Source organism: Gavia stellata, chromosome 19 (genome assembly GCF_030936135.1).
Source record: "Gavia stellata isolate bGavSte3 chromosome 19, bGavSte3.hap2, whole genome shotgun sequence".
Classification (NCBI taxonomy): domain Eukaryota; kingdom Metazoa; phylum Chordata; class Aves; order Gaviiformes; family Gaviidae; genus Gavia; species Gavia stellata.
The window spans coordinates 4,143,720-4,287,898 of record NC_082612.1 but is presented as its reverse complement, the minus strand read 5'-3'; the positions used below and the strand labels follow the sequence as shown (position 1 = coordinate 4,287,898).

At 40.1% G+C, this 144,179-nt stretch overlaps 1 protein-coding gene across 1 annotated transcript; it reads left to right on the top strand.

Annotated features, from left to right (window-relative positions):
- Positions 1-87,667: 87,667 nt before the first annotated feature.
- Positions 87,668-133,864, top strand: ARSJ (arylsulfatase family member J). The gene is made up of 2 exons (XM_009816992.2): positions 87,668-88,090; positions 131,269-133,864. The coding sequence occupies exons 1-2, from the start codon at positions 87,714-87,716 to the stop codon at positions 132,668-132,670; spliced, it is 1,779 nt and encodes a 592-aa protein (XP_009815294.2). The 5' UTR covers positions 87,668-87,713; the 3' UTR covers positions 132,671-133,864.
- Positions 133,865-144,179: the final 10,315 nt, after the last annotated feature.

Below are 144,179 nucleotides of genomic sequence, written 5' to 3'. Positions count from 1 at the left end.
GGGAAGTGTTTTGAAGCAAAGCATTTTAGCCAGCTTTGCTCTCCAGTAGTATTACGCGTCTATAATAGTAAGAGCATTCAGAAGTCCATCAACATATAATGTTCTCTTTAAGGCCAAAAGCTTAAATATATGAAAAATGACAGTTCGAGCTTCACATCTTAGACCCCCTGAGATCCAGGGCAATTCTGTCATCACTTTCAGTACAGGTAGTAATTGTGTTCAGAAATGCATGTGATTCACGTTGACCACACAGACTAGTTGTACATGACATTTCAAAGGGTCAAATCTGCTGCTTGGGTGTGTGATACTCTGCTTTTGCTGTCATCCAGCGTATGCTAACCATTTCGTATCTGAAAAACATGACTGTCACAGAGACCTTGCAGCCTAACAGGGTAAATTACGGTTCACCAGGCATATGATTTGACAGTCAAAGGATTAGATGATTGTTCAGCCAAGACTTTGTTGGAATTTAGTGTGCTTTCCAGCTGTTGTTTGGCAAGGAATGTTGTACTGTTTGTGTTCCTGTAGATCCAAAGGTGGGAATCCACCCTACAACCCCCAAAATGGGAACCTTACCATAGTTTGAATGACTACAAAATTGTTTCATGTTTCTTTCAAGTCGTGGCAGCATTTTATTTAAAAAATTAATCAACAAGTTAAATTATTTTCACTATCCGGAAGAAGCTATTCTGGAAATTTGGGGTTGGATGTCCTTAAAACTGCTTTTTAGAAAAGCAGAATGATATAAGCTGTATTATGGGAGGGATTATGAAAAAAAGGATTTTTTTTTAATTAGATTAGCTTAAATCTAGACAATTCACATCCAAGAGTTCTGAAACAATTGGCTGCAGATCTCTCTGTGCTGTTAACATTTATTTGAATAGGTCTTGGAACACTTAGAATGTTTCAGAGCAACCTTTAGATAAGAAAATGAGCTAACACAGGTATTTTAAGGCTGCCAGTCCTATGTAAATGATAGAATTATTGATATTGACTTGCATAAAGAGAAAATAAATAATAACAAATGGAGGAACCTGGGGAAGTAGTTCTTACAAAACTAACTTGGTATCTTTATGCATAACTAAAAGATTGTTGATAAAAGATAGTAATGGTAAAGTAACATGCTTAGAAGCCAGATATAATTTTAAAATTAAAAATAGTGCAATATAAAATCAATGGGAATTCTATTTCAAATTATTTCAAATAGCTACTAAGTTTGAAATTTATTTGAGTGAAGAATGATCATCAAAGTATATGGTGCTAGTTTCTCTGGATTTAGTGATTGTCCCTGTAATTGTATTGGAAGTATTTGCGTGCTTATAGAATGCCAGAATAGAAAATATACTTTATCTTATAATGTGATTTTTCACGTGTATGTAACAAGTCTGAAATACAACATTTCTTTAATGGAGCAAGAAGAATTTAAAGACAAAACAAACAAAATCCTCAAATGAAACATGTTTTGGGAAAAATCAAGGTATTTGATTTAAAGAAGGAGAAAAGAACTTATTTCTTTCCAGATTTATCTATTTATGGAATTTATCTGTCATCTCTAGATGTAGTAAGGCTGTACGTACATGGCGGGGAGTGGGGAAGCTGTAGATGTGGTTGTCTTGTTCAGTTGCCTTCAGTTAGTACTTCTCCTGATTAAATCCTGCTCTTTGGGTCCTTCATTTCAGTCTGCGTAGGAGATGTAACTACTAAAATATTTTCTGTCTATTTCCAATTCTCCTGTATTTCCCTTGTGTGTCGTAATTAAAACTAACATTATTTTGAATGCATTAGTGTGTCTGTAGGGCACTTTATAACTGCCTGCTCATGTCTTAAAATACTTATATTGCTATGAAAACTAGCATGACCGTATTCTGCTTTATTTCTATAATTAGTCAAACTCCAGATTTTATTGACTAAATCCAATCTTGCCTCTAGTAACTGTGTTTTCCTCAGGTCTGAAACAGCAATCTTGAAATCTGTGCTGAATACTAAGCAAAGAATGTATTTTTTTGTTTGGTTTGATACAACAAGTTCCATAAAGCAGTAGATCTTTTCTGTCTAATTATTAGCAATATTTTCATATATGTGAAATGATGGTAAATGATAGGATTAATAAAATTGAGAATCTGGAAATTTTTTTGTTCATTTTAAATTGTCCAAGGCAACAAAAATATAAGCCTGTTTTTAAAACCATTTGGAAAAGTTAAAGGCAACTGAATTATTATAAAGACCTAATTGTTTTGCCTAAAAGCAGGTCAAGTTATGACTGGTAAATTAAAAAAACACCTGAAATAGTTAAAATTTTAAATGTTACAAATTAAACCTCATTTATGGACTAAATACCTTTTTTTTTTGATAATTTTATGGAGAAAACTATTTTATTGAAAAATGGAATGAGAAAGCTTTATCACCAGTGACAGTAATGGTAAATGTTACGGGGACTTTGGGAGAAGCAGAGTGTGCACTCTTCCTTCCTTTTGACCACAAGTCAGATTGACTTAATCGCTACTTATTTTAGTCTAACAAGAAGCTGAAGGGTTGGCATGTTTGGCAGGTGCCTTAGCTGCTTTCTCCCTACAAAAAGATGTTTAACTTCTTATTTTCACCATCTCCTCAGATACAAGGACTAGTGTTTTCAAAGTGATTTTTGATTTTTAGTTTGTCCTCCATGAATGTGTGCAGGACCACAGAAGTCCCTGTCTTAACTAGAAGCTTTGGGTGCTCAAGATTTCTGAAAACGATGTCTTGTCTCCTGTTCAGCAGGCCAGGGCTTATGATGCTGGAGAAGAAAAAAAACTAGAACTCCTTCCCATAAAAACCTATTTTGAATGTCTCTTTGCTAATAGGTATGATATGAATTTATAGGACGTTAAAAGATGTCAGAATTTAATATCAAGACTAAAGATTTCAAAATTTAATATCCAGACTAACAAAGCTGAAAAATGTTTCTGCTGCACGCGATCGTAATTAGCTTTTCAAAGTGTAACAGTTAGACAGAAATGGCTTTGCTGACTCTTATCAATAAATGCTAAAATGTATGTATTTTTATAATTCCAAGGGCCATTAGTTGAAGAATTAATTGAAGCCTGAAAAACACGACTAAAAATGAATCTTCGGGGAGTTTCAGAATGAAAATGAAGCTCAGGCTCCAGGGACATCCTAGTTGAGGTATGTGGACAGCATGTGATTGGAGACAGCCCTGTCAGGTGCCGTCTTGCCAATAAATAAAATTAGCAGTGTAGGAGGTAGCTGCCAAGCAGTTCATACCCCAGGCAGTAGACAACGCTGCCGTTTATCTCACCCTTTGAGACCAGAATCATCCTTTTATATTTTTTTATTAGTCTCACATTTCAAACTATGACAATTTTAAAAACTGAAACAAATATATTCAAAGCTTTTTGTGTAACAACTGAGGCCCACTAAATGGAATTAGCGTGGGGACCGTTGGCACTTAAGCCAAATAAAGCTATTTGATCCATGTTGATTCATGAGCTTGTCATCAACTAATACAGAAAACTGCAGCGATTGTAAATCATAGGGTGTTATGTGTAAATTGAATTTCACAACTGACTTAAGAATTGCCCCCATATCAAAACGTGAAAGAGAGAGAAAAGAAAGAGAAATGCGAAAAGGTAGTAATAATAATACATTCAGGATATGGTAGTGCTAACATAAAATACTGCTGCTTTTCAGAAGCCATTAATGAAACCGGAGAAATTTTCGATAGTACCCACGTCACTGACACAGCTGTTGTAGCTAATGGAATGTTTTCTACACGCTCATATAGACAACTGAGGAAAAAGTCCACTCGGTTCTTGAGCACGCTGCAGGTTTCCAAAAATCACTGTGCCAGCACTGTGTCACATTCCTGCCACACACGGGAGAAGGTTCTGTTTTAAGCGTCTCGCTCACTCTTCGTGACTGTCTACATTCCTAGCAATCTTTACTCTCATAATTTTGAAACGTGACCTTTCCTGGCTATCGTCCTTTAAATTATAGCCACAAAGGTATAAAAGCTATGCTTTTCAGTTGTAAAACCATAAAAGGGACTTCAATGTCCGTGTCCTATTACCAATTTCTTTACGCCAGGTTTGCCAACTACTTTCTCAAATGGTCTTCCTCATAAAATGCACAAACTTTGTTTCAGCCCCAAAATTAAGGTTCTTTTTCCCTGAAATTGGATACAGTGCAAAAAAACGGGGGGAGCAGGAAAGAAGGGAAGGATATCATAGGAAGAAAGTTCGAAACAAAAATGCCTGCTGATCCTCCCGGGATAGATGGTATTCTCAGAAGAATGCATTATTTGAAATTATTTGCAGAGTTTTATAGACTCTCTGAGAAGACTAAATTCACATAAAATATTCTTCTTTCTCTAAAAACTAATTTGAAAGGATTGACTTGTTCTCTTTTTTATTGTGGGAGTATGCTGCCAGCATGCTTGCTGTCTCTTTTCCAGTGAGTTGTTTTGCCAGTGTATGACTTTTTATACCATTGTTTTGCAAGTGAAATATTTTTCAGCATTGCCTCTTAAGCTCTTCAGATTTTTGTTAGCCATGGGATAAAGTGGGCCACATTCAACTGTGCTGGACTTATAAGCAAATATGCAGCTTTCAATTAATTGATGAGTCTTCAGTTCTTTGGGTCAGCTCTCTTGCCTATTCTCTTTCTGAGGCTTTTAATGCTACCATTCCCTGCAGAATGACAGGAATTCCTAGGGGATTTATTGGCATCGGCCAGCTGCTGCCATCTGATGCTAATGCTGTGATCTGTCAATCGTAGGTACAGTAATTTAACAAATTATGTCATGCTTTGGATGGATTATTTAGGAGCTGTCCATAAGTGTAAAATCAAATCTTATGATTCCTTAATTGTTTGATTATTTGATCTTTAAGTAAGAGTGTACGATGCCTTTTTGAGAAGAGGCATAGTTCTCTGAACAGACCTGTTTTCGTTTTCTTGAGCTAGAGAGGTATCAGTTCACAGGAAGCATAGCCAGATGTACCGGTCACTGCCAAGAGTGTTCTGACATTACATTCAGGAGTTTTCACAAATATCTTGCTAAAAATGTAAGCTATAATCTTGGATGTATTTTTTCATATTGAACAATATAAAACACCTGTGTGATAAATTCTATGCTATTATTGACAGAGCTACACTTGTGCTGCAGGAACTGAACAGAACATTCATACTTTAAAGTGTTTTCTGGTAATTTGTGAAATGCTGCAGGACTTTTTGTGCTTAAGATGTAATATTCCACATTAAGAAGTACAGTATATTTCAGCTAAACAATAAAAATTGTCACAAGAACTGTGTGTGTGTGTGTATATATACACACACAGTGTTAATAGTTTTTAACAAGGACATGGTAAAATGCTAAATTTGCTGTTTTAAAGTATAACTGTTCTGAGCACTAAGGTCTTTTCACAATTAAGTTTCATAGTGTTTCAACTTTTCTGAGCCACACAGGGAATAGTACTGATCAATGTTTAGTATCGTGGTCCCGTGTACAATTTATGTTGTCAGACAGTAGTTTTCAATTTTGAATCCCAGGAACTTTACAGAAGGATCTGACTGACTCAGCTTGGGGTCACTTGTTCTGAAAGGAAAAAACAAACAGTGTTTCTTAGAGTCTTCGGTCACTCCTACACTGGGTGTATAATCATGTCTACACAAAAACATCACAGAAGCTTTTTACGTTCAAATTATGGGTAGCACTTTCTAATAAAGGGAAAGGGTTTTACTAAAAATTAGCAGCTTTCTCAAGGCAAACAAAAATGGACAGGTATTTATTGAGTCATAGAAAATGATCCTTAATTGATTATTGTTGCCAAACTCACAATAAAGAGAAAGCTGGATGAATCCATTACATAGGAAGTTTTCTATTAAACCCTCAGTCCAAATCCATTCGGAATTGATAATATTTCAACCCAGGTCTGAGATCCCCATTCTGATCTCACCAACGGACATTTTGTTTTGCCTCCATCTGAAGAGTGGATGTGGAGTTGCAATAAAGAATAGCTTAGAACTTTCTGGGCGTCTCTAGCTCCTGAACAAAATCCTTTCCTTGGACCATCTTCTTGATTTCTTTTACTGAATCAAGATTAGAATTGTTTGAATCTCAAGTCAGTTCTTTTTGTTGTATTTAAAAGTATGTAGAAGTGTGTTGCACGTGGAGTCTTATCCTAACAGGAGACCCATCTCACACAGATTATGCATATGGACGGAAAGGTAGAGTTTTTGAATTGCATTTCTAAAAGGAAAAGTATGCAAAATGTGTCTTTTCTGCACAGAGTGCTGACATGTACTGTCAGAGGAAGGGCCTTCGATTTAGATTGCACGCAGCACCACCAACCCCCCCGCTGTTGCGATTTGTTGGAGTCAAAGTTTGACCAGTTTAAGGATATGGAATAAGATAATATCTGCTCGGTTTGGCTTTTTCTAGGAAGCGGGGAGATTTATTGTCAATGAGAAGGACATTTAACTAGTTGGAAATTGCTGATAAGTAAGGATGAAAAGTAGGGAAGGATCTGTCTTAACAAACAGATTATTAATGCTGTTTGTTTTAATGGGTTTTATCCCTTTACCTGTGAGCTATGCCTAGAATAAAAAAGAAACACCTCAAAAATTCTGTATGACTCAGTTTTTATTCATATGTATATATGATTTGCATATGGTTGCAGAGAAGTGGGTGTTGGTCTCTTCTCCCAAGTGACTAGCAACAGGACAAGAGGAAATGGCCTCAAGTTGCGCCAGGGGAGGTTCAGGCTGGATATTAGGAAAAACGTCTTTACTGAGAGAGTGGTGAAGCACTGGAGGAGGCTGCCCAGGGAGGTGGTGGAGTCACCATCCCTGGAGGTGTTCAAGGAATGTGTGGACGTGGCACTGCGGGACATGGTTTAGTGGGCATGGTGGGGTTGGGGTGATGGTTGGACTTGATGATCTTATAGGTCTTTTCCAACCTTAGTGATTCTGTGATATTTAAGGTTGAAATAACAATACCTGGACTGAAATCTTTCCTCAAATACTGGGACTTTCTCCATCTCTAGGCCAATGCAAGCAGGAATAGAACAGCCGCGTAGAGTGTTTTTAGCTAACTTATGAATTTAGAAGCTGTAGTGTTGCCGAGGAGGTATGCAGATAAATGCATAGTCTTGACATACAAGTCAATGCAGTGCATGCGTATCCTTTTTCCTCTCTGTAAAGCATTGATTTTTATTGTCACAGTCCAGTGATAGGTTTCATTATCGATATAAGGATTTTTTTTGTAGAAACGGCTATGGAAAAAGTTTCAAAAGGAGGAGAATTATGTGCATCTAATGCATATCACTAAGATAGCCAAAGGGAGCCATGTAAACTAACAATGAATGTTGACATGTCTATCACAATTTGTAATTTTGCCTTTTTAGAACCTTTTTGGCAATGCTGTATAAAAAAAGGGATACTCCCTTTATTTTTACATGGCAGTGCAGTACAGTTTGCCCACTGAATTAATTTGCCAGTAGTATGAATTAAGTGGTGCCTGATATGGTACAGCTCTGGGACATTAAAAGTTTTGCTTGCGCAATAGGGGGAGAGAGCTAGAAAGAGATCAAGAAAAAAGACTGATGAAAGGGTAGATGCTCAAAGCTTGCCCAAGGAAACAGAAATCTGATTTGTTTCTTGTAGTATTACAAAAAAGACCATTTAGTAAAATGGTACATTAGGAGCTCCCTAGCTTATTCCGTAGTAGAGATCTCATTAAGCCAAACAAATTGTTCTTAAAAGCTCTGTGCACAAGATCAGATGTCTCAAGATACAACTGCGATAGCTTATATTTGTATTAAGTATATTAAAAATATGAAAGATGTGGTTTTTTGTGGATTGTTGTAGTGTTTAAAAGCCGTCAATTAAAAATAAATAATATTTAAAAGCAAAAGATATCAGGATCAAAGTGTTCCCTGCTGGATCACGCTTTTTAATAGCATGGGTTAATGCCAACTTCTTAAGTGGCACTAAGCAAAAGTTCCAAGTGCAGTAAGTACCACTCTGCCCAAAATCAAATGAGATGTAAATCTTTAAACTCTCTATAAAATTACTGGTAAGTAAAGTTCTAAGAATTATGCAATGAGTTTGGGATCTGGGAGGCCTGGATCAGTTCTTTGCTCTGCCTTCCTGTAAACCTAGGCTATATTTTTGTGGTCTTCTGCAGAGACCCAAGCTTACTCACTTCACGCTTAGCCCAAAAGTATGGGCTTTTGGCCATGCTATGATTACTATAAGTAATTGTATTAACCTGGCATTCTGCTCCGGATACTGTGTGCTCTCCAGTGATGTAATTCTGGGGAACTGTATAATTCCCAGTCTGGAAGTGGTTTATGTCTGGCTGGTTTGTAGCTCAGAAAGGCTGAACTCAGATTCATCTGCAGTAGAGTTTGTAAGCGGACGCTTAGCTTCTCTGTGTAGCTTGTTCTCTGTACGTTGCTATTAAGGATAATTATACTTTCCCACTGCTGTATTTTACAGATAAGCACATTAGTTGTGAGGTACAGGGGAAGGGAAACCATGAATGTTCATTTATTAATTTGCTAAAACACATCCGAGGAGATTATGCAAAATATATATGCATTTCTACAAGCCTAGGGGTTTTTAAATTAATTAATCTAATCTGTTAACAAAATAGAACTAATTTATTATTTATTAAATTGTTGGAACATCTCTGTTTAGTGATTTTTATAAACATAAATGATACAAAATACTTTGTCCATTCAAGGATACCAATTAGAAAATAAGAGGTTTTTAAAATGCTCCTGTGGTTTTTTTTAAGTGCAGTAATATTTAAACTGAGTACCTACAAGATGGCAGAAGAGCAGGTACATACGTTGTGGGGAAATTTTTAAGTTCTAGACCTAACGTCACTGACGTCAGTGGTAACATTGCTGCTGACTTCAGTGGGAACAGGTATTCATTCTCAAAGCACCTCGAGTGTGCCAACTTTATGCAAGTGAATAGTTCTGTTGAACTCAAAACCAGTTTTATATTTAGCCTATAAAAAACACTTGGAATCTGCTTACGAGAGCTGGCCTTTAGATTATACACTCCTTAGTATCAGGGCCCATGACTTTTGTGTTTTATTCAGCAGCAAGCACTGTGCTTGATGCTGAAGTTGCCACTAACAAGTGGAAACACTTCAAAATGTACTCAGGCTGGAAATAGCATTTGCATTTTCTGCTAAACTTGAACTTCAATCTTTTCTGTTGCTTGATTTGTATTGTTATAGACTACTTACGTGTGTCAATCCTCTTTTTGAAATAAGAACAGTAATACACTGCGAGAATATTTTAGTAGGCTATACAGTGATTTTTCTTTAAAGAAAATGCTGGTAATTCTTTCTTCTTACTTTGCTGTCAGTTACCTACAAGTTAGCAGCAGCTTTGGGTATCAAAATTCATTCTGAGGAATTTAATTGCTCTTTCTGAACAACTCTTTCTGCTGGAAGAGACAGGATAGAAGAAAGTCCCAACTCCTAACACGTAAAATTAAGGGATTTGTTAGAGGTCCTGCTTCCCCTATGTTTTATGAGGTTTAATCTGTTGCTTTTGACTTTCAGCTTTATCTTTGCTCTCACAAATGCAGTTCCATTAATCTCTCCTTAACAAGTGAACTAAGAGAAGGCTTTTTCAGCCACGGCCTGCCTATTTAAAACAGTATGATTAGGTCAGTAAGAACTCATCTATGATTTACACTAGGCAACTGGCTATTCTGAGAGCTGAAAGTACCATTTGGTGAGAAATACACTCAAAAGCATATAAAGGGATGTAATTTTCAGCAGTGTAGATCTCATCTTAATGTCGAGTATTGCAGAATATACTTGACCCATTCACCCATCAATTTTAACGAGCCATCAAAGTCAGTTTGGAGTGAGCCCTGTGTTCCTACTGTAATTTGTGACTAGTTATATACCGTAATTCATTTCAAGTTACCGAGATTTGAAAGGTCAGTCTGGTTCAATATTTGTTGCAGAGACTTAATGCCACTCAGAAAAAAACACAAGGATTATGCTAGCAAATACCACTCCCAAAGCTAGGATATAATCAGTGACGCTGTTGGATAAATAAGGCTTGCTTACCAATCTTTGAAAACATTTTCAAGAGAAACCTGTCCAGAATAGGTCAAGATACTTTTCAGATTCTTTGTGGACTTCTGTGTGTTCAGATGGATTTATGTTTATTTTTAAATGCAGGTATTATGTTTCAAATGAGATAGAATTTGTAAGATCATCTTGTTGTATGTGCAGGGTTGCTTTTTTTTAAAAAAAAAAAAAAAAAAAAGACAAGACCTGCAGTCCTCACTCAGCTGAGCATTTACTTTCATTGTTGCTTATATGTAGACATAGAAGCTTCACAGGTTTGGAAGCAAGAAGGAGCTACCTCTATAAAATCAAAATTCAGAATTTTCCTGCCCAGTCTGTTACGCATGAAAGCAGAAACTTGCCTGAAAATAGTTTAATCAAGGTGGATAAAATCTGCCTTTGAAAGCATCACCCTAAATAATTTTCCAGCTTAGCTGTATATATAATAGTTGCCATCTAAAAAAATAAAATATTATTTATCAACTGTAGTGTACAGCAGTATTTAGGGGAAGAACAATTTTCCGGCACATTCTTTGGAAAGAGAGGCACATGTCTCTGAAGCAATTGCTTTATTTCATCTTGTTAGTTTTAACATGCTCTTCTATTCTATTTTTTTCATTTGCCTCAAATCCATATCTCTAGCTCTTGTGGTGTTCTGAAGATCCTTTTCTCCATCCTCTGTATTTAAGCCCAGCTGCACTATTTGACACGTTTATGTCTAGATAAAGTAATCACATTGGAGGTATCTTTCAATAGTATCTTTCCGGGGAAAAAAAAATTGCATGTGAGTGAACTTGCCCTGTGTGAGACTGCGTTGCTGATGTCATCCCGCAACCATCGCCTGGTGATTTGTAGGTGAAAATATCGGCGAGCCTTAGCTTTAGCAAGAAACACGACTTCATTGTACATACAGTATGCCTTTTCTTTTTAACTGAAGCTGAAGCTTTTTAACTCAAGCTGAATCATACATAATTGACTGTCCTTAGCGTACAGAAAATGTTTTCATGTCTGTATAACATTTTTATACTGATTTGCATGCGCATTGTAATGTATTCTGATTGAATATATTCAGAATAAGTTTTAAAATGGAAAACATTAGAAAACTTCACAAATAATCAGGACGATAAAAGAAAAGCAGAACTGAAAAGAACAAAAAGTTCCTAAGACATTTTAAATGTTTCTCTAGAAAGTTAATATCTGTAAAATGCTGTCAGTCTAAATGCAGAAGGTTTTTATTGCAGTCTGTAAGAAAGGATAAGTGTAATACTGGTTCAGCTAATCCTTTGATACTGAAGTTAGGGCTTTGAGAAATACTCATTTTCAGCTGTAGTGCAAGATTTTACAGCTGTGATGTATATTTTTCAGTGAAGTCTGTCTTTAGCCTAGTCTTCTGTCTGAAAGAAATGCTACTGCATGCGGTTGCTGCTTGCATGATTTTGTATCCAAGAGACCAAGACACACTGTAAGGATCCAAACTGATACGATGACCAAAATGAATATTCCAACACTTACTTGTAAATATGAGCAGTTTTGAAACCTCTGAGGGCTTAATGCCAATGGCATAAATCATTTGTTGATATAAATTGATAAAACTCCATTCAAACTGAATGATTCATGTTCACTCACACCAAAAATAATTAGATCCAGTGTAAATTCTACTTGTGCTAAAATCTAAATTTTAACTTCCATATTATAATGACCTTTGAGAGAATTACACCCTTCTTATGCCCAGCTGGAGTTTATTGTTTTTCTGATAAATTACTTCTCTCAAACATATATGAGCGGTGATGTGTTTTGCTTAGGCTAATAGTTCACAGACTGTCAAAGTGACCGCAGACCCTGCGGGAGGTTATAAGAATAAGTAAACCTAGCTGTTACTTTTAATATTGTCCCAAACTTTATTATACTTTATTACACCTTATGGGCCTTGGCTCCTGAACGCTTGCTGTTGGTTTTCAGATGTAAATTCATGACTTGGTCATTAACTTAGTGTTTGCATGTGGCAGTTGTTATTATATGCAAAAGACACTGAAATAATATGAAGGATCTGTTAAATTGACAGAGCAAGGAGATCTACAGGAGGACTTTGTCCCCATGCAGTGAGAATTAATGGCGAGAACCAGTGTTACAGAATCTTTATTAAGTGTCACAGGAGCACAACCGTTTAATTTGGGGATGACTTTGCAACAATTCTTGCATGTACGTGCTTACTTTAATTAGAACTGCGACATCGGTGGCTTTTCAATATGCACTTTGAGCAAAATGGGTGCAGCGTTGGGTTCTTGCCAACACCTTTTAACTAGTAAACTGGCTCGGCTAACAGAACACTACAAGTAATGTAATAGTGTGGATGAGGCACTGAGGGACATGGTTTAGTGGTGGACTAAGCAGGGTTAGGTTTACAGTTGGACTTGATGATCTTGGAGGTGAGGTCTTTTTCCAACCTAAATGATTCTATGATAATGTATTTAACTAATTTGGTTGCTGTTGTCGGAGCTAGCATTTTGCCATTATTGCTCCACCTTGCTTGAGGTCGTGGAATATATTTTAATTGATTTGTTTAATTTCAAGCCTTCATCAAGAACTTTTTGGGTATGTTACCGCTGGCTCAATACTAATTAGAAAACACTACTAGTACTTTTTTTTGCTGATGATATTGAAAGAGAGGCTTATATCCTTTCCACTAGTAAGAAAACACTTGAAGACTCTTTGAAATAGAATACACTGTCTTGTCGGACTGCATGTTGCATGTAAGACAGAAGACTTGAAAGTAAGCAGAACTCACTAAGATACGTAGCACTAAGCCTGCCTTTATGTTAAGAAATCCACAGAAGCTGAACAAAGCAAAGGGTGTACCTCTGACCAGCCAATACTCACAAAGGGTTCTGATCTAGCAAATACTACTCTGTTTATGTGTGGTCTTTCAATATGGCTAAATGCCTGCTTTCAGATCTTCACCTTTGCTGCATGGAGAACTTCACGTAGACAATAACCTGTGTGGAAATAGCGCCACCATTGCCAGTGATGCCACAGGGCCTGCTTGCCTCCAGCACTTATAGTCTTAGTTTTGAACTGGCCAAGAATTTTCTAGGTATCTTTGGATCTCAAATGTAAAATTGTTGACACTAAAACTAAGGGAAAGGGAGTGGAAAGAAAAGGGAAAACAGTTTTTGTCATCAGAAGATTTTTGAATTTGTCAGAACAAAGTGTTTGCGATCTCCAGTATGAAAGACCATGTAGGCTGGGTTTTTTTCATTTGACTAAGTTCTTGTTTTGAAATGTTAGGTAATTTTAACAAAAACAGTGGTATGTTTACAATGGTTGAGTTCAAACTGAAAATTTTCAAATGACTCAAAGTGGATGAGAGTATAGGTTGCAACAGTTGTTGAGATTTTCAACTTTCTGTACACACTAAAAGTGGAAAAGAACAGTGTATCTCCAAAATGTTCAGAGACAATAAAATTATTTTTCTTCCTACTCTAATGCAATATCTAAATGCCAGGAATCATCTGCGTGGGGTCTGATCTCTCCATCAGATCTTGTTTATTACAATAAGATAAGCAATGGAGTTGAGCTCTCTCACCATTCCAAAAATGAAGCAACATATTTTTTAAAATCAGTTGGCTGCCTGTGTATGTACCCATTACTACTAGATAGCGAACAAATAAAAGTGCATATTGGAAATTAAAGGAGGCAAACAACAGAAGTGTAAGACATGAAAGCATTTGATATTCTGTCAATAAAAAGTGTAACATATAAGAAGTAACTGAAAGTTTGCTATACAAACAAATAACAAATAAGAAATAGCATTATGTTGATTTAGAATATAGGAAAATTAGTCTGGAGGCTTGAATTTTATTTGTAGCTGAACCGTTGAGTTATATGGAGTTGGATCACTTACTTGGATTTCAATTTCGTTTCTGTTTGTTCTCTCACTGTTAGCTGTGCATATTTAGATTGTCACTGAGGAAGAATTATTTCTTAATACGTGTTTACCTGCAGAGTGACTATACAAGGGAGTCTTGAGCTCAGTGTAGGATTTCTAGGGACCCTGTCATACAACAGTAAGTAATGCCCTGATTTTACACATCAGCTGCTGTACGTTGACCCAGCAGCCGTTCTGAACCGCGCAGCGATCTGCTCCCAAAGGCAGACAGAATAACAGTTCTAGTTCCATCTGCACATCCATTACCCGGGGTTGTCCCTGGCAAATGATTATTAGCGGATGCTTTCAAGAGTATTCATTCATTTTCAGTTGATCAAATGGCTGGTTTGACCCTAGCATGCAAAGGTGATTTACTCTCAGTATGTTTATGTGGGTTATTGTTTATTAAGAATTAGGGGATTATCAGGGTCAAATTGTGACATGTTAGGTGGCCATTTATTAACATGCTCAGTCCAGTAATTTTTACAATCCTGACCTCGATGTGACCGTTCTTTTTTGCTGTTGGTAAGTAAAATGGGAGTATTATTTAATTCCTAGAGAAGACTGAGGTGAAATTAATATCTGTGGGGTTATCTCCACAAGACGCTGTTGTAGCAAGCAGGTGACAAAGCCCCATATTTGCCAATAAAAAAACGTGGGCTGCAAACAACTGCGTAGCTAGAATTTTGTGGATTTGCTGTTATCACTTTTGGGGTATGGAGTAGGCCAGAGACTCAGTTCTGTGAGGATTCTCAGGAGCTGGCAGAAAGGGTTCATTTTTAACTTTGTTCCTAGCCCTATTCTCTGCCCATCAAAATGTCTCTCTAAATCTTAAGAGGAAGATGGGGTGGGAAGTACAGGTTTTGTTACAGACCTGCATATCTGTATTGCACTAACCCCCTGCAGCTCTGTCACTTCTTCCTCGCTTTCTGCCAATTTGCAGGGAGAGGTATGTGCAATAACACTGTCCTGTGCCTCTAAATGCTGAATGGTTTAGGAATGCGTGATTAATAAGCCATTCAGTGGTGAGCGTTACAGATTGCAAACTTTACACGTGCACTCAGCTTGCAAAAATGGAGTAAAGAAAGAGGCCCTGACAAGGGGTGTTTATACCTGGGAAAGGCAATGGCTTTGCGTGGACCACGTGTGTTCCTACTTTCCAGTCAAAGGACATTTACCTCTTGAAGCCTTCCTGAGAATTTTGCAAGTCTTTCTACATTTGTCATCTCTTTCTTATCACACTGTTCCTCTTTCCCTCCTACTCTCATACCTCTTATTGTTATATTCTTTCCATTACCCTTTTTCCTAGGTTTATTCAAGTCATTCTTCATCTGCTCAAGTTTCTTCACTTATACATTGCAGTTCCTTGGGCACCGCTGTTACTTCAGTTCATACATAAGCTTGCCAGGTGAGTTTGGACAAAAATCTAGATAGAAGTAGCCCAGCTTACAGCACATTTCAGGTGTCATGGTAAATCAGTCATCTGAATATTTCATGACTAGGTTGAGTTCCAGTCCAAGCACTTGATTTGCAGTCATGGTTGCCTTTCTCAAATAACTGGATGATCTATTCATGTACCAAGTCAAAGGTCTGGCTCCTTTCCCCCTACCCCCCCCAAGTAAAACATGCTCCTGTTTGATGAGCTAGTACAAAGCATATGTAGGAAGGACTTAGGAAAGATTTAAGTGCAAACACTACCATGACTTAGAAGAACACAACAAAATTTGAGCAAAATCTAAAATGTAAATCTAACTGTCATGCTGTAAAATAAAATGGAAGCATGGATCTATTTTTTTTTATATATATATATAGCATATATTCAAATAAGTATGGAAATTGTTCTGCTGAGAAAGGCAATCTTTTGGAGTACTCAAAAGTAAATATTTTCTGCTTCCTGTTTTAAGTGTGCACTATATGTATGAAATTACATTGGAAATAAAGCTGTTGTTTCATCATTACTGCTTGAATAAAAGGAAGACCACAGGAGACAAAACTGAAACAAAAGAGAGTTTCATTTGACTGCACAGAGTAAAACATCTATTTTCAATGTGGATTATATATGCCATATTGTATACTTGAGACTAGATGTACATTACAGATTAGCTAATATGCACACATATGTAGGCTGCATATGCATGTAGCATAGTGTAGATATGACATGCCATGGATCAGATATTTATGCAAGAGTATTTTTGGCCTGTATGAATTTGGATAAACTTCTAAACATCAACATGTTTACATAGTATCTGACCAAAACTGTTGGAAGGGGAGAGCTTTCTGTTACGCCACAGAAAAAGCAGGACAAACAACTATAATAAAGATTTCCATTTCTGTCTCTCAGGTTTAATTGTTTTCTGAAGTTTCACCTTTGATTTTCAAATATTCCACCCTGTCTCTGCCTGAAACGGATTGTATTTTTATTTTGTTTGGAAAGTCTTGAGTGGAGGCAATTCAGCTGTTCCCGAATCTGATGAAACTAAGGGGTAAAAAAACCTCTATACCAAAGTAAAATATATATGTATATAATTTATATGCATTTATATTTATAGAGAGAGTGACTTCTTTTTAAACACGTTTACAGCCAAAACCACTGGGAGTTGAAACTTGAAATACGGCTTGGAAATTGCTCTCCCCGAGAAGAAAGGCTTTTGAGTTCTCTAGAGAAAATTGGTTTTCATCGGACTGAGTTATGAGCATTTCAAATTGAATATAGAGAATGCACTGAGTTTTGCAGGAGCTTTTCAAATGGGCCCATAAATTGGGCAGATAAGGATGGCTTGTGCTAACAGTTAGTGCAAACAGCTCCTTAAAGGAGCTCTTTACTCAGTAAAAGTTTCATTGCTCCAACAAGCTCTGGCACTAAGGTACACATAGATAAATGGAGAGCATTTAATCCAGTTGTGGTCAAGCTTTAAGTTGACAGCAACCAGCTAACTCATTCTTAAACATTAATTTTCCCCTCCATTATAGTTATTTAGAGTATATTTAGTAGAAAATGTTAACTAACAGGTTTTTCAGCTCAATTTACTGCTTTAATCCAGCTAAATCCTTAAAACGACCATGAGATGTTGTCGGTACATGGGCAATGCTCTTGATCTCTCTGGTTTCTATCTCTATAGGAACATTTTAGGTTTTATGGCCTCTGGTCTTTTTTTGCTGAAGGTCAGAAGTCTGTTATAGGAGCTAAAAGAGGAGTTTTTGCCTGTTCTGTAGGCATGGTTGCCTCTGACTGCAGGAGACTGGCTTATGACTACACAACTGTCCCTAGAGAACAGGCAAAAACTTTTTCTCTGAGTCATGTTACAGACTTGAGGAGTCCTTTCTAGTGCTCTGTCCCCAAAAGCTTTCCTTCACAAACATAGGGGTTGTCTTTCAAAGAGAAAAACATCTAAGTCTTCAGAATTTGAATGAGGAAGGGAAAGGAGAGATTTGAAGGTAAGTACACACACAAGGACAGACCAGAAACTGCTACTCCCAAGGGCGTAGGGGGAAAAAAAAGAGCCTTCTCCTCTGCTTCCTCTCCCCAGATAAATATGAATTGGAGCTTTTTCTAGACTGAAACCTTTTTTTTTGCTCCCCACCACAGAAACCAATCTTTAATTATTTTATAAATGACAAGAAAAATTCACACTGACAGCTGTCATTTCTTTCTTGAACTACAGACGTCACAAATATATTTTTTCTCTGCTACATCGGCATAGCTATTTTCATACTATTTTGTCAATGCTTCAGCTTTAAATCCTATATAAAGATGCACCAGGTCACAGTGAACACAAGCCAGCTAGAATCAATTTTGCTCTGCACATTTTTCTTTTCCTTGTTTAGACTTTGATTTAAAAACACAAAGTGAAATCCTGATCCTAATACAGTCACGGGTAAAATTCTCTAATGACATCAAGGGAATTAGTTACAGCTACCATACTGGCCTTGTAAGACAAGATTATTCAGGAGCCAGTAATGAAACAAGATAAATAAAACTTTCTCCTTAAATTATAGCAATAGGTTACTATTTGGAATAAATAATTGAGAAGTGTTAATTATTACCCACTATGGTTTCTTGACTTAAAGAGGAAAAGCAATGATGTGTTAGAAGTATGAAAGGAAAAAATTCTAACCAGAAGAGTGATAAATGTTTAGATTATTTTTTCCTGTGAATTCAAAGGGCCCAAGTAGATGGAAAGAGATGATGTGTGTTTGTTTGACAACTTGGTGTTCTGTTACTCTAGAAGGTTCACAGGAACAACAAACTTTAACAAACACTACCTTGAATTTAACAAAACTTTCAGGAAAGTCAATTATTATCTGCCAATTTCTATAGCAGTCAAATACACCCACCTTCAAGCACTTTCTGTTCTACATCAACTTATTCTGTCTGATGAAGGCAGAATCAAATCTACTTCAATCAAAGTAGATTTGCAGATATTTTTTCAAAAGCAGAATGCAACTCAAAGAAAACAAAAATATAGTCTGATTTTTAACTCCTAAATAGTTTTCTGCTTAAAATAATAAACAGAGAAGTTAGGATAAACAATATAAAGCATCCGTTTAAGCTGTGCTGACAATAATAGCTTTGAGAGAACAAAGGAGCCAGTAGAGTGTCTGCCAGAGCGTATAGAGGATGGTTTGCTAAATAAAAAGTGACTAGAGTACTAGAGTGCTTTGAACTATAAAAAACATTATGAAATAGCAAAACTCATGACATATATCAACCAAAGTTCAATTCATCTAAAGCAATAAAACTCCATCAGAAAAAAGGAGGACATTATTTAAGTAGGAGACCTCAGCTTTGTCACAGTGTCGTAATGCTACTCCAATTAAGACATGTAAAACTGTCTTTTCCACATTAACTGTGTTTGTGGGGTTCTTTACCTTTTCATGTGTTTAAAACTTAGGCAGCTGTGATAAGCTGGTATGTCTAAACCATTGGGCAGGAGTACTCCAGTATTTGAACCCAAGGTTGTGTTTGCTTTATCCCTCACGCTGAAGATGTAGCTAAAGCGTGCCATGGCTGTCTCCAGCCCTGGAGGCTCAGGTTTCCTTTCCCAGGGAAACTAAATTGTGTGTAGACTGGCAAGAGAAGGAAACTGCACGCTGAGCCTTGCTTCAGCATGGCGTTGGGATGCAGAGCATGTGTGGATCTGGACCTAGGCGTTGGAGAGTACACCTAAGTCCCATTTTTTAGACCAAGTTGCTTCACTTTCATATTTCATTGAACAATCTTGTTCAGTTGTTCGTTAGTTTGAAAAATGGCCTTCAATTTAAATCCCTGGAAACAAAATATTGTAGATGGCTCTGTTGGTTAATAAAAAATGAACTTTTCAGTCTTTTGCTGAACCGAATAGTAAAGCCCTGTGTTCACTTGTATCGTTCCTTCCTGCAGCCAGATGCTGACCCTCGCTGGCCTCCTGGGATTTTAGTCCGATAGCACAATGCCTTCACATCCCCAAGTTCAAACACAGAACCCAGCTCCTTAAAATACAAATTTATTCACTTTCCAGTGGAGACTAGAATTGTGAAGCTCAGCTACTGTTCCATGCACTTCTTTGCATTCCTATTTTGTTTATGTAGTGTGATTTGGTCATTTGGTAGTAACTTGTGTAAATACAACTCCTGGTGTAGCTCCCTTCAACAGCAGCAGGGAATGGTGTGACAATGCCAAGCTTGCAGTCAGATTTGCTTTTGAAACTTGAACATCAACTGTATGACTCTCCTGTTGTTTCAAATGCTGCAAAAATAGACTTTAAAGACTGCTGAGGTATGTAGATGCTTTTTAGCAAGCAGAAGAGTTCAAGTGATCTTGCAAATTTCACTAAGCTCAAGCACTTTATTTCGGTTCTAACCTGAACTCCTTTCTGCTTTTCTGAACAGGATTGAAGCATAGTGAGTTGCACAGGATGTCTGCGCATTGAAAGATCATTCTTAAAGATACAGTGCCCCTAATCAGTCCCAAATTCATTTCTCCGGCCCCAGACTCTAAAATTCTCTATGAATTTTGGTTGGGGGGTGCTTTCCTTTTGTCCTTCTCACAGTTCTCTGTAGTATAGCATAGTGGTATAAATCAGAGGTGAAATCATTCTAGCTGCATTAAATACAGACCAAACATTGAGATATTGGCCTGAAACAGACGTAAAAAAGCAGTGCTCCATCCATTTTCAGGGTAAGTCTATCATGATGATCAAAATAGATAATCACAGCAGAACTGAGCAGGCTTTATGAAGGAACACTAGTTGGTAGCATGCCAAGAAATTACTTCACAATAGCAGCAGGAGTTGGCACACTGATAGCATTGTGTTTCTGCCGTTCTCCAGAGTTCGTAAAATGTGGAATTTGAAGTCCTATCAGATAAACAGCTTCAGAAAGGTCCTAGGGAATTCTGGACCAGATAAATCATTCCGTGCTAACATCTGTATAGTGGTTTGTGACTTCTACAGAAAGAGAGCATGCTCTAATAAGTGCTACAGGATTAAGGAACCTTCTAATTTCTATACAATTTGATTGATTTCATCCCTGCTGCCATTCAAAAAGAACAGTTCTGCATATATTACTGTTAGGAGAACTAGAAACTAGGGAATACTATCCGGGTACCATACTTCTCCTGAATTACATCCAAGCAGCTTCCCTGATTTGCACCTTCCATTCCTTATTTCCTCACGAATGGTTCAGTATCAGTCTCTTCCGAGTGTTGGGTTGTTTTCTTTTTTTTGCACTCCTCCATCATCACAAATATTCTTGTTCTTTAGCACAACGTGTTTATCAAAAATATGTAGCTGCTGCCTTAATACCAGAAACATTTGGCGAATAAACTGCAAACAGAAGAAATTGTACTGTTGAAAAAATTTTGCTGCCTGATTTGTGTCTGAAAATTACCAGGAAAGTGTTGTGTTTTGACTGCTGAGTTTTATTTGGAGTGAAATAGCCATAAAACCACAGGCCAAAAATCAGGGTTGCATTTTCCACAGGTCTCAGCTGAACAAAAAGATGATGCTGATGCTATAAGCAAGCCAGAGCGCAGGGGGGAAACTGTGGAGGAATTGCAATGTCCGCTTTTCCATGAATGTGCCTTCCTGGCCAGTCAGCGTCCCTGACAAAACAGTTTCATGGTTGTTCCTTACACAAGAGCTGGAGAACCATAAGGCTCTCAGTCTGTGGTGTTATCCTGTAGCTACATTTTTCTCTCGGTCTTCAGCAAATTGCTACAGTTCCTTGTGAGACTGATTCATTTTCCCCCACCAGTTCATAACTATATGTGCCAAAGGATTTGCAGGTGAACAAATGAGCTTTCCGAATAAGGCTGCCTTACGAGGAGTTTTCTGGTTTTCCACTTTGTCATCTGAAGAGTCTGTCATTACAGTATTTCACTTCTTTAGGAACCATTTATCAGCAAAGTGCTCATAATAAGGATGTTATTTGTGCTTTCTTTTGCACCAGCGTAGCAAAAAACACTCTGAAAAAAATAAAAAATATGTTTTAAAAACCTGGAAGAGAGGGACAATTTTGGCATGAGCAGAAGACAGGTTGTGACTTGTGAAATTTGGTTCCTCTTGCCTATTCCTCTGTTATGAGAACAAAGCTACTGAAACAGAAACTGGCATGCTGAGGCTAGAAAACTAGAGTGGAAAATCGTTCAGAACAGACCTGTGTTGCTGGAACACCAGGTCTGTTTGTGCGCTCTGCAGATGCTTTTAATCATGAGAGCTTCTGCCAAAGGCCTAAATCAAAAGAAAGGAGAAGTGTAGACCTCTATTGCATAACATTTTAGGTGCACTGTACTCAGCCACCCAGCTTATATGAATTAGCAGACACTTGCAAATTTGTTTATGAACTGCAGAGCTAACAAATTAGGCTTGTCCTTCGTCTCTGTTCTATAATCCAAAAACAAATCTGAGCGTAGTTTTCTGCCTTTCTTCACTAAGAAAGGTTTTTATTCAGTTGGCTTTCTTATTTTGTTACTGCTATGTCATTTTTAATGGTGTCAGGCTGTTTTCCTGGAGCTATCAAGGAAAGAAAATGACACAATCATCCTCATCCTTTTATATTGCCTTGGTTGTTTACTTGGCCTCCTGCAAATCCAAAATTTCTGTGTACTTTATGCCGCTTATGCTAAAGCCGTGTAGGATGTAAAATCTGCGATGGCTCTTATATATGAACTCAGTAACAATCTCGTTTCAGCTGCCCTGTTGCTTCTTGTTATGTTCATGGATATGTTCTAGCTATTCTTCCCTAGGTTGCTGTCATTGTGATAAAATGTAGCTTGAGGGTCAGTTTGTCTCTGCGTATTTTATAACTGCGTCTGCTGCTTTCAACTAAAAAGACTCACTCTCTTGCCCTCCTTTTTAAAGCCTAAAAAGCATTCTCGATACAAATGGCTCTGCGCATAGAACTACGTTTTTGGTCTGTAGCACAGAGTGTTCTGGGTGGCAAAAAGAGAAAGGTTGACTGGTAGAATTCTTTCCATCTAAATCTTTCTTTTATTCGTGGTTTGCTGTTCTTGTTGTTCTACAGTCATTGATTCTGTTACAGTCTAGACTAGCTGTAATGTATCTCAGTGGAAATAATGCTTTTTAAAGTCTAATAACAAACTTCACAGATTAGCTTTGAGAGTACTCCTCTATGCATTTCTGGGATCTGCACACACTCTATTACAAATAACATAAAAGAGCTTTCCTGCCATATTTTCTCTACTTTTTGTGTCCGTTGGGTATCTGCTCAGCTCTTCAGTGCGTACCTTGAGATAAAAATACCAAAACCCCCAAGACACTATACTGTAACAGCTTTGGCTCTCTGCACCAACCATTAGAGGCATAAAGAACTGTGAGGGATGAATGATGCTTCTGGCCAAATGTTTCTGTCAAAAAGGGAGTTTGTGGTGTTTCAGGATGCACTTGAAGTTTCATGGAGGGCCAACTGATAGTCTGCCCATATTGTATTGCCTTGGTTATGCCACCAGTTTGGCAACTCTTTGGCCCTTTAAGTTCTCCAGCATGTAGACAGTTCTGACTGAATTTGGCTCGTAGAAGGCCTCTGACAAACAAGCAAAAGGTTTTTTTGCAATAAGTTAGAAACTGGGATTTGAAACTAGCTGCTTGGTTATTTTGAGTAATTATCTGTTTATGATATCTTAATTTAAGGTACCAACAAGTCTGAGTTTCTGTCAATACGTTAAAACATTTTCCTTGGAGGCCCTTAGTAAACTGCAGATTTTCTTTCTGATCATTTGCGTTGATTTGCTGTTTTAGAGCACCAAAAGCTAATCTGTGCTTATTTGTCCCTCTGAACTGTTGTGTGAGAATAATTTTAACAACGTGGGAAGTTTTCTTTGTACAGTATGAATTTTCCTGAACCTGCTTTGTCTTGATATATTCTCTAGTGTAACATAGACACGTACACCTCAAACCTTCTACTCTTTCTAAGGTTTCTTCAGTATCGGTCTGATTCCCCCCCTTCCAAGTTGCCGTACTATTCTCTCATGCAATCTTTGTTTTACATAATTGCACAGAAATTATATTAGAATACCAGCCTTTAGGGCTCTCTTCCTGCTTCTGGTGCTGAGACAGGCATATACAAATGGGTTACAAGGTTTTGGGGATCATTTTGTGACCTGTGATGTTAAGCTGTTTGTGGAGTAGATGTTCACCAAGACCTTCTGGATTAACCATCTAATAATCTCATGATGATGGAAAAATCCTTCTTTTCCTATGTAGGGTATTCTAACTTCATTGAATGACCATAGAAGTTAACTCATGTGGTATCTGTTATTAACTTCTTTCTTCATTAGCTGGGTCAGTTTAATGCATACCTCTATCCTGCCACTTCATTTATGAAGTCCTCTATCATCTGAACACCACAGCCTGTTCCCCAGCAAACACCACGGCCATCATACTAGCAGTCCAGGCCCAGCAGTGCTCTTCTCTCAAATGGCATCATTAATATTTCTTCGCTGTGTATGCACTACTCAGAAAGATGCCACCTTAACCCATGGGAAAACACAAAAAGAGCTTCATCTCATAAAAATGCTTGTAAGCTAGTTGCTAGGCAGGCCTATACTGGTGTGTTTTTTCGTGTATACTATTGAAACGTCAAAACTATGACAGCTATACTCTTCTTCCTTTTAACCATCGGGTCTCACGTGACGTGCTACCTCAGCTAGCATTACTAAAAGTGTGGAGTGTGAGCAGAAAATGGAGGGTTTATATAGGGTTACAGATTTTAAGGGCAGAAGAGATCACTTTGATATTCTAACCTGATGTCGTGCTTAACTCAGCATAGAATTTTGCCCAGTGATTCCTGCCATAAGTAATGCTTTCTGCTGGGCGAGGAAGCTAGCAGTTGTCAACAGTTTGAGTTTAAATACTTATGGTATCATTTTGTATCTAGTACCTAACTTCCATTTTCTCTTATTTCTCTTTCTTTTTTGTGTGTGTAAGAGAAGGAAGTGCAGATAAATGTAGGAAGTAGATGTTATAAAAGAAGAAAAGCATTAGATACGGCTTCATGTACTTAACACGAATTGCATAACAACAGGGAATTATGCTGCAGGGCGATAGAGATCTGTGCAAACCAAGGATACTCACAGAGCTTACTTCACAGGAAAACTATGAGAATAATTTGTCTTCATGAAGGAAATGGAATCAAGTTTTAGTTTCGTTCTTTATCTTGCAAGGTGGTATTTCACTGATTTTTTTTTTTTTTGTTACTAACAGGGTAAAATGAATTCTGGTAAAGTAATCATATAGCTACTATCCAAGGCCTTGTATATTGATAGAATGAACTAAATTCAGGAATAACTTTTGAAGTTGTCGTAAATTGTTTTGTGCCTATATCTAAATGACTGGACTGACTGCTAGATAGGGATGCGTGTTCTGGCTGCATCCCAAGTTGAAGTATTTCTTCGTGTCTTTTCTAAAGAATGTGACATATATTGTAAAAATTAGGCATGTATTAACATCCTCAGATCAATGTGCCATCCCTGCGGGTGCATTGTGCTTTCAGTTCTGTTAAGTTTTTTTGGTGCTAAAACTAATCTACACACCCTTGAAGCAAATATGCAAAAATGGACTTTGAAATGTGTCGATACTTAGAAACAGTTTAGTTAGGTAAAAAATTTCTTGTGGGAGCAGTCAAGTAGGTTGTAAAATTCTTCCATTAATGGTAAAAAAACTTGAAGGAACAAAAAATTAGAAAGAGAACCGTGACTTTTTTCTAAACTGTGATGAATCTAGTAATTGCTCCTGCAAAATGTTGGTTAGAATTTGCCTGCAAATGAACAGAAATAATTCCATACAAAACGTTAAACTGGCAATGTAGGCACACAGTCAGTTACGATAAGAATTCATTGCATAGCATGAATTCACCTAGGCTGATTCCTGGGCGTGACTATTTCTGAGCATTCATGCAGTACATTAAGTGACTCATACCCAGCTATGTGGCTTCTGAAGCAAAATATTCAAAAGCCCTTATCTGACATATTCAAATCGATGAGAAGCTTTCTATATGAAGCCTATAAAATCACACCTGATTTCTATTAAATGCTTATTTGACATGTTTTCTCATTTTACTGGAAACCCCTTTCTAGGCAATGACAAGACAGGAAAGCAGGTTCTGTAGAACATTCGTTAAAGATGAAGGCATCATGCAGAGACTTAACATCAGGCAAATGCATTCAGACAGAATTCTGAATAAATCAGTATGGTGAGCAAAGGGGAAAAAGAAGTTTCATGTACAGAGCTGCTGGACTGAGCTATCAGCTGCTAGATGTTCTTAATCTCTACACAAACCCTTATTCGTGGTTAGGACAAAATAATTTTGAAGTTTAATATACCATTACTGCTAACACATGTCATTAAAACATACGCATAGTCTAGTTGAGTCAAATAAAGGGTTTGCCCTGTGCTGCTTCTGCTCATTGTCTCTGTGCATCCCCAATATTGCAAGGATTATGTATAAAAGAAGCTGAGGGATTGAATTGATATTGAATTCTGTCACATGGTAGCACTATTATTAGACATGAAAGCCAGTATATGCTGCAAGACTGGGCCAAGAAATAAGGCATGAAGCATTCTTACAGTCTATCTTGTTTCTCCTCCATTATAGTTGCAGGACATAGACCGTAAAACGCCTAAGGAACTGGCAACCTAAACTTTGGAACTGTGCAAAGACAGAGTTTCTTTTAGTGGAAGAGTTAGCCGTTTTGAAGTCTGGCTACATTAGAAAGTGGAACAAAATGCTAGCATTTCAGAATTCTTCGTGGAGAAAAAATGTTTAGTATTTTAAACAAAAATGTTTTGTTCTTACGGTGACATGCATTTCAACTTTTTTTTCTGCTTTCTCCTGACAAAAAAAGAAGATGAAATCCATGTGTTTTCACAAAGTTTTGACTTCAGTAGATCTGCATATTCAAATAAAACATGCTTCCAGTGCTGTTTTTCCAACAAGTTGTATGAATTGAACTTTCCTTTTCAGATGGTTTAACCCAGCCCCATGATGTTATTTATTTTTCCTTTAGGTATATCTAAATATGAATGAACTTTTATATATTGCAGCATTTTCCTATTATAGACTCAGGGTCCAGGTTTCCTATGAGGAGGTCAAAGTCAGTTTTCACATGTGGAGGCCTGGAAGCTTGCATAGCTGGGTTTTCCACAGAGGGGTCAAAATCCTTCTGATGAAGGGCCTCATCCCCAGAGGAAGGTTGGCCATCCATCAGCGTGTAAGACCTAAAAGCCACGAAGAAATTGCAGTGGTCTTGGACCACATGCATAGAAGCATAACATCTGCGTCTACATTTCTTTATAGAATTCCAGGCCAGTCCTGCTCAGTCTTTGTGCAAATTCCACCCCAAGGCACCTAGAAGCAGAGGGGATGATTTGGCTCTCAGACTTTCCTTTTTCTGATTCTTGCACAGAGCAATGTGTGTCTTTGGCTCTTGTCTCCATTCCCCTTAGACCAGTCATCAGCCAGCTGGAAGCACAAGTAGAAACTCTAATATAACTCAGCTAGCAGGATTTTTATGTTGTTATTAAACAGCTGTCCAAATACCATGTAAGAGTTACTTAGAAGAGTTCTTTCTCTCAGGTTTTATAATGCAGATTTTTAAGCAGGTTCATAATCTCACATCTTTAAGAGTAGATTTATTTTGAAATCATATTTAATTCTTTATTCTTCAGAAGGATTTGGATTGATTCTGCATGGCTGTAAATGGGAAGTGAGTTTGGGTCATTATGTGATGCTTTATTTGGTAGATGTTGGTACAAAAGTTCCAAGTCCTGTAAAAAGAATACTTCATATCACTGCAAAATGTCACTTGTCCTTTACAATGATGTAACGTTTTTTTTTCTCTATAAGCAAAGGTACTTAGCCAAGGAATATTCATTCAGGAAAACAGTGGAATACTTTCTGATAATTATGTATGTTTTCCCTGTTATTTAGTGCTATGGCTTTAATCTCCAGGATTTCTTCCTGTTGTTGTTAGCTAAGATGTTAGGTAGCACGCTAAGCAAATAAGTAAGGAAGGAATGCTGTTCAGGACTTCATCCAGTCAGGTCTTGAAAACCTTTGAGAACAGAAACTCTCTCTGGGCAACCTGTTCCAGTACTTGACTGTCCTCAGGGTGAAAATGTTTTTCCTTATATGCAGTGTGAACCTCTCTGATTTCCGTTTATGCCCATTGTCACTCACTGTTCCACAATGCATTCTGTGAAGCGTCTGCCTCTGTCTTCTTAATGGCCTCTTCATGCGCAGTGGCAGGCTGCTGTTAGGTCTCTCTAAAGCCATCTCTTCTCCAGGCTGAACAAGTCCCATTCCCTCAACCTTTCCTCCCAGGACAAGCGCTTCAGCCCCCAACCATTTTGATGGCCCTCTGCTGAATTCTCTGCAGCTATCAGGGTTCTCCTGATCTTTGTGACATTCCAAGGATTACAGAGAACAGCCTTGAAAGGACATTGGCCAGCTCTCTGAGCACTCCTGGAGACAGCTCATCTGATTCCATGGACTTGCATGGGTGACAACTGTTGTCATTATTGGTGAAGACTGAGGCAGAGGTGGCACTGAGTACTTCAGCCTTATCTGTGTCCACAGTCACTAAATCACTTGCCCTCTTCAGCACAGGTAATGTAGCAGTAGAATCACTGTTTGCTACCCTTCAACTCCCTTGCAAGCCTAAACTGCAGATGAGCTTTGGCTTTCCTAACAACAATCCTACATGCCCCAGGCAGCGTTTCTAGATTTCCAGTTCATCCTTGGTAGCAAAGAGCACATCCACCTGTGCATCACCCTTTGGTGGCCCATGCAGTACCTGTATCAAGAAGTTATTCCTGACACCTTCCAGAAGTCTTGACCGTTTGTGCTCTGCTATTCTGCCCTTCCAGGAGATCTCGGGGAAGTTCCCCCATAAGAACTGTGGCCTGCAATACAGAGACTTCCTCAAGGCCACTTCCTCACCCTGATTAGAACAAGCTCCCGCTGCAATGTCACCCTTACTGGCCTGTCCTCTGATTATGACCCACAAGCTCTTAACCAGACTGTTTCCCATCCCACAGAAGAGCTCCATACGTTCAAGCTGCTCCTCCATGTAGAGGACCTGTCCATCCCAAGGAGCTTGTAGACCTCCATCACAGTGCTCCAGTCGAGTTGCCCCACCACATCTCCATTACCTCCACAAGGTCAGTTTTGTGGCCACATGCAGAGCTCTGCTTGTTTCCCAAGCTGCACATATTTGTGTACATGCAGTCTTCAGTCCTTTCACTGCCTCATTGTTCCCGAGGTCTCTCTTGTACCTGTCTTATATCTTCCTTTCTTATATGTCATACGTAATTAATTTCAGTTCTAAAAGTCACTGCTAATTGACATCAAAATCGGTAGCTTCAGACCAAATCTTTAGAGTGAGGTGTGAAATATCACAGATCAGTTTGTTTGTATGATTCTGGTTTTGTATTGGTGTGTTATAAAAAAAAGTTCATGGTTTTGCATTTGATCAAAATACCACATTTTTATTAGAAAAATAAAAACCCTGCCTTATTACAGCAAACTTTTAATGAGTATGAATGCTGTAATAAAGAAGAAGAGCCTGCCTCCTTTCTATTTTTTTATGCCTGCACTGTAAGTTCATTCTGATGTTTCATTTATTCAAAAATTCCCTAGCTACTGCCCCTCTCGGAAGACACAAAAAAGAGCAAGAGGTCAGACTCTAGTCACAGCTTGCGTGTACGAAGCATAATGTGAGTGTAATGAAGCATAACAGAGAAACTGACGGCTCACGGCTTGGACGGGTGCACTCTTTGCTGGGTGAAAAACTAGCTGGACGGCCAAGCTCAGAAAGTTGTGGTGAAAGGAGCAAAATCCAGTTGGCGGCCGGTCACAAGCGGAGTCCCCCAGGGCTCAGTTTTGGGGCCGGTCTTGTTTAATATATTTATTGATCATCTGGATGAGAGGATCGAGTGCTCCCTCAGCAAGTTTGCAGATGACACCAAGTTGGGTAGGAGTGTTGGTCTGCTTGAGGGTAGGAAGGCTCTGCAGAGGGATCTGGACAGGCTGGATCGATGGGCTGAGGCCAGTTGTGTGAGGTTCAACAAGGCCAAGTGCCGGGTCCTGCACTTGGGTCACAACAACCCCAGGCAACGCTACAGGCGTGGGGACGAGTGGCTGGAAAGCTGCCCGGTGGAAAAGGCCCTGGGGGTGTTGGTCGACAGCCGGCTGAAGATGAGCCAGCAGTGTGCCCAGGTGGCCAAGGTGGCCAACAGCATCCTGGCCTGTATCAGAAATGGTGTGGCCAGCAGGAGCAGGGAGGGGATCGTGCCCCTGTACTCGGCGCTGGTGAGGCCGCACCTCGAATCCTGTGTTCAGTTTTGGGCCCCTCACTCCAAGAAGGTCATTGAGGTGCTGGAGCGTGTCCAGAGAAGGGCGACGGAGCTGGTGAGGGGTCTGGAGCACAAGTCTGATGAGGAGCGGCTGAGGGAGCTGGGGGTGTTCAGTCTGGAGAAGAGGGGGCTGAGGGGAGACCTCATCACTCTCTACAACTGCCTGAAAGGGGGTTGTGGGGAGGGGGGTGTTGGTCTCTTCTCCCGAGTGACTAGCGACAGGACAAGAGGAGATGGCCTCAAGTTGCACCAGGGGAGGTTCAGGCTGGATATTAGGAAAAATTTCTTTCCTGAGAGAACGGTGAAGCCTTGGAAGAGGCTGCCCAGGGAGGTGGTGGAGTCACCATCCCTGGAGGTGTTCAAGGAACGTGTGGACGTGGCACTGCAGGACATGGTTTAGTGGGCATGGTGGGGTTGGGTTGGTGGTTGGACTTGATGATCTTACAGGTCTTTTCCAACCTTAGTGATTCTGTGTCTAACTTACCTTTTAAAGTTCTTTCTAAAAAATACTGAGGAAAATGATGGAGTTATGCCAAAAATAGAAGAGAAGAAAATTCATACCAGAACAGATTGGTTAATTGTATTTAAAGCAAACTATCAGTTGGGGTTGTTGCTATATAAGTCAGAGAAAGTCCTAGACAAATGAATTGTATTTACAGTTTCACATATATAGTTATTTTTAAACAGGAAAGTTAAAAGTAGGAATGTAAATTTCCAAAAGATTAAGAATATGCCAAAACATTACCCACCAGTTACACCTCTCAGTGTTCTTTTTCCCAGAAGAAGAAAAAAAAGTGGTTGCTGGAAAACATTCAAAGTTGAATCCTTTTAACAAAATATGACACTGCCTCTTAATTCTAATTGAAGTTGTCGGGTATGTGCGCCACATACTGAGCCCACAGCAGATCACAGAACGATTAGCAGGAGGGAGCACGACGAGGTTTCTGAACGGCAAAGCTGGGGCTGGCTTCACCCTGCACGCCTTAGCAGTATCACAGCAGTATCGACTCTCGCAGCAATTGTTGCCTCAGATATTTCAGCTTTCTGTCTGAAACACCATGTCCTGTGATGCTAAGGAAATTGCTAACCTTTCTGCCGAGTACCAAAATATTAGCCTCCTTTGCTTTGTCCTCCTTGCAGTTGCTAAGAAAGTCATCCGTTCCAAGCTAAAGTTACGGCATCTGGTTTGTAAAATGTCTACAAACTTCTTGGCATGCCAAAGCATTTGAAAGAACATCTTACCCCTTCTACAGGACCTCAGCACAGCTCTGCATTAATGATGGCTTGTCAGTTTGAACTTCACCCCTTCCTCTGAATTATTTGACACGGCCACCGTTAGAGAAAACAAAAGAGATAATTGCTATCTGCATCTTTATTTTAATTTTTGCATTTACTGCAAGCTAGACATAGGTCTTTTTTCTCATTATGCTAATGTATAACAGCGCATTTCAAGAAGGGGGAGGTCACGAAACAGAGAAAAGGCCAAAACCACCACAGAAGGACATATGACCTGCCAATACAGGATAGACAAGCATAGCTGGGGTTACTGTGAGCGTGTGCCCACTCTGCCGTGGAAAACACACATTAAGTACTCACAGAGACATTCTTAATAGGAGCTGGCTAAGTTGGTTACTCTCCAAAAGTTGAACCCGGTATATATACGAGTATCAGAGCTGGTTTTCTTTTCTCAGTGCTGCTGAATATTGCCAGAAAGGTTTCACCTTGGTGACTGCTTTGAAAACAAACAAAAAAATACCCCCTATTAAGAATGGGCAGACTGGCACAAGCGTTTAGTGTTGTGACATGTGGGAGCCACTAAAATTAGCTGCAGAGTCTGGGGAAAGTAGACCTCTAGAGCAAAATCTTTTTAAACTAAAAAGAAAACATAATATGTATTTTTAGCAGTAAGAGAAGCACTTTTTGCAAGGTCTGCTCTTCCCCACTTTGCCGCTCCGTGTGTGTGTTTTTGTGAAGTTTTTATATTTCGGTGTTTGCCAGGAGTAGAAACATTAGCTAGATTCTTGCTAGTATAAATAATTTAGTTCTATGAACTGCTGTCTTTTACACCCACTGAGAATCTGGTCCATTTTTTGAAGATATATATGGGCATATTAAAGTGACTAACCTTTAAAAAATGTTCTGTTCAACCATTGCCCACCCTTCCGCTTCTCGGCTGCAGATTTGCACTTCTGAGCCTTGTTTTCAGTTTATTTTGGAATAATAAATAAACTGAATGTGCAAATCCATTCTGTCTTCCTGACCTATTCCAGCTGCAAAGATTTCCCTTATTGCTTACTGCCTCCCCTTTTTGAGCTATGATTTAATTGTTGGGGTTTTTTTTTAAACTCCTATCCCTTTTGCTATCCAGTTCCCAGCTGCAAATTCCCAATGTTATATTCAGCGTTTTCACCATATGTTCAAAATAAAGAGTCGTCCTTTGCAGAACAGATCACTCCAACTCAACCAATAAGAATGTGGGGAAGAACTTGCTAAATATCGAAAGGCACAGAGGGAAAAGGCAGCATTCACAAAGATTCTCCTGTTTCTTCTCTCAAGCGGTGCTTCCTCATTGCAGCTGAGCATGGTAGGAAGTTATTCCCATAGGGCTGTGCTTTCAACAGAGTCAAAATTTACATTATGCTAGCCCTTTTCCTTCCCACATGTGCACACATAAAGGAGATTATTTTATCTCTTGAATCTTGCAATATAGATGTTAGCAACTTGTCTGAACAAATACAAAGAGGACATTTCTTGGCATGCAGTGCTTTTCCATGTTAAAAAAAGTGAAAAATCACTGCATTTACTTACATCGTCCCTCCCTTTCAGCATATGGACACTACTCCTACAACTGGAAATCAAAAATCACATTTTTGGAGGTACTGAGAAACCTCAGGGGTGGCTGATGTCACTGGGAGATGTGGTTAATTGCTGTCTTTTAAATGAAGGCTCCCATATCTAGGATGGCTGAGCTACTCGCTCTGCCAACACCTTCATATATCAGAGCTCCATCATGTTTTGTGTTCCTGAGAGCCATCAGATGGAAGGAATCCAGGCGTCATGGATGACAGCAGCCCCTGGCAGCCAAACCTTTCTGTCACAGAATGGTACAGGCTTGTCCAGGATGGGCAGCGAGATCACAGGCTATCCGTGGGCCGTGTAACTTCAGCAGTCCCTTTGGTTTACTTACTGCCGTTGCTAGGAATTTAGATCATCCAGTCAGCTCAACGCCTCGCACAGGAACTGCATTTTAGACTACTCCCTTAGCGAAAAAGCCCCACACTGGCCACTGGCATATGCTGCGAACCTATGATGTGCTCCAGAGTGCTAGTTTTCCACGCCAAAATCAAGATCTTTTCAGCCCACAAGCGTTGCAACAGAGACTTCAGGCTTTTAGGCACTGTGTGGTAGAGCTCGTTATAAGGGAATTGAGAGAGAGAGAACATCAGCCTCTCTATCTTCAAGTGTGTGCTTTACCGTTGTCAGAATCACTGATCTATTGCTTTTGCTGCCATCCTTACATTCACATCTCTATTTCTGTATGAGTTCCAGTTCCAGTTATTCTGAAGGACATAGATCATATCTCAGAAATTATTCTGCAGCAGCTATGGTTGCAGAGTGATTTTTACCATGCATGGAAAATCTCAGCGGCAGCAGGTAGCAGCCCTCCTTCAGTATTCCACCTGGCCTTTTCAATGCATGAGTTCAGAGTTCGTAACATAGAATACACCAGTTAATGAACTCAAATAAGATTTAAGGCCCGGAGACAGCTGTCCTAGAAGACTGGACACCCCCTACATCAGCAGTGGTAGAAACAATAAGCTTAATGCTTTTGCAGGCCTTGATTAAATGTAATAAAATAGTTTCTTATTGCACCTTTAAAAAGATATAACCTGCTTCTTTTTCAGAATATATTTCTTGCCTACTGACAAATTCCAGATGTAGCAGACCTGGTCCTGTATCAAACAGAGATGTCTCTGTTGAATTGCTGTCAAGAGCCACCTGCGCTATTTGACATTTCTTGGACTCGTGGCAAACTTTGTCTCTTTCTCAATTGCACCTGGGGCGATGGAAGAGAACTCCCCAGGTCCATGCCGGAGTCCATAACTCTGGAGAAGAACCAACCATTAACCAGGGTTACAGAGTAGGGGTACAAAGCATGAACTGCTGTCACAGTTGTGATCCACAGAGACGTTTCATTTAAAATTCAGTTGTTGGAAAAGGCTCTCTTGGAAAGGGCCACGCACCTTTGAAACTCACTTTCCGTTGTTGGGCGACAGCTGGTGAGGTTTGTTAACCCTCCATCCAACTTGTATTCCTAGTCTAGAGGCTGTGAAGAGCAGAGATTATCTGAGATTCTGGGAATAGTTTTAAAAGTACAGACGTTTCCAATATAGTTAGGGCAATACTATAGGTGACTCACTGGCAGTGTCTGCGTGAAGCATATTTTCAAGAGCTTGTCAAATATATCTAGAGGGGGGAAAAGGCTTCATTTGTAGTTATAAAGAAATAATGGACTTGTCAGCAGGGCACCAGTATATTTACTTTGTAGCAAGTGATCTCTGGAAAAAGCTGATCTTTGCATGCTATAAAGTAGAAAAGAGCTATAGCTTACTTATAACACAGTCATATTCTTCTGCAGAGCTAAAAGATGTATTATTGAAATAGAAATAGTATTTCCTTGGTTTTGTGAAGGACTTAATAATTATTTCAAAGATTAAAAATACGTAAGTCAGCCCTTTTATAGCAGGGACAATTCTTCTAAGTCTTTGTAGTTATATCAATGTGTAATTTGGACCAAGAATAACACATTAGTATCTCATAAAATACTGATTAACAAGAAAAAGAGGGCAGACGATGTGGACTGTTGTGAGCAAAAATGCCTTGTATATCTCCCTAGCCTTTCTCTGCAGTCTCAAATTATGAAAGAGCAAATTCAGCCTTAGTATGTAAAATTAGTGATTTTCATGAGGCTGAACTAAGATCTGAAGTGAGGAGAATGGAAATGATCCGATAGACTTTCTCAGCTAAAAGAAACTGATAAATGATGTTTGTGTAAAAAGTATGGTAATAGTTTTCTGAGGTTTAAATGTTTATACTATGTATTTACTTAGCGACTGTAATTACTAAAACTCTTCTTCCAAAATACTGACATTAACTCCTTGTGAATCACGTACCTTGGCCCTCTCAGACAATTACTGGGCTAGTTGGGTAACAGAAAACAGACTGTCAAATAAGACTCAGGCAAATGTTACACATTATAAGTTCAAAGCCTCTGTTGAATTCTTAGGGTAACTCTTAGCTGTGGGTGGAATTTGACACTAAGCGTACATGGTGAAGCCCCATAAACCCCATCTGAGCTCGGCGGAGTCAGAGTAGTATAACCAGGAATAGAATCTGATCCTGTCTGATGTTTATCTAGGGAACAGTATGTTATTCTTCATCTCCTGTTAAACAGAAGACACCAATTTTGGTCTACAGCTTAGAAAAGCAGTGAAAAATCAGTATCAGCTGAGAATCTGGCCCAGAGTCTGCTGAAGAGATCTAATCCCAGGGAGCTGTGATACTACAGTTGTGATGTGTAGTTAGGTGGAAAGGTATAATTGCATCTTTACAGGCACATATGAAGTTCTCTAAGTCAGTCAATTCCTCTGGAAGAGTTAACCACCCAGATGTGGTTCTGGTAAGAATACAGATATTCTTAGCCTTATAATCCGTAAACTATTTGTGGGATTTTTTTTTTTTAAGTAATACAGCAACAAAATGTGATAAAATAACATAACATTACCTTCTGCTTTTCCGTAAGTCCTACAAAAAACGTACACAAGTAAATAATTACCAGCTGAAGGTTGTCTGAAATACGACACCTTGCCTTTGATTTTCATGTCTTTGTAAAAGAACTGCAGGAACCTCAGAGTTTGGTCACTGTCATACCAAAACCCTGGGCAGCAATTATGTCCCTCGTTATTAGGCATGCAATTGCGGACAGTAACATTAAGTAAAGAGCTGGTTGGCAGGAGCGAGATTTGCTTTCTCTTAGTACAGCTTTTTTTTTCTTCCTTGACGTTCTAGGGAGGGGAACCAGTTTCACTTTTATTGACATAAGCGACAGTTCCCCATTCATTTCGTCGTGCCTAAGATTATACTGTGTCTTGATAAGATCTGATAAAGCTCGATTCTTTTCATCTCTGTGCTATGGGTGTGTTGTCTCAGCAAGTATAGTCTTGTAAAGGGTAGGGCCTTGCTTCATAAATAACCTGGTGAAATAACTGAGGGTATCGCGCAGGAAAGCACAATTCAATGTGCAAAAGAATGTCAAGAGAGACTATTAATCCTCCTTAAGGTAATGGTTATGTGTTCTTAAAGGTCAGTGGGATGATGACCCCTGACTACCACAGAGGTCTTTTTGTACACTCTGAAGTATTCAGTCTTCTTTATAGACCTGTTCCCTTAACCTGTGGAATAAAAGTATTCTTTGCATTTCAGTGGAAGCAGAGTTTAATTTATATTGTGAAAAAGAGAGTACGCAGTAAATTCTGAGTCACCAGAGGGTAGTTTGATGAGTATGAGGGTACATGTTAACCTCATGCCATACTTAGTTTGCAAACTTAAAATTCTACTAAACGTACTCAAGCTTTCTGCCAGTGTCATTTACTTATTTTTTATTGAAACAATCGGAGAATAATTCACTTATTTGCTAAAAACCCAGCTAAAGCAATACATTCCAGCATGCACAGTTAGTAAGATGATTCGGGTTAGTTGAAAGCAGGACGAGAGTTTCAAAGCCAAGGAGGAGTTGCAGCCTTTTGCCAGGGACTTCGGGACTTCATCCATCGACACTGTCAAAATGGATAAAAATAGTGCATCTTTCCATTGAAGTTCTGTACGGGGGAGATAAACCAGGGGAACCGTAACTGTGTCACGGTTTAAAGCAGGTCTGGCCACTGGAGGGCTCCTGTATTTTTCTGGCTGGTTGGAGGCTGGACTGTGCTTTTTGCCCATGATACTGGTTCAGAGGATAGCTCTCAAATAGAGCTGTCAGTATGGTGAAGCTGTCTCCTCTTGTGTAGAACAAGCAGCAAAGAAAATAGAGTATTTCTCTTCAGCTCAATCATATTAATGCTTTCTCTACCTGCAATCAAAAATTAGCTTTTAAAAACATGAATATTCCTGTTCTTCTCCTCCTTTCTTCAACTCTAATGTCATTATACTGAACCTCTGCAGCCTGTGCTGGAAAGGTGTTTAAACCATGGAAATACCTGGTTACCCTGGGGAAGTGGATCAAAGATAACGTCAGTGAGCCATTCTAGCTCCAGTCCTTCTCTTTGCTGAGAACTTAAGCATCACCAGCACCTCTGCTCCCACATTGCTCTGAGGATTGCTCAGCCTGCCTGGCAGCCAGCAAGTGGAAAGGCATCTGGTTTATGCAACCTTTGTTGTCATATAAACAGAGTCAGCCCTGAATGCATTTTTCCATTCATTACCGACAGAGATCAGAATTGATTCCTTGGCTCTATGATGAATAACTATATATGAAGTGACATATAAATTAAATTCAACATTTTGGAAATGGGATATGGAGTAAAATGCTTGGAGCAGAGGATTTTCAAGAACTTTTGGCTGCGCTACCCTTTCCAAGTTAGGGCACTTAACACAGTGAGTCCTTTTATGTGATACTGGCAGGAGCAGATCTGCACAGACACAGCAGAAGAACAGAGCCGTGTGGCAGGAATTCTTGTTGCTGCTTCTCCAGTGCCTCACACAATGCCTGGGAAACTGTCATGGTACTAATATTTCTTTAAAAGTCCTTTCATGCCACATCTTTTAAGGAAAAGGGTCAAGAACTGAACTGCAGTCTCTGAGCAAAGACATGGCAGGTATGCGGCTAATGAGTTACTAGTTAGGCAACTGAATATCATTAAAAAGAAAAGCACCCGCAGGATTATTATGAGAGTCTCAGAACAGCTTTAGTGATGGAAACTATTGAATATTGAAATAATATGTATTTCCTAAATCTGATTGAGACAGTCTTCTATTACTACAAATTTGCATTACTAGCCCCTAGGAGCTCTGGCTATAGATCAGGATCGGTTACGTTGCACAGTGTAGAGACTTCAAAGAGAAAGACATTTACAAAGACTTTTACTGTCCAGTTAGGAGAGAATTAAATATGAAGTTGAGTATGAAGAACCAGTAAGACAATAGTGGCTGCTCTGAGAAACAATGTGACATAGATACATTAGAAACTCCATTACCACAGGCTATCTAAATAAACCTGCACTGGTTTTCCACTTACTGCCGTTTACTCACTTTTTCTCAGTCCTTAGTGAATGTGATAATTCTGCGATCTCAGCATTGACTAGATGTTTGGGCATAATTGGGATTTTCATTTGAACTCATTATTTTATTGTGGATTCTTTTGCTAACATTTTACTAAGGGCTTGTCATATGAATTTTATCAGCCATTTCCCAAAAGGCTAAGTGAAGTATGTGATATGTTCTGCAATTTATGTCCTTTCTTGAATGCAATCAGGAAGATTATTTTAACAGCATCTTCTGCTGAAGCGGTGGTGGTTAGAGGATGACTGTACATGCTCTCTGTATTCTCTCATCCCTCAGGATGTTGTTTTTTTAATGTTATAAATATCAGGATAGTGACTCAATGGTATATTAGTTTTTCTTAAACGTTCTAAAGCACAGTGTGGTCGGAAGCTTCTTTGAACTTACCACTTCACTGACTTTTAAAAATATACCAAAGCCGACATTTACTCTTAAATGCATCAGAGAAGCACCATGGATTTAGTTGATGAAAATCAGAAGATCTAAGCGTACACAGACATCTCAATCTTTCTCCCTGTGGACGGCAAAATGACAGGCTCACAGAGCCTCTCCTGATAGAGGAAACAGACAAACATCTTCATTGCTTCTCTGTCTGAGTTCATTTTCCAGAATAGGCACCGATTTCTCACTCCTCATATGTTTATTTCGTCTGTTTTTGAGATTACCCAGTTTCTGAATTGAGAGGACTTTTGTGTAGGAACACAAAAGGACTTGTTTCCTGCAAGGAGAGGATTTTAGGGCAGATGTATAGAAGGACCTGTGCACCTGAGATCTGTCCAGTTCCCACTTAGGGCATCAAGTCCTAATCTGCTTTTCTGCACCTGAATCTTTAACTGATATTTTGTACGTTAACATTGCATTTCAAAACAGGTCTGTAAATGGCTCCATCTTGACAGCAAGTTATCTGAGCTTCTATGTCATCTGCGCCTTTTGTCTGAATGGTTCAATCCAGCAGATGCAAGCTGTATAAGGCTGCCACCGTATTTTCTGTTAGGTTGCCTACTTAATATTAGGTATGCATTGGAAGGACTGACATCCAAGCCTCTCCCCTGCCGAGTGAAATCCCAAACTGTTATTCTATAGTCTCAAAATAGAACTTCAACAGGAACGTACTGATGAGTTCTTAGCCTAGTTGAGATACGTGATAAAGGGTTTCTTATAAAATTCAAGTGATCTTTCCAGCATCTGAGTAAAAGCTCTGATGACCGTGTTAAAAGATAAAACCAGTCACTTCTCCTCCTACCTTCAAAAGAAAGGGTCAGGTCCTTTACCATTTTTGAGAGAAAAAGCCAAAATTTACCTCAGCAAGTGCTTTCAAGGCTGTGAAACACAAATGGAAGGAGAAGTCAGCCCACCATAAGACACCTGAATTTTTTACAAGGTAAAAGCCCTTTAGTTACTACCTTTGGTGTCTTGTTAGCTGATATGGTGGCAGCCTTTGGCAGCCCTTACCTCTGCGCACCAAATAATACAAGGAAATACAAGTACTCGGTTAAGGACTCTGAACTCTGTTCTGAGCTTGCCTAAAAATCAGGGGTTGCAGCAATGGGACTGGAATTACCTAAACCCCTAACATTCCTCATGGCATTTCAAAACACTTCATCAAAACAGACCAAAAAGTAGATGATTACAGGTGGATCTCCTATCTGAGACTATGCTTTTAGTTTTCTGAAACCCCTGAGAAATCTTTTTTCCCTCTAAGCTCTCTTAAGACAGAAAAAAAAAATTACAAGTTTCTTCTGCAAATGTTGGCATCATTTTAATAAAAGTGGTATTTTATCTGTGTGCTTTTTAAAGAAGCAAGAAACCAAATTGGATTTGGAAGGAAAGAACTTGTTCAGAAAGGCAATGGAAAACCAGTACTTTTAGCTCCTTACGAAGAGATGTTCTGCAGGGGGGGACTGTTAAAGGTTTCTCCTTGAAAACTTACCCCGAGAGTTCCAAAGAAGGAACAGACTGAGATAAAGTGACTCAGACAAATAAGCATGTGTGGCATTTCAGTGAAAGGTAGTGATCCGTGCATTAAAAGTGGTAAATGTAAAAGGATTTACATGCTAAAGATATTTGGAGAATCCCAGGGATATATTTAGTGAGGGCTGCAGCAGCAATAGCAGAGTCTGGGCGAAGAGCGGTTAAAACTAAGTGTTCCCATAAGCTCATTCTGTAACTCTGAAAAATCACTTACCTCTTCTTGGTTTTTTTCTCTTGTCAGTGATCTGGACATAGGGAAAATGCAAAAGCGTTATGAGTTTTCATTCATAAATATTAGTAAAGCACTTTCCATTCCCTGAACTGAAGATGTTATAATTATAAAAGCTCAAGATTAGACAACTTTCTCTTTTTTAGTGTGCAGTGTTCCGCCGTTAAAAGAATAAAGATTCAACGTATTTAAGATGTGGCAAAAATTATGTTGCGTACAAATGTTTCAAACTTCAGTCCTTATGCGATGTAAGTTTTGACAGATCGTGCTCGTCGACAGGTTTTGGTTTGGGCCTGAGGCTTGCACGGTGAAAAGAGGGAACAGGAAGCACCTCGGAACTGGGGTGCAGGGCTAATTGCCGACGAACATTTGGAAGAGCTGGATGTTGTGTTATTAATCATAGACAGGCTAGAAAGAAATGGTAACAGCTATGGGTGAATCAGCAGTGGGTGGTGCCTGGGATTTAGAGAAGTGGTGTTGCCTGTTAGGCTTCCAGCCACTACGTTTCAGTAAGAATTTTTTTGGTTTCCATAAACACCCCGTGATGTTGAAACTCCACTTTTTGTTGCTGATGGATATAGTGAAATTTAATCTGAACTCTGTGACTTTACCCATTTGGCAGAGGAACCACTTTAACTATAGAGGAAGTGTCAGTAGGAAATTGTGAAGTATTTATTTGAGTCTGTGCTCTAAGAGTGTTTCCTGAACCACAGCTGTAGGGACAGGCCCAGGGTGCACTGGTGAGAGAGAAATGGAGTTCTCCTCTTGGAAATGACTTAATTGAATGTCGATGAAACAGGAGAATTCCTCCTGCTATATGATTCCCATCCCAGTTCTCCTCTTGCTGTGGGTCATTTATTATTGCTGCCATGCTTTATTGAAAAGGGTATTTTACAGGGGAAAAAGTTTAAATAAAAGCAAAAAACTCAAGTAGGAGAGTGCAGTATTACAATATTTATACCGAATATAAAGTGAATGGACTACAATAAGAGTAAATAATAAAAGAAAATTACATAATTCCTGAGAGAACTGCTCTAAACAGTAAAAAGTTAAACATGTAGCTCCATCGTATAAAGGAATGTACTATGAAATCAGAGAATCGCAAGGCTTGAAGCAACTTCAAGAGATCATTTAGTCCATTCCCTTTCCCCCCCAAGGATGTACCAAATGTATTTGTCATTCCTGACACAGCTGTCTAGCTCTTTCTTAGTTTTCTAGTGGAGATATTCCAACATGCCCTGAACCAATCTTGCCGTTGCAGGGCTTTTTATAATATGAAGATTTTCATAAATCATCCTCGATCCAATTCAATCCTATTTTTCCTTGTCTCATCCAACATATACGTGAAGAAAGAGAATCACTTTCTTCCATTTTACAGCACTTATTTGTATTAGGAGTACAGGAATGTGCTAATATTTGCATAATCCTAATAGAGCATTTATTCTTTCCTTGTGGGCCATGTCTTCCGGACCCGTTACAATTTCTGCTGATTCCCTTTGAACTTTTTCCAATTGTTCAAAGTTTTTACTGAAATGCAGAATCCACACTGATCGTAGTGCTCTAGCGGAGGTCTAATCAGTGTTTAAGTTCAAAGATTTTTTTTATATATCTCATGAATACTGTGATACTGTTTTTAAATTCAAGCATAACTTATGTTCTCTTCATGGTTCCAGATCTTTTTCATTTCTCCATCCTATATATTTAGGCTAAAAATTTCTAAATTTCTAAAAATTTCTAAAATTTCTAAATAAATAAAGTCTCTTGCACTGGTCCCTACTGAACCACGAAAAGGAGGGTAGGCCCTTTCACTTCTATTCTTATTCTGTCCTCTGAACGTACTTCAGTCACCCCAGTTTGATGTCATCTTCATAAACATATGCTCTGTCCCATCATACAAGTCATCATTGGAAGTACTGAATAGCTCCAGAGACAGCGTTAGTTCCTTTGGAGCTTACTTGATGCAAACTGCTCGTTTGATGATGAACCATTCCAATTTTCTATGGAAAATTTTCTAACAGCCTCTCCGTCCACCCAGTATTAGCTCTCTAGTTCAGGCTCTTTTTATTTGTTCCTAAGAATACCAGTTCAAAAAATGTTGAAAGCTTTTGCAAATTTTTCTCTTTCTACAGGACTTGTTACTTTGTTCTACAAGTAAATGGAATTGGCTTGGCATGATTTCTCCCTAACAAATTCATGCTGGCTTTTATTCCTCTCTTTCTCTTGGCCACAGTCCCCGGTTATCCATTCTGAGATTTGGGGTTCTTTTCTGAACAAAGTGTGCCATTCATTTTATTTTGAAAGTTCTGTTTGTTTCTCCTCTTATTTATGCCTGTCTTAAATAGCACTGCTTTTTATTTTCATCAGTGTGGAGGAAGAAGAAAATGTAGACCTCTGTATGTACCCTGACAAAAGTGTGGGGTGGCCTTCCACAGCTTTTAAATGTAAAAGAAAGAGTAATAGAATTAAGAATGGAGTCTGATATGATGTAGATTTCAGGGCTTTTAGAAGGAGAAAATACATCTTCTGTCCAGTGGGACACTGCACAATTAAAAATAAGAGAAGACTGGAGCTTCATGTACAGGTTAGAGCCTTGCGGCCCACATAACCGGCGTATCAATCCCGAATAGCATTTTTCCTCACCTTACCAATTTCTGAAGGGCAACCATCACATCCAGCACAAATCGGAGATGGTTCAGTTGAGATCTAACAACCCTTTAATAGAACCAGCTAAATACTCTTTTTTTTTTCCTCTCCTTGCTCTACATTGGCTTAACTTATTTTTATTGCTTTTTGTTCTGCAGTCCTTGTGGTTTTTTTTTCCTTGTGCCTGGCAAAACTGTTGTGGCATCATGACTCCCTTGAGCGTGACTTTGTCGTTGCAGACATGCTATTGTTGTCTGATCTGACTTTAGGCTTTAGAACAACGTGGTATTTTTCTTCATGGAAATGATACAAAGAAATGTGTGTCATCAAATCTCTAAAATCTGCGCAGTTTGGTGTGTTGTGCTCATAAAAAGAAGATCTGAAGGAGATATTCTTTGAATATACCAGTTGGTTTATAAGGGTAACAGGCGTAAGTGCATTGCTCCCTGAACTAGAAAGGAGAAACACAAAATCAAATGGCATTTCAGTGCGATGTTGTGCTGTGCCTGCGATATGAGTTTAGTTTTGGAAGTACAAAGATTTGGAGTTTGCTTATTGTATGGCCTCTGTAATCATATAAGAAACTGCTACTTGTTTATGCGCTGATTCCTATTGCCAGGTAGGCAGTTTCTTCTCAATTCTAAATGAAAGAACATCTTGTTCTTTTTGTTCCAGTGCCACAGTACCCACGTGCTCATTTGCATGCCTAGATATTCATTATAATTTACAAAACAAAAAAGATTTCTGTTTTCCATAGCTAGTTTTCATAAATATAAATAAAAAGAGCCAAAGCTGTCAAAATTCATCCTTTTGGCAACCTCCCACAGTTGTGCCAAAGGAAAAAGGGAGGATTGAAAACCCAATGAGGAGATAATAATAATGAGAAATCAGAACTTTTTCAAATCTTTAACATTCTTATGAGGAACCAGGTACAAGATACATGAGTTTATATAGTCTGAATAATTTCTCAGTGACTTTAATCAAAAAAGAGAATGCAAAGAGCGGAAATGTAATGATGAGATGGACAATGAATTTATATCAGTGAGCAACTTGAGAAAAATTTGGGGTATTGTTCCTACACATGCACAGTCTTCAGAAATCGTCATCTACTTTCCCTTTCCCCCGGATCGACGCTGCTGCCTTTGGCCAGTTATTCAAAGTCTCCGTAAGTAGATTGCTAGCCTAGCTCGAGCTTGTAGCACGGGAGTGAAACGTTTGCTGTTTTGTGGCCTGCTCAATCTGACCAGAGGTAAAGTCACCCTTAGGAAGCCGTATGCTCTTCGTAATGGAAATTACAGCCACTGCTACGGCTGAGTTTGTTTCTGCTCTCACCCGTTTGCAATGGCCCGTAATTTTACAGCCAGAGGCTTTCCTACTAGGGTTTGTTTATCCGAGAAAGCACATACACGGTAACCAAGGGTGCGGCTTTACTGCGTGTAATTACCGTGTATTCAAATCTTACGCTCATATTTTCATCACGCTGTGACGTGAAGTGAGCGGTGCTCCACAGCATCATTCTCAGTGCATGTTAATGCCGCATGCGCACGGTGAACGCGTGCCGCGGCTTGCTACCTGCTGCGCTAATTTCCCGTGGAGATTAGGAGACGGTCTTCCCCGGGAGCAACCTTTAGTTGGGAGTTTTTGCTCATGAAAGCCGATCAGCAATTCTCAGGGAGCAAGAACAAAGGTCACAACAGAGCTTCCGTTGTTTCACCGAGTCGGTTTGGAGATTGTTTTTGAACAGACGGTCAGTTCAAATGAGCAAAGGCAGAAGGTAAACAGTCAGTTATAGAAATAGTTTTATTCACAAAAGTTGTCTTTCCAAAACAGATTTTTGACTTAGAAGCCTTTTCCTTTCCTCTTAACATTTTTAATTAACTGTCTTGCTCAGGTAATTGAATTTGAGCCTCAGGAATTTGCACTGTAGCTGCACCCAGACTCCAAAAGCCAACAAACTATCCCCGTTAGGTGCCTGCTTTCAAAAATCACTTCATACAGACCTCCCAGGAGCCGGCAGTAAGAGACGTCCATGCCATTCGCTCCGCAGAGTTTCCTTCTTTGTTGGCCACTTCACTTTTTTTCATTTTGGGCGTTATAGAAAATAACCTTCTCCTTTCCCCACCTTCACATGCTGCACGCCAGGACGTACCGCGCGCACGCGCAGAGGCCCGGACTCCCTCCCTGCGCGACCGAGGCAGCGGGCTGCGGGGCGTCCTGAGGGGCCCGGCCGAAGGGGTGCTTGGGAGGGCTCGGCTGACAGCTCAGGAGCCGTCTGGCCTGCGTCCCGCTCCACAAGTACTCCCAAACGATCCCCTGGGACTGAGCGTCACCGGGCGCAAGCCAGGCTGCTTCCCCTGGGAGGCTGTCAGGCTGAGCTCTCCTTCCATAACGCTCAGGCCCTGCCCTGGAGTCAGGCCTCCCCTCTTGATTCTGTCTCTCTGCTTTGGGCGACTCGCTTCAGGTCGGTTCTTATGCTTTTTCCTACGTAAGCACGTGCAAACAGGCTTTAAAACTCAGGCCGTGCTGTAACCTGGCAGGCTGTGAACAAATGTATGGCTGCGTATTTGCGAGGTAATGCTCGAGCTAATGTTTTCTGCCTGTCACTCACGCAGGTCTGTTTGTATAGACGTGGCCTTAGTTCTCCCTCCAAAAAGTGGGGACAGTGATATGAACCATTTTTGGTTAGGGTTAACGAATATACTAACGAACAGCAAGAGCTAGACATTACAATTATCGTCATTATACATTGGCCTTTTAAGAATGGCAGAATATAGCAGACAGTGACAACTAACTCTCGCTTGATGGGGAGAGGGAATTGGGGAGAGGGAGATCCAACAGTCCTGAACTTAGGAGAGCAGGAATGCTCAAGAAGTTTCCCTTGTGCACTTGAGCTGTGTCTCAGAGAGTTTCAGTGCTGAGACAAGGCATATCTTTCAAAGCACTTTCTGTCTGAAAAAGAAGTAGAATCTGAGTAGAATACAGTAAGCCAGGTTGAAGCCTCAGTAGGTCTATCACACTGCAGTCCACATATTTCCTTCATCCCAGAGGCTTTGAATTATCCGAGAGGTCAAATAACTAGTGGCTAAAATTTTCAGAAATAACCAAGATTTGCACGTGAAATAATTCAACAGGGCCTGCTGTGGGACTTAATACAATTCAAGTTTCTTTGGAGTTCCTCATATAACAGGCTGCCCAGGGAGGTGGTGGAGTCACCATCACTGGAGGTGTTCAAGGAATGTCCTCCAAGCATTGCAGGACATGGTTTAGTTGGCATGGTGGTGCTGGGTTGATGGTTGGACTTGATGATCTTACAGGTCTTTTCCAACCTTAATGATTCTGTGATTCTGTGAACTACTAAACAAAAAGCCTTATACGGCCAATGCCTGCTTTCAGTAGTGCAGGATTGCTGCCAGTTCGTGTGTGTAAATGTATGCGCTCAGCATGAACCTAATGCAGTTTTCCACATGGATCAGTAAGATCTTTATAGGTACTTTCCTGATCTCTTAGTACTTACTCAAGCGGTGACATTTCCTTACACGTAGAGAGGAGTCGAAGATACGTGCCTCTTTATTCTCTAGCTACTTTCCATCTCTGACCTCTTGCTAAGCCAGTCATTTTGTAATATCTAACCTCGACACTGATACTGGGCAGCACATGTAAAATATGTATGTTGAACTGTATCAGTTATAACATGCATATTTTTCTGGAATCTACTCCTTTGTGATCTGCAGAGGTATACTGAAGTAATACAGAGCCTAAAATAAGTCTTGTACAGAAAAGCAGAGTAGCTAACCAGCGATTTTTCCCCCTAAGTGAATGTTTCTTTCCTTCCTAATTAACTGCATCGTATGAAGGGCTGCCTCTATTCAGTCCAGAGATTGCTGTATTTCAAGGATCAGTGAGATAATCTCTTTGTATAATCTGTAAATTATTTGGTCATGTTCTGCCAAACCCGATCTGGCAGAAGGTAGGACTTTTCCATCTTCATGTTTTATGAACCTCTGCCTAAGCTGCTGAGGATACTTTGGTGTAACATAAATATTTACAATACTATCAAGAATATTCCCTTTCTTTTCCCCTCCATTTGTCTCAACCCTGCAAACACACTGTATTGCATAGAGTGGCTGGCAACAGTTATGCATATTATTTACTCCATTCACTCAAGCTTTGCTTTCAGTGCTGGCTTTTAATGAGAAAGGTTCTCCTAGTAGTTATCTTGTCTCTTATAACTACTAAACTGGATAAAAACTCTAAGCTTGAAAGATAACTTTTCTTAATTATTTATTTAGTCTGTTGTTCTTCCTAGCACACATACTAACATTTGTCGCAGCTGGGTAACATGGGAAGTGGAAGCAATTTGACCTGACAGTTCCCAAATGAAACACTATTCTAAGATACCCAGTGGCCCCAAGCTTTCCCTCTCCTTGTAAAACAGTCCAGTTATCTTCCAGATAATGAGGTCTCACCCAATGGCACCAGTATTACACTGTAAGTGGCTTTATAGAGCAGAATTCTATAAAAGAAATCCAGCTGGGTAACAGAACCTGGTATCTTTACAGGCACCGAATCATTTTGTCCCTTAGGGGTTATTTTCTTCAGTGGATTTTATGGTTTTGGCAGCCTTTAAATCTGTTGATGCAGTCTTCTGTCTTACAGAAATGCTAATGAAACCTGGTTCCAATAAACAAATACAATGACAAGAAAGAGCTTCCAACTTAACTACTCAGGCAATGTAATTGCTTGTTTAAGTGCAAGATGTGAAGTGTGGGTTACGGAGAAGAGACAGTCACCAGGCAAAGTGACACTCAGCAGTGATTTGGAAGCAAACGTTGAGTCTTTGCTGATAAAATAGGCCCATGACATAAAGACTCGTGGAATGGAAAATAACGATAGGGACAGGACAGTCATACAGTGCAATCTGGAACTTTGGGAAGCTGGATCTGTGAATGTAAAATATGATTAAATGCAGGCAGATGCAAAGCTGCTCATCTAGCAACAAAAACCGTCAGTCATTGTAATTTCTACAGAAGGAGGAATTATCCTATTTTTTTTCTAAAAGCAGTAGGTAGAAGTTTGGAAGTTATTTTACCCCATAGCTATCACCACATTTTTAATTTACGTTTCATTTCGATTTGGTTGTACGTATACTCTGTGAGGAGGTATGTGTGTCCTGCTCTGTGTTTGTGAGTTCCCCATACACCTCAGACACAATATACTTAAAATGGTTATGTCCAATTTTTTTGCTGCAAGGCCTGCGTCTATAAGCTTAGGTCCTTACAGTAGACTGGTGTTTAAATAAAATCTACTTTTCACAGGTTTCATAGACAGGAGCACAATATGCAAATTGGTTATGCATATTGTTTATGCAGGGACCCAGAGAACACAACAAATAAATTGCAAGTTGTGTAATATCTGCTGTTGAATCACTTGGGACTTCAGTAAAAAAATTCTAATGACTTCTTGTTGTATGTCAGGCGGTAACTGGTGGGTGGTATAGGACTCAGTCCTAATGAATTAGCAGATAACAATACGCCATGAATATAGGCTTTGAGTTAACTCAGTAAAAAAGAAATATTCTTTGTCTGGTATTCGGTGGTTTAGAGTTTATTAATGAGATTGTAGGTTTGAAATCAATTCTCTTTAAGTTATTATCTTAATTAGATGAAGTCACTAAAGAACAAAAATGTTTCCAGTAGTTTTCAGAAATGAGCTAAATAGCCCATAATATAAAATGTCTGATTCCGTGTGGCATTGCTACTATCAAAAAGGCCGAATCCAACAGCTTTGTATAGCAGGTAGCACATTTTAATGATACTGCCATTAAAAAAAAAGGAGGAGCTTAAGGATTGGGCTTCTCTGAGAGTTTGTTGTGTCGCCTGGACCTAACTGCCTATATTTTTAAGACTCCCCGTAAAAGATAAGAAGTTTAGAAAATAAATACATACAATCTGAATGATGGCCAGATTTATATTTCTTCTTCCTCAACGTCAGGTAATCTTTCTATCCTAATGGTATCATGTGGTATGGTGATATTTGATGTGGTGTGATGTGTGATGTGATCCTGACAGCTTACATTGTCAAAGCCTCGTCTTCACTGCGTAGAGGATTTGAAAGTAGAGAGTTGAGAGTCCTAATCGGTACTGGTGAATTCACTTTACGCTGACTTTCTTTCTGACTTTCTTTGTATTAGGATTAATGCATTTCTATTGGGAGTACAGGAATGCGCTAACTCTCCTCAGTGGTCACAGACCGGGCACAGTTCAGCAAAGACATGAAAAGGCTAGGGAAGCGCACCCAAACGCCCCACAGCCTTTCAACCAAATGTGGGCAGCCACAACGATTAGCTTCCTGCCAGCGGTTTGCCAACTTCCTTAATTCTGATGTGGGGAGACCGACTTCCCCAGCAGTCTCAACCGAGGTCTCTCCTTCTGCTTGCCAGTCCGCTGTGTGCATAGTCCAGCATCATGATTGGGACCATTTTCATCTAGCTGAAAATTATATACGGAAGTCTTCCAATTCAGGAGACGAGGTGAAACACGTACATCTGTGCTAAACTCTCTAAATTGGTTCTGAGATAAACTGTTGAGTATTGCTGGTTGGAGCTAAAGTTTTCATTTATAATTCTTTTTCCCTGTACAATTTTGTTATAGAATACTTCCAATGACTTACTGTCTCCCAGTGTTTGGGGTTTTTTCCACAATAAACACGTATTTGAATCTGTGAGAAGCGAGCTCTGCTCTCCACAGGTCCCTTCCATCCTTAACTATTCTAATTCTGATTCAGCTTCCACAAGCTGCATATTTTCATTTAAAAAAAAAAATGCAAATATTCAGCTGGTTCTCAGACATGTAGACTTGTTAGATTTCTTCACAGTGTTCTTACCTGCATTTCTGATGTAGAAATTCCCAGAACTGGCTCGTTCCCAGGGTGTCTTCTCTGTACCATTTATCCTGCAAGACCACCTATTTGAGGCTATATTGGACTCAGATGGAAGAGTATTTGAGACCATTTTCTGACACTGAAAATTTCTCCTGATATCACATATTCTGTCATCTACAGTTAAGGAAGAATTATAATCTAAGGCCATTCTCTTTTAAAGTCACTGGCCTTACAAGGTCTCACAAAACTTTTTAATCTCCCTTATGATTTTTTTTCCTGCACCATGTTTTCCCTATACTTCCTCCTTTTTCTTTCCCTGCCACCATTCAACACACAAATGGTAGTTTTTCTTCTGCTTCCTCACAGTGTATTCCGATGTATATAAGATGCTGCTTCTTCTTGCCACTGGTAATAAAGAAAAGCTTGGTTATCAGCCCTATAACTGATGTTTTTAACGGAATGCTGTCTCAGAAAGGAAAGTAAAAATTTTCTAGTGAAATGTCCCTTCTACAGAAATACCCAAGCTGGATTATGTCTCAAATGTCTGTCTTTTAAAAACAATTCAGCTGCTTGACTCATAAACTGGAAAATAGCTAGGCTTGTAAGAAACATGATTTCATCAAAGTTCCATGACATGAACAACAAAAAGTTCTCGGCAAAAACCATCATATTTAAAAATATGAGCAAGGATATACTGTAAAGAACAGGGCAAATCCCTTGAGAAAGATTTCATAAATGTTCATTACAGTAAAAACAGAAATTTATCTTGCATTGTTCATTGCTTCTAACAATGCCTTTCCCAAAATTCTTAACTTTTAGTTAAAATAAGTGTCTGACTGTCAGACATTCGTGGGCAACAGGTAGGCAGAAACAGTTTATTTTTGTTTGATGAAATATTTGTTTAAGAATGAGTACATAACAGGGATGTTTTGAAAGAAAAAATGGTACTTTTTTTGAAAAATATATTTTCAATGTATTAATATGTTTGAGTTTCAAAATCTTTCAAAAAGTTGCAGAAGAGTCTCTCAGTCTGAGTAACAGAACCAGAAACAATATTATTTGGTATAGATGATTCAAGCAAATGCCATCTTTTGCTAATCTTCTGACGTATTTCTTCCTAGGACTATAATGTGCTCATGAACATATAGTTCATAAAATAAATCTGGATAGATGGATCTGACATTTTTGTGCTTGAACTCACTTGCTTGTCAGAGCAGGAGAAACATGAAGCTTGACATATTTTCTAATGCAAATGACGCCGTTACGAGATTGTAGCAAAATGCTTCTACCTCATGAATTCAGTATTTAAACCAAAATCACTTTCCTGTGCTCCCGCTGCTGATTTTGAATCAAACATATTACTTACTCTTTTGAAAATCTCCCAGTGCTTGGGCCCAGTTGCTCCAAAGCCCAGCCTATTCAATTTGCTATGACAAAGTAAAAAACTTCATAACTTGTGAAAAGTGGGGCTTGTTTTTTCTTGACTGTCTTGCCACAGTAAACATTCCAAAGATATTCCTGCCATTAAGTTCTGGCTCTCTCTTTCCCTGTTTCTAAAACCATTACTCAAAGCACATCCCATTCTTGCCACTGCAAGACTCTCAGTGCCTGTAGATTTACTGTGTGGTGAAAAGGCACTATGTTAATTTAATGCTAAGTGTTGCTTTTCAAATATAAAAATAAATGAACTTTTTGTATTCGACATAGCAGCAAGCCATTCTGTTAAAATGGAAATTAGGCACCAACTTCAATTTTACCCTTGACAGTCTTGCCACATACTTTGCCCTGCAGACCTGACACTATGTCTTGTGCTCAAATCATTCAATAACAACCTGGGGCAGTTTCTTTTTTGGTGCACCAGAACCAGATTATGATTGCAAAGTGAACAAATGGCTGTAAAAAGCTGTCTGTGAAAGCAGGATGCCTTGTGGTTTATTACTAAATATCTCAAAAGCTATCTTCTTCCAAACATGCCACATCAAGGCTTTCCTCACAATCCATCTAGGTACTTCATTGTGGCTAGGACCTCTATGTGCTGGGTAACAATCCTTGGGCCCCTAGGAAATGGGAGTCGCCTAGATTCTTGAGGGAAGGAGAATTTCAAAACAATTGTTCAAATATGAGCTCAACCAACATGTGATGTCTCTGCTGAAGAAGCAGCCTTTGCTTTTGGGTACTGGTATTGCAATATATTTACTGAATTCAATAGTTATTTTGACCAGTGAAGTATCTGGTCTGTATCTGGTCTATTAGACTTTCCAAAAATTTCAGAGTAAACTAATTACCATTGGAAGTATTAATGAATGTGCATTTGGTAAAAATGTAACCCCAGCCATAGCACACCATTTTGTGCAAATCAGGCAAAAGGCAAAAATAAAAACTGTAAATAAGAGAATGTAGAAGGAGGTAGATTAAACATCATTGTTTGTTCTTACCCCAAGTTCCTCCCACTGAATTGTTGTTTCCTGGCCAAGAGTGAATATCTAACATTCGTTTCCTATCCAGAATAACTGCATGTCCTGCTACTGAAATAAAACAGAATTCCTTTGCATAGGTACAGATGTTCTGAACCTCCTACCATAGAGAAGGGTACCAGCAAAGAGGTGTAGGACTAGGTAGTTATCTCTCACAAAACAGGCAGCTATTATAAATGAGCTGGACACTGGAGCCAGAGATGTTTTATTAAACTGGTATGTGAGTCGATTCACTTTTTTATGGGTGGTTTCCGTGGCTGTATGTGGATCAGAGTCTTCTGTGTTTCTGAGGCAGATTTTCTTCTCATTTCAGCTGTGCTTAATGCTTTCATAAAATGGCTCTTCAGGAAATAGGAGAGGTCCTAAGGTTCTTGGTCTGGTTTCTCAGAGGCATGTAGGCATTTCTCTGAATGATTTCAACTAAGGCAGAAATTCTGTAGGTGGATGGTGAGCTCATCTCACTGTTCGTTGCTGCTGAAAGGGGAATTTCCCCTCGGGCCCTCCCCTCACCACTGTACACCCTTGCTCTTTACCTTCCGTGGTCGCGTTCGTCCCAGGTGACCGGTGGAGAGCTAGCCTAGGAGAAGGTGGGACTGTGCCGCGGTGTGAAAGCCACCGTTTGTGGTGGCAGGAGTTCAGACTGCCTCAGCCATTTCAGAGACATTCCCTAAATCGCTTGAAGTAGAACACCTAAACACTTCAAGCAATTTGGCTTCACATCAGTGGTATAAACTCATCTCTTTGCTTTCCTCTTTTCTTCTTTTTTAAATGGAGGAACAGCTTGGCTGAGCTTTCTGGTCGCTTCACAACTGTCCAAGCTTTGCCCTCAGCTTTTTACCCGCCCAGACAAATCGCAGATCCCAAAGAAGTTACACCCATTTTGCTTTCTTCCTCTCTTTTTGTCTTTCAACAAAAACTCTGCTGGATGCACAGCGGCAAAGCTCAGGTCTGAACAGAAAAGCCTCCACCCAGTTGATGCCACGAGGCAAGGGTGCTTGTAGAGTTATTTGCAGGCTCACTGTAATTCTCAAAAGATTACACAGGGCTGACAATCTGCTTCGACTCACAGCCCATAAATACTGGCAGCATTTTACATAATGTTTCACTGGAGAATCGACTTCAGGGGAAGAGAGCTACCTAACTGACATTAATGTCAGTTGGATTTTGGTACCCAGGTTTGTTTTTTCAGGAACTTGCATCTCAGAACTCATTCTCTCAGGCTCTTTTACTGAGAAATTTGTTGTTGCCTTTAATAAGGATCGCATTGCCAACATTGGTCCCTGTTATTTTTATTAGTTCATTAACTCAGTCCTTTAATTACCAGGGTACTTCTGGAATCTTTCAGAACAATTAAAAGCTTCCCTCATAATTTGCAAAACACCGTTTTTCCCTTTTATTTGAAGGGCTGTCCTTCTGCCACCGAGGGGGTGCCTATTGCTGATGACCTGATGGAAATGGGTGACCCGTGCAGAGTGTGCAGACATGGACCGGAGGCCTGAGAGGAGAAGGCAGGGCTGGGAAAAGGGAGGCGCAAAGCAGAGCACGGGGAGGCTGGAATACAGAGAAAATGGTGCTTGATGAGAAGCATCTTGATGGACTTAGAAATAAAGCAGCAAAAGTATAGGCCAGCTATGAAAGTACTGCATGTGTGAATAAATGTAAATAGAGAACGCACCCCAAATGGGATCAAGGAGATGGATGTGGCTTGTGACACTTGCAGAAAAGGAAGCTGTGGTTCACAAATGCAAATGTAGTCCTTAACATAGATTTCTTACTACAGGTTTCCCATTAAGGTAAAAAAAAAAAATTCAGTTGTGATGAGTGTGCGAAGAACCATAAGGCTCTTGAACTCAGGTTGCATTCTCAGTCAGATTTTGTGACTGGAAAATTGAGCATAAAGGAGACAAAAATGTCAAGCTCTAGAACCCCAAGAGATTTTTGACTCTTGCAAAGCGTGGGCCACTTTCAGGACTGCTTTGAAAAGTTCACTCAGCTCTGTCTTTTAACTTTCTGTTCCTTTTTACACACTTACAGTGCATACAAGCTATTTCTTGCTCTAACCACTGCTGTGAAATGATTCTGTTTGCCCTGTGATATAATTCCATGTAAGTTATCCCAAGCAATCTGTATTTTTTAGACGCTTTAGTAGCTGCCATCCCTGGAGACTAAAAAGCTATCTTTATTCATAGAACAAAATTGTTGTAATAACCAGCATGGTCCTTCATATTTCCTTGCTTTACTATAGTCCTGATTCACGGGAAGTACCTAGTATTACTCCCAGTTTCATTCCTTATATAACCTCTATGCTTAGAACAAGTGTAACACTTACACTTTGTGATGCACACTCCAGGAATCACATTTACATCTGTCAAATGATTTTACATATACTAGAAGTAGTACTTGAAATAGTGTTACATTATAGTCAACAGCCATAACTGGGTGCCACCCAAAAAGGCCAGTAAAAACATTTCAGGTTCATTTAAATGCATTTTATTATAAGACTTGATTTAAGAAGTGGAAAAAATCTATTGTGCACAGAAATTATGCTTCACAATAAAACTCACATTTAGTATACACACTATCTAGGACAGGCTGTGAATTAAAAATGGCTGATATTAGGAAGTAATGTGAAAACCAGAAATATTCTGTTACATTTTTTATCAACATGCATTTTAAAAGATATGTCATTTTTGTACCTTAGTGGTGCAAGTGGAACAGCATTTTCTGCTACTGTAAACATGAACATGCTTATGAACATGCTTATGAAGTCTTAAACATACTAACCTGTTTCCTATAATGCTTTGTATGCACATCTTACGTGTGTGGATGGCCTTTATATAGTATATCTAGCTCTAGTTCTAATAATAAACAGATTGTGATATTCCTGGGGGTAAGTGAGGCCCTATGTAACAACAAAGTAGAACATATATAATCCTTTTGCACTTTACTCTTCCCTTAATAATATATTTGAGAACTTTCTTTTGAGTCAAGCACTCAGTGAAGCGTTAAACATAAACCCAGAAATTATATCTAAAATCCAGCTTCTTAGCAACTGAAAACAAGGACAACAACATTGAGTCATTTATTTTTCAGTATAAGATCATCTCAGCAAATTGATTACTTTTGCGAGTATTTTATAAGGTTACTAAAGCACGCTTTGAAGTAGGAGAGGGGTACTGAAACTTGGAAAAACATCTATCCCGTGTACTTTTTTTTCAGGAAGACAACCACCTGCTATAACTTTATAGGACATTTCTGAAGGATTTCTGTGCCACTGGAAATAAAATTAAAAAAAAAAAAACAAACCCAAACCCCAGAGTAAATAACGGCCTGGAGAATTCCCTTTAAAAGGCTGTTTTATAAATGATTTAAAGTGAAGCAAGACCTGTAGGCTTGGTGGTTTTCCCAAAAAACTATGTATTTTGTATGCCGCTTCATTTTTTTCGCTCAGCTTGGCATTTTTTCAAGAGTATTTCTGTACGCAGGTGCTAATCCAGCCTATAGCAATAACACAGAACAGAAAACTGAGTGCATTATGCTGTTCTTAAAAATTAAGGAAATAGTACATATATTACAAAGCAGTGTGAGGTGTTTAGTCTTTAGAAAAATAAGCATGACTATGATTAATGAATGTCAGTTCCTGGAGAGGATATATAAGACTGATTTTCTCAGAAACCTCAAACAAAAAGCAAGGTCAGACCATTTTGATTATTAGCATTATTAACATAGGTTCCTATATTTGACTGCATCCTCATGCTGTGATAAACTATAGGTACTTTTGTGATTGTTAAATCGCAGAAAGGGAACTAAGGAAATAGAAATGACAAGAAATAAACCTATGTTGAAAATCCTTTTGGATTCTACTTAACTTGAAGGTGGCCCTGACTCTTCCATAAAAGGAAGGAAATTGCTTTAGGCTGATATTCTAACTTGCACTGGAGGAGTCTCTAAAGGCTTACAGTTTTCACTTTAACTGGATAAACAGACAGATATTCACATGCAGTGAGCTGTCTTTTGCACCTGCCAAAATGTACTGGAAATCCTGTGACAACAGGTTTTTTGGCAAAAGTCAATATTTTGCTTCCAGACATGACCAGACCTAAAAAGCGCAGAGGTGTAGAAAAATAAAAAAAGGAGAGGAAAAAGGCAAAACAGGTTTTGAATCTGAGAAAAAATTGCTTGTTGCTTTTTGTGATTATTTAGATTGGTTTATATTTCACCTTGTACCAGTTTGAGTATATTTTTATTTGTAATAAAGTATGGCACTCTCCCACAACTTGTATGTTTGCTCATATTGTCATTCCCAAGCAGCCTACTCCTCCCCACTTAGCTCCAAACAAGCGGAAAAGGTATAATATGAAATGGAACTCTAATAACCTGATATCGAAAAAGAAAAGAGAGGCTTTCAACGATGATCATTTAAATCTAGTTCCTCATCAAAATTCAGGAGTACGAATGTGCAGGATGTCCAACGGTTGCCATACATTCAGGGTTTGGGGAGAAATGGGGGAAAGTTTCCCCACCACGAGGGTTTGTAAGAGCGTCCATCATATGAGGGCAAACCCAAGTGCACCTCCGTTGACTTCAGTGAAGTTACGTGGACTTATAGCAGCAAGATTTACCCCAGCTTTGATTTTCAAATTTGTCCAAACCATTTTATTTCAATTTAGGGTTATTTCACCTCTTGCCCCAGCCCTTCCCCTCAGCGACCTGTTCATTTCTAGGCAGCTATGCACAGAAGCCTTCTTTAAAGTATTGTATTTACAAAATAAAAAATTAGAATACATTTATACGAACTGTCCTATTTCATCTTGGAAATGCATGTTTGACACAGTTTAGTTTTCTTCTTAAATTATTTTGTAGTTACCAAAGAGATTAGGGAGTGGCACAAGAGGAGGTCTGGTCTTTGAAGCAAAGGTGTGCCTAGGTAGCTTTTTAGCGAATTTTAGTTTAGCTGTGTGACTGATGCACTTACAGAATGGGCTGTGCTTGCAGTGAATGTGCCATATAAACTAATCAGCATAACACAGCCATGGTTGATACTGTTACTACTGTAAAGAATTACCAGTAGATGAGAGATGAGATAAGTCATACAGTGCTTGCGGTAACTCTCTGTTGTTGTTGTTATTGTTTTAAGACTAAAAACATTTGTGAACGCTCTTATATATACAGTTCCAGAGCCTGAATTACTACAGTATTTGTCTGGGTTTATTTTGGCACCAGTTTAAATGTTCTGGTCTACAGCATTTGTTTATTTGCTTAATTTGTGTCCTAAATTTCCAAAAGAAACCCTCAATTTCCATTCAGTCACTCAGTTGCTTCTCTGAAAATCAACATCATTGTGGATTCGGGGAATATGGTAACAATGAAAATCTCTACGTTTCCATAGATTTCTTTTTATTCTTATTGTCAGCCCAAGTCACCGTGATAAGTAAATCTCACAGACTGAGACTCTGAGTATCCAAAGTCAACCAGAATTTTGCAGTGGAACATCCTAGACTCTCTGCTGTAGTGAATTCCCTAAAAGGAGACAAAGACGATTTTACAGTCCAAAACCAAAAAGATTTATTAAAAATAAAGATAGAAGTGATTTTAAATAGGTCTTGAATATAAACTCAACAGAAACAAGAATAGTTTATAAACACGTCTCTCCCTGCCCACTATGCCTTACTAGACAGGTCCAGCCATTTCCTCAAGGAACATAAAGCAATTGTGAACATGAAGCAGCAGTTTAAAAAAACAGTTGTGGGCTGGTATTGTTGGTTGGTTGGTTGGTTGGATTTTTTTAAAAGAACCACCCCAAAATGTTTGTCACACTGTGTTTCATAAGAAAATCCAAGTTTTGTAAGCACAGACTAAAAAATGAAAGCTCAGAAGTAATACCCAATTTTCCTACAGTACTGCAGAAATACAGCTGCTGGAGTGTTGCAGAGTTCCTGTTTTTGCAGGCGGTTGCAGGGAAGCCTAGAGATGTTTGCTGAGATCCTGGGAGTAATGATCATGTTACAGAATTTCCAGGGAATAGATTTCTGGTTGATATCATACACCATCTTGCTCAAAAGATGATTGAAAGAGGACATTTCCCCTTTCCCTGGCATGACCGTCACCTGTTACTACTTTTCTACTGGTTTCGAGTTAAATTTCCTTCACAGCACATGTCTGAAGAAGGTCTGCCTCAGGGAAAAGAAAAATTCTTTCCTGCTATTTCCCGTGATGCTGGCAAACATCTACTTTATGTGCTATTCTGTATCCTCTTTTATAATCTGATCTTATTTTCCACTCAAAAGTTTTTTCTTCAATATGCATCTAAAGAGCTACTGATCATTTTTATCTTTTCTTTACCACAATTTTACTTGAAACCATTCCTAATTTCTCCAGCAAGAGAGGAAAATATGATGGTATGGTTCTCATCGCTGAAGTCAAGGTTGTGTCAGGCTTTCCGTTATATAAACCCTTATTTTGAAGAGTTTCAAATTCAGCTATAAAAATTCAGTCAAGGCTGGAAACTGGCAAATTAAGTCTTTGCATGGGATGTGTTTCTTTTAATAAAAATATTAAAAAACTGCATTTGATTGCCCTTGTATTTAAGTCCTTGAAAGACCTGTTAAGCTACACTTAGAATGCTCTTTATATGCTTGCAAGATCAGTTTTCAGAGATGCTGAGTGTTTTTAGCTCTCAGTTTGCTGCAATTGCTCAAATATAGATTTTCAATACTTTTCTAAAAGATTTTGTTCTTCTGGTTTTTAGTTTTACTGTGTTGATCCTTCTACAATGATTTAAAAAATGCTTTCTATCCTTGTGATAGCATATTTACGTTCAGAATGTACGTTAATTTCTTATTCATTTCTGTTTCTATGCTATTTTTAAATAAAATAGTTCAAGATTCTTTGTGTTGGATCATAACTAGTGCAGTTCCAGCTTTGACAGTTAATTGCTGCAGAGAAGTGGGGCAGGAATGATTTAACTGACTCCTTTGTTTTTACGGTCAAGAGCTCTTACTGCAACCTAGTCTACTGCCAAATTCTACCCAGTAATTCCTTCACCAGAATCAGCAAGGTGTGAAGGACAGGAGGGATATGCCTCAAGGTGCTGACCAGTGGTTGTACTGCGAGATCAAAAATCAACTTAGCTCAGATGTTGAGGGAGGTCTTCTGTGTTCTCAGGCAGAAAAATAACTGGTGATTAATGTGGAAGGAAACAGAATAAACGGGAAGGTGTACTTCCCGGCAAAACGTGATCATTGATAATCCTTGTTTACAGAGTTACAGGGAAAAAATATATGTATATTCTTCTGTATTGGACTGCTGCCTTGGTTAGGCGATGTCAAGTTTGAAAAAGTTCTTAAAACATGAGCTTTATTATTTTAGTCTTTTTTTATACCTGATATTGGTATATCCGTGTTAAGTGGAGAGGTATTTTACCACAGATAAACTCTGAATCACTTGTAGACGAAGGAAACAAACTGTGAAATTAACCCTGCAGAATGGGCAAAATGCCAAAGGAGCGTAGGTTGCAATTCAATAAGCGTTTAAGCATATGCTTAAGTTTATCCCTTTCCACCGAAGGACTTACGTGGGCTTAACTTTAAGTAGGTGCTTACATCCCATTGAAATCACATGATTAAGTGCTTTGGTGAATGTAAATTACTCAAAACTATAGTGGGACAGCTAATAGAGATAGTATTTTGCAAGACCAGAAAATGTATATTAATGGTAGATTACAGGTATGTACTTACTGTCCCCGTAGAGTTCCCGTTTTGTATATACCCCTTTATAGTGTAACTGGTTTTTAATGACGAAATCTTACATTCTTCCTGCACCCATTCATTTCAGGTCTTTCCTCATCTGCTTTGCTCTTTCAAAGCTGGACGGTTTGTTGGGTTGGTTGGTTTTTAAGGAAAACTTCTCCTGAAATCACAGAATGACTAGGTCGTTTTGAGAAGGCACCCATTTTTGTTTGAGAACTCACTTGTGGTCTTTGGCTCAGAACTTTGGATACTGAATTCCAGAACTTTTGACCTGACAAAATACCCAAAATTATTTGACTTAGATTCTACCCGGGGAACAACCAGCATTAACCTCTCTCTGTGTCAGCAGAGCCATAGAGTTTTCATGTTGGTATAAATATCAGCTGTTAAGTGACAAAGCCTCACTTCTTAATTGAAAAATATTATTTTCTCTTCAGTACAATGCTTCTGCTATTTTTAGTCTTGAAGTTTTATATTTCTTTCTTTTGCTAATCCACATCTTCTCCCTGGCAATCTCTCTGTGTTCTACTGTACGTAAAAACAATTTGGCAACTACATGAGTGTTTGAAGCTGATTTAATTACATTAGCATGAGATGCCAATTAGATATTTGTAGAAGGATTTTGCTGAATGTTATTTCTTGAATAGCTGAACAAGGCACACTGGCCCACGGTTATTCAATTCTAGCCAGACTAATAATAATGTAAACTGAATCTCTTTCTGCATGTAGTCACTTCACACAAAGAATAAACAGTGGATGCACTTTAATTCAACTGGTCTCTTGTTTTAATCATCAAAAAAGATAAACTCCCAAGAAATGTCCTCATTTAGTGGGATTTTGACTTCGTTTTTGTATGAAGCCTTGGCAGATTGACCAGTTTTAGAGATGAAAATTGGATAACTTAGAGCAAAGGACTGGAAGCCAGCTTCCTTAAATTCTCTTCCAGCTAGGCTATTCACTCAGAAACGATATATCAAAACCTATGTTTATTCAAGTCAGACAGAGATAACGACCAAGCACAGCTCTCATGAAGGCCAAGATGATAGATTTCCTAGTTTATTTCTAGTTTTTATGCAAAGAGTTTCAAGAATGGGATTGAAAGTTAGTTCTGACATCCATTCAGGCTGTCTAATGATAATGCTCTCATTCCAATAATGGCTTTTCTCCTAGTAATTCCCACTAAATCCCACTTGACAACCCTAAGGGCTACAGAGTGTTCAGCAGTTCTAAAATATTCAGGTTTTATTTAGGAGGCTGGTTATGAATTTTGAAGCCTATCTGTGGGCGCATATTCATGAAATGTTTTACCCCAAGCAATCATAATGACACTGGTTTTGAGGTAAGTCAGGGCAGCCTCTTTATAGTTTCAATATATTGATATAGTCCAAGTTCAAATAATGAGAGAGCTTGAAAGGTGCTTGGAGTCGTATTCAAGTTAATGAATTAGAAAGCATTTTGGTAACTAGTGTGGAACCTATGGAAGTAGAAGACTTTTATGTACTGTATTCGGTACTGTTGCTGCTGTTATTCTTTGGTCATGGAAAGTTTGTCTTTGGAATTTTGCACTGAAAGAATAAAGAGATTTGCACAAAGGTACAAACCAAAGCAAGACGTGGTTCTATAAATAGCAGTGGCTTTTGTGGGTCCTTTGCTCTATTGCAGCTACGGCGGTTGAAGTAAGAGTTTCTCATCTATGATCTTTTGGCAATATCCTGCAAAGAGCCATACTATTGTATTGCACAGTCTGTTACTATGGAAACAAAAATATTTTTAGTAGTGCCTTTCAGCTGAAAATCTCCGTACTTCTAACGAACACTGACTGAGCCTCACAGCACCTGTGGGGCAGGTCAGTGCTCCACAAGTGGGAGTGATAAGATAGCGAGAGCTAAATGACTTCTCTAAATTCACAGACACCACTGCCCTTAGAGTGGACTCCCTGTCTCTTGGCTTCCTCCCTTGCTGTAACTGCCCTTGTGGAGCACCTTTTCCCCATGAATGTGAGCTAATGTGCAATTTGGTAGAAGATTTCATGAGCTAAAAAGATAAGCTGGATTTAAGTAATAATGCTTTCTATTGCTAATCCATTGATTTTTATTTTTTTATGAAGAGTAGTAATAACTAAGTTAAATGTTTGGGGGTTTTTGTCTGCATTGACTATTTATTTCTGTTTACAGAAATGTGAAAACAGAGGATGTCTTCTAATGAGAGAAAAGAAATCATTTAAGGTATGTTTTTAGTGGGTTGGTCTATTCTCCTTTTACCCTTTTCTTAATCAGAGTAACTTCATCTTTATTGAAAGTCTCTTTTTGCTTGCCAATTCTAGTCCTGATCCAATCTATGTAATTAGTGCTTGCACAAAAACCCGTTTCTTATGGTTCTTTGTTCCCTGTACGCAATGCCTGGTATTTTTGGTACAGCTCAGATGCATCACAAAACATATGCCGGTACAATCACTGTTAATATACAATTTTCATCACCAGTTGCTGTAGATCATATAGACCAACCCAACTGCTTATTTGAGAACAGCAAGGCTTACGTGATATATGGCTGCGAAACCTGTGTAGATGCTACTTTTTTTTATTGTTGGGGAGTACATTTAATTTTTAAATGAATTCCTGCCATACTACCTTAATTCCTCTTTCCAAAAAGAGCTGCCTGAATTTTCTCAAAACTAGGAATAACTGTACTATAGAAGTCATTTTATATTGTTATAAAAATGACTCCTGAAAACACCCCCAAAACTCTAACTACGTTGGCAGCTCAAGGGGTGAAATGAATCCAAAACATAGAAAAAAGGAGTTACAAAACAGCATTTTGGCTAGAATCCAAGAAATCTGTTAGCTGTTCTGCAGTGATATGGTTATCCTCCCAGCACTGACTTAAAAAAGAAAATTGAGAAGATACTAAGGCCGAGGAAAGTGATAATTTTATCTGGAATGTCATGGCCAAATTCTGAGGACAGCATGTAAATGTCTGTAGAGGGAGAAAAAAAGACCTCACTTCAAAATGACCTCATCCAGAAGAAATCCGACTGCCATATGTTCATTTGGCCTGCATTTGATACCATAAAGATCCTAAGCTACATGCAAGGAGGAGAGGAGGGTGGTTTCTCTTTTTTAGAGGAAGAAACATATAATGAAGTAGAAGTAATCTGCGCCTTGATTTGTTCACGGTAATTTTTAATCTGCTCCGGAGGCTTGCTGAGATGTAAAATACGGCAATTTTAACCGGAAAAATGGACATATACTATAGCAACAGTTTACTGTTCTCCCTCTGCCAACCAGAGACCATCTTATACGCATCAAGCAAAGACCAAGGCACGTCTGCCCTTCCATAAACCTGGAAAGCAGAGGCAAAACAAATTAATGATCCCACAATATTGGGAGATTTGGTAATAGTTTTTCCACTGATTTTGTGATCACCCTTAATGAGTTATAGGAGTGTAATTTGTGATGGATTTTTTTTTTTTACTTTGAGTTTAAATCCAACTACTATGAAAACAATGGGAAGTGGAATGCAAATTCCATTCCAAAATATTTCTCTAATATGGGAGAGGCCTTTGTTCCCATACCCTTTTAAAAATGAAATGGCTTATTCAGAAGCAGTGCTGCTGAGGGGCTTCTACCCAAAACACATCAACACTTAATTAAATTATGGTGCTGTGTGAGAAAAGAGGTGCAGCAATTTCAGTGGCTGACAGCTGAATTTACACACGTTGATTTCTATTAGCTGAGGCCCTGGTTTCATGATGCCCAGAGTTTGGCGGCACTAGGACTTCATGGCACTGTGCCCTCGGCATTGTAGCTCACTACTCCTAACTTGTGCCAACACAATCTAATTTGTCTGCAGGCTTTTTTTGTGATATAGATGGGCTGATGCGACTTAAAATCTGTATTTTCTTTCCTCAAAAACTTCTCTAAGACAATTCACAGTGCAACCTTTCAAACTATCACACGAAAGGTGCCCTGGAACCTGAAGACAAAAACAAGTGCCAGGAGGAAAGCTGGGAATTGTCGCCAAACCCTTTGTAACACGAAAATGCAGTCTGGGGCTACATACACTGGTTTGCTCTGTAAATGGGATTGTGCTCGAAACTGCCTGCCAGTTCATCCAGGGAGTTTTTATACCACCTTCCATCATTGAACTTAGCTGTCATTGTTCCTTTAAAAAAAAAACCAACCCACAATAAAAACACCATTCTTTATTTTATCTTAGGACGTGCCAAGGCTTGTCTTAGTGTAGTAACTAAATATTTCTTTGAATTTACTGCTTCATTTCCATTGCTCCGTGTTGGTAGATACTAGAATGATGATAAAACATTGGTTTTTCACAAACATTTTGGGTTGGGGCAGAGCAGTTGTAAGTGGAGATGAAATAACTTGAGGTTTTCAACTTTATGTGATCAAAGGTAATTCACAAACAAAATCCACAAATGTATCCAGTTTAGACTTCTGGGCAGGTGATGTTGGACCAGATCATCTAATACCATAACTCCTGCACTGATTCTAGTTTGGACCCTAGTGAAATTTAGAGCGGTATCAGATCCCAGCAGAATTCCTCTTGACTGAAACAGCCTTCACAGGATGCTCCAATAGCCAGGGCTTATGGGCTTAAAAAACTGCAATGAGCTACTGTTCTCCGAGATGAAAGGCAATAAGGAGACACAGTAGTTCTGTTGTACCAGGTTTATAGCATCCTAGTTTGGGGGAGCTTCAGAATCTGTTAGTAAATGGTATTTTCATATTTTACCTTTTTTGAAGCAGAACAGGGCAGTAAGAGGACAAATTATCTCTTCATGTCCACAGTGATCATCTTAAAAAGGTATTACACAAGTGTTTGGGAAGGCACTAAAAGGTTTTCCCATAAAGTGAAAGTAATGTCGGTATATTTGCTACATAGACTGCAAAGGACTGGTGGAAAAAACCCCATATGCACCTCCGTTGTGGTAGTCTTGGAATAGGTTGTCACGATAATGCTGTAAAGTAAATCCTGTAGGTTAGGCCTAATGGCCTTTCTTACAGCATGGCAGCTGAAATGCGTTCTTTTCAAATGCGCCTGGAAGAAGACATGCATTTATGCTAACACGATCCAGGAGCAATGGGGCTGGAACAAGCCATGGGCTACCCAGGTTGCATTCCCTCTGCGCGAGTAGTCAAGCCGCTGTGTGATTTAAAGGCAAGTGACAAAAGCAAAGTGAGCACAGGAGGAGGGAAGGGTCTCCTGCCCTCACCGCAAAGCCAGTCATCTTCTCCAGATCCTTTCTGCGTGCCTGAGTCTGTCTGCTTTGCAAAGGAATCACAGGCATCTCGGTGACCTGAACTTAAATAAGGTCTGGGAGCTGCAAAGCTGGGTAACAGTGCTTGAGCTTAAAGCTGCTTTATCTTGTTTTTATTGCTTATCCCTCCCCCCTCCATGTTAATGTCTGGGTATTCTCATTCGGGGAAGATGTTGCTCTTCATTTTTTTAACGCTTATGGTATTTCATTGAAAAAATGAATTCATAATACCTGGAGTTTTCTGTATCTTGTTTTGAATATAGTTTTGGAATAAGAAAGATGCAATGAAACCCTAATTCATTAATTTTAAGAATAATAGCATCTTTTTTTTTTTTAATAGGACTTCTACATTCATTCTTTTTCTCCTCAGAGAGTAAAAAATATTCAAAATTCTTGTCTTTTTTTGTATTTGTTGCCTAAAAGATTCCTCTAAAATGCTGTATTAATTTGGAGAAGTAACCAGATCTGCCCTTCGGGTTCTTTTCTTGCTGTCAACTCTCTTCTCAGTCCTAGTAAAAAATCCCACCGTGTTTCCTTAGCAATTGCAAAACATATTAATTGCAGATCATGTTAAAGCAGTGTAGCAATACAGCATCTGCATATGTGTTCTCACTCCTGCGCTGTCTCACCCACATTTACCAGGCAGTCTGGAATGAAAGAAATCCACGGAGGAACTCCTCAAATGCTGCTTTGCAAAGTGAGTAAGACCCTTCAAATATTTGGTTTAATAAGGTTTTTGCATAGCAGAATACATGTGGCATTCATCTCTGTACGCTGTGAGTGGCATGTATTTAATAGTTTCTCTTCCTCCCAAATTTTCATCTGTTCGTGTATTCACTTTCTTTTTAAATCAAGAGAACAGATAGAGGCCCAAGCTTCGTCATTGTTTATGGGGAAATTAAATGTCCTGATACTAAGTCACTGCTTTAAAGAGAAACATGATCAAAGACTCAGTTCTTGTGGTTTTCTGCTCACAAGGTTAATTGCCAGAAAAACAGAAGACCCTTTTTTACGCAGCCTTACTTTCAGGGAAACATGAAACTGAGACTAGGTACCCCAGTAAGCAAGGAGGTCTCGGGAGCAAGGGGAGATTGGTGATTTGTCTCCTACAGAGAAATATGGGTTGCTCATGCAGAGAGGTTTCTGACAGCTTGGTGATGGAGTTGTTATGTATGAGGGCCTGTGCACGGTGAAGTGAGCAAGAAGGAAATTTGAAGTCTATGGGAAGAAATTATGTCAGGAGGACTAACCCCACAAGCTACCTGGGAGTTATTGCAGTTGAAAGGAGAATTTGCTGTTTCTGGATGGTGCCCAATGAACCTTCCAGTTTCTCTCCCTGCTTGTTTCTGGAGAGCTCATCGTTCCTGGTCTAACTGAGACTCCCTCTGAGGCAGTTACCTTGCTCTCCTTAGGCGTGCTTTGAAACTTTAATTTGAGCCCAGTTGTAGTTTTAAATGTACAGAATGCAACTGGCAGAACCACCTAGTCTGTCGCCTTTCTTTTTTGTCGCCTTTCTTTTTTGTCGTCTTTCTTTTTTGTCGCCTTTCTTTTTTGTCGCCTTTCTTTTTTGTCGCCTTTCTTTTTTGTCGCCTTTCTTTTTTGTCGCCTTTCTTTTTTGTCGCCTTTCTTTTTTGTCGTCTTTCTTTTTTGTCGTCGTCTTTTTTTTTTTTTTCTCTCAAAAAAAAGATGTGATCACTAGTGAGTTTGTTAAAACAAAAAGGCAATTGGGTCCTAAGTGCCCGAGACCCCTTTTCCCAAATGGAAGAGCGAGTTCAGAAAACACTGCTCAGGAAATACCTTGCAGGTTCAGAATGATGCCGTGACTCTACGGTTGTTCCAGAGTACTACGGCAACTCTAATGAAAACAGGAATGATCCTTCTTCGAAAAACCTCCTCTAGGTCAGTGATCCCCATGCTGTAGCCCACCCATGACAAACTGCAGGTCTGTAAGGCTCATTGTAACCCACTGGGTCTCACACAGCGTATTAAAGACACATTAAAAGTGTGACACAGTGGAGGTAATGCTTCACATCTACGAATTCGGTCTATTCCACTTTCTTTTGCTTGCCCTTGAAAATGGAAAGCAATTACTTGTGTTTCTAGCAGAATCCCCAAACAGTTTTTAACAAATGGCAGTACCAGCCAGTACCACTAATTTTTCTCTAGAGGCCTGGAAAACTCTGCAATTCTATATTCATTTACTAATTCATTTGGCAAACTAAAAAGCTCTCATTGTTTCCAGAAATTGAACTGTATCAACTCAGAACTTCTTTTCCTTTATAATTATATTTATAATTATAATTTTCTCCTTATGTAGTCATTAAGCCTGTTTTTTTATCTTTGCAATAATACTTTCTTAGCATCTGAACATTCTCATGGCTCTTTTTCTCTCATTAGGTACATATTTTCCATAAATTTTGTCTGGTTCCCAAGTTATTCGTTTAGTCCATGAATACAGCTTCTTACTAGAGAAACACTGCCATTTTTTTCTCGCTTTAGGTTTGCACACCTGTTTGCCTTGTATCACGTTTGAGCCTCAAAATGTGTGCCAAATTTGCTCTTTCTTCTCACATGATGCTACTAATTACTTCCAATCATTATTTCATTCTTAAAATATTTTAAAACTAGGAAATACCTAAGATTTCTTCCACACCTTTGGGGTTTTGTTAACAGTATCTGTGTGAACAAAATGATTCACGTCATGACACTTACTGGCTTGTACTGTTGTAATATCTAATGGCTCACTGTCATACAAGAAATCTGAACCAGAGCTCAGAAGCAAAGCCCTAAACCCCAGTCCGATTTTTCAGCCACATCCTTTCTTTCGGTAGCGAGGGCTGGAGAAACTCTAAAAGGAGAAAAGCAAGGGGGGAGAAACAGGACTGCTCTATAAAGTAAACCACTCCCTTTGCACTTTTTTTGCATTCCTTTCTTTCTCACCTTTGCCAAATACGGTCTCCAAGCTCGTGATTGTGCTTGGAAAAGCAGAAAGAGATCATGCTGAAATGATGCGGGTCTGCCAGAGAAGAGAAGTAAGAATAAGGCCAATGATTATCCAGTATTTACTTCTGCCTGTGTTGTACAACTTCGCATCCATAAAGAAGCAGAGGGAAGTGTGACCTGATCTGTTTTAATGAGTCAGTACTAGTTGGATCTTTTCTCCTATTACTTGCCCACCTTTTTATCAAACCTTTTTCTGAGACATCTTTATTGCTTAGTGAGGGCGTTGTGGCTGGTATTAATTTTTGTGATTCAAATATAGATTCTGCAATTTGTTTTTACCTCATATTCTTCTGTACTGTAAAAAGTCAAAGGACCCGACCCATTTCTAGCCCATCAGCAATTAGCTGGTGAGCCTAAAGAGGCATGATTTCCACTTCTGCCAAAAATTGTGTGCGTGTTTTACTTGCCTGACGCGAGTAGCGGGACTGTTTATGATAGCAGTTTTGAGCATGGGTGTAAGCATTTGCAGGATCAGGGTCACAATCAGTGTATGGTAGAACGCAGATTCCATTTCATTACACTCCCAGGTCCTGTTAGAAGCCAGCAGGGAGAAGGTGTTTCCAAATGCCTTGAGGCAGCACTCATACCTTGTGAAAATCCTTATTATGCTGACAGACTTACCCTAGGGTTACATATGTACTGAATTACATGAACTTGCTACATTTCTGCAAATCAGAAATGCGTTTTCTGATTGCATCAGTGTTTCTGCTTCCCTCTTTGTACATGGTACACTGAAGAGGTGGCATTTGTGTATCATATTCCGTATAAGCTGTAATGGGTCTCTTCCGTGCCTGTAAGAATTTCTACGGAATTGCATGCACAGTATTTTCAACCTATGTTAATGGTGACTATAAAGTTGTTTGTCTTCACAGAATTAGACATAATCATAATACATTTGCCAGCTCAAATATGCTGAGGCAATAAAGCAAATTCTGCTCCCGTTACTCACCGCAGTAACTCCCAAATAATTAGTTTGTTATACTAGGTAATAGACCTGTGATGTGTCTCAATCAGAAACCACATAATGCATGGTAAGGACATAAAGCACTGCTGCTGCTTGAGAAATGCAAAACCAGAAATCAAATTGCTTAAGTTCAATAAGGAGCCAGCTTCAAACTTGCCTGTTTTCATAACCTCTTGCGGAGCTTTTCTTCCACTTCCAGGGTAAGGAGAATCTAGTTCTTTTCTTAAAACTTCTACTGGGTGCGTGAAAAGAATCTACTCTAGTGCATCCCTCCCGTTTGACGTTGCACAGTTCAGTCAAAATATATTAGCAAAATTGCGCCTTTTTTGTATATAATTGTGCTTACCATACAGTTTTTGTCACTCTAGAGAGAGCATCAAAAACAACATGACTGTTGTTAGCTGTGTTGTTCTGCAAGCAGATTTCTCTTAGACCTTGCTTAAGTGGATTTCCTAGTTTTTCACTTCAAATTGCTTATCCGTTACTAATAAGCAGTTATTTATATGCTTGTTTTATTTTCTCCCCTCTACAAAGAGGAATATCAATGCTTAAAAGCAGGAATGTGGGTGGGGGTTTTCCCCCAATTTTACCTTTTGGCTGACTTCTGTCCTGGCATAAGAAACTTCCCAGGGTGTAGTTCAGCCTGTAAGGTGTTGTACATAGCGCTCACCGTGTTTAGTGAATGTTACACATGTAGGAAATTTACTGTTGGAAAGTAAATCATCCTGAACTGATTCCAAAAGCATTCACCAAGTGTGTGTGTGTGTGCGTGCGTGCTTGGGTTTTGCCTACGTGAATTTAGTTTTCGCATCCAGAAACTGGTGCTCAATTACCATAGAAACAGCAATATTCATACATATACTGAAATCAGTTCAGTACATGATATTACAGCAATTTGCATCAGTGTTCAGTTACACTTTCTTCCTGAAGAATTTCTAAACCAAATAAATACGTCCTTAAGCAAATCTCTACGATCACTGCAATAACAAAAAGGGAGACAGATTGCTTGAAGCACAATGTGTCATGCATTAATTTCCAAAGGGCTAATCATATTAACAGAGAAAATACTGGTGCCAGTTTTACTTTAACTAATAAAGTTTTATGGAGTGCTACTGTCCCTACCTGTGGCCCTTAACTTTCTATGATTACAAAACCGTCTACAGTTTGAAACTGGTTTTATAGTTCATCCTTCTTATAGGTGAACAGCTGGCAAAAAAAATCATTAAATAACAACACTTAAAATGCAAACTGTGGAAAAAAGTTCATAAATATAAAACGTATTTGGTTTTCTTAAATCTGTGGTAATGACCTCACTGGGTTCTCCGAAATGCAAAATAATCTGGATCTGTGAGACTACCCTGAGTGTTATGAAAGTCAGTGGAATAACCTCAGTCTCGGTGAAATCCCACTGGGAAAGTCATCTTTCTGGTTGATACTGTTCTAGAGCCAATGATAAATTGGGTTGGGGGGGGTGTCCCCAAGAAATAGGGATTCTCACTGTTTTCCCTGTGCGTTGGGACAGAACTATTCATGAGGTGTAATTGGCTGTGACCCAGATGAACCACGTGTGAGAAAACGTTTTGGAATCTTGGGTTTATGCTATTGTCAGACAAAACCTTTAAAGGTTCCTTCCGACCCAAAACCTTTGTCAAAGCAAGCACTCCGTGTCCCTAGTGCACAGCTTTCTGTAGCATAGCTTTTTTGGATTTGCATTTCTTAATTGTGTTAGGCAAATTACAGGGTTCCAGGAGCCTAACTGGCAACCAGCGGCTCTGTACAGGGTATAGAAATGACTCAAAGAGAATTTGTGGCAGAAAATGTTTGGGGTCCCGTCACTTCTAATCACAAAAACTACCTATAATTGTTTGCTTGCTAAACTAGTCCAACTCGCCAAGTCAGCATAATCTATTTGAATGATGTTAACTGACTACATAGGAGAAAAAGCAGAGACAGGCTCTCTAGTGCAAACAATTACAGGTGAGTTACACTAGGGTATCTTGGCAGTTTTCAGATGTCGGTATACATCTAAACAGTCTTGGAGCAAACTAAATCAAATTAAGGTCTTTTTAACTTTGACTGTAAGTGACCTTATGGGGAGTTTAATCCATTTTAACATTCCCAGCTGCAGCTAACTCAGATTGAATTTTCTTGTGTATCCCCAAGCAGACAGCTCTCTGTGTGTGATATATTGGAATTCAGTGGCTCACCAGTCTGTGGAAACCATTGGCAACCAACAGGTGAAGAGAGAGTCCTGTAGTTTGGAAATCATAGGAGTTACACATGCAAACCTTCAGCAACTATATGCTAAGTGATAGAAGAGTCTCCACTGACAGTATGTTACTTGTTACTATGAGTTAGATCCAACCTTGCACACTTAAATCTTTTTACCCCCAAAATGTTACCCAAGGGACTCTTTTTCTGAGTATTATGCTGTACATTGGAAACAGTGGAGTTGGATCAAGGCTCCAGATCAAAGTCTGATCAGCCCAATACCTTCCACTTGCGAGTTAATACATCCGCAGTATTAGTCATAAAATATGGAAAGTAACCAAGTTTCCTGTTTCATGCCACCAAGCATATCCAAATTACTTGTATCCGTGGAATTAAGGCCTGCAACCATGGGATATTTGTTTGGTGTATTTGAAATGAGCCACCTAAGAACAGAACTGAGGATTTGCTGTTTATTGTTAATAATTGTGGGAGGTCTGCTGTAACCAAGAGACTAGTCTGGTTTACTGTAAACCAAGAAATTGAAATGAACGTCTTCATCGGGACGGTTAAAACTAGACAAGAGAGAAACAGGCGTTGGTTGCAAGCAAGGCTGTTCTGGAAGAGACCTGGGGTTTTGGCTCCAGGTTTCTGACATAGCAGGCAATTGCCTTTTCAAGTCCCATTTATATGGTTGCCAAGTCAATCTTTAATCAGTGGCAGTCTGTATATTAAGCAAACACAGGCCTCTTTGCTTTTCAGGAAGCAACTTGTGTGGTTTGCCTATATACAGACCGTGATTTTTACAGATGAGTTTGAGCATCCAAATAATAATTTTGAGAACTAGTTTTAATCTATGCATTCTGTTAGGGCAATCAGAATATGTTCCGGGGCAAGTATGCATTCAATTAATGTTTATGGTTTACCTTGTTTAGCTCAGCCCCAGGTCACCTAGCATTTCTTCTACTTCTTCCTTGATTGTTCTAAACCTAATATATTGCTTCTATGTAAAATGGGCATCTATTTTTACCCTTAATGCCAGCTATCGTATTTGGATTTTGCCTCTGACAAGATATGCCCACAAACATTGACCTACCAGCAGCTGCAAATTATTTAAGAACAGAGTTTACCAAATACATACAGTTAAAGTCTACTCCCAGGGAAGAAATGTAACTTGTAGATCAAATAACTCAAGACTTCTGTAGGTTGATACCGAAACCGCTGACATTCAATTGAGGAAATGACAGTTTCTCAGGGTTTTGTCCTCTTCTTTTTCCTCTGTTACAGGTGGTGATAGTTTCTATTTCACAGCATTTATAAGGCCTATTCCTGGGGAACGGAGAAAACAAAAGTAGTAAAATTCCCTCTAAGCCGTGGCAATTGTTTTAACAACTGCAGAATCATGAGGCTGCAGTGGCTTGTGTCATTCCAAGGGCTTCATCCATAGCTCACCAGAGAGAGGGCCGTTTCCACAGCCTTCAATGGATTTCACCCCAGGGTTTTTCTGGACTAGACTAATCAACCATTCCTTCGTCAAAATATGTTCCTCGGATCTGTAGGCACTGTGCAATAGCGTGTCTTTAGTTGCATACTGCAAAGTAAATGATTTTTTCCGAGTCTGCGCTTGGGAAGCTATCTGAAGTTGTCGGTATGCCTACATCTGCTCACACAAGGATATTTGCACAAAATTGCAACTCATCTGCAGCCTGCGGCACAAACTCAAATATTTCTGGTGAACTCTAAGGAAATTGCAAAGAAATAGGAGATGCCTGTTCTATCTTGTGAGCACTTCTAAAAGAAAAGGAAACGGTTGCTCGATAGAAACACGCGCAGACCTTTAACAATGTATGCTTTGAATGCGCTGCCCATTACTTTTTCTGCGCAGGATAGGTATTCGCTTCCCTACGTAACATGCAACACCGCAAAACTCATTAGGTAGCATAAAAGTATTACTGTTCAGCGTATAAAAAGATTTGTCCCTGGTGGAGCTAAGCTTAATGATACTGTCAGTAGTACAGAGCTGGCAATGAAGTATCTGCATGGGTAATTCATCCCAAATGGGAAAGCAAGGAGACATGAGGTTTTCATTTCAATTACTCCCTATCTGTGGTGGAGGAAATGCTAACCCACCTGGGAGAGCAACTTGATTTTATTGCAGGACTGTGTCTGTCTAAAGTCTTCTCACAGGAGCTGGCCAGTGTATAAATGAGTCTTGCACAATGCTGCTTGCTTGGAAAGAGGATGAAGAAATGAGCAATTAAGGAGAATAGATAAGAACTGATCTGTGCTGAGGTTAGAGGGCAAGATAACAGACCGTGTTGAAGAATCTCGAGTTTGTTTTTATAGTAAAGGAAAGCTTTCTTTCGGTGATCTTCCTGAAATAGGATTTAAGTTCCCTCTTTCCCCACAGTGTTTGGTTACTTGTGGAGATGTTTCAGACGGCTTGCGTGTAATTGAAAAGACAGCCTGATGCGAGTCATTAAACACGCTTGACAGGCGTTTGGAGAAGGGGGGTGGCGGTGTTTGGAAGAGAGAATCAGTGGGGCTTGATCCATGAGCCTGGGACGATGCTGGGGTTGTAGCTAATTAATCCAAGCAGCGATATGTGTGATATTACCAAAGCAGAACGCTATCAAGGGTTCTCAGAAACTTCTTAATTTATTATGCTTTCAGTTTGGGAAAGTAGGGGATGGTATGTTTTCATAAATGCTGGCAGTCATCCAGGCCCAGCTGAAATCCTGTTTAACGTACAGAGTTATTGCTAACTTTTCAGAATGCTCATGAATTCCCAGAGGAAGTGATAGAAACCCCCTACCTGCAAAATTTAAGCCCTTTGTTATTACTTACACTGTAATAGTGCCTTGCGGCTTTAATTTGCATGACATGCTCTTATACAGCATTTCGGCTGGAACTTATTGCCCTCTGTAGAATCTAAGAGGTCACATTTTATGCTTTTTAATTACTAATTGAACTTAATCAGCAATTTCTGATTGTCCCAGTGTTCAGAGCTCGCCGCTGCCTACAGATTTTGCATTTCTGTGTGATACAGTGTTACACTGAACTTCATTCTAGCCAACTTTTGCAGTATAATTTGATGAATGCCTTCTTTTTCTGCGTTACCTTTTGGTTCCTAAGCAACACTTATTTTCTGCCAAATCAGTTATCCCTTTACCTGATGCTCTATGACACAAAATGTACACTAGTGCTGCTGAATACTGTGATTTTAGTGTTGCAAGGGGTTTTTTTAAGAAGGTTTCCAGACATTGGATCTGAAGCAATGTAAAAATGGTTAAATGTCATTTATATGTGTAGCTGCTGTATTAATTTTGAGGAATTGGTGATTTCATCCTAGATCCTAGAAAAAAAGTGCCAGCATCAAAAAAGCCGCATGCAACCATTATGCATAACAAGCAATAGACTTAACAACACAAGGCGAGATAAGAGCTTAATAAAACAGGAACTCCTGTCCACCGAGGAGTCCCTTTCCGGTGGGGTATAAATTGGGTGCTCACAAGGCTATATCTGCACAGCAGCTTTAATGCAGGTTATATGTAGCTTATGTAGCTCCAGTTATATCATGTCTCTGTGCCCTACATGGTCAGTGTATGGTTAGAAGAAAGATAGGTAGCAGTGTTTCAGCCTCATGGAAGAATTGGCCAAAAAAGCCAAGCAAACACTGTATGAACACCGGTTCCAATGCTGCGGGCGGTAACCAGGCCAGGCAAGTGTGTCAGGAAGAAGTTACAAAGAGACAGTTGTAGGTTTGGTGCAGACTGGACCTTGAAGGCGTTCCCTCCAGCTCAGGTCTGAAACACGTCGCTTCAACGGTTTTACAGAAAAGGCTTCTGGTGGCCTTGCTGCTACCCCAGCTACAGCGTTTCTGTGCATAGAGGAAGAGGTCTTTTCTACTAAAGAGCTTTCTAAGGAATGATAGAGCCCAATTCATAAAAATGTGAATAATAAACCAAGGAAATTCACACCACAAAACAGCATACCTTTTCAAATTCATAATAAATAACATTTCTTTTGAAATATACTGTGTTCACACATGCTTAGATAATTTACCAAACTTTCATGAAGTGCTATTTTATTTAAATATCAAAAAGAGTTTTATAGCACACTTCTTAAAAGCGTTGCGGGGTTTTTTCCCCTCTTCTATCGTGTTCTGTCTCTTAATGTGTGTTTTGGTTATGTGTGTAAGCAGCGAGTTTATGAATGGGTGAGGAATACAAGTAGTTGCCTCATGGACTGGACAGTATCAAATTCAGACTAGAAATAAAATACAGAAGTTTGAGTGATGATGATTAACAACTGGAATAGTGCATCAGGCCTATGGTGGATACTCCGTAATTATAACTTTTAAATTAAGTCTGGGTTCATTTCTAAAACATATGCTGAGATGTTCATCAGAGCAGAAATTCAGGGAAGTTCTGTCATCTCTACTACGTGAGCTGCTACGTAGATGACCATGGTGGGCTCTTCCGGCTTTAAAATCTATAAATAAATCTAATTCTTCCTGTCTTCACTAAGTGCAGCTGTGACTGCTTTGAAAACCTGTTAAACTCGCTCACAGTAAACAAAGCAAATGAAAGTTCTTACAGTGTGTACTTGCACAAAGCAAAATAGTGTCGCTAGAATGTACTAGTTCTCTGGTGCTATCAAATAAACAGTAATTAATAATACATGTACGTGTTAGCAATGTAACAAGGGGATGTGTGTCCTGAAAAGAAACGTTTTTCATTTTTTTATTAATACACTTTTTAACAACTTAATCAGAATATGGAATGATTTCTGGATGAGGAGAGACTAAATAAACCTGAACTTTTCAGTAGTCTTCTCTTAAAGACTGGAAGAGTATCATGGTTATTCATAAAGTCCCGAATCTTGTGGGGAAGATGTATACTGAACTGTCATTCATTCTGTCATGCGATACAAGAAAAAGGGATGCAGAGCAATCCCGCAGGCAGTGGTTTTAAAAGAAACAGAAGGCGGTATTTCTCACAGTGCATTAGCCAGATTGTGACACTCACACCAAAGGTGGCTATAAGGTCAAAAATATGAACAGGTTTAATATAAAACTGTATAATTTCCATTTCAGTTATTGATCGTGACACAATGTCTAACTCAGGAAGTCCCCAGACTGCTGGTTGCTGGAGGAACCCGTTGCTTAGACAAGAGGCATTTGTTACCGGCTCTAGGTAGATAAGAGTACACCAGGTCAAGCTTCACTGCTTCTCCCAGTGCCTTCAGAAGGAATGCAGTTAGCGTTTTTCTGATTTGATGAGTGAGTTCTGCTTTTGAGTTTAGTCCTGTTGTTTGGTTTGTGAATAGCTCCAGTTACTGAAATACACCGATGACATCTATGATAGATTACCTAACACTTTTCTGCAGTAATGACATTCTAGCGGTTAATAATTCTGAACTAGAAACCAGCCTGAACTAAATGGCCTGGTCAAAGTTGGAGTGAGGTGTTGGCGTGGGGTTGGGGGGTTTTTTGGCAGGGGGGAAAGACTGGGTGTTCAGGGGTTTTTGTTGTTGGGTTTTTCTTTTGGTTTTTTTTTTAACTGAAAAAGGAAAAAGAGAAAGAAACAATATTAGCAACCCAAGAGCACTTTCCTGTAAAACCCATGATGTCTTTGTGTTTTCTTTATTGACTTTCCTCCCTAAATTTATAGTTAGTGATCTCAACAGTTTGGTGTTCAAATAAGCAAGCAAAATCTCAGAAAAAGAACAGCAATTGTCCTGTTCAATACATCTATCTTAATTTCATTCAGCGGCTTAATGTAGTCCCCCCAGCTCCACTGAGAGACACCTCTTTGGCAGGAGTGTGTACCCTTGAAGAAAAGGGGTAAGATAAGAAATGGCAAGAAAATTAAGCATTTCATGCAACTCCATTGCACCATTCGCTCTCAACTTAGGGAAAAATCAGAAAAACCCCAATGAGAAATTAACTATTGTTTTTAGCTTTCTACCTTTGTACACTTAACTGATGGCCAAAATGCAGAATAGATGTTTTTGTTGCACAAACCATCGTGGCCTATGATCAATCTTGTGTATTCAAAAAATAATACTCCGAGGATTTTAGTGAGTTTGAGTAATACTGTCCTGCTAATCCATATGAATCCTAACCTAAGACACTGCTGCCAAGAGCAGAAAAGGTGGGTTTTTTCCCCTCTACTTGCAACAACTCTAGTAAAAGAATTGAGAAGTGGATGAAAGGAAGCACTTGGTCCGGTATTGCTCGAGTGAGTAATACATCCTGGGAGCAGGAGCCCAGTAACTGTTCTGTCGCGCTTTTTTAGCATACTCTCTGAGAATTTTTTGCTTAATCTTCCAGGTAGATAAAATAAGAATTCATCTATGCCATTGTCCAGAAGACACTTGCCCATCTATGCTTACTCTATCGGCAGTATGGAAGCAGGTGCATTAATTTAAAAAAAAAAAAAATTATTTCTTATGTCAAATTGACTCAGAACTTTTTAGAGATTTGTATAGGAAGCAAAGAACCAGTCTGGCGTTCCGCAGAGTGACTTGCCAGACCAAAAAAAAAACCCATAAGCAAGAGAAACTCTGTGATGATTATTATGAAATGGGAAGGCAGGGGGTTTCAGACTGGTGTGGAGAACAATGGTTGTGAGAGTGCAAGTCTAAAGAAAAGAAGAGTTGTTATTGCTTTAAGGTTTTGCAAATGGCATACTTTAAATTCCATGCAGGTATTACTGGTTGGCGGTATATTCTCTTAGCACAAAGTGAATGTAAACATGGGCAACTGCTCATGCTTCAGTCTGCTGTTTAGTATTTTTTTGTCACTCAATATGCTTTGAAGTATTAGCCTAGAATCAATGCAAAACACCACAACTACTGTGTTTTAAACAGTCTATATAGTACAAAAGGAGGCCCAGCACAACTCTAATAGTTCCAACTGGATCTTTAAAATGTCATTTTCCACATTGTTTTTTCACAGCCAGAGAAACCGATAGAAAAAAAAAAACCAAACACTGATGAAATACGGAATTCCAGGTAGACCTATATTTAATAACAATCTTTTGAGTTCCTTGTGCCGTTATATAGACCTTCAGGATCTCCTAAGACATCTGCATACCTATTGTCAGACCTTGTCAGGCCGCTAGATACGGCTTTGCCGTATACGAGAGCTCAGCCATTTCTGTTAATGATTACTGTCTTTTTACATACCCGTGACCACTTAGTGCATGTTACCTTTCTTATGGCATTTTTCTTGGTATAAAACTGCATTTCGCAACCCCTGTCGAGTAAGCCGTGAATATCTCATGAAATATTTCTTTGCAAATCTTGAATCTCCCCAATCATACATAGCTTTTTTGTTTGGCGGTATGACTAAATTTTAAGCATCAACGCTTCCTCAGTGACACTGAAATAATTTCCTAACAGCATATATTTCAGTTCAGGCACAATTGTTTTTTAATTTTTCACCAAATAAAATGTCAACACTGGACAACTTGTCCTGCACTGGGGCTTTTGTGTGATACAGCACTATTATATTCAATCAAATCTTTATTAGAAATGCTCTTTGAGGGGCACTAGCACCTAAGAAGGATAATGCTGTAGGGACAGTGGGAATGGTAAAGGCATAAGAGACATAAAACTTAAACATGTTCATCTTTAGCTCTAAGTCTACTTGTCCAATAAGCGATCTGTAACAGAGGTCCAAGAGTTTTCTATTTATAAATTTGTTTATAAGCTTTACTTGACTATTAGAGTTCAGCTGAGCGATCCTGTCATACTGCATCACTTAGGAAACTTTAAAAGCTGCATCTGTGAAATACTGTTTCCACTGCCATTGCCCTGCTCCAGTTGCGCTGAAACATTGCAGCCGCTGATTTGTCACATTCTGGCCATTATTCGACTTCCCAGGCTGCAGCAACACAAACCAAATTGCGTTCCTTCGTTTAGCAAACCTACCAGCAACCATTATCATTCCGTTTGTGCATGCCCCTCCCGGAACTTCTTTGACTGGTCGGTCATTTTGAATTAAATGTGAAAGAGGGAAAGAATTTCGTCAGTTCTGTCGATTAATATTGGCAGCCAGGTAGAGGAAGGAAGGAAAGCAGGTAGAGGAAGGAAGGAAAGCGGGTAGAGCAATTCCCGTGGCGGCAGCAGGTGGGACAAGCAATGCTCGCACGCTGGGGTGTCGGTCAGCATGCACGTCATTCCGGGGTGTATCAAAGACTGTAGAGATGAAGCTGGAGAAGGAAGGAAGAGCGCTCTAAGAAACAAATGACATAAGGTTTTATTAGCACTCCGCAAATAAAATTATTCGGTTAGGACAACATGCAGCAGTCTGCCTAGTATAAAACAGGAACAGAAGAAAGCACATTGCGCTAGTGTGCACTTAGAACGTCAGAAATTGCAGCAAATATAGGCTCATCACAATTCGTGGCCATTCCCCACAGAAAAGGGAAATTTCCAGAAGCCCTGAAGCCAATATCGTCTTTAACAGGCGTTCCAACAGTTGCATAGCCTGAAATCATGTAGATTCCTAAGAGGCCAGCAACAGCTAAAACATTTTGGGGCAGGACAAAACTATAAATATCAAAGTAGCTGTGGCTTGTGCCAGAATATTTGTCACCATTTTTAAACACATCGGAAAGGATGAAACCATTATTGGCTATATTTCCAAAAGTACTAAGGAGAACCGCTGACCGAAGTGTAACATTAAACTATGAAAACAAAGAATGGAGACTGTGATAGACGTATCTGTGAAAAATCTTTCCCGTTGCCCTCCAGGTGAGTACAGGACAGTAACTATAGGAAGCACTTACAAGTGTATGCAAACATATTTGTATGTGCTTGTTATAATTGTGTTTAACTTCCCTTTTGGTCGGGTGCAGCTGGCTGAACTATGGGACCTTCTGCAAATTTATTTAGATTTGTTTTAATTGCCAATCATTATAAGGTATAATTAAAACTTATTACCAAAGGAATCTCTGACATTGCAAAGAGTTCTATATGCATGACCTGAAGCTTGTATTTTCTACAGCAGTGAGTCATCCAAGTGCCATTTCTAGTATTTAACAACTATTTAAAACATCCTGAGCCTTACAAGCACTTCATTAGCATTCTTCCTTCTGAAGACCGTGCACCAAGTTATAAGCATCCCTCCCCCTTAAAGCTCGCGTTAGAAAGGGACAGCTTTGTTGCAGCTGTGCACCCGTAACCTTGAAATCAAATACTTCACGAGGCCAAAAGCAATACTTCGAATTATATTTTGCTACAGTTGTACCCTTTTGACCAATCTGTATTTTCAGCTTTACTGTTGTCTGGAGAAAATAGTACTGTTTTGTGAATGACAGGTAATTGGTACAACACTTGCAGCAGGCTGTGGTATTATCCTTCATAAACTAGAGAATTTTTTGCCTTTACAAAGAGAAAGATTTCTCTTCCACTGGAGAACTTCAGTTATCCTGAAAAGATCCATCCCGTTTAAATTTTCTAGATCTATGTTGCATTACAAGCTCATGCCTTGCCCCAGTTCTCTCGCTGTGGCCTTTCTAACTGCACTAATATTAAGACGAGTTTTAAACGAGACAGGTGACCTGTGTGTAAAAACCCGTGATCTAGGAACAAATGAGACTGTGCCTTCTGTAGTATTTATGGCAAAGAAACCACGTTGGAGATTAGAGCTGCTCTCTGAGAAAGAGATTTTAACAATAGCGTGCCAAAGCTTCAAAGCAGTGACATGCTGATGGCTATGGCAGGCTCTAAACGTGCACTGTAACCTGTTCAGATTATTTGGCTCTTCAGAAACTCAGTAGAGCCAGAAAATTGTCCACGCCCCTTACTCACTAACATCCAGACTGTAGCATTAAAAAAAAATCAAAGGAGATTTTGTGTCTACATTTGTATCTGAGGTTAAGGGCGGTCTTAACTGAGAACTAGCGTTGTTGTAGCAGAAACCCCCCAACAGTGCTTGTGTTGGTGGTAAGCCAGAGTCTGTCCGACTGTGGACTTAGAGGTGTTGATGACAGTACCACAGATGTGGGTCCGTGGCCAAGCACAGGCGTGCCTGTGACAGACCACCAAACGGGATCTATAAAGTTTGCTCACTTTTCAGTCCTGAGAGGTGCGTGGGATGGTGTTCAGAAACACATGTTAAGGGAGCTGCTCCATTGCCCGTGCAAAATAAATGACACTGTCTTCATCCTTGGGGCAGCAAAATTCTATTTTGCCGTTACAACTGAGAAGCTCTAGCTGTGAATAGGTGGTGTAAATGCATAAGTGCAGCAAATGCAGCTCCTTTGCTTTATAATTGGTAAGGAGCTCTAACCGCCATGTAGTGGCATAGCCACTTCCATGTTGAGAGGGGTTGTATCATCTCTAAAGTTGTTGAGAACTGTGTGACCCTTTGCTCGGTAAGGACTTTCCCTGGCATCCGCTACTAAAATGTCCCTTTTCCTCAGGAAGCACGCTAGGCAGCGTATCACCCAGTTGCTGTTGCCAGAAGCGGTTGTTTCAGTAGGACTATACAAATTTAAAGGCTTGGTTCTGTTTCGTTTGGGATCGTGAACCTTACGTAACTGGGAAATGGGAGGGTCCGCCAGGAAGGCAACCACCAGCTCTAAAGTTGTGTTGTTTCAGTCATTACAGGGACTGACGTGAGAGGTGTACCTAAGGTCAAGTCCTGAATTTCCAGAGTAACTTTATCGGCATCAGTTGAATCACTGCACGTTTCCATCACTGCAGGCAGCTGAGATCAGAATCTGGACCTTTGCCTATGGAATACGGCAGGGAATTGAGGAAAATCTGTGTTAAATATAGAATAAGTTAACAGCAAAGTTCTGGTTATGTCATCATAAAGCAGGGACTAAGCCACGGGTGGAATCTGATAATTCACAAGTAGCACATCTGTAAATTAATTACCAGGGTCCACCAATGAAGGCGAAGGGAATGATGTAAGTCCCATGACTCACCGGGTTTTTATTCACGTTTCTAATACGCTGTTTCCAGTGATGAGTGCCTGGCAGAAGCGCAGCATCCGCCTGGGAAGCGAATGCAGTGAAGTCCTGCTTTTTCCCTTCCCCGCTAGGAAGGTACGCTGAGGACAGGGGTGTGCCAAAATTAACCGGGGTAAAAGCAAATGCCTAGTTACATTCCCTGCTCTTGGAAATGTGAAGGATACTGACTGTGCGTAGGCCAAAGCCTGCTTTGCTCTTACTATACTTGTAGCTATTAAGCTGAAAAATAGCAGTTCAAAAAGCTGTTCCTTAAGCAGACAAAGTTTTCTGGCCTCAGGCGTAACCAGGAAGAGCGCTGGAATGCACATCCTGAATTGCAACCTTTCTTGTTACTGAGGGCTTTGACTCCAAGGTAAAAAGAAACATGGAGTCTCCAGCTAGGAAGAATTACCTGTCTAAGATTGAACTAAGTGTTAGAAGAACAGTTATAAAGTTATCGCAGGAGTGTTAGCACTCGAATTTATTTTTTCCTGCAAACTCTCTTCCCAAGACCTCATTTACCATTATTATTCCTGCTTCTCTTGAACTCGGGGCGAGATTCCCTCCTGGGATGTGTCCTGGCACCAGGAATGAGAGATTGCATCTTCCAGCCTTGACATGCTGCTCACACTGGAGCCCTGTGCCAGCCTCCTCCCGCACCGCAGGAGTGTCTCATTCCTGAGCGGCTGGCAGGCAGGGCTAGGCAGGGCAGAGAAAGAAAATATAACATGTGTTATCTTCCTTTTTGGAAAACATTTTTATCTGCATCCTCCAAGGTGTGTCTCATTTTAAAACAGCTTTTTTTTTTTTTTCTTCTTCCCCCAAAAAAAACCCCCTTTAGATTCCCTGTTCCCTGAACCTGACCCAGTCCAGCAGCAAGCGGCTGGGTACTGTGGAGGGAGTAGGAGCGGAGCTGTGACACAGAGACATCCCTCCGAGTCTCAGCTCCGGTGGCCGTGCCTCGGAACCCAGGCTTGGGGCAGAAGATACTTCAACCAGGCTAATTCTTGGCTCCCCGTGCTAGCGCTGAGTCTTGGCTCTCCCGCATGACTGGCTGGGGAGGAACAGTCTCCTTGGATTTTTCAGCTGCACTTAACTTTAGAAAGCTACTGTCTTCTTGGCTTATATTTGCGTGTCAAACGTATGTCTCAGAAACGGAAAGGTTAGATGTCAGCCTGACCCGAACCAACGGGAAAAGGGCATGTTTAACAGCCCCTACCTTGACTGAGGAGAACTGCAGATGAACCTTCAGCTAAAGTCATCCCCTCCGCACGTGTTTGAGTTAATTTAAGGGTCTCAATACACGCGGAGACTGCATAACAAGTACTAAAAATATATCATTTCCTACGGTATAATAATTTCAATTTTAACTACTGTATATTTGAATTAATGTATTCACTGCGCTCAACTTGAAATACCTATGAAGGTTCGGTATGTTTTTTCCCTAAGGGGAAAACACTTCCTCCAGCTCTCACAACTCTTCTGTTCCCTTCCCTGAGTGTCCTGAACGGGCTGTGTAAACCACGCTTGCAACTCCCGAGTGTCCCCAAATATTTTCTGAAGTGGAATATTAATAGCACATTATCTTCCAAGGCCTCTCGACTTGAAGGTCAGCAGGGTATTTTGCTGACATAAGCCTACCTTTTGGTTTTACAAAAGTGGAGGGAAAAAAGGGGAAGTTTTGTCAGGCCGGTAAAGAAAGAAGGCCGAGTTTATAGATGTCGGACAGAGATTGCCCTCGGGTGTTCTCAGCTGCAGGCGGGTGGTGACTGGCAGGGTTGGCTATGGCTAATGGGCGCTGCCCCGGGGCAGCACTGGAAATCCAAGGCTCTGTTCTCCTGCTCTCTGCTAATAGCTGTGCTCTTTAGGGAGCTAAACTCTGTCGCATCTGCTCAATGATATATATTTTTTTCTACTCTTCAAACAATCTTAATTGCGAACTCTCTTTTAGATGACTCTGTAGTTCTGCCCGCTGACGTTGGTCACCTACTCGGGAATGATCCCCTTGAGCCAGCCTCCTGCCAATCTGAGTATTTGGGATGTGTTGGCAATATTTTGATTCTCTAAGCAAAATCATATATGGCTAATTACAGATAACTACATGTGGATATCATAATGCATGGATTGTATAAGAAGTGTACTGTCATAGCTGGTGTTCGATATTTTTAAACCAACCAAACAAAAGAATTAATGAAAAATATATTTAACTACTAGCAAATATGTAGACATTTGATCGGATATTTAGTGTGATGCTCTAATGTTTGCCTGGGTCCATGGTGCTATTACAGCTTATATTGAAAGGACTTCACGTTTTGTTTGCCGTTTTGCAGGAGTTGGGTTAAAGGCAAAATAGCGTTACTAATCCAATTTGCGTTTTACCATTTATAGTTTTAGGTTGCTATATACATTCTTTTGGTCTTGTAAATGTGGGGAAAAAGCAGGAGTAAAAAATTTGAATAGAGAATTCTTTTAAAGGGAATGTCATTTCAGTATATGAAAATTTAAGGGTTTCGTCAGCTTAAGGTTTTGGAATGTTATTTTGTTTGGAAAAATTTCTTTACTGAGAGTGTGGTGAAGCCTTGGAAGAGGCTGCCCAGGGAGGTGCTGGAGTCACCATCGCTGGAGGTGTTCAAGGAACGTGTGGACGTGGCACTGCGGGACATGGTTTAATGGGCATGGTGGGGTTGGGTTGGTGGTTGGACTTGATGATCTTACAGGTCTTTTCCAACCTTAGTGATTCTGTGATTCTGTGAGTTAATGTGCTGTAAAGTTCCTCTGATTTCAGAAGATGTTCTACCTCAGGAGTTAAACTTTGTAGGTTTTACAACGCAGGTGTAATTTTATCAATATCACTTTCTGGTGTGGACAAGCCCTGAGGTAGCACATTAAAATCACTAAATCCACTTTCGCTTCCATGTTCTCCCTGCTGCAGCATTGTAAGCTGCAGCACAACGCTTAGTTATTTCTGAAGAACTCTTTTTCAGTGGAAATTTTAGAGTGGGGACATATCTGTTCCCATTAGGTTGCACAAAATCAGGTAGGTTCGCCCCAAATTAAAGTTCCCTCAAAACAGCATTACTTTATTTTTTTCTCTCCAGAACAAGGACAGCAAGTGCCGTTATGAACTGAATCGCATCTGTGCAGGCATCTAGGCAGGCAAAATCCAGACACTTGCATTAGACAATGCTATCGAAGGTAATGAAAGTGCGTAAGCCAACATTCGGCCATCTGATAACGCACACTATGGGTGTTAGTTAAGAAGGCGCTTCTTGTGTCTGCTCTGTCTGTTTAGTGCATGGAAACGTCTTGGAAGTGTCTGTTGGAAGGCGTACCTGGGAGAAAAATATTAACTCTGGGAGCCATTATATTGACGGTCATGCCTGCCCTTCTGTTCTGATGTGATAGTGCTGAGGTTAGGAACTTCTCATTAGAGAAGCAGCTCCAGCGGATTTGATTTTTCATGCAGTGCCCAAGTGAAGACCACGCTGTGCTCCATGAGAAAAGCAGCCTCCCTTGCTCCCTCCCCATCCCAAAACATTCTTGTGTCCTACGGAAGGCTGTTCGAGGTGGTATTACTCAGAGCTGTGGGGAGCAGAGCGAACTTTTAAGACTATCCTGAACTTCCAGTACTAGAATCCAGCAGCTCCGAGGGAAGGGGAGAGGCAGAGCGTTCCTGCGGGAGGGATACCAGCCAGGCTGGCAGCGGGGCCCAGCCCGAGCTGCTGCGGGCTGCTGGCGCAGAGGTGCAGTACCGATAGGGTTTCGTCCGGGTGGCTGTTTAAGAGTTAATGCTGTATAAAATCTACTTTGAGTAAAAGTTGTTCCTGTCATGATGACTCATGTTAGACAGGTCAAACCTGCACATTTACTTCAGTTTAGCCTAATCATGCATGAATGTAAGTTTCTGCTTGCTTCAGGGTCTTTCAGGACTGGGGTGAAGTTGTATTTTGCAACTGCAGCACATTCATACTTTAACCCAAATTTTAAAAAATGATAGTGCTTTGCAAAGGCGCATTCCTCCCATTTGCCACAGCCTCACCAGAATCGGAGGGTTTGGGATTTGGGACTGGTTTGTGGCTGAGAACAAATCCGGTACAGTCATACCTTCCAGATGTTTGTGGCGATTTCAGAAACACTTAAAACCATCAATATTGGGGGGGGGGGGGGGGGGGGGCGGAACGACCCCCTAGCTTAGGGAGGGAGACGGGGGCCCCGCCGGCGCTAAGGGCTGCCCTTCGCAGCGGGGGGAGGTGCGGGCAGGCGCTGCCCCACCGAGCCCCCGGGGGGGCTTCGCCTCCCAAATGCGGGGGGCGGCGGGGGCAGCTGCCCGGGGGGGGCCGAGCCGCTGGCGGGGCCGGGAAGGGGAGGCGGTGCGGAGAGAGGGGAGGCAAGCAGGACAGGAGCTGCCGAGGGGGCTGGCCGGGGGAAGGCGCGGGCAGGGCCCGGGCAGGAGATGGGTGTGCAGGGGGGGAGCAGGGCCCCGGCTGCCTCCCGGGGCCGGGCTCCCCCTGCCCCGCGGCGGGGCCGCCTGCCCGTGCGCCGGGAGCTGCCGGGGGGCGGAGAGGAGGGGCGGGGAGGGAGGGAGCGGCCCGGCAGCGGCGGAGGGGGCGGGCGGAGGGCGCCGCGCGGGCCGGTGTGCGCGGAGGGGCGGGGGGCGGGCGGGGGAGGCGGCCCGGCACGTCCCATCCCGGCACGTCCCAGCCCGGCCCGGCCCGGCCCGGCCCGCTGGCCGCGGCGGCGCTGCGCCGGGGCGCCCTGACTCGCCCCGCCATGGGCAGCGGCCCCGGGACGGGCAGGCAGCGGCGCCCCGGCGCGGGGCCGGAGGCGGGCCGAGGATGCTGTGACCCCCGGCGGGGCCCTGCCCACCCGGCCGGCACCGGCACCAGCACCGGCTCCAGCGCCAGCAGCGGGCAGGGCGGCCTCACCGCCTCTCCCGCAGCAGCGGCCGAAGTTGTTGAAGTTGCGGTGGCCGCGATGAGCGGGGCTGCTCCCCGCTCCCCCGCCCGGCCGGGCCCCTGACGGTCCCTGCCCCCGCCGCCGCGGCCGTCCCCGTCTGCTGGGGTTGGGGTTTTTTCTTTTCTTTTCATTATTGTCTTCCTCTGCTGTCTCGCTCTTGCTCCAGCCGAGGTGGATGGCCGGCGGTGGGGGCAGCTGGCCTCACCGCCTCTGCAAGGGGAGAATGCTGGCCGTGGGGGTGCTGGCCGGCCTCTCGGTGCTCAGCCTCCTCACCTACGGCTACCTGGCCTGGGACAGCCTCGGACGCGGCCCCGGAGAGGCGGAGGCGACGAGGAGCGGGCTGGGAGAGGAGCTGGGGGCCGGCGCCCCCGGCTCGCAGCCTCACATCATCTTCATCCTGGCTGACGACCAGGGATTCAGAGACGTAGGGTACCACGGATCGGAGATCAGGACGCCCACTCTGGACAAGCTAGCTGCTGAAGGGGTTAAACTGGAGAACTATTATGTTCAGCCTATGTGCACACCATCCAGAAGCCAATTTATCACTGGAAAGTAAGTTTTCTGCTACTTCGTCATTCACCTCACCAGCTTAAACTCTGTCCCTGTTGAAAAGAGCACGGGTCGAACCCGGCTAGGAACGCCTCTCTCTTACCCTGTAGGCAGAGGGGTGCCTTTCTGATTCACTTAAAAACCTGCAGCAAAACAGACTTTCTAATATGTTTGAAATAGCAAAATAAAAACTCACGCTCCGTGAGCCCGTAAGGATTCAGCACTGTGAGCTACCCCCGCGGAGTGCTGTAGCACATTTACATTTACTGCATTACTAACATACGTGCTAGTTGTCAAGTAACGCGGCTATTACTGGGGAGGGATCGGCGTAGATTTTCTGTGCGATTTCAGAGCGACTTACAGGAGGAGTCCGTGTTAGGGAACAGAAAGCGTTACGTTTTCTCCAGTACATACATTGCAGCCGGCACGTTGGATCACGGGTCTCACTGAGCCTTGACTTAATGCGGGTTCTCCCTGAGGTTTATGTTGAATTTACGAGATAGTTCCCCAGTGTGTCACATGGGGATGAGTGCAGGGAATCCGGACTCTCTTTCAGGATCCTCTGAGCTGCAGTATCGCCCCCGTCGTGATGCGATTGCCGCTTTGCGAACGATTAGAAACTTTTCTCTTAAGCTACTAAAATAGGTGCCTCACCAAAACGGTAAAAGCGGCGGGTTGGTATTGTGTGCTTTGGCATCCCTGGTAAATTGTGGTTTATTGCAGCCTATTAAGTGAATAACCGATTACCCAACCTAAGGGCCTTCTTACATGTGAAGGTTAATAAGGATTAAGGGGGGGGGGCGGGGGCGTGTATGCATTTGAACTCTAGGAATGGTTCCCAAATAGCTCCAAGTGTGGACCCATTTACTCTGGAACAAAACCGCCTTGTTTCTGTTTAGTTTAACTCGCTTTGACAGGAACAGGGAACTCTTAAAAGAGCAAAACAAAATGAGAGGAAAAAAGTTACATAGTTTATTTTCTCCTTTCCTTAAGTATAAACAGGAACAAGGCAATGTTAATGTTGCTGGTAAAAGAAACATATGTTTAAATAAAACAAGCAACAGGCCTGGTGTCTTGCATATCCATATGGTAGAGCTGGAGATAATTCCTGGTCTCGGTCTAGTTCCCAGACTTGCTGGCCCAGGGAGATTTGCATGGAGAGCTGACGCGTTATCTAGAGCAAGACTTCCCCACACTTTTTTTGGTTTGTTTGGGGGTTTTTTTTTTCTTCTTTTTTCTTCATGTAGACTGTGTCTCAGAAGAGAAGTTATTTTGAGACACCTACTCTCTCATTCACAAGAGCATAGTTGCCCTGCGGCAACTAAAGGAACAGCTTACAAGGGAAATGTGTATCAGGATAGTGTTTAACGCGTCTTGGTTGTCTTTAAAGCCGTGCAGCAGTTGGAAGCAAGGACCTGCGCCAGCAGCGTGTAGCCAGCCAGCTTTCTGAGGACGGTGGTTTGGGAACCAGTGCTATACAAAGGGAATGTCACGCTGCACGACAATGACTCACGCAGCGGCTGGAGGAATGGGACGACTGGGTTCCAGGGAAACCAGGGTGCTGCTTTGGCTCTTGGAGACTGCAGAGGTTGTCTAAAGATGAAAAAGAGTAAATGTAAAGTAAGGAATAACAGTAACTCACTTAAACTATTTTAATCCTTCATTAAATATGGAGCCGTCTGTGTGTAAATATATACTAATAGCAAAAGGTAGGCGTCTTCTGAGGAACCCTGCTCTTTTCATCGGCTCGTCAGGCGGAAATGGTTCTGCAAATCTGCCTACTTTGGTTTTGGAACCTTTTATAGGAAAAAAGAAATTTGCTTATAGTTCGTTTTTATTTTCTTAGTCTGCCGGTCTAAAACCCTTAGAACATTTTTTTCATGTTGTTCTACTTTGGGAAAAAGGGGCAGCAAAGGGAAAGAACTGCCTCGTGTGACTAAGAAATAAGGGAGGGAGTGGTGAGGGGTTGATAGGTTTGGGCAGAGTATCAACAAGACAGATTCAGAGAATTCTATTATCTCTTCTGGCTGAAGATAAACGCTAGTGATAACTACTTTTAATGCTTTCTTAGTAGGGGTACCTGAATTAAAATGCCAGGAACTTCCAATCCGGGAGAAGTGCTGTTATTTCTTGAATTCCAAAATGTGTTAGTTCAAGGCTGAAAGCCCGCACGTCCACTGAAGGATCACCTGGATGCTCCATGCCTCCCAATACACATACCATGCTCAACATGTTCCACACATTGCCTGACGGATCGATGAGAAACAGAGGGACTTGTGTAAACCGGGCTCATTAGGGAGCACTGACTCACGTTGCCAAGTGGAAGTTAGACTTCAGGCAACGAGACTTCGAATGCTCCAAATTCTTCATCGGTCTCCAGGCAGTCCCTCGAAGGCTTGTGTTGGTAAAGGGACCCTTCTTTCGGTAGCTGGCCGATGGTAGTGAATGAGCACAGGGAAGGAGGTTGGAGGTGACATGTTAAAAGGAAGAGGTAGAATGAGCTCTTTTTTCCCCCTTCGTGCCATACCTCAGCGTAACAGCTGGTGAGCCTGTCTTTCTGCCCACTTCTACTTCCCTCTGTTTGCTTTCTCATGTCCTGTGCTTGAGGCTTTGGCCTACTTTCATTTCTTGCTTTCTGCCAGTATTACCTCTTTCCCCATTCACTCCATCAAAAGCTATTGCTTTTAGGCTAACCGTACGGCAGGCTTCCACAGCTTTTTATTTTGGGCTTTATTTATGGGTGTGGGGAGGGGGTTGTGGCTAAGCCGAATCTTGGGAACAGAGAAGAAAAGCGTGAGCCAGTGGGCTGAGTGCCACATGTGATGCGCTCTCCCGGCCGGCTGCGCTGGGGCCAAGGCGGGGAGGTGAGGGAAGCGGCTCTCGGGAAGCGGCTCAGCCCGTGCTCCGCAGCTGCACAACCGCGATCGCAGAAGTGACCTGGGCGAGAGAGAGTTTGCTCTGGCTTGTGCTGCTCCTGGGACCACAGCAGTTCCTGCCTGAGCTCCTACAGCTGGATTGGAAATGTCATCATCAGTGGGTTTTGGAGACTCATCCCTATTGTTGCTTTGTGCTGGTTTGAGCAGGGCAGTCGCCTGCACATACTCAAGGGGTTATTGACCTGCTGATAAACCGTAGAAAGACTGTGGGCATCTTTGGCTTTTTTCTTTTTTTGTTTCCCTCCCAAAGGATGTCGGTGAACATAAGTTGTCCTCCAGACCAATTGTATTGCACGATACAGTATTTTTTTGTTGTTTTCTCCTTGAAAGTACTAGGCACGCCTCAATAAACTGAATAATTTAAGCAGAATAGCTCAGGATACCTAGTTTTAAACTAGCGCTGAGGTGAAAACTCTCTTACACAGGCACTGAGTTAGGTGAGCAGAAATTTGCATGTGTGCATATATCAGCCGTGCTGGAGTATCCTTAAGATAGAGAGACGTGAATGTGGTACAGAACGCAGCTAAACTAAAACACTACTTTTTAACTCATTCATGAAAGAAGTGAAAAATAAACACATTTCTGTTGTTTATGCTATTGTAATTTACATAGAAGAGCATAAAAAATAGTGCCTCAGACCTCAAGTCTTCAGGTTGTCCCCCCTAGGAAAAGGGGTTTAGAATGCACAAGGATACTCAGCCTGCGCCCAGCAGCCGGCTGGCCAAGCACTTATCGAGTTAGCTGTTGTATCTGTGCACGTAATAGCCTTGATGATTTTTCATTGCGCCAATAGTCACGTAACGTACTAAGAAAAGGTAAGATTACGTGGTGCGAGGTTTTCTGCATGTGCGTGTGTGAGAGTGGATTGAGATGATGTAGAGAGCATAAGATTGATTTGTTGTGGTCACACATGGTATTGCTTATTTAGACAATTTGTTAAGTTACGTTATCATGAAGAGTCGTCTCCTTTTTAAATGAAGAATTATTGAAGCGTAGTCAGTGTGTGGACAGTTTCCCAGAGTTTTTTAAGAAATTTTGAAAGAATATGACCAAAAGGAGGAGTATTCCTTCGAGCTGGTGACACAAAAAGACTGTAAGCTTAGATGAATGTCTGTTGGGGTAGCTGACCCAATTCTATAGAGGGTATTATGCAGTGTAGTTGTATTTGCTGGAGCAGCACTTAATTTAGCGAAGGAATTTGCGAAATAAGACTGACTGATAAGAAAAGAAGGAATCTAGGCATAATATGCCATAAATGTTTTTGGCGTTATGTAGGCAGCGGACACCTACTTCCTCTTCTAGGCTCCCAGTTTTCTGCTGACCATCAGACTCGTAACCTGAGGACCATTATGTGCACCGGAATCCCTTGGAGCCACAGGAAGATTCCTGACCTACGCACAAGTAGGGATCTCTGTTTGTAGAAACGGATGCTCAGCTAGGGTTACAGATCACTAAGGGAACTGAACTCCCTTTACAGTGAGCGCTTATGAGTCATGGAAGCCCTACGCTAATCTCAAGAATGAGCTTTGCGTGATGGATGGAATGTGGAGATGGAAGATGTTGAGAAATATTGAAGGTCTGGGGAAAGAAATCCTTCTTTTCCCTGGAATAAAATGAAATACTGAGAATTTGTTCATCCAAAGCAGACAGAAATAGACTGTACAATCAGTAGGCATAATCAAAGTGTTATTTTAATATAGATCATTATATCTGTTATCTAATTATAGAAATATTATACATTTATAAATATATATAGCTAGTTAGTATGTATTCTCTTGTAGGCATCCCTGTGTAGCAATATATAGTTCCCCATTAAAAATGACAACGTCTCAGCAAACTAAGAGTTATTTTGACAAACAGAAATAGAAAAGAAGAAAGTTAAAATACTTTGACTTGAAAGCAGTGCAGCTGACTTGCAAGCAAGCAGAAATGTTGTATTCTGGGGGTTCAGACTTCTTGGTAAGCCTCTCTTTCCCTGCCTCCTGGGTGCGTAATGGCCCAAACTGCAGTTTCAGCGGTTTGGTTGCTCTGAGAAGGATCCAGTAGAATTGTGTGTGAGTGGGAAGTTATCTTCTATGCTCTGAGTTGAAATGAAGGGTCTCAAAGACTTGGTGGGAATACTGGGAAATGTATGTAACACTCCATTACATATATTCCCTATTTTGTAGTTAAGAAAATATGAAGGACTGCAGCATATCAGCCCTAAGTATCAAGAGGTGGTCCGATACTTCATCTGCTCTGCGACTTGGCAGTCGCCTGTCCTGAGTTTAATTCTGATCAGTGTTTCCATTAAGAACCTGGATGATGAAATAAAATGTTCTGATTAAATATGCTGCTACGATAGGAGGGACTGCCGGCATTAAGGGACCGTGGTGATCTTGAAAATCATCTTGACAAATTAGAGAAATAATCTGAAAAAAAAGCAGAATTAAAATCAGCAGTGATAAATAGAAGATACTGTGCTGGAGCAAGAATAACTTTACAAGCAGAGGATGGTGAACAACACTTAGACAGCATTTCTTTTGAAAAGTAGCGGGTATTGTAGTGAATCATGTGCTGAATATCAAGTCAGTAATGTCGTGCTGTTACAAAAAAAGGCAAACACCATACCGGTTTGTATAAACAGGGGAGCCTAGTAGATATGTGAAGCAGCCCTTGTGCTCTGGAGCTGGAGCACTTGTGCCCAAACTTGGGCATCGCTCTCCAAGAGCAATGCGCATAATGGGATAGTGTCCAGATAAGGGTGATCAGATATCCCAGAAAGATAACTGTGGAGAAAAGAGCAGAAGAAATGGAGTTGTTTAGTCTGAAGAAGAGAAAAATCAGAAGGGACAGGGTAAGTCTTCAGTGTTTTAAGAGCTATGCCAGGAGAAAGGGCATAATGTGTTTTCAGTGTCATGACGGATGGTACAAGAAATGAGGGGCTTGCTTGAGGAGAGAAAAAACTTCAGGTTGGATAATAGGGAAAACTTTCAAACGCTAAAAGATTGTGAAACAGTGGACTAGCTGGCTTTGGGAAATTGCTGAGTTTCTTCATTGGCAGTCGTTAAGAACAGACAAGACAAATATGTCAGGAATGACATAATGCAGTTGAATCTGTCTTGGGGAAAAGGGTTGAACTGGATGGCTTCTCTTCCAACTCCTATTCATCTGTGGCTCATTTGAAGTACATATTGACTACAGAAGGCGTTCCAAAGGAGAGTGTTCACGAAATATTTTTAAACACTAGAAATTATTTCAGCATTCATTCTGAGAGAAAGTAGTCTGTGTGAAAGTTTCATTGCAGTTTTCTCCCAGAAATTGCTGTTTTCCATATCCTCCTTTTCTCTGAAAATTTTCAAGACTTTTTCCCCCTAGGTCTTCATAACTCTTGCAGTATGTAATGATTTATTTCTGCTGACTTCTTTCAGGACAATTTTTGGGACTGCTGCCAAAGATGTTGAGGTATCTTTTTCCATGTTCTTGTTATGTCTTTCACTTAGGATGACATTTTCCATATATATATATATATATATATATATATATTTGCAGCATACACAGAGAACAAATAAATAATTAAATGCAAGGACTTTCTTTTCTTGTTTTGTTCTGCCTCTGTGTTCTCCTCTGTTCATTCTGCAGAAAATTAGATCCAGGTACTGCACTGCTCTACGGTCTTAAGCTGTAAGAAGTCTGTTCATATCACCACAATTACTACTGCACTGTACAAAGGAGCAGTTGGAGGAAAGGGTTGGTAAGGAGACTACAGGCAAGCACTAAAGATTAAAAAAAATAACACGGAGGAAGTAGCAAAGTGTAGTACAGGTTGTGATAACTTCTTACATTGCTTTCTGGTAACATTATTTGATAGTTTAAGTCCGCTGCCTATAAGACAAACATAGAGTTATCTGACATATATAGCTAACTAGGCAATGGAAATGGATTAACTTTTCTTTTTTTATTGTCCGATTTATACAGAGTGCAGTAAGTTAAAGACACACAGTTGGAAATAAATTTACAAAATCTGTGACTGTGAATTATCAGCGCTCTGAGGAGTTTAAGTTATAGATTTTTACCCTGTGGTTTGGGGTTTATTTTGTTTGGTTTGGTTTTACCTGGAAAAGAGAAATTATATTCCATGGAAAAGTTAGGCTTAAAATAATTAAGGAATTTTGCTCATTCAGCATTTTTCCTGATACGTTTGCTTTGTAATTGATGATGCATATTGCTGCCCACAACAATAGCTTGAATGAGTGGTAGTGGTGGACTCCTGTTATAAGAACTCTCACTTTTCAACGTTGCTCTTCCTTCACGAGACCTTTTAAGAGAATCAAGACGGGAAACTGAGATGGGTGTCTGGAAATAAAACTGTAGTAAAAAGATAGAGTTTACTTTCGCGTCAAAGGATTTAGACCAAGACGATCAAGTTAGATGGGACTTAAAATCTGGACAAATTAAATTTGTGTTTTCATTAAAATACTTTACATTTCATAGAAGGATTTGCCAGATTTATGAGCTAGAGGTCAGAAGACGGGAAAGATCTGTCTACTTTCTTTTTGTCTTTGTGATGCTTACGTTGGTGATATTATCAGATCCAGGGGTTTGTTTTCATAATTGTGTGTATCTTAGTTCTGGGTTTGAGTTTTTCTGCGCTTTTAGTTTTAAATCAATTTTGTATTTGTTTTGTTGAATCAGGGCCTCTGCACACATCAATACAATATTGTTTTAATGTAGTGGAGATCTTTAAACTTCTAAAATGTTTGATCATTCTTGAATCTATTTAAAATGTGCCTCTTTTTTTATGTTCCCATGATGTGTGCCTAGCAAAGCAGTCTTCATAGAATTGAGGACATTCATATTGTAATATTTCATATCCTTAGAGTAATATTTCATTAATAAGTGCCCAGGCAAATAAAAATAATAATAAAATATGATAAATGAAAAGTATAAGCATTTATTTTTTATTATCATATGTCAAGAAAGACGAGTGGATGAGAACTAAGCCATTAGATTTATGGAACTTGTGGTTATCTTATTTTTTTTTCTTTTCGACAAAGTGATACAATAATCTATTTCCAATTTTGGCGAGTTAGATTTTTTTTTCCCTTGTGTTGTAGTTATTGGCGTGAATTGATTTTTATATGAAAAGTTTATAATTTGTTGCGGAATCTGGTAATTTCCATTTAAAATCAGAAACGTTAATGTTTAGTAATGGATACTGTTTGACACACGTGAGCAATTGCCTCTTCAGGGCATGCCACTTCACGCTGCTTTTTTCCTGTTCTACTCCAGACTAGTACGGTTTCTTGCAGTGTGAGGAGCTAGCACTTTCTCATTAACTCCTAGCTGGAAAGCTTTGAGATTTCCTATTTCCCCTGTATTTTTTGCCTTGTTTTGTATTGATTCATAGTCAGATTTTCTATCCTGAGGTGAGTTTGCTTAGTTTTAGAATGTATGCTTAAGAATGAATGAAGTAATTTCACCAGCCTTAATTCATTAGATTAATATAAATAGTACAAGGTAAAGGAAGATTGTGCCTGTGTGAGTGATCCTGTGTAGGATGTGTTTGCTTTCTCTGTATCAGTAGTCTTTCTATATTATCTGCCCGATTTATTAGTTTTCTTCCTTAAAAGCCAGTAGATCTGGCTGGTGACCTCAGCTTGTCTCTGTGAATGTAAATTGGTAGGCTGAAATGCAATATGAAGAGTTCAGAAAGATATCAAGATAACACTAACGGATAACAAATTTAAAATAGTAATATAAAAGAAGTTTTAACCATTGAGGTTTGACTAAAATAGCTTTTGACTTTTTGTGGTCGGTGATGAAATTGAAAAATTTTAAATAGGGAACTTTATTGTACCTGCTGGCTCATAAGAAGAAATAAGTTAAACATGTTTCCTGATTCTAGTTCAACTGCAATTGTAATACGTTAATTAACTGTGTCAGCTATCACCTGCTTATTAATTCAGGCTGTTATCACCATAGCATCAAGCTCTAGGTTGGGGATGGGGATGGGGGGAAGGTTACTAGAGTCAGAAAACAAATCTGGGATAACGAAATACTTTTTAGTACGCTTCAAATAAAAAATTATCTTCCCAAGTGCATGTATGAAGACATTGTATTAGATAATAAGCATTAAAATAGACGTTATTGATATCGTAAGTGTGCTGTAGCCCCAGAGCCTTTATTTTCAACCTAGGGGCAGAAAATCAATGTACAGGACCCAAACCTATGCCTTATTTCTCTTACACTTAAACACCTGATTAGTAAAGACATTTGTGCCATGACAGCTTTCTCACCGTCGTGGCAGGTAGTATTTGTAGGTGGTTGGTTGTGATCCGCAGATGAACTGCATCTTGCACGTGGGCAGGGGTGTGAGAGGAAAGGGGGAGGCTGCTGAACCAGTGGCACCAGCAAGTGTATGACCTGGGGGGGGTCCTCGCGCGGGAGGGCAGGAACGGGAGAAAGAGCATGGAGCTAATCACGGATAACATCTGAGGCACCAAATGTGCATTCCCATCCCATGTGTTGGAGGAAAAAACAGTCCAATGCCTCCTTTAAAAGGCATTTAATAAGGCATAGAAATGTATTTGGTTATTAAGATTTACAAGCATAAGTATGGAAGTGTTTATTCCAGTATTTGGAAGCTTTAAATGATATTAAAAACAGTACAAAAGAAGGTCCCACAAATCTTAACCTTGCTTAAAGTCACAGTCCTCAGCAGATACGTAGCATAAGGCTTCAGCTCCCTCCTTCTGCCTCAGTTTCCTGATGACGCTAAGTGAAATGACGTTCAAGGAACGTGTAGAGGTGGCACTGCGGGACGTGGTTGAGTGGGCATGGTGGGGTTGGGTTGGTGGTTGGACTTGATGATCTTACAGGTCTTTTCCAACCGTAGTGATTCTGGGGTTCTGTGAAAGCCAGACTTTGCAATGCATCTTGCCAGGTTATCAGTTCCCAGCTTCTGTTGTGCGTGCTGCACGGTCTGATTATCATTTTGTGCATAGCGATCCACGTGATAAAGATATTTCAACATAGGATTTATTAATGCTGTCAAGTTCTCTTCCTCTTAAGTGTTTGTTGTATGCCATCACTCTGTGCCATAATACAGGCAGTTGCCATGATAGACAGTGGAAAATCGAAATTTCCCATTGTTGAATGTTAAAATATTCAAAAGAATCAAACATATTTCTTCTAATAATTAAAAATACCTGATATTTAGTACTATAACCAAAACAGCCTCCTTATTTCTTGATGCTATTTTAATCTGATTATAGAGAAATGCAGGATTTTAACTAAATTGCTCTGGCTTTTCTTTTGCTTTTATTTTTACTTTTTGAAAAAAAAATTGAAATATTAATTCAGCTTTTTGGAGTACATTTGAATTCCAATCCATCCATTTATCACAATATTAGCTGTTTTCTAGATAAATCTCTTGTGTCCGTTGTCAGATTCAGTCCATCTTTCTCTTCATTTATACATTTTAAAGAGTTTCTTCCCTGATGGAGAATACTGTACCATTATGAGATAATGTTATGTAATTTTTCTTAACATTTATAGAACATAAGTGGGTACCAAGGTACTACTGTAGCGGCAATCTCTGTGATAATAAGCTCTCATAAGAAATTAGTTCCCTTCTGTTTTGAAGAAGGAGAAAATTACAAGTTTGAAGAAACATGACAATTTGAGGAAAATGTGAAGCTGGAGGGAGTGGGGAAAATTAGTCTTGGGGTAGAGGAAGCAATATAGTATCTTTAGACGAAATATACTCTAATAGATGTACCGTTACCTCACAAATTGTGCCTCTCTGATTTTAATAAACTTTGTGAAAACAATACTTACCATCATATTTTATGTCCTTAGTTTTACTTGTCATGTATTATAGTTCATAGAATCATAGAAAACCGGCTTTGAGGGCGCCTCTGGAGGTTGTCTGATTAGGCCTCCTGCCAACTTATATTACATAGCAGGGACACCCTGACTTTATAAACTCTCTTTTATTGTTTGTTTCCTCCTGGAAATAAGCAAATACTGCAAAGTATTCAAGAAATTGGAATCGAGACTGTTGTTAGGAAATTCCCTAGCTTTACCAAGTTATCAATTTTAGTGAACTTAAGAAAACTGTTTCATGAATTTTTTCATATTTCCATTCATCTCATAAAAATAGATTTTGGGTTTTTTTTCTTTTTAAGGGCCAACGGATTAAATTAGTTTGGTGAATTTGTTAATGACCACAGCACAATGGCAGCTCCTTCCTTAACTCTTCCATGGCCCTGTTTTCAAGAGGCTTCAGAGAAAGCTGTTCTACTATGTTTGCTGATTTCTCTTAAAGCAGAGGTTTTTGACTTCAGTACATACCTTACTACTGTCATTTCAAATTCATTCTAATTTGCAGCCTGCTTCTAGAATTTACTCTCCTCTAGGATGCTTTTCTTCAGTTTTCTCACCGCCTGAGACACAAGGCGAGGCTCTGAGAGCTGGGTTTGTTACCCTGTAAAAGGCAAGGCTGAGGGGAGCCTCATCCCTGTCTTCAACAGGCACAGAGAAGGTTCTTTCAGAGGTGCCCAGGGAAAGGAAGAAAGGCAACGGACCCTGCTCGCATCAAGGCTAGACCAGGCTGCTCAGAGCGGTTGTGCCATTTCTATTCTTGGAGGAATTTAAAGTCAACTGGAGAGTGCCCTGAGCAACCTGGTTTAGCTTGGAATTAGCCCTGCTTTTGTAGGGGGTTGGACCAAACGGCCTCCACAAGTCGCTTCCAACTGAAATTATTTTATGGTTCTAATTTGTCACAATAAAATTCCTGGTGGAGGGGAGGAAGGAGCAACTTACCTCTGTGTTGTTTCTCCTCCTGTAGAAGTACTCTGGGCAAAAAATAAAGTGTTTGGAGTGTTTGCCTGCTTGGTTTATGGCCCTCTCAACCAGTCTGAACACTCGCTCTCTGGGGTCATCGTTATTACAGCCCTGGAAAAGTTTTGTTTCTTTAAGAACACAGCATCCTGGTAAGAATATAACACCACTAAATTTAGCATTGTATCTCAAATTCTGAACAGTCGCCTGTACTTCTACCAGATCTGTGCAGGAAGTATATACGTTACTAAAGGTAGAGAGACTTACATGTGTCAGGTATGTACCTCACTGAAGCGGTTATACAATTTGTGAGATTTATTTCTGCCTTCTTTCTTCTTAACTTTGTTGTTACTGCTATTACAATATGGAATTCATTTTAAGAGGAAGGTGAGAATTCGATCCTGTATACAGTGCAGAAGGAAGATAACGTTTCCTTCGTTCTTAATTTTGTAACGATATAATTTTGGCCCTTTTACATTGCAAAACCTTTAAGGCTTCATTTAAGATTAAAAAGAATGAGCCTCTGTGATAAACTGAGGAATATTTGGCCATCTTGGTATATAGCTGTAAGTGGTGCAGTCTTCTGTAATGATTAAGAGCTTAGGTAATACTGTTATAGCCCTGTTGAGTCTTTACTCCGTCACAGATTTCATTTTATAAGCTTTCACAGTAATGTGCTTCCCACGGTGAAACTGCATGCAGCATCTCTCAGAGTTTTAAGGTTCTCTGTTGATTTCAATGTTTTGTGTGGCTTTGCCACCTGAGACAATTACGTTACAATCCATTGTTACCAGCTTCTCTTTTCGTGTTCCTTGTATCAGTCTGACGTTTGGGGATTGCTTTATCCGGTTGTGATGAGGCTTTGCAGAAGGAATCTGGCCAGGGTTGAGTTGACTGCAGACCAGAGCAGCAGGCTTTTTAGACTCCATTTGGAGGAGCCAAATATTTTCATAGACGTTTTCAGTAGAAATGCTTCTGCTTGCTTTGAGCTCAGAGCTTTCTATAGAGTACGTTATATTTCTGCCATGCAAAACATTGGCTATTTTCCACTGGGGAAATGTAGCTCAAGTAGCATGTTAATGTCTTCTGTACTAACCTCAAGGCTCTTATCTGTGTTGTTACTAGAAGCCAAGTGGCTTTCTTCAGCATCCTTTTGATACTCTGCCTGCCACTACTAAATGTGACCTCGAAGTGCACTGCCGTTTAGTAGTCTGAATTCTAGCTGTTATCTCCTACACTGCATTTGTTAACTAGGCATGATCTTTACCAGTAAGCTGATTTAACAGTTTTATTTGTATAGATGTAGTTTTGCTCTGCAAGTCCTTATAGCGCCTTTGAATCTGAAAAACTGTCATGACAAGATGACACTTTATTATTCAACGTGCTTCCTCTATGTAACTGAGTCATACCTGCTCACTTCAGTAACAAAACCATATATTTTGCTACCATTAACCGTGGTGAGTAAGCTTTAGATAAGGCAAAATTAAATTTGTGGGCTATTTTGCTTTGTTTTTCTTAATAAACAAGTCACAGTCTGAGACATCTTAAAAAAAGCAAAACAGAGTAACGCATTTCTGTGCGAAATTATTTCATGTCATAGTTGGGTTTTGTGGAGGGCTTGGGGAGGCACTTCTGCTCCTTAGAAAATTATTGATCTTCATAATAAATGTACTTAGGGTCAGAAGCAGATACAGGAGAAAAAAATGTAAGCAATCAGTCCGATGACAGAGATTTTACTTTCTGGCCTTGGGATCGTTTGCCCAGGTTCATGTGTTTGGAAGCGCTCCCTGTAGGGTGAAGGCGCCTGTCACCTAAGAGGAAAAATCACAGAATCACTAAGGTTGGAAAAGACCTGGTGAACAATCCCTGTTCCCTCCCTGTTAACTAGGAGAAAGCTGGTTTAGAAATTAAGATGAGAATAGCATAGGCATGATGGTAGGGTTGCTTGTGTGAGAAGAGGTATTTTTTCTAATTAACACTGAATGCAGTTAGGTTGATAGTAATTGTAAATTAAGAAGAAGTTACTGTGTTAGAATCATTGATTTAAATTATTACATGGAACACATGAACGGAAAACACAAAACCCAAACATTTTGAATGTTTTCAAATTCAGGTATTCATGCCGAACATTAACCTTGGTATTCATAATGCAAAGTTTTGTGTAAGAAAACCAGTGGTAGTTGAAAATAATATGGCTGGCACGATGAAAAGCAGCTTTTTTGTGCAAGTTCACCCCTTAGGGAGTGATCAAGCCATTACACATACCCTAGTCCTGGCATCTAACATACACGCAAATGAAAGCACCAAAGCTGGGACCCCGTATAGCCATTTATATATAGTCAGTGGAGATAAATGGACATCTCTGAGGAGGTGACTCAAAACGCCTTAGTTACATACTTAAAGTAGATGAGTGCTCCTCCTGAGCTGACAAATGTGCTGAATAAAATTCTTTGAGCCTTACCATGCGTGCTTTCTGACAGCTAGAGAAATAAGTGACAAATGAAGAGCCATATCCAGCGGAGTTCTGCTGGATAAAGTTCTTCCAAGAAGGACAATGGCAGGTTTATTTACTGGGGCTGGGGAGAAGTGGGATAGTAGCTAGAGCATACTACAAGGATTACGACATCTGTCCTGCTCTAAATCTTCCCTTGGATTGCCTTTACGGCCGCAGGCAGGCAGCATAACTTGTCCAAGCTTCAGTTTGCACATCTGCATCAGTGAGCCTTCTTATGACGTTACTGTTACAGGTTTGGAGCAGGGGAGGTTTCTGACATTTAATCAACATTTATTAACTTGACCCAGTTGCCAGTTCCTTCTGCAGTCTCCCGTCCTTCTAGGGGAAAAGCACAGGAAATTATTCTGTCCATAGTAATACTGGTTCTCTGTGCAACACTTTCCTCCCATCCTTCAGGATGCCCCTTTGACCTTTTTCACACTATCCCCAAAAAACATCTGAGCCTTTCAGGTTGTTCCAGAATCAGTTTTAAATCTTTGCAGCCTCCCAAACATCTTCCAGGCTTTCCTGGATACCAGCCCAGCAGGTTGTCCTTTTGGAGTCTTCTGTCTGCTTCCAAAACCAATCAATCCGGCTGCCCAGACTTAAATCCTTTTTCTTCATTTCCCTCCTTATCCTGTCTCCGGCACCAAGCGAAGGGAGAGCCAAACCAAGTCTTCTCCACAAAAAAGAATCATATCACCCTGTCCTTTAGTTCTCTCTCTAATTCTTCAGGTATTCTTTGGCTGAATAGCAAGCTTGATGTATCTTTCAGACACAATCAGAATTTCTGTTCACGTGAATCAGTTACCAGCATGCACGCATGCAGCTTTTGTATCTGTAAGGTAAGAATATTTATACTTGCCTTATCAGAGTATTTTAAGGCTGGATTAATTATAGTTAATCACTGCAGTGTATATATACTGTAAGGAGTATCATAGATAATACTCCTTGCACAGTTCTGAAAAGATTTTAAAACCATTTAAAAGCCTACTGTGAAAGGAGATTTTCTAAGAAATATTTGCTTTTTACCCCATAGCTTGCTGTCAGCATAGTATTTTAAAACCGGAAGAGAAAAGGTGATACTAACAGGGAGAAGAAGGAACGTTACAAAGGTTGTGCTAATCCTAAGAATGTTTGAAAATAAAACAAACCTAAGGCACTTGGAAACAGTTCAGGGGGTTCTAATTAGGTATGACATGATATGATATGTGATGTGATATGATACATAGGCAAGATTATTCACCTTTTAAGTTCACCCGTCTTTATTCAAACCAAACCACGCTTCACTGATTTACTGCAAATCCTGGAATTTAGTTCTCTGCTACTGCCAGCTTGTCTTAGCAGTGTAGGGAAATTTGTTCCGCTTTGGTGTGTGATCTGATATGAGAACAAGGTGTTTTTAGAAAAGCAGATGTTCTTTTTACAGCTGCAGCGTCCTGGGTTCAGCCCCTCTTCGCGACACTGGCTTTGCTGGACCCAGCTCCCGCAGACACTGCCAGCGTTCCAGTAGCGGGGAGGAACTTGCCATCTTTGTGCTAAAGGAACAAATTAAACGCCGGGCTGCTCAGACTGGTTTTTCTCAGCTATTCTCTGAGGATCTGGTTGCTTTTGCTTCCCAGCAAAGCAGGCTATGTTTACTAGAATTTCAGCTGGACTGACTGGCTTAGGCACAGCTAGCGCTCTCTGGATGGTTTTCTTTATGGCTCCGGAACTGAAGCTAGTTTGCTTCTGGCCAGTTAGGAATGGAGAGAGCAAAGTGGCATTTGCTGCTTTGTATCCATATAGATACCTCTAGAAAACAGGGATTTAAGAAGTCTTAGTAAATTACCCAGTCCATCCTACTTTAGGAAATTGTAACAAAAATATTATTAAAATATGTGGGAATAACTTGTGCCTAAAAGCCTTCAACAAAGATTTCCAGGCTTTCCCCAGGCAGTCTTAGCTTTTAAATTGTCTAACTTCCATCTTCCTTGCTGCAGTTTAAGCCTATGAACTCTTGACAATTCCCAAATGAAGAACTTACTTTGCTACAAAAAGGAGACAAATCTCCTATACGTCTGACGTCTGTTATCACGTCTCTGCTCATCCCTTCTCTAGCCTGAGTAAAATCAGTTCTTTCCGTCTTTCCACATAGATCTTGCTTTATATACCTCTGATGACTCTTAATGTTCTCCTCTGGACTTTTTATACTTGGGCCTATTTTTCGTGAAAAATGACGCCCATGTTCCAGTTGAAGTTTGACCAGTACTGCCTCGATATATTGTTCTAAATCCCAAAGTTTCTAAAATATTTTCACTGTTGAGTAATTGGAAGGCAGTACATCAACTCCTTTACTGGCGTGAATTTACCTCAGCAGAAAATCTGGCCAAAGCATCTGTGTATCGAGGAGCGTATGACTCTTTTTCCACTGGTGATGGGGAGGAAATGTCACAAGAACGACAGATCTTGTACTATTTTTACCAGTTAAGCTGTGATCTGCAAATTAAAACAAGAAGATGATCCTATGGGTTTGTTGCGGTTAGAACACCCAGGTGCTGGTGCAGGTCAAAGTGGACTCAAGCCACCCCAAACCATAACACGGTAAGAGCCAGGTGTGAGGTGTGCCCCCTCTCTGGTCTGAACGTTTGGATATGAAGCAAATGTATTTCCTTTTTCTCTAACAGACCTGAAAAACCTTTGTCAGCTGTTTTATTGCCCTACTTTGAACAGGACAACATATGTTTTACTTAACCAATCACTTCTGTACATCCTAATAAGATGATGCTTTCTTCCACAACATCAAGTCATTGCTGACTCGTCTTCAGATCGGGTTATCAGTAAACCCCAGACCTTTTTTTCTGCAAGAAAATAAGTTTGTGCAGTTATTATTCCTACCTAAAAGCACTACTTTGCAGTTGTTGTAAGTGAATTGCCTTCTGTTCAGTGCAGGGTATTCCTCTAATTCAAGTTCATTTTGAATTTTAACTCTCCTCTGCAAAAGGCAATGCAGGAGTTCTGCTAGCGCAAGTTCACCGTCTGCGCCCGTAATGCAATTTTCTATTATAAATTTCACCTTAAAAATGTATTCATAACTCATCTGAAAATAATCACTGTAAATGTAATTAACCCAAGTGCTTTTACTTATTCCTTACGGATGTATTTTAAGAATGAAAAAGCCTGTAGCTTAAACACATTTATTCCAAATTCTTCATCTTAGAACTTGAAGCTGAAATTGCCAAATACATTTTCAGGATTAGTTAAGGAAATCATACGGGCGTTTCATGATGGTTTTTTCAGCCTTGGGCTTTTGGAGTCTTGGGTGGGGGTTTTTGTTTTGGTTTTGAGGTGTTTCTATTCTCCCTTCTCTGTGTTTCTGGTTCATCAAACAAAAGAATTGTGGCATTGCAATGTCAGATGAACCATGCCACTGTCAATGCGTCCCGCTATGCTACAGTATTACTGGATGTCATCTGCAGGTATTAACTGAAGATAGGAATAGGTCGATTGTCCGATCTTAATTTGTTTCTATATCTCTCTGAAGAGATGAAGCGAACAATTGCCAAAATAAGTGGACAGAACCTTCTCCGTAGCCGTGGTGTCGTGCTGAAGCTGGCAGAACAAGGCTGGTACAAGCCAGGAAAGCACACTGTCCTGGTTTGAATCTCCGCTGTGTACTTCCGATAGTGAGCAAGGAAGGATTTGTCTTTTACAAGCTGTAGTTTCTCCTTAGGTGGGGCTGAGCCTTGTGGCTCAGAGACCTTCAAGGTAAAGTTGCTTGAGTATATTTCTTCACAAAAAATTGTCTGTATTGCAGATCAAGGTGATCATAAATCATGCAGGGCCAGAAAGCTAATATGCAGGTACAGCTCCTGTATTCAACAACGAAGTACACTTGTATGCTTTAATATTCTCATGACTTTGTTTCTCTGCTGAGGAAAGACCAATTTCATGAATTAATGGACATTGACATATGAAGGCATTTTCTTAAAAGACCATTTGAAGCTTTCAGGTCTTTTGAAGTAGACATACGGTGTTTAACAGCAAGGACATTTTCTACAAAATTACTGTTGGGGCCTCATTAGGTTTTAAAGATCAGAGATGACCAATCAGGCATGCTCCAGGTGTTTTCTCTACTATAGCTAATACCTGTTTTTATTAGAACGATGACCTTTATTTTCTTTTGAATCATGTCCAGCAAAATGGAATTGTCACTTATTATCAGCGAATTGGATTTTGGTTCAGGAATAAACCATGCATGTTCTTAATTGTGCATGGGAATTTCTTCTCTTCCTCTTCAAAGAACATGGATTATGATGAAGAAGGTAGGAAAAATAATCCCTTACTAAATTGAAACCATCAAGATTACATCACAAACAATTGAAATTGTCAGTTTCTTCATTTAAACTAGCATTACTGGGGAGGGCAAGATCTGTCACTCAGCCAGGGATTCCTGGGGTTTGTGTATCGGCAGTTTTTGTTGTCTTTTTTCTTTAACATTAATAAAACATCCTTGCGAATTGGCGAGATTCTGGGCACAGTATTGTAATTTAGTAAAATTCAGTGTTACTTATAATTTTCAGAAGAGAGTGCTGAAGATTTTAAACCTTCACTGTTCAAAATAATGAGTGCTAAAGAAGTACACAGCCTTTTAAAAAGGCTTCCTAGAAGAAAAACTTCCATGCTCAGAAATACCTTACTCCTAAAAAGAAATACTGTCATTTCCCTGCAGTGATGATAGAACAGTCTGTAGAATAGATGTCTGTTGGCCTTCTTAATGTATCGCTTGACCTAATTTTTCTAAAATGCAACTACTGTATTAGGCATCATCATCCAAGTGAAAATTATGGCAGAAGAGTTCTAGTTTTAAAATGATTTATACCAAATGATCATGTACGTAATTGGAAGTAGTTTTTAAAAGAACTGTCTTGTGTCCAATTTCAAAGGGAAAATAATGGAATACTGAATGCCAAGTAAAGTTTTGGTATCAAGAAAAAGATTAGCAAGGGAGACATAAAAGTTTTCATTTTCTCTACACCCATTCTTCTGTGGGAAATAAATTTGCTGTCTCACTCGAACTTTCAATCTTCTGGCAACAAATGTACATGGCCGTAGTAGTTGGCTTTTAAAAACAAAAAAAGTGTACAAAGCCCTCGCCCTTGTCTGGCCTAATTCCCTTGGATTGCACGTGGGAAATTTTGAATTTAGCAAATGGAACAAGTGTGGTCTGACTCTGCTCTGTTTGGTAGCAGTTGATAAGTTGTGTCAAAACAGTCCTGCGTACTTGGAATTAAATTCCGCACATTTTTTGAAGGCAACACTTGCAAATATTACCACGCTGCAAAACTGTTTGAAACAGTTGGTGCTAGTACAAGACTGGCCAGGCAGGAATGGAATTAAAATATTTCCTCTCCGCCGTCTGCTCTAGGCTTATCAGCTGCTAATGCCGTACAGAAACTGTGTCTGTCTGTAGTACACTGATCCAAAGTAAAAATATTTTCCTGCATAAACAGTTTTCTTTTCACAGAAATCTTTCATCAGTTTGGGCTTTAACAACCATACTTTAATTGCAATCAATTTGTCTCGCCCCAAAACCTCCAATGCATCAAAATCGGCTGCCCTTCTCGGTTAATAACTCAACATCAATTGCATTGCCATGAATGGAAATACTCCAGGTTTACAGTGGTCCACTGCAGACCAGTTAGTGACTTCATATTGGAAAGTACTCAAATTCTGAGTCTAAATGAACTAGAGACAGAGAATAAATTTAACTTCACATCCTTATAAAGTCTACTAAAATATTTTATGCAAATGGCCCAAACACCCCAGACTTCATATAATAAATTTCAATTATTTCTTTTAGAGAACCTTAGCAAAGGAAAGAGGTTACTTGGAAATGACCTCTAGGAAAGTTTACTGTAAATATAAATCACTATAAACACAGACTTATTTTACTGGTTCTTGTGGTTCAAAAATGTAATTTTAAAAATTTATTTTATGTTTTTTATTTCATTCTTTTTGCCAAAGACAACCAGTGACTGTACTTCATCTCCCACCCTGTGCTGGGTGTATGGGTCACGCCGAGTCAACGTATGTAACTTGTGGGAAAGCGTGCTTCGTGTTTTCCTCTGCGTTCCCATTCTGTCGAGCAAGTGATGCTCAGTCAGCATCAGGGACCAGGAATGCAACATGCTCAGCCCATGCCACCTCCTGTTGTGGCAACGGCCCCTCCATGCCTGCAGAAAGAAGGGGAAAAAAGGTGATACACGACTATATAGGAGACATTTACATTTTCTACACTCATCATGACTCTTCAGGTGCTCAGGACAGGCTTAGAAAGCTGGTAAAGAGGCAGAGACACAGTGCAGTACGCTGATAATGTCAAGCACATGGGTCCATCTCTTGCGTGGTACACACAGGAAACAAAGCAAGCGAATGATCTTAGCCAGAGATAAAACTTCATCCGTCTCCAGAGATGAAGTCCTGATTAGGTCACACACAGAATCACACACAGAATCACTAAGGTTGGGAAAGACCTGTAAGATCATCAAGTCCAACCACCAACCCAACCCCACCATGCCCACTCAACCATGTCCCGCAGTGCCACGTCCACACGTTCCTTGAACACCTCCAGCGATGGTGACTCCACCACCTCCCTGGACAGCCTCTTCCAGTGCTTCACCACTCTCTCAGGAAAGAAGTTTTCCCTATTATCCAGCCTGAACCTCCCCTGTTTTTACTAATTTTCTTAGTTGTTAATGACTGCACTCTTCCTAGTATTTGATGTACATTTCAGAAACATCATTTTTCCATTAGTGTCTTTTTACATTAATATACCTTTGTTTGGTTAGCTAGATGAACCTAAATTTAAGAGCCAGTGAAGCCGTTCTTTACAAGATTTTATTTAACACACACACACAGTTTTGCCATGGTTAATGAAACAGATATGGCTTATTAAAATAGAAATAATTTGTCAGACATAAAATGTCATTCCCTTAAAGCTATAATTTGATATACTGTTTAGAAATACCAGTGTGGATTTTCTGAAATTAGTTCTTCAGTTAAATAAATCTAAATAAACCCAGACAGTCCATTCAGGTAAGTGGTAGGCACTTGAAGACAGGTATTACACAAAAAACAGAGAAATGCACAAACACACAAAAAACTGACTGCGGGTTAACCGTACGTCCCCTCCCGTTTTCTGTTCCTGTTGGGACTGAGGATCCTGGCAAAAAAACTGGGTGTTCTGAGTTCACGTGGTACAACTGGAGATTGGCATGCCAGAAAACACATGCCAGGGAGGGAACAGATTGCTTCCCTTCACTGAAATAGATGATTTAACCTATTTACTATGTATGGCACAGTTGTTAGTCTTTAGGAAAAAAACGTTCGCAGGCTGTTTGTGTTTGCTGATACCACTTACTTCCAAATTTGCACCTCATCAATTCATTATTGAAGGAAGTGAGGGAGGAAAGAAAGCGTGCCTTAATTTGTGTAGGTGGATGATAATGCAAGAGCCAGCGAAGCAAGAGGACGAGCTGCAGTTGAGCCAAGAGCACAACTTTTTCTAGGAGGGAGAACGTGCTGCCGTCCTCGTGCTGCCCATGCTTATGTGGGAAAAAAGAGCCCCAGTAGCACCAATACGCTGGTTGGTGATGGGGGTAAATGGCAAAAGGGAAGAAATAGGAGAGATGGGCCTGAATTTCCCCTTTTTTCTGTCCTTCTTCATTGTAACCTACCCTCCCAACCTGGACTTGCTCTAGGAATTTTTGAAAGCCATTTTCAGAGGGATAAAGGACAAGAAATCCAGAGTCTGTAATTGTCATCACAGGCGTTTGAGAAAGTCGCTGAACCATGAAAACTGCAGCTACTTTGGTCTTACAGCTTTGGCCCTGCATAGCTGTTTCTGTCACAGGATTTCACGCAGCTTTAGAGACATTAATAAGGTTGGCTTCACAATGCTCCGTGAGAGGAGGGTAACTGAATCATTATTCTGGTTTGATAAAATGAAGAGCTCTGATGGGCAAATTCATTTTGGCTTAGCTATGTGGCTTAAGATAATTTTGCCGTGCTCAAATCTGTCCCCTTTCTGAACTCAGAGGTTACTGCCCAGGTACCGGGGAGAAAAAGGGAACGTCATTTTGGTATTGCCAACTCGGATCACAGTCTGGGCTATTAGCTTAAACCATCATTGAAGCTAGGTTTCTGCTAGGACCAAGGCAAATTTTCTCTGGGGTGGGCAACCTCTGAGAGAGGGTAGAGAGAATAAGATCTCAAGAGGATGCCGCTATTTATTAAAGAGTCGGAGTCCTATGTACTTCGTCTTACGTCTCAAGGGAAGATTGAGACAAGTCAATAGAGAGATTCTACCTTTCCTGAAGCCGTATTTCACTTCTTTAGCTGCCAATTTAATTTAGGATGGAAAAGTGCAATGTGCAGGCAGAGTCTTTCATTTTTGGCGTTTCTCTTCTAGAAAATAAACTATCTGCAGGTAATAAAAGGTCATCAAACACTTTTTAAACAACAGCTGAAAACATGGCCATAATTGGGAAGAATTTTGTAGTAGGAGTTATTGAGTCAGGAGAAGTGGAATTTTGTAAGCACATTCCCGAGGGAGTGAGTGGGAGAAATCATTCTTTCTGGTGAGAGCGTGAAATAGTGTGTATGCGTTTGGGGGTTTTCTTAAAAGGTATAGTTTGCTTTGCGTGATTCCACTTGTTCAGCAAGCTAATTTAAATCTTTCTTTTCCCTTCATAGGCTAATCGCGAGCCCCATAATAGTCCCACACTTGAAATTGTTAACATTGTGAGATTGTTGTTCTGTTTCATTTTCCCTGTCTCAGTAACACACCTTGGAAATTGCAGATTCAAGGAGAGAATGAGAATTTTCTCTTTTTTTGTCTATCCCAAGAGAAGATAGCAAAAAAGAAAAATATTTTTTCAGCTAGAAAAGCAGAAGAAAAACAGGTGGGTGAGCAGAATACAGTGCTTTTTATTTTGTTGGCTCCAGGATTCTGTTTCTTACCACCAGAGTATCTGCATCTGTATTAGAGGTTGTGTAAACGTCTGAGCTGTGCCTTCCTCGATTGAACTCCTGGTTTGCCATTTCTGTTTATGTCCTTCTGTTATAGTAGAGCTAGAGGTATTTTTCTCATTTTCCTTCTGAGATTTGAGAAGTGTCCCACCTTGTACTGATGCATGAGACCAAGAGAAAAACAAGAGTTTCAGGTGGTGGGGGGCTTTTTTTTTTTTTTTCTTTTCAAAAGACGTAACATCTAATGTTAAAGAACCTGGTTTTGAGACTGTGATCAGAATCAGGAACCTGAATGCAGGAACCTGATCCTGTCTGTCCGATATCCCTTGTACGTCCCGTAGCTGTGAGCAAAATGAGGCTCTCCATTTCCCCACTAAAGCTGCTGCACTATTCTTTGACTGGCTCTGCAGACTCAGTTTGCAAGTTCTCACTTGAACATGCTGAAAAGAGCAACTGATGGAGATGGGGCCTTCCTCAGGTTTCAGGCCATGGTGCTAATGATAAAGGCTGATGTGTCTGTCTCTTCTAAGACATTCTCCAGTTCAAACTTTGGCAGTATTGTTTCCACTAAAAGGTTGGGTTTCACTGGGTTTTCTAATGAGTTCTTTTTGATGGAAATATTATTTCACCAGAAAGCTGACCAGATTTAAGTACTCTGACTTTTCAAAAGTGCTTTTAGTGTGCTGGAGAAGTCTAACATGCAGTGGAAAAAGATGGCAACGTGAATATCCATCCTGACTGTCTACTGATAGGCTATTTGAAATGTGGGAAGCCTGTAGAAGATGCATCGAATTCCTGAAGCCTTGCAGAGAGCTAAATAGGAGAACTCGGGCAAAGCAGTGACATTCATGCAGAAGAAAACCATATAAACCAGAGCAGAAGGCGAAATCAGAACTTCTTGTAGGTGAACAAGAGGAAATGGCCTCAAGTTGCGCCAGGGGAGGTTCAGATTGGATATTAGGAAAAATTTCTTCCCCGAGAGGGTGGTGAGACACTGGAATAAGCTGCCCAGGGAAGTGGTGGAGTCACCATCACTGGAGGTGTTCCAGGAACGTGTGGACGAGGCATTGTGGGACATGGTTGAGTGGGCATGGTGGGGTTGGTTGGTTGATGGTTGGACTTGACGTTCTTACAGGTCTTTTCCAACCTTAGTGATTCTGTGATTCTGTGAATCTGTGAAGCTCATATTAGTTTGGTCCCAGTGACCCCAGTAAGGAACCCCAGCAAGGCTTTTATTCCAGCACATGAAATCTTTTCATGTAACTGATACAAAGGATATTGATATGCTCAGAAGGAATACTGATAAGAGATTTTTCCGGAGCAAATGAAATAAAAAGGAGGTTTGTTCATAAGCAAGTGCTCTAAATCATAGTGAAGCTAAAGTCTGAGATTTGCGTTCCCCTGAGAAACAGTTGAAACAGCTATTTCAGATCCTGAACAGGGAATGCAGGTAATCTCAGAAGAAAAGTAGGTATTTCCTTGGCAAACCAATCATACTAGCTTAGATTCTAGAATTGCAATTGACTTTAATTTCAAGCATGAGGTTTCTTTCCTTCATCCCACCGGAATGAGAATGAAGACAGGTGGGAAAAAGTGGAAGGGGAAAAAAAAAGGACACTTTTTCTGAACTTGAAAAGCTTGGAGGATTCTAGAAAGTGTAGATAATGCAAACCTATTTAGCTATGCTGGACTGAGATACTTCGATAGGCTGTATAAAATACCTTGCATTAGATATTTATTTCTCCGTAATACTACAAAACCTTGTGCACTTTATGAAGCACTGAATGTTAGCCCGGAATAGTCACGGAACAGCCTGTGTACCACTGTACTCTGTAATTCCAGCTATGCAATAAGATCCATAGACATATACAGCCATGGTTTTATTTTTCTGGTGGAAATCAGGATTTACATTAGTCCACACTGAAAGAGAAGATATTCTTCCCTTATTCCTTTTTTAATTGTATCTTTGGGAATGGCTAATTTAAGGTACATAAGTAACGAATTAAAAGCTGTTTGAGCTTTAGCACTTCTAATACATCAGAATACGATTGTCCCCACGCAACCTTGATTAAGTGGAAATTTATTGTCCTTTGAGCTGATCTGTCACATTGGCAACAGAATTACTATTGAGGGTTTTTTGCTGGTTTTTTTTTGACGGACAAGGATGATGAATTTCTCATGGCATATCAGATACAATTTCAAAGAGACAAATGAGAATCAGTCAATGGGTCAGAGAAACACAGTTCAAAGACCCATAGTTCATAAAATATTTATGTACTGTTATGAAAATAAAGGGGAGAGGGAGCTTATGTAACATACCAAAGAACTGAAGACCGAGCATAAAACTTTCTTTCACATCCCACAACCAAACCTAACTTAAATATTTTAAGAGAAAGTGTGTCCAGCCATGGCTTTTCTGCAGCTGGCCCAGGGTGTATGCCATTTCCAAATATAAAAATGCAGTTCTTTGCTGTTCTATTGTTCCTAGGCTGATGCATCATTTCCAAGCTATGCTCATTGGGACCAAGTGCAGAAAACTAGTTTGCCACAGGAGGTTTTTTTCTGCATAATAATGCAATCTGCAAATGAAAAAGGGGCGGGGAGGGGGGAAGCAACCTCAGAAAATTTACTGGTCTGTTTAAACTTGAATGATGTTACAAAAAAAAAACCCAACCAAAAACCCACCACCACCACCCCCCCAAAGCAGAAAAAAAATCTTAACTTCCAGGCAATAAAAGCCTGAGAAGTAATTATGTTGTCTGTTAGCTAGCTTGTGGTGTCCTTTGCGCTGTTATTACGTATTGTCATGTCTACATTAGATGCTTTTCAAATTTCTTTTGATTTTAGATGAGTAGCTATTTGCTTTTAAAATACTGCACTTACAGAACAATACCTACTACTGGCTTTATGTCTAAAATAGTATTTACTGAAAGTTGTAAAGAAAAGTGTACAAAAAGTAACAAAAGACTTAATTTAAAGTTTTGGGTCATGTTAATAACTGGATCAAGGCCTAATGAGACCACTAAGTTCCACTGTGATTCTGATGTGGTTTCTGTGGATTTTTCATCTTTCCCTTCTTTCTTTCATCTCCTTTCTTCCTAATATGGTGCAGCAGTCGCCGTTCGTACCAGGAGAGATTGATGCGGTTTCCCCAAATGACAGTCAGTACTGCTTCCCTGTTGGTTAAATAGATTATATCAGAGAGATAGAAGAAACTTCGTTTTCCCAAGTCAGTTCCAAAATGCATGTTTAGCCCAGACTCTTAGCTCGCCAAGCAATGCGAGCTAAGGCTTTACAGATCTTTGCTGGTATCCCGTTTTGTCGCTGCTGACTCTTTAGCCACCTCTCTTGCGTTTTGATTTTGACCATGCATACGTGAGCCTGGTTTTGAAAAGCAGATGTTTGATTTAAACACAAAGAAAAGCTAAGAAACTGGTCCTGCAATTTATAGAGCACTGCTCATGAAAAGCTGGGCATAAAATGAACTGTTGAGGAATTTCATATTCATGCAGCCAGATTACCAGAATTCAAAATACATTATGTGCTGAATATTGAACAAGTCAACTGGGACAGTTAGTGAAGAACTGGTGCATTTAGGCAGCATGGTTAAGTTGCAGGAGCACGTTCGCAGAACAAGTTGAAAATGTGTTTTACAGTGTGCACCCACTCTTGTGAGAAACCTGGTTAAGTGATCCTTGATAAGCCCATTGCTCTCAGACAGTATGTGCAAAGTTGGCAATGACTTCTTAAGCTCAAGTTGTACATAGTAAGGAAATGCAGTACGGGAAGTTTCAGGTTTGGTTAACGTAGGTGGATAAAAATCTGTAGAGAAAATTGTCAAGACACAAACTTGATCTAGTTTGTAACTGCATATCAGTTAGCGTCATACGCCCAACTCTCTTCTTGCTTGTCTAACCTTTCCTTCTGTGAGGCTGCATTTTTAAGAGCTCTCTTGTTTTCCATCTCTGGGGCACTGAACCTGATCGTGGACTTTTCTTATGCCATTGTGGAGCCCCAGGCTGACAGTGGGAAGACCAGGGCTCTTTCTACAGTTATGCCTTTGGTGCTGGGTTACTTCTGTGAGATGCTTTTTTTCCCCTATCTCAGAGTGCCTATATTTAAAACAGGGATGTTGATTTATTTTGTGGGATGCTTTGAGACTGAAAAGGAAAAGCTGTGTAAATGAGTTATATATTGATATTACTAGTAGGAAAATTTAGATAAGAATTTCGTTACTGAGCTAGCTGACAGGTTCCCTGAAGGGTTTACACCTTCTTCTGGGCTGCTTCCCTCCTATGTGACCCATTAGAGCTACACAGAGAAGACAGATTTGTTTAGTGAATAGAAAAGTCTCATGCAAACAAAACTGAACAGATGCGATGTTCTGATATTCGGCACTTTTATTAACATCTTCACGTTCTTTCAAATGAAGATAGCTCTGTGGTATTGTCACAACTCATCAACTCTGTGTGGTATTGTACAGTCGTAATGCAGACAATATTATACAAGTCAGCAAATTACTGTGCGTGCGTTCAGTTGTGCTCATTTTCTTCTCCTTTAACTCTCTTGGGTCCTGAAGAGGAAAGAAGTATTTTGTCTTCTCATTCATGACAGATACAAAGGATGCCTGATTCTTCTTTCTTCTCCGTCCCTCTTTTCCCTTTACAATCCCCACAATTCCCATATTCCTCTCCCCACCCAGAGATGAATGTTGAAAATAACAAGAACAGACTAAATGATGATGCTTCATTTGTTTGGCATTACAGCACTGAAATCCATAATTTTGCAATCTGGAAAGGATATAAGTGATTTGGGAGCCACAGGTTATTTGCCACTGATTGAGTAATATTCCACGTAGCTAATTGTGTTTGAAAAGGAGTGACGGGTTATGGTCTTACTGTCGTCTTTTTCACCAAATGCTTGGCTCCCACAAGAAGCCCAAAGGTTGAAGATCAAATGTATAGGAGTTGCTTTTCTGTGAACATGATAATTTTGGTTCGGAACCTCTGATAAAACAGAGTTTGCCCTTTTCAATTCCCTTCTGCAAAAGAAAAAAAAAACAACGGGGAGGACTACATCATTCATGTATAAACTTACAGGATATACAGTTCTATTGGGGCAAGAGGATTACAAGTCAAATTAGAGAACAATTTACTGATCTCCTTTGTCAAAATAAGCATTTTGGACAGTGTACATATTTTCTCTGAGCTGCCATGCTACTCTAAGGACCTAGATGTCATATTAAACCTCCCCATGCACACACAAGTATATATAAGTTTGTACCCACCTTAACAAATTCAGTTGCCCTCGCTGGAGTGCAAGGGTTACAGAAAAATCATGAAGGACCAGAATTTTTTAAAGGCAGCTTAATAATGCAGATTGGGAATCAGTGGTCTTTTTTTAGTTGCTGTAACTTGTATTGATTTCATGGAGATTTAGGGACATGTTTTTGAGAATCCCATTAGGCACCTATTTGTGTCTTAGCTGTAAAAGCATTTATAGACTGGTTTCTAAAATTCTTGTGATGTTGCAAAGACTGGAAGTGCACTTAAGCATCAGTTGAAGAAGAGGCAGTTGTTTAAATCCATCCCATTCGAGAAAGCTCTTCTATCTCCAGGGAATTTAAGCAGGTGTAGAAAGTCTGTCCGTACAAAGGAATCATCCCGAGTCAGAGCTCTATAGCTATTTAATGAAACAAACACTTTGATAAATGCTAAATGTGCTTCTCTTTCTCCTTAACAACTAATTTTTCTCAAAGAATCACTACTTCTACCTTTTAATTTTAAAAGGGTTTTATTTCTCACAGCTCCAAAAGAATTCTTTGAAAAAGTAAATGCCTCGCATTCTAAAAGATCACAAGGTAAATTACTTCAGTTTTTCTTAATTGTTTTTAATTTACAATATTATGTTGATTTTGTCTTTCAACTGTTGAAGTTAGTGATGGAAATTCGTGGGCTATGACAGTATATGCAGTCAATTAGTAACACAACACCATAATTCATGCTCATTCTTTCCGTATAATATACATGGGTGGGATGTAGTGAACTCAAGAATAAGAACAGCATACAGGTGAACGAGAGAAACATGAATGTATGAGCATCTTTTGGTTCGGCTGTAGAACAAAATGGGTTACTCTCAAGCGCCCATCTGGTAGTGACCCATCTGAGTGCCTTAGAGTGTGGAAGGGGCAGCTAGGTCCAAAGTCTCAAAATAAGAGACCTGAACAAGGGCCCTGTGAAGTCAGTGAAAACGTCATCCTCAGTTTTGATGTCTGAATCAGGCTGATAATCCCATCTACCTCTGCCAAGTTACTCTTTGCCTTGAAGTTCTTTTATAGTATAGTACAGAATATTATACGTATAGAAGAGTATACCTCCTACCTCAATATGGGTGATTTACATTTTCAAGAGGGTATCTGTCCTTAAATCACTTATCACAGGGTATGTGATGCTAATATCTCTCTATTAAACAGACGTTTCCAGATGGGGGGGAAGCCACACAGAAGGCAGGCGTACAACGTTGATGGCATAGACACATAGGTTTCATGAATGTACTAGGATTTAATTGCTTAATATATTCAATGCATACTGCCAAAACTTTGTGTGTGTCCGATTTACACCTCGCTTATGCTTATCCAACTCACTCCATTACATGAGTCATTCCTGTGGTATTTTGTCTGGGATCAAAATCACCTAATAACATCTTAAATAAGGCGCAGTTTCATTAATATATTAACATTTTATAGCAAATATTTTACGTATGCTTTGTCTGGTTTTAGACATAATTGTTACACATGGAAGAGAGGGGGTTTCTAAATTTTTGTTGGACTAACAACCATTAGGCACCTGTTTCCTTTCACCCACTATCTTATACTCCACTTTATTTCCAGTCCTACCGCACTGCGACCTCGGTTTCTGTTAGGCTTTTGGACACTCCCGCAATGCAAATGGTAAAGCGAGATGTGACTGAAGAGCAGTATAAATGAGAAATTAGTGATCGTTAGAAAGGATTACAGAGTGCAGCAGTGACATCCAAGATAGCACTACTTGTTTTGCTAAGCCGGATTTAGGAGGGAAATAAAGCAGCATTTATCCAAATTGCTTCATTATTCAGTGACGTGGAGGCCTAGAAACAGACGTGCTGCTGACCCCCATCCCTTATTAACTCTAGATTGTTCTCTTCCACGGTGTGGGAGCAGCGGGACGGTGGGAGGGGGCTTCGTAGTGCCCCATGCCCTGGCACCGTGCGGCCATCAAATGTGTGGGCTGCCATTAATCACCGTTAACGGAGAGCTTTCGGATTTCACAGAATCACTAAGGTTGGAAAAGACCTCTAAGAGCATCAAGTCCAACCTAAAAAATAAAAAAAAAAAAAGCACTCCTGCTCCGCATAGCAGCCTTACATTTTTCCTAGCCTTTGCCTAATTGGGACAGAGCACAAAGATAGCAACTCGAATCCGTTTGGTACGGAAGCAGAAAACGGCCCTGGGAAGTCCCAGGCTCCTCACGATGGGAGGCAGCTGGGCGAGCGGAACCCCAGGGGCATTTCAGTGTTCGCTCCTGCTGCAAGGGACGGGGTGCAGTGAGCTGGACGCGGTACCTGCTGAAGCTGTTTCGTTCCTTTTCAGTTCCAACTTACGGAGCTTTTAAGAGAGAAAGAAACTGATGACCACAAAGTTTAAGAATACGTGGGAGAGGAGTTCAGTTGGTCTTCACGCTTTTATTGCTTTCCAGAAATTTGCAAATCCCTAAAGTAAGAAAGACGTCGTGCTTTGAATACAGACATTTTACTTTCCTTTTTATGCCATATTATACAGCATGTAATCCCTCTGATGTGTGAGTTAAAAATTGTCACAGAAATGACTGACAGCCCTGAAACACTGCTCCCCACTCCTTCCTTCCTTCGCTACAAAAGCACACCTACATCTACATCCACTCAGAGGATGGCAGCGAAAGCATTTCATTTCCATGTGGAATCTCCCCTGTGAATAAACAAAGATGTTTCATTTCCCCATCTTGTCAATCAGCAACCTTTCAGCTGGGGCCCAGGTTAATAAAATACTTCATCGTCTTAACACATTCGTTCTTTGGGAGCTGCACACGGCGCCTGCGACACCAGCCAGTGTCTTAACCAAAAACGGACTTGCCTGTTGTGGCAGTTCTGAAAAATGCATTTTAATGCAATATTTCTCAAGTGAATTGGGAAGTAGAAAAGAAAATCCAGTAGTGCTAACAACAGTCTGGATTTAATGAGGAAGCAGGATCTAGTTCAGTAGCCAGCAATACGTGACAGAATTTGTACATAATTACCAATAATCATTGTAAATAAGTAGATGCTTGTAAGCACTGTGTTTTAACAAATCCAGTTACAAACTGGTTTTATTTAGCGTCAGGGTGAGGCTCCTTTGCATCTTGCCAATGCTTTTATCAGAAGACTAAAAAGCCCCTTTTGAGCATTAGCTGTCTTGTGCAACGGACATAGTACTATCCCCGCTTGAAGGAGAGACACAGAAGACGAAGACACTAACATGAAAGTGTCAGAAGGACAAAAGAATTAGAGGCTAGTTGCAATGCTCAGGCTAAAAGCTATGCAGAACCCAGACGAAAGCGTGTCTCTTGGCTCCCAGCCCTCTGTTTCACGTCAAGGTTATTCCTTTTGCTAATGATTCAGTGCCACTGCTGTTGCCAGTAAATGTCAGCCCGGAAAGCTATCTATGTTGTTGAAAAGTCAAAATGCATTTTTTTTCTTCAATCCAGATAAAGTTGTTCTTCAGATTATCAGGGCTGTAGGTTTTCTTGGAAAATTACTTCAGTTCTAGCAGAAGTTCTGGAGTGGCATGAAATTATTTCTGGCCTGTGTCTGTCCCAGGATACCTGGAGAGACAACAGCGAAGGGCATCGTTATTTTGCTGAGGAGAATGCTGGTGTTAAAGATCTTAAACAGGAGGTGGCTGGGTGTGTGTTGCAGTCCATGATGAAGTTACATTGCTTAAGTGGATTAAGTGGATCGCACACTCTCACTTTACCAGTTGTGAATAACAGCTTATCATTTAATATGCAACTGATGCGTCAGCAGTATCCATTACAAGTGTCTAGAAATGAGTAATTAAGCTTTAAACATAAATGCTCAACTGTATCGCATTGCTCTAGGTGGATATCCTGCTATGGCGAATTGCTGTGTGATATATGGGGGATGAAGGAAGAGATGATAATTTCCTTTTGATGCGCATGTATATGTTTTATAATAATGTTATATGATGGACCGCATTAAGCAGAACAAATAGAATAGCAAAGTTGAGATGAAACAGAAACAATAATTCAAGAATATTTCTTAATTAATCAGCATTCACAATGAATCTCTACACTAGAAAAGGGGTTTCATGCATTAATTCAGGGACGCATTTTGATGACACTGAGCAAAAATTTATCTAAAAGAGCATTCAATTGAAATTGATGGAATTGATCCTTCTATTTAAGTGGTTGATCCTTCTATTTAAGTGGCTACGAATTGATTAAGGGGGTGAGAATCTGTTCTCTCTTTCCTGTAATAGGTGCTTTGAGACAGTTGAGCTTGAGACAAATCATAGAGCAGGATCATAGGAATTTTATAAATACTAAAGAGAGATTCCACTTGCTTGGCATACTCTCATTAATAATGTATCTCTAATTTTAAATTAGAGTCTTAAAGACTAATCTAAGGTTTCGAAAGAAACTTAATGGCCTATGATATACTTAAGCTCAATAAAGCGATGAAATTATGACATTCTCCAATGTCACACTCAGAAATGGTATGTTCACGTAGTTGTTCAATGGTTAATAGAAAATTACAGCTTTCACAAAGTTTGGATGTTGTGTGAAGGTATCTAAAACGCTTGAGATGTCTCTGAAGCTCCAAATAATCCTGATTTTTTTAAATGTCATAATGTTCTTTAATGACAAAGCAATATTCTCTCTCAAATGATAGTATATCGAACTATGATGTGGTAGTTTTTAACCTACCTGTTGTTAACATCTTGTCATTTTGTTCTCAGTTACCCTTGCTGTCAGTTCAAGGTCATTTTACAGCATTCAGATTGATATAGACTCAAAATACTGGAGGTATGAATAATACATAAGGACAATATGAATTCAGAAATAGTAATAAATGGTCCAAATGGGTACTTTAATTAAAGTGTAAGGTAAGAAAATAAGTGTTTGGCTGCTACCTTAAGGACTGCTATCAAGTATGTCATTTTTATGAAAGATGTCTTCTTATGAAAGGCAACCATATAATGAATCTCTTTCACGGCCCTTAGGTGCATTCACTGAATAAATCCTTCTTTTATAAAGACGAACTAATTTTCCTAAACTGTTACAGAATTATGAGTTTCAGCCTTGAGATTTTTAGCTGAAAAATATTTCACACGTGTACATGGCAATTGTGGGGTTTTTCTGGCCATGTGAAAATGCCTATGTTATTACCGATGGATGTATTCTTTTAGGCAAAATCCTTCAGTGAGACACTAGTCATTCTGTAAGATCATTCTGTAAGAATGACTAGTCCAGGATATCCACAGTATCTGAGATGGTATTCTCTCCAGCGCAGCAGTGAACACACAGGTTAAAATGAAGGCCACTTTTACACACGTTCAATTCTAAAAGAATACATTAATTAAAGCACTTTCAATTCTCGGGAGTTAACGTGCTGTAGCGCAGAGAACAACCTCCACAGACTGGTATGTGCCGGGTCCCTGTTCTGACATGCTGGTCTTGCTCCAGCCTCGTGCAGTGCTTGCAACAGGGTCTGCAGACCACTTTTTGAAGTACCTGAGGGGGGAATTCTTCTGCATGCCAATTTATGGCTTTTAGACTCCATTTATCTCATTTTCTTCTGGTTTTCCTCCTGTAAAAATGACTGAAGCAGGACTAAAAAATTCATCTCTTAGTAATGAATTGTTTTTCCTTTGCCGTTCGCTTGCCTTAACTTCAGAGGAATATGCAGGGGTAGTCTGTTTACGTGAACTTCTCTTCTTGCCAGTGTAGCTCCAGTATACTCCTGTATACACTCCAGTATACACTCACAGCAGAGCATTTCTTTTCCTTGTAACATGTTGATTAGGTGTAATATCCGATGGGATCTATTTTTGCTGAGAGCCCAGAACTTGGTGGCAATGTCTGGATTTGTGGTTGGCATGCAAAGTATTTAGGCAAATTGTTTTCTCTTCATGTCGCTTACATGTAGACATGAAACCGAGAGCGCTGATTATGCAATCACACATTTTTTTCCCCTTTTTTCTAAATGAATAACATTCAGTGATAAAGTTGGAAACGCTGTGCTCTGTTTCCACAGCTGCAGCAAGCTGAGAGCAAGGAAAACAATAGCTGCATATACACATATGCATTCCAGCTGCTGCCGACTCCCACGTTCTCCTTTATCCTTTTTGTCCTCCCATCTGAGCAGATAAATTGCCTCACTGACAGGAAAGGTTAGTAGCGGATATGCTGCCGGTTTAATAATGTTTTGTAAAAAATCGGAGTTAGTGCATGAAAATACTAATTACAACTTCATTTGCGGGGTGATTTAAAGTTGAAACTTCTGCTTGAGTTTCATTATATGATCTTTATTTTTCCCTGCACTAACCGCCCCTTGCAACCAGGGAGAGTAACCCCGAGGAAACGCAGATAAAGGTTTCTGTTTCTTTTCTCTCACAGCTTGGTTCCACAGTCAGCTCCTTTCCCTTTCAAGCTAGCAACTCCAGAGACAACGGTTTCTTTCCCGCTGTGCACCCAGCTCTGCCTCGCTCCTGGGGTGCCAGTTGCGTCAGCAGGAGTTGGGAAGATAAAAGGGAGTAGAGCTGGTGCGTATCCTTGAGATGCAAAATTGGTCAGAATATAGAGCCACAAAGAGCAGCGTTTTCTGGCTTGGTTCTCCAGCTTTCGAGCCGCAGGGTCCGTCGCTGTACCGGGGCTTCTGAACCACCACAGGGCTTTCATTTGAAGTCCTGGTTCTTGCTGTTGATAAACGTTTATTTTTGTTAATGTAACTCTGGGTGGCATTTCTAGGTGCCGGATGATAAAAATACATTCACAGTACAAGCAATATAGTGGTGTAAGGACATTATTTAAATGGCCAAATGTCAGGGCTTGCATGAGATCAGAATTTCCAAATGATTTTGAGGTTGAGTTAATACATCAAAATCCAAATGGCATTTGGTTAAGCAAGGATACCTCAACTCCTGTAGGTCCTTGGAAAAAGGTAATTGGAACAAAAACGATAACATTATTAGTCCATGAATAAATCGCTACTCTTTTTTTTTCTTTTCCTGTATTTGATGGAAGAGCCCTAGCTGATGTAAAAACACAAAAAAACCCACCACCACCCCCCAAAAACGTGAAAGTAGGGCAAGATTCAGAATCTTTCCTGTGAAATGTTTGCAGTAGCACTGCCAGCGTGATAAAACAGTAAATAATTTGAGTTAGACTTTTTATGGAAACACTTGGTTTAGAAGTGGCTATTTTTCTGCTCTGATTTAGAGGCACATAAAAATTCAAGGAATACAGCTGAAGATGAAATGAACGTGTGTGTATGTCTGCATGTGAAAACTTCGGTTTTGTTTTATGTGGGCCGACAGAGTGAAAGTCTGCAAAGGTTTGGAGTTCGCATTTAGTCTTTAATGTTGCATTTGCTTCTCTGATCCACCTACATTCATAAACCACCTTCCCCCCAAAGTCTTAAAGTTATAAGCTAGAAGATAAAAACGGTTACGTGATAGTTTCCCGGGGGTTTTTCTGGCAGTCGTTTAACATTGACAGAAGACTTGAGCAGAGAAAATGTTCCGAGGGGCCTGTTCAGGTTCACTCGGGCTTCCCTGCCCGTACGCCTCTGCTCCTTTCCCAAGGGAAGCAGGAAACCTGAGGCAATGACATGCACCCAGGTCTCGTCCCAGCGTGCATTCAGCATTCGGTCAGTTGGATCGTTGGGAACCAGGACTACGGGGAGCAGAGGGATCATGCCTGCTTCAGGAGATGGACAGTTGTGCTCCCTCAAATTTCTAAAAAGACCGAAGCAGTGTTGGTCAGGCTGTGGCACAATATTCTGCGTGTCATTTGCTGCAGCAGAGCTCATCTGAACCTTCCAGCCATTACTTATATGCCAGTGAAGAACTGCCTCCGTACTCTGGTAATAAATCTTTGCTCCTCTTTTTTCTCCAAGGAGATTTTCTTCCGTGAGTCAGTCATGCACCCACCATCTCAGAGAAGTAACTCCCTAGCTGTAGTACCATTTGCACATATCAATACAAGTACTTCGTATCTAATGCAAACCACTGGGACCATATTGTAGGTATGCAGAATATCTTACCCACAGGCTTAAGCAGGTAGAAAAATAGGCAGCATAAGCCAATACGTCCTTTGTACCCTTAAATTACGTTGTTCAGCAAAAGGGTACGTTTTGTGACAGATCACGTTCTAAAGCGGAAGGTGTTTTCTTCACTCCTTAGCGTTGTTCAGAATTTTAACCAGGACAAAATGCTGCACGGCTGACTTGAGAGTTATCTCCGTACCTATAGCATCACTCATGTTCATGGCACAAACCTTGATTGCTTACTTTGGTCCTGTTTCAGCCAACTACCTGGCTGAATTCGCAGTCTTATTTAAACTACATGTTGAACTGAAGCCTTAGCTGTAACTTTACTTTGGAACCAAGTAGTCGGAACTTAGGGCAGAAGAAAGGACTTTCTCCCGCGCTGATGCAGAGCTATTTTTGAAAGATGAACTGTAACTTACACGGTATAAGCTTAAGGCTCCTTAAGATTGTTTCTGAGAAGACTATATTGTATAAAACCCAAAACTTTTATGCTAGTATTCAGAAAACGTATCCCATGGACTAGTACATAGTTGCCATAGACCATCAGTACTGAAGAAATGCGATCGATGGCATTTAGCTAACCTGGTCTTGTTCAGAACAGGTATTCAAACTTGCTACCGTAACAAGTGCTGAGATGCCTGCTGCCTGCTTTTGCTCTCACGGAAGCGTGATAAGTGGAAATCAGCAAAGGCAAGACTTGTCATTCATCCCTAACTTGGGAGAAGACTGGAAATAAAAAAGACATGAATACTTAGAAAACATTTTGCTTATCGGTAAATTTACTTAATACAAAATGAGAAAGAAGCACTGTGGTTACAGGCTATGGCTTTCGTTGTCACCAGTCTGAAGGGACTATGAATTGATACTCGCTGACCGCTTTGCAGCAATTTGTGTCAGGCTGTGATAGGTTTATTTGCATCTCATTTAAATCATTTAGCTCTAGCTCTCTGCCCCAGTGCCTCCTGTATCAACCTGCCCCTTTTCCAGCTTTACTCTCTGATTTTAGTTTTAAAAACCTTAGCAGATTCAGCATAAACATTTACTTTTTATGGCAAATATTTCTGATGCAAAATCATTTTTGTGTGATTTTTTCACATTGGTCAGTGTCTGATCAGGAGCTTTGCACCTCTCTGCCATGCTCTTCACCAGCCTGTTTGGAGGGGCTTTCACCAGAGCTTCTGGACAGCTTCTGCTTCCCTCACAAGCATCTTACAGAGCTCAAAACAACTTTGAGGTAAATAAGAGTAAACATATCTGCCCAAAGTAACAGCTTTTTCCAACGATTAAGGGTTTGGGGACTCCATGCTAAAGCTTCAGTCCTCTCTGAAGAAGTCTTTATTATATCTATTTTCTCTTACTGCTCATTGAGTCCTGCTTCTCATCATTTGCTGGCGGCAAGTGGGACAGCTAGAAATAGAGATGAGTAAAGAATACAGAAATACAGTGGCATTTTTTGCTTGGAGGTTCCCAGTCCTCAGAGGTGCAAGTTAGTGGGGAGAAAAAACACCCCAACGTTTCAGGTAAGATGTCAAAGACTGTTCTTTAGCAGTCCCTAAGCCTACTTTATAGACTGGTATCTACTTGCTGTATTTTATTATTTTTAACGAGGAAATGCATAATGATCAATAATGATCCCTTTAATTAATGTCACATGCATACCTCGGTGCTATCGCTCTGTTTGCACCTCCCTCTGGCAAATTATTTTTTTTATTTAAAATGTTATTTTCTAAATCCTAGGCTAGCGTTTATTATTTTAAAAATTGAAAAAAAAATTTTGACATAACCTAAGCTATGCAAGTATCATAAAAATACATTTTCCACATGTACTAACTAGAACTTTGCTAGCAAAAGTTCCTGAAATTAGAAACTTCAAACTGTGCTTCTTTGTTCATCTTCAGTGAGCCTTAAAAGAATCTCAGTTTGAAGGCAATTAATGCAGTATTTTAAAACTATGAAAGCTTAAAATCAATAGTTTTGTACATGCACATCACAAAATTAGAAACATCCCAGCTTCTTTCTCAATGCAGAACCCACCCTGAAGTTAAGGGGGAAAATACTCAATAGAAAACTCCTTAGGGAAACTTTTTTTAAGGAGAACTGGTTTGGCCTGGATATGTTTAAGACTGCATACGCACCATGGGGACGTGAGGCATGCCAGGAGAATCTCTCCTACTATACAGACCTTGAGTCTTGCTCTCTGCTTCAGGGGAATAGTAGTGAAAATGTGCAAAGATTACTGTCATTGATCCACTTCTCTACTTTGGTTTGCTCTCCAGATGAGAACTGGGAAACTAATTTATCTTTACTAAGGCCATCAGAAGGGGGAAATTAAGCCTCCAAATGTTAATGCATTCCTCAACTCGGGTCAAATTGACTTTAGTCCCCATGGTGATTTACATCCACAAAGACTCTGGCACTTGAATGTACAGTTGACCTTGAACAACTTAATGGTCTCTGCACCTCGAGACCGAAGGTAGGAGCAATGTAAAAGCCACTGGCTTAGCTTTGAGTCTTTCTAGATTAAAACAGGAAGGGAAATCGTGTTGGAAAGCAGTATCACGAGCTTAAACTTAGGATGGAGGATTTATTTGTTTATTTATTTCTTTTAAGAAACCTCTGAAATATTTCTCTCGGCATCCAAGAAGCAAAGGACCTATGAAGTCATCAAGATACTCCCACTGGGAGTCCGTTGCTTTAAAGTTGCCACTACAAGCAAGTAAACAAAGCCGTGTAACGGTCAACTAGCATTAAACAGCTGCCTTAGCTGAAACAGTTATCACAGTGTTTTTACCGTAAACACCTGAACAACTTCCACACTAGTAAAATAGAAATAAGAGTAGAAAATGCACAAAGAAGAGCCATCCCCAGGTAATGAGGATAAATTAATTTTCAATACACATATTATTAGCTGAATATGGCTGAACATAAATTTTGCTTAGTTCCTTGTTCTGCAAATTTCAGATTTCAGGTATCTAATGGAGACAGCCATGATCTAGAAACTTGGAGGGGTAGGAAGAAAGAGGGCATAGTACCTGCATATAAAATATTCACAAGTCTTCAACCCTTATAATTTATACAGAATATCATCAGTCTGTTATCTTTATGTAAATACTGTCCATAAAGGTCAAAGTCTAAACAACTATGACATTACATTCTGTGGCCTGTCAGCATTTGCTTATATTTAACGGGTTACTAGCGTTGTAATCATCCTAATGAATTCCAGGCTATTCATGATCATAACTTGCTTTCTGCATTTGGGATTAAATTCAACCAATTTATTCTAAAGAATTAGCTAATCTTGTGGTAGAAAGCGATGAAATCTATAGAATGTATTTCACAGACATTTAATAGCAGCTAGCGAGCTCGTGAGTTTGTCTTCTAGAGAACATCTCCAAAATCAGCATCTGCCTTTTATTTCCTTTATGTTTTGCCTTGTTCAGTTTTTTCTTCTCTTGCACAGTCTAAATACAGTTTCAAAACAGGAATGTTGAGACACTTCTCCTATTGCTATTAATGCCCTTTTCTTCCATATGATCACTGTCTTTTGCTCAGATTACTTTGTTTTCCCATGACTGCTCTGCAAGTCCTTTGAAACCAAAATACTTTCACTGAAAAAGTAATATCGGCACATAATGGATCAATTAGGAGGGCATGTGGTGCAGAAAAGTGAACAAGTCTTGACCACTTTTGTGACAGTGAAGAATATTCTGATAACTAGAGGTTGATACTTCTTCGAAACATTTCTACAGTTGAAATATCTTTACTGAAATTTGATTATTTTGCAGATCTCTTTTTACATATACGAATATAAAAATGCATATCTACTTGTATGTGTGCATATATGTATGTTCAGAAGCATAGCTATGCCGTAAATAGCATATACACACATGTGGGGAACACACCACAGACTCATGAAAAAAGACAGCAGCAGAGAACTGAAGCAGCATATTGAATAACTTACTGAGGGGGCTGCTATGCCAGAAATTTTCTTGAGAAGAATACGTATAACTGAGGCTAATTCTCGATATTTTTTGGTTCAGTATTTGTCAGATTAACAGCGTAGGAATGTCGTGCTTGCACATATAATTGAAAAGCCCTAGCTGGGGAATCTACGTGTTGTTTATGAATCCTTTCTGAGAATTAACTTTGTGTGAGTATCATACTTTCTATGTAGGCTTTGTCAAGAAGCAAATTAGTTTGCAATGTGTTGCAAATTCTGTTGCCCATTCCCCCCAGGCTCAGCTTCTCTGTCGAGGAGAGGGGTGGAAGGATCTCTATTACAACAGCATCGCTTTAGAGAAAATTCCGACTTCCAGCAAACTTAGCTTATCAGGGGAGAAACTGTCCAGCTGGGATTGGGGCTTGATCTCAAGATCGAGGCGGCTGTCAGGGTTTGAGAAAGCAGAAGCTATCTACTAAACTAGCAGGGTGGGGGCAAGGACTTTTTCGGTTGGCTCAAATAAGGGGAATTTACGGAAAGAGTTTAACAAGGCGGAGGAAAGAGAAGGGGAAGGAAATGCAATGTCTTGTGAACATAGTTCCCTGAGGACTCTCAGAGATGGAGTGAACTGAAGTATGGGGCACTGCCGGTAGTCAGCGTGGTTTCCTTATTGCAGTTTACCTGTTTTAAAAGGAGAAGAGTATTATACTTGAATCATGGGAAGGATGTGGATATTTGTGTGGGCATGACATTTCTTTCACAAAAGCAAAGTGTAGATCCCAGAAACGGGTAATTTTGAGAGTATGCTTTAACTACTGCAGCATCTCCTGTGTCAGCACCAGCTTGTGAGTTTGGGGACAATTGGGTGGCAGGGCTCCAGGTCCACAAACTGGGAACAGACACGATGCTCTGAAAAGGTGCCAGAGAGACAAAGAAAAGCAGCAGCGCTGCGGTGTACTGAGTACAGGCTCGCTTAAAGCAGAGGACTGCAACACCCAAAGCTTCTGCAATAAATTAGTTAGACTAGAGCTTCTGGTTCTGTGGAAATGAGTTCAAGAATAAAATGGGAGTTACACAATTATTACAGATTGGCAGGCATTGAAGACAGCTATGGTGCCTTCTAAGATCTTGGCCAGGAAGACTTCATATAAAAGCAGACTTCAAGTTATTTATGGACAGGCAGAGCCTAATGTTTTTAATTTTCTGCATAGCTCAGGAGGCCAATCAGATCGGCAATACTAGCAGAATGTGTCAGGAAATCCCAACTCCTACTACCACAAATTAATAAAAAAGTGGTTTGGGGGAAGATTTGCAGTATGGGTGGACGTAGCCGTTCTATTCATGACTGAGAATTTAATCTATTCTCACACTCAGGGAGAAGTCTTCTTTGGTTTACAATGTGCTGTTACATTCTACTTTTTAATGTCAAAGTAATATAAATGGATTTGTCCTTGATTTTTGATACTTACTACTGCCCATGCTGAATTCATTTTCTAATCATATGGAGGCCATATGTATTCTTTACACATAGACTGTACTGCACTGCAGAATTTATTATCCTATCCTTTAAATACACTGCCGTTACATGCTCAAAAGTCCAACGTATTTATATGCTGTAGATATGTTTACCACTAGCAAATTATGAGGCATTGTAAAACTTGTATTTATCCAGGTAATTTTCTGTAATCATTGTTAAATGGGGACATATGAAAGCTTTCTGTGGAGGAAAAAAAGTACCTCAAACTATTTGTGCTCCCGTATACATTGGTATTTTGACTAGCTCAGTTCACGGAGGGAAACATTACATCGACCAGTTAGGCAAGGACAGAAAATGACTGCTGAACGAGAGATCCAGTGATGAAATTATCCCTTCCTTTTGAGCGATCACTCATAAACCTCTTTTCACTGTAACTGCATGCGTGTTCTTGAGTTTTGGCCAGGGTACTTGCCGTCCACGCATACTTAAGTGTCTTACGCAGGAGATAAATGCCGGAGCATGGGACTGTAGGTGTTCCAGGAGAGAGCAGAGCCAGGCCCCCTCATGTGCATGCTGACAACTGGCTCCGTTGTTATAATATTAGTAATATCTCTGCTAAGTCATAGCCCATATGCATATTGTGTGATGGATGAGCAGAAATCAGACCATCGGGCTTTCAGTGTTGCGCATGCTGTGAGAGCTGATCCCAAGTCAGTGCTGGAGTACTTGTTCACGCTCAGAAAAAACAATGCAATCATTCTGCTTTCTAGGGTTTGGATTATACATGAGGATTATACATTTGGATTATACAAGTGTGTATACAATACAATATACATTTGGATTATACAAGTGTGTGATGCTGCTGCGTCATGTTTCTTGTTTGGTATTGTTGCCCACTGGCCAAAGGAGGTGGGGGAACGGCTCTTAAACTCTTGTGAAGCGGAACACATGCCGTTCTCCTGTTTCAGCAGATTTAATAGTATGACCCCGTTAGTTTTTGACATACGCACTTCAAAATATTTCCAGAGAAAATTGCTGCATGCATGGGAATATTTTCTGCTGCCGTTACGCGCATGGGTGTCCAAGCGAAAGGGCCTGAGCATTTCTTTTCCCCGCGCCCCTGCCTGATGCCTGTCTCCTCCCTGCCTCCAGGTACCAGATACACACCGGCCTTCAGCACTCCATCATACGGCCAACCCAACCCAACTGCTTACCTCTGGATAACGTCACGCTACCTCAGAAGCTGAAGGAGGTTGGTTATTCAACGCACATGGTTGGCAAATGGCACTTGGGGTTTTATCGCAGAGAATGCATGCCCACGCAGAGAGGATTTGACACTTTTTTCGGCTCGCTCTTAGGCAGCGGCGACTATTACACTCACTTCAAATGTGACAGCCCTGGGATATGTGGCTATGACCTGTACGAGAACGACAACGCAGCTTGGGATCATGACAACGGCATCTACTCGACGCAGATGTACACACAAAAAGTACAACAAATCTTAGCTTCTCATAACCCCAGGAAACCTATATTCTTATATATTGCTTACCAAGCTGTTCACTCGCCTCTTCAGGCACCAGGCAAGTATTTTGAACATTATCGATCGATAAATAACATCAACAGGCGAAGATATGCTGCCATGCTAGCTTGTTTGGATGAAGCTATAAACAACGTAACCCTTGCTTTAAAGAGGTATGGTTACTATGAGAACAGCATTATCATATATTCGTCAGATAATGGTGGGCAGCCAATGGCCGGAGGAAGTAACTGGCCTCTCCGGGGAAGCAAAGGGACCTATTGGGAAGGAGGTATCCGTGCTGTTGGGTTTGTCCACAGCCCCCTTCTGAAAAACAAAGGGTCTGTGTGTAAGGAGCTTGTGCACATCACTGACTGGTTCCCCACTTTGATCACGCTGGCAGAAGGGCAGATCGATGAAGATATCCAGCTGGATGGCTATGATATATGGGAAACCATTAGTGAAGGCAGACGTTCTCCACGGGTAGACATCTTACACAACATTGACCCGATTTACACCAAAGCCAAAAATGGGTCCTGGGCAGCTGGCTATGGGATCTGGAACACTGCGATTCAATCCGCCATCAGAGTGAATCATTGGAAACTACTGACAGGAAATCCAGGATACAGCGACTGGGTGCCTCCACAGGCCTTCAGTAACGCGGGCCCCAACCGCTGGCACAATGAGCGCGTTTCTTGGTCAGCTGGCAAAACAGTGTGGCTTTTCAACATAACCGCCGATCCGTATGAACGAGTGGACCTCTCTGCAAGGTATCCAGATGTAGTGAAGCAGTTGTTGCGGAGGCTTTCACAGTTCAATAAGACTGCGGTCCCTGTTCGATACCCACCTAAGGACCCCCGGAGTAACCCGAAGCTGAATGGAGGAGTCTGGGGTCCATGGTTTAAGGAGGATGAAAAGAAAAAGAAATCAGAGAAAAGTAAAGGTGCGAGTAAGCAAAAGAAGAGCAAGAACAAGAAAAAAGCAAATCGGAAAAAAGGGCAATCATTACATTGCCGTTCACGTCTTGCTGGTGGATAGACTCTAAACACGCTCTTTTGCCAAGCCTAAGTCAGCTTGGCCCAACTTTCTTGAACTTCTGACAGAATAGACTAGAAACGCTAGCTCTGCACTATGGATGAAAGTTGTCATCTTCTCATTTTTTCTCTGATTTCACCAGCACAAGATATCCAGCACAAGATATCTCAACACTCTGCCTTGGGTGTACGTAAACGTCCACATGACAAACTTTCTCCTCTACGGGATGAATGGTGCTCACCCATCTTAGCTACATTCCAGATAACAACGGCGACAACACCTAACTTCAGTAAACTCATTTTTGATGGACTAATGGTTGTTCCTTGCCTAAATTAGTTGGAATATTCGGAGAGTATGGAGATGTTAATGGCAGATGTTCTCAAACTGAGAGATGATTCAGAGTGAGAAAGGAAAAACAAAACTTGAGAACCTCTGTGGGTCAGAAAGCGTTAGTCACCAACGTGTGATTTTTTTTGATACAACACAGCAGAAACACGAAGCCGTCAGAGTAACTTTTTAGAGGTGCTGGGGAGGGGGGCATAATAGGAGGAAAGCTGCTTTGAATTAGACTTTGTCTGTCCTACATAAATCAGAAATAGTTTTAAAATTTCCTAGACGTGCTAAACTCCCCCCGTTTGTAGTAAAACCAGAAGGTTGTTATTCAACACACATGAACAGCTAGCACACGCCATGTATAATTTATTATAGGCATAGGCAAAAACACATCACCAAAGTGAATGTAATATTTAAACACTTTAAGATAACTATACAACAATATGTAAAAGACATAATTTATTTTACAGCACAATACTTATTTCTCTGCCATTTAAAACTTCAATTACTGGGTGATGCAAGGTACCCCTTTGGGTGCGACGGTTGTTTGGGGTTTTTTTCCTTTGATTTTTAATTTTATTTCCACTCTATCATTCAGAGTTTTATTTAACAGATCCATATCCTCAGAGTACTGTAAAGCAAGAAAATACTGTATACACTGCTAGGATGAGAAAGGAGAATGATTCAGGTGCATCATTTCGTTATGTATTTGCCTCCCATTATTTTGAATGTAACAAAGTGATTATTTAATTTAGTAGTCACGTGACTATTGTTCAGTTTCTGTACAGAAGCTAGGCCATCTTTATGTTTGGGGGAAAAATTCTACTTTAAACTTTTTATTTATGTATCTATTAAAATAGTTTATTTTTGTGGCATTCATAAAAGTAGTCTGCCTCTTTTTTGCATCAAAGATAGCAATTCTGTCCTTGTTTATTTTAAATGAACTCAGTAAGCTTTTTTATTACTATCGCTTTTGGTGCAGGGATGATTTTATGACATTTCACTTCTGAAACAGAATTTCTTCTTCCAATGTGTATCTAATTTGAGACATGGTTCAAGCTTTGCCCTTTTCCAAGGTGTCTGCATGGATGATTAATGGATGTACTGACTGCATATTCTTGGTGATCTGTGATAATTGATACAATACATATGCACACATAAGTTTCAAGATGAATTATGTTCAGTAAAAGTTATGATTCATTTGTTAAATAGATATAACATATTTTGGTAAAATTTAAAATAAGCAGCCTTTGCAACTACATCTCACTTGACTTAGAAGTTGCCTTTATATAAATGGTTTACAGTTGAAAAATTAAACTTTCATAAAATCAATGCACACTAAAAGCTGAATCGTGTCCAATGCTCCAACACCCCCTGACCGTTTTTGAAAAGAAACTAACTGCAGACATATGCTGCCAAAACCTAGTAAATCGCATATTTTCAGCTATGAAGCAGAATAAAGCTGTCATTAATGAAAACTTAGAAACAAGTTAGTCATATTTTAGAGTTAATTTGTAATGAATATACTGGGGAGAAGACAGAAATGGACTTCTTGAATAGTTACCTATAAATAATAATTATAAAAGGATGATGTGTATCTGCCTAAGCGTTTAATATTGTCACTGTTGTTTTTCATATTGTGTGGTCCTTAAGACGGCTAATTAATTTTCTTAGAAATCTGTCTAGCTTTACTTGAGATCCAGACTATTCAATGAGTAATCAGGAACTCAAATGTTCTCTAATTTCTCACCTTTTTTTAAAATGTACCATTGATGTCCTTAAAAGAAATGATAATAACTTCTTGAGACGTTATACTCCAAAATGTGATGTATAAAATCCATGTCTTTGAGAAAATACATGTCTTTTTTGTCTTTGCGAAAAAGGGAGACTTTTTAAGTTAGTCTGGATCAGCTGTCAATACACAGGTGTATCTACAAATTGGACAAATGTAGAAATGATGGCTTTTTATGATGAGCCTTTTCTAGTTTGGGAAAGAATCTACACTTCGGTAATAAACATTAGGAGAGAAGTAAAGGAGGCAGGAACTGATTTGGAAACATTATGCTGTCTAGTTTACAACTTAACACATAAATCATGATGTTTATTTTTGAAATACCCCGGTGTCGCGCACTGAGTCCAGCATTAGAAAGAAATAGTGACGTTTCTGACTTTCCAAGGTCATTTAAAAAAGGCCAAAATTAGATGTGTAAGCTAAACTATACATAAAGAAGGACTGAGATATTTTAATTTATTTTGGCATAATAGAAACAAGGCACTGTGATATAGTGTTATCCTCATAGAACCAACGATTGCCCTTTTCCATTAAAGTTTTATGGTTGCTTTGGCTTCTATTGGACTGAAGCAACCAGAGGGCATTATTCTCTGACAACATTTTATTCTATAATTTTCTATATCTGTTCTCTCTCAGGCAAAGTGGGAGTCCTTGAAAGTAATCAGTGCAAAGCAGAACAGTGGATCGGTTCTTGCATGCCTGTATATTAAATAAGTGTTCCACAAGAGTAAGTGTTTGAAGAGTACACAAGGGGAGCGTGTTTTCTAAGGCTGCACTGGCTCTCAGTTAGGCTGATTCCCTTGAAATTGATACTCTGATCTGGTATAGGGCAAAAGTTGGATTTAGAGTGGCTTAGAAAATACCCACAATTTGGAAGCCTTCCTGAATATTTTGCTGAAAAGGTCCTGATGTGAAAATACCGTGTTGCAATCTTCCTCTCTACTCTCACGCAGTGCTTCTTTTTTCACCCCAGCGATACAATGGTCTCGAGTTTTTGGTGATCCCGTATAGCTCTGAAACCTGACTTGCCGTTTATGGAGTTGTAAGGAGTTCATACACTCTCACAGCAGGATTACACAGGTTGTTTGTGTCTCAGAATGGGTTACGTGCCCAATCTCGGGGCAAGTACGATAGGCAAACGCTGCAAACAGTTCAAAAATGGCTACTAGACTTACTGAAACCCCAGTCCTATACTCCGAAGGAAAACCAACAGCCCTCCTAATTGCTAGGCAGACATAACGAGGGAGTTACCACTTTACTCAGGCTGATATATTTGTGCAAAGGCACTCTTGAAAACCAATTGATTTTGGTGTAAGTCAGTAACTGGTCTCTCTACCCACATTATTACGAGATCTAAAAAAAGACTGAGTGGGGGGAGGAAAGGCGAGGGGGATTTACTTATTCAGTTGTCTCAAGCCTTCTATTCCCCATATGCTATATGAGTACAAGAAAAAGGCAGGTCTGATAGTAACTCTCCGATCTGGCCTTAGTGACATCCACACCTTTGGGAGGTGCAGCCTGAGCAGGGAGACAATATTTCTTCCTTTTCCATGTATTGTTGATAGCTGTGATCCTGGATCATCATTTCTACACCAAGGCAACCTGAGGAGTGAGGAGGATAACTGCAGGGAAGAGAGGATGAAAGAAAAACTTGAGAAAGAAAAAAAAACCCAAAACAAAACAAACCAGAAGCAGGAAAGCCTTGCCTTGCGATCCGTGCTCCCTGAACATAATACATCATGCTGAATTGCTTTTTAAAATCTGTAAGTGTGAAAAATATTTGTGTTGTCCATTTCAGGTTTTCTCAATTTTATTCTAAAGCTCTTTGAATTACTTTTATGATGGTTAGATAATTTTATTATGTTAACTTGTTGTTGTTCTTGTTCTTGGTGGTGGTATTGTGGTGTTGTTATTTAGTTTGACATAAAGTTGGAGACAAAACACCATCCCAGCTACAGATTAAGACCAGTGGAGGGAAGTGCCAAGAACAGTAAGTAAATCTGAAATGGCAGTCTTTATGTATGGGTCATGTTGTGAGATGTGAGGGAAAGTCCGTGCGGTTGTGAAGCTCAGTCATGGAATATGAGTTACCGTAACTAATGGAGTCATTAGTGTCTGAAGACATCCAAAAGCTGCTTCTATCTGCTGGGACATGAGGCTTTTTGGGAAGTGAATTAGGCCATTAAACCCAGCAACTTTCTCTTTCTCCCTGGAAGCAATGGGCGCTGATTGGATTTCAAGCTGATGAAAGAGCACTCATGTTTCCATCTGCGCAGGATTGTACATAATGGGTTATCTGAGGTATCGTCTAGACAACACTGAAACTTCGGGTTTTGTGATCACGCTGCACAGAATAAGCTGCTTTTTCTTCCTCTGTGTTTCATGCACTGCACGTTCGGCAACCAACACTCACACTTTTACACAGCCTTCCGCATTTTGGAAGTTGCCTTTTAGGAAGAGCATTAGCTTTCTGCAACAGAAAGTGAGACAGCAGCAGAAGTTAGAGCATACGAGGTCAGATACTGGGCTGCAGCCTTTAGGGAATAAACTGGGAATGGACTTGCTGTTAAAATTTCTTTCAGTTGAAGGAGCTTCAGATTTGGTTGATGGCGAAGAATAAGAGTAGTTCCACAATGCAATTAGACAAAAGAAATGTGTACGTCTGAATCTCCTTAAACTACACGGAGCTACTGAAGTCCTCCCAGTGGCATTCTTCAGTGCAAATGGGGGTGCTGGATCTGCCACCTTCTACTCCAAAGGTGGTTCAGAAAATATGTGAAGAAAGAAAAAGAAAGGAAGAAAATAAGATATGGTATGTTTTATAGGATTTTTTTTTTTCAGATATGGAGATCTATGAACAAAGGATTGTACCTTTGCTGACTATTGTTGTGCATTATACGCAAGTCCTGGAAAAAATACTTGGTAATTTTCAGTATGTAACATTCAGAGACTAACTACAGGTTCCTTCTGTCATCTTGCTTTAAACCCAGTGAATACTCATCAGTGATGTTCAAGCAAGGCAAGTAAAATCTAGTTTACTTCATTCTGCATATACTATAAATTATACTACCAATGTTAGGTCCGCTTTTCCAAAAGATAAAATTAGCTCAGAGAAAGACGCTGGAATATACAATATACCTGTTGACTACTGACTTAATGAACTGTACTCTCAGGACAGCAGTAACTTTTCTTCTGCTGCTCTCATTCTTTTGTTTTCTCATTTTCAAGAACAGAGAATGCATATTCCCGCAGAAAAAACGTGCGTAAGATTTAATTTAGCAGTTAGATAACACAGGCTTCATTTCAGCATTCCATTCCTGTTCAGCACAGTACTCAATAACGTACTTCATTTCATTTCCGTGGAACCTATGTCAAGGTCTTGACGAAGTGGAGGGATGTGTAAAAGGCAGGCCAGTGTGAAAATACCAAAATGTTCTCTTTCCCTGAATTATGCTTGTTTTCACCTCTACCAAGCGAGTTAATAAAAATAGATATAAATACAGTTGACAGCATGAAAGAAGATCTAATGAAGTGCCTGGATTTGAATTAATGTTGCAACAAAGGTATATTCCATGATATGGTTCAAAGTTATTTCATAAATTCCATTCGTTTCAATCATAATCAGGGCAACGTTGCTAAAGTTTAGCTTGCGACTGAAGTAACAGAACTGATTAATGACTGTTATTGTGAATTTCCATAACAAGTGGAGAACAGGGTCCTGAAATGTCATACCAACATAGTCTGAAAAATGTATTTTTAAAATTTCTTATAAACATCAGAGTCTCAGTAAAAGTCAAGTATTTAATCACCTAAAATTAGTGCAGGCCATGATGTTTGTTGTCATTCCCTAGATTTGCTTAAAAAGATCACTTTTGAGAACTACTTGGGAAAGTCATGTTTATTCTTCCTTTAAACACAGCTTTGCTTCTGCTAGTTAAGCTTAGCCAGAACTGCGTGTGGGAGAACGTCAAAGGGGCTGTAAAAGTAAGAATGGTTCTTCGTTATAAGTGTGTAGAGTGCAGTTTGGAAAAGGACATCGCTAGTATCAGAATCCAGTACATTTGGAGAGATTTGCCAAAATCTAATGTGATAGACTAATTCATTCCTTTTAGATAACCAAGATGTATTTTTATTTTTTCAGATGGCTAGAGGAGGAGGGGAAACATGGCCCTGTGAGAAAATGAAGAGTACCAAGCTGTGACTGGTGTCATACATGGAATGAAGAAATTGCAAGTTGCTTAAAAGGAATATTTTGGGAGGGTGAACTCAATGTCATTAAAGAAATACTTCATCTGTCATCATCTGGTTTCTTCTAAAGAAATCCAACCTTCAAAGCTCTGAATATTGGCAAACTTTAAGGCCAAGAGTATAACTAGTAATACCTTACCTTTGGGCAACCCTCTTAAGTCTTTCTCTGACAGCATACCTGTTTTATAGTGATTGGTTCCAGTTTTGTTTGGCTTTTCCTTAGCAGATTTCATTACATTTTATCACTCTGGATGGAGTGAATGTAGTTAGTGTTGATAAAGAGCATATTGGAGCTTTTTGGTCAGTGTTGTTTATCTTTACCAAATTGTTTAGGCTCTCAAGTAATCGCTAAGCAATCTCTTAGCAAGACCTACTTCTAATATACTTAAATAATTGATCTCTTATTACTATGTAGCTATGGAGGATTTGAACATTGCATTTACATCATCTCCATTCTGTTTGGACAGAGGAAAGTATCTGCAGTTAATAAACATTAACCTCCACAAAGAAGGGTTTGCAGAGATACAGAGGGAGTGCCCAGCTCTGGCCTTCAGCCCAGATGACTTCAGCAACTCACAACCTTTTGTCTTTAAACATGATTTCTTTGAGATTTTTACTGCCACTAGATTTTTTTTCCTTCTCTTTGAAAGGAAAAAGCCTAGATGATTAATTTTGCTTTCGACAGCGGATGTGTAAGTCTGCTTGGAAACCCCCCTGCGTAGAATGGCAGCACGGGAAGAACAAGAAGTGCCTGGTTTGCGTCAGGAGGAACACGCCGTGCTGCTTCCACTCCCACTGCTCTCCTCAGCCTCCCACGGCCCTGGCTACCGAGTCACTAACAGGAAAGTCATTAAACTTCTTAGCATGTGAGTATGCCAAGATCCAATAGTTATCCCCAGATAATGAGCAAGTTGAGATGAAACGGTGCCCTTTCTGGTTCCTGCCCTTTCTTTCCAATCACTTTCTTACTTCCACGCACTGACTAAACTTGCGGGATGGTTATATTAAAATTAGTGGAAGATTTTCTCTATTACAGATTCTGCAGGCTGAGATCTCAGTGACATCTGTTTCCTTCTCGTCCATGCCAGCAAAGACCAGCACGAGGACTTGTACTAGAAGACAGTCCTTGAATCCAGCTAAAATCATGTCTTTCTCGTGTCAGTCAGGGTTGTTCCCCAGAGGTACGCAGGAAAGCATTCCATATAACGTAATCCTAAATTCAGGTAAATGCATGAACAAATTATAACTGTCCTCATTGTCCTGTCTGCTTATGCAGTAGACTTGTTAAATATACAGTGTCTTGCTAAAGACACAAGCTTGCCTGTTTGCCATTTCCTATACTTTTCTTTAATTCCCATTTCATTACTCAAACCTAGTAAATTCTGTTTAAATAAAAGATATAACTGTTACTTGAATAAACATGAAGAAAAGCATCCAGTTCTGATTTAAAGCAGAAAAATATGAAGAATCTATTACTTCCCACTGTAAATCTCTTGCAATAGTTATTATCTGAGTTAAAAGTATATATGCCTTCTTTCCAACTTGATTTTTTGTCTGGCTACAGATTCCAGCCTTATGTTCTCTTTATCCCTAAGAGTCCTTTGGCACCTGGTGTTTTCCTCTTATGATTGTACATCTGTATTCTAATCTTTAATTTTTTTAGAGGCTGAACAGATTGTGTCCTTAGAGTCTAATCATTGTATGGCACTTTCTCCAGTTCCTGAATAGGAGCCGAGGCTTTTTTGCACGCCTTCTCCAGTTTTCAGCAGACTATGAAAAATGTGGACGTCAAAAGTAAATACAATGTTCCGGTATTAGTTTCACTCAAGCTATATAAAGGAAGAAATATCACCGCCTGAAAAGAAAGGAGTACTCCTCTGCCTCTAATGAATTGCATGTCCTTTGTGACTCTCTGATTTAAGGTTTCTCACCACTCCGACCATTCTACTGGTACGCCTTCACTCCTAGTTACACATACTCTGTGCATCACTCCGGAGCTGGTTTCAGTAAAACATATTTTGTTGAAGGGCAGAATTTCTATGATTCTATGAATTTTTCAGGTGATCTGCATCACTTTGCAGTCGCCCTCTCCTCCTTGTTGTATACCACTCCAGCAGCCTTTGAGGCACCTGCAGATCTTGTCAGCAGTCGTTCCGCGTGGGCTGGACCCAATACCGCTTCCCGTGCAAGCACCTCCTTTTAACGATGACTTCTCGTTGGAGACCTACCAGGTAGCCATTGCTAATGCAGCTGGGTGCATGCTCTGCTTGTACTATCAGAGTTATTTTAACCTGTTGATTGCTTGGGTCAAGTAGTAAACCAGTTTGGCATCCAGGAGTCTTGAAAGCCTGAATCTCATGCGGTGGAAGGCAGCTGTCGTGTTCCAACTCTGCCCTCCAGGCTGCACTGAGCCGAGAGCATCCCCTGCTGCTTCCTTCTCGGGACGGCACTCCCAGGCAGGGAGCCCAGGCAGGGGACTGGCTCTGTCGATGGTGTTTCATTTTGTTGTTTCCTGGGAGGCAACCTTTTACTCCTTAGGGGGTGTTTATTCTTATACAGAAAAAAAATAATAATAATAAAATCAACTTTGAAACTGTCCTGGAAACAGGATTTGATGTTTTCTCACAGCAGTTCCATTCTTTGTCTCAACTTTTACAGCCATTTTCTAAAAGCCCCCTGTGCAAAACAGAAGACGAAAATGTATAAAATAAAGAAGATACAGAATAAACTCTCTAATTATATTTTATATCCCAAAATACACTAACAGCAGCCATGCCTATAATGTCCAATTCAGGAAAAATATGGACGTCTTCCTCTAAGGAGTAAATTTTCAAAAGTCACTTTTTCACATTTCATGATTCCAGAGGGCAGGCACTGATTAACTCACACTTATTTAAATCAGACATCTAATATTTATTCAGATACAGCCTTCAAGGTAGCATGCCTAACTGAAGTGTTTTAGCAGTTCCATTTTCCCAGCAGAACATGTTGAAGATCACGTAGGTGAGTAATCAGTCCCAGAAACCAACTACTCCATTTCCATTGCTCTGGACAAATCCTCATTCTGATTTTCCTGGTTCTGAGTGCGACATCCAGGTTTATCACTGCCAAGCGGTGAAATTCACTCCGTCTCACTGAACCACCACTGTGCTATACATACCTAGTGATTCCCTCCGCTGTTTTCCTTCACTGTGTACGCTCTTGGTTTTGAGCAGTTTCTGTACATTTACTAAATCTACCCTCACAGCTTGCAGTGCACGGCATTATTTCTGTCTCTGTTTTACACATAGAAAATAAGACATGGGTTGTTCCAAGGTGACAGAGGAAGTCATTGGCAAGAGCTGGCAAAAGCCCGGATGTCCTGAGCTGGGGTCTGATGTTTAAACCTGAAGGCCATCATTCCTCAGACACTTCATCAGGTGTGCTCTACTGGCGTTTCGTACCAGCAGCGTTTAAATCAGCGTGCAGCAAAACCACGGTAGCCTCTCGATTGCCTAGTTTACCTGCTGCATACTGAGTTTGGAGACAAAGAGCAGATTTGGACCTTCTCACCGTCATCCCAATGGACTGGGGAGACAAAGGTCACATTCTACAATCTGCTACTACCCGTGCCTGCGGTTCAGTTGGGAGGAGCGGGGGGCAGGGGAACACTCAGGCTGACTTAATAATTTGCATCCTAAAATCTTTTGCTGCATCCAACAAGATGCATAATATTTTCCCTACAACGATATGAAATAGATTTGTAGAACTGTCTTCTAATTCCAGAATTTTTTCAGTCTGTAATTGCCTAGTGATATTATTTCCCCAAAGATCATTAATTATTTTTTTTGTTTCCAAGGCACTGTTTAACTCACACTTACTTAAATCACCAAGTACTTTCCGAAAATATAAACAAAAGTAGAATTGCACTGCAAAGGCGTCAGTACTGCTGGAAAACGTTAACAGCTTTATTAGTGAAAATAGGGCAGGTCTGAGGGTTTGTAGTTACTGCTGTTTACAGGTCCAGGTGAGATACTCACCGGCTTAAATGGGCATTTTGTGAATTACTAAGGTAGGTGTGACAGCAGTAAACCAAAAATTGCAATTTCTTTATTACAGGGAGGGTAGATGGAAGAAAAAATACTGTAGGTGTAATGTTACCAACACTTTCTTTTATTTCCAGAGGAAAAGACATGTCAGTGACTCTCTTCTGCATTGTCTCCTGAGACAGAAGACTTCCCAAGGTATGAAAGCATGTTTCTAGTGCTGTCGTTGAGATTTATCCATCCAATACTGTACCTGTGTCATATTATGGTTCCTTAGTTTGCCTTAAAGAAACAAAGAAAAACTTACTTTTTATTGTCTATCAAAAGTACTGCATTTACCCAACACTCCTTCCACTGCAACAGCTCAGTGATATTTTAGGTATCTACCATTCATTGTAATCTTGTTAGGTTTCTCCTGATTCACTCAGCCCTTAATCTCTCATTCTTTTCTAGAATTCTGTAAGTCTTGTTTTGTAAGTCTTACATTTATAAGTCTGTATTTTGTAAGTCTTTCTCTTCACTTGCAATTTTAATTTATTTTCATGAAAAGCAGTAATGCTGTTCATAATTCTGGATCTGCCGTGATCCTGTAAGCATGTTAATTTTTAGGCAATGCAGATATTTCCTCATCCATCATACACAATAAACAAGTTACCCTGTGCAACTAGATGGAAGATTAAATTGATGCTTTAGTTAGCTAGTTGAAGCACAGGCTTTTGCTAAATTATCCAGAATGCCTTTGCCTGACCATCTGTTTCAAACGGAAATGAATCTTTGGCTTTAATTATAAAACTCTTACGAATATTATTTTTCTTTTCTTTTCTAACCCAACCTGCACCTTTGGAGATTGCTTGAAATCTCCCTGTATTGTATCAAAGGTGGGTGGGATTACCAGAGTGGCTGTGATTTCATTTTTTTTATTAGCCTTCCTGTTAATGATTTTAAATCTATTTACGCACTTGCTGCAATTTGAAGCAAAAATCTGTGTTTGCAAACTGTGTTTACAAATTTTCTACAAGAGACCATGTTATGAAGCAGTCTAAGTACAAACACGTTAAACCATATGGAAAATCCGCCCTAATCTTGCTAAATTGTTCCAATGTTTAATCACCCA

Bases quoted from the DNA above. Each gene is read 5' to 3' on its own strand.
- ARSJ (XM_009816992.2), top strand. From the start codon at position 87,714: ATGGCCGGCGGTGGGGGCAGCTGGCCTCACCGCCTCTGCAAGGGGAGA. The intron at 88,091-131,268 runs GTAAGTTTTCTG...CCCTGCCTCCAG, and splicing joins AGCCAATTTATCACTGGAAA to GTACCAGATACACACCGGCC.